This window comes from Heloderma suspectum, chromosome 3 (genome assembly GCF_057233095.1).
Source record: "Heloderma suspectum isolate Gila_16-S chromosome 3, 16-S_ref, whole genome shotgun sequence".
Classification (NCBI taxonomy): domain Eukaryota; kingdom Metazoa; phylum Chordata; class Lepidosauria; order Squamata; family Helodermatidae; genus Heloderma; species Heloderma suspectum.
Window position 1 is genome coordinate 110,262,005 of NC_139460.1, and position 118,524 is coordinate 110,380,528.

Genomic DNA, 118,524 nt, shown 5'->3' on the forward strand with positions numbered 1-118,524 from the left:
CAGCAGTTTCAGTGGGAGAGAATTAAATGCTTAATTGAGTCTGGATTGTGCCCATCGAGGCAGCAATTCAAACATGATAGCAGCAAGAGGCAAAGGGTGAGAGGGCCACACAGTGAGGCCTGGGATATCCAGCTTGTCCTACTTAGGTTGTACAAGCACAGGTGCCTGTACAGGCCTATCAGGAATGTTTTTGATCAAGGATAACTCACTTCCTAGACCTCATTTTTTTCCTCTTCTTTTTTTTTTGGTCAAACTGTAACTTCATTATTTAAATGTTGCTTAGACTTTATTGTTTTGTTTTCCCCTTGGCAAGGAAAGACGTGATATAGATTCTTGTGATCTGGAAGGAATAAAATGAATGATTAAAGAACAATCTACTTTAGTGTGATGAACAATATGCCCAGAACTGAACAACTGGCCCTCCAGCTGCTACCTTCAAGACTAATTTCCCATTGTTCTTCACATTCAGGTTTAGTGCTACATTACAGTTTTATCATCTTAAACCCTTGCAAGTCTACCCATATAATAGGCACAGTTTCTATATTCTTGCTGGGTACATAGATTTAAAGTGGAGGCCGGTGGCTCTGACATCAGTGGGACAGTGAATCTGTTCTGGATTTCAGTCAAACCTGTCAGAAATCCTTGGGTAGCTCCTTTAGAGTTCTGACTGAAACCCAGAGCAGATTCACTAACCCACTGACATCGGAGCCACCAGCTCCCACTGTAGTTTTTTGGTGTGTACTTAAATTGTGCCCACAAAGACTGATAGATTTTCTATGAAAAAAATGTAATATTTTGAGGGTACATACGCATTTATGACATCTAAATACTGAATTGTGTCTTCTGAATTCCCCAAAACGTTTCTTTTAAATTTAACATTTCAAAACACATTTGGTGAGGAATGCCACCAAAACTCAATGTGTGCTGGTGTGGCATTTTACTCATTTTGCTTGCTCACTACCATTCATTGAACACCATTTGTAATTGACACAAAATAATATAATAACAGTGAAATCCTACACATCTAGCCAGAAGTAAGTCCCACTGAATTCAGTGGGGCTTGCCCCCAGATTAGTTAGCATAGGATTGTAGCCTAGGTTCCTCAGCCACATTGGGAAGACATACATATGTGTTTCTATAATGCGAATTATAGAGAAGGGACAGAAACTCCTCCAGATGTATACATACAACCTCTTGCCCTCATGTTAGGGGTTTTGCTGGACCGAGGCCACTATGTTGAAAAGGAATGGCATGCCGTTCAGTACATATCCTGTGAATTTCAGTAGGTATTGGATCCAATTAATTACCATACAAAAATTATTTAAACTGCTGCTATTCAATGCCTCCATCCAGCTGGCACATGTCTTTATTGCACAGCTGGTAAAGTGGAATGTTTCTTCTTAACAAAGTGTTTTCTCTCTCCAAACAGTAACGTGCTAAAACCATGGCAGAAAAAATAATTGACACCCCACATCAAATTACATTTTTCCAGTTCTGAAGATAATCTAAAACAAACCCAGCTTGAGATGCCATATTTGGAAAACAAATTTTCACGATGACTTTAAAAAATAATGGCAGAACTGCTTTAGTAGAGCACAAAATGGATTTTGCAAAGTTATAAACGGAGGACAAATTACAGCAAACAAAACAGGAATATGTTTTTGGGGTATGCAACTAGTGACCGGGGGACAAAAACTTCCCACCCAGGCTACACAATCAGGCTTCCTGATCGTCTGATCATGCAGAGAACTATAACAGCACTCAGATGAAATGCGCTGACAGGTTCACATCAGACTTTCTGTAGTGTGTGAGATAGCAGGACAGAGCTAGAATTGGGAATTGTCCCCTGATCTGTTGCTTAGGCAGCTGCTGGTGGTCAGAGGTGCCATTTTATATTTTGGTAGTGGGGTTGAGATTCACACCTGAGTCAAATGCCTCTTCTGGGATATGTTCAAGGTTAATGTTGTAATTCTTTGCATACTTACCTGGGAATGAGGCCTCTGTACACAGTGGGACTTGCCTCAGGGTAAACTTGCATAGGATTGTGCTGTAAATTGAACACGCACACACACATCCAAATCCAGAACATTTGAAGAATATCCACTCTGGTTACTTTTTAGATCTTATAATAACCTGAAACAGAGTTGTTCCTGAGAAGTAATCGTATGTAGTCTGAAAAAAATTGGGGAGAGGGACTGCCTCCCTCACCTCACAGCCTTCCTAAATGGCACCTCTGCAGATGGTCAGCAGATGGTCAGTTGCTATTTTAGACTGGGGGCCTCTCCAAGACCCCACTTTTTTTTCTTACTTTTTTCAGACTTGGTTATAGGTTGCTTGAGGTGTCAAGTTCAAAGGGAAAGAAGGAAGGTGCTGAGATAAAGCCGTACCCCCATAGGAGCATTACCTCCTGATAAAGGGAAGTGCAGTAAAGGGGATAAAAGAACTATGGACGGAAGCATTATAGTTCATATCATATGTCTGGAATTATTATTTTGGCAAGAGCGAGGTAGACACAGGTGGCATTATAATGCCCATTATGTGCATGAATAAATTCATATTTGGCAGTCAGGAAACCTTAAATTGCAATTCAACAGTGCAGCTAACACTAAGCACTGCTGTGGTGGTGTGGAAGCCTTTTTGAAATTAATGAACCTGGGATCTTGTGTCTGGCTGTTGAGTTCTCCATCATAGAGTGAACATTGGTGTATGGCTCCTCATGATATTGTGTTCCCTGATGTTTCTTTGAATGTTGTGTTGTTTAATTAATCTACTGTATTTTAATTACTAAACTCAACACCACTTATGTGTTGCAAAAAACAGCCTATATAGCTCTACATTTTTTAAAAAAGAAAGAACACACATTTTGGATCAAAATGTAACCATTTGAGATTTCGTGTGTGGAATGGTCTCCAGAAAATCACTTCCCTACCCTGTCTGTAAATCACAAAGACAAGGCACTAATCCTGGTACCATTGAAAATGGGAATTTATAAGAAAACAAAAAAATCCCTGCCCTTTCCATGGCAGCGTTGTATAGATCACTATGTCCTGCCTTCCACTAACCATAGGGCGTTAATTTATAACTAGACGAAAGCCATCTTGCATGGCTTCCTGCTGACAGCACTGCGTACAATAATGACATTCTTTCTTAAACCTCAGTATCATTACAAAATGGAAACTGTGTTACTAAGTACCATCATGGTAGAAATGTGTGTGATGCACCCTTGTAAATAATAAACCCATAGATATTACTAGCCTACAGATGTCCTTGTGCCCCCATTACCCCGCTAAAAGGCTAGTAGCCTGTGTTTCCACGCTGGCTGCAGAGGAGGGGAAACTACTCTTAGCTTCTTAGCAGAGTTTTTTAAAAGCCTTCTACCAAACAGATTCGACAAAGGAAGGGGCTGTGGGATGGTCTTCCCAGCGCGGAAATCAAGCAAACTGGTAGAGGAGGAATGGAGAAATCCTGTCCCTTCTCCGGAATTCTTGATTGCCTATGGCTACCAGGCTAGTGGTTCAAAACAACACTGGTGAAGTAAGTGCAATCAAGGAGGCTGACTCAAGGTTACCTGTGTCAAAGACAGAACAAATGGAAGAGTCTGCTTGAGAAACGCATGTGTTTCCATTTCAGTGCTTCAGCATGAAACTAGAAACAGGGCAAGAAGTCCTACAAAAGCAAGGATAATGCGGCATATGGGGTACGGACCCTGCAGTGACATTTTTCCTATGATCATTCAGATGGCAACTCATTTCTCTTCCTGCTTTCCTCCATTGCTTTCCTCCAACATCTACGCCAGGGCTGTTGACCAGGCTGAATCCCATTTTGAAGACGCTCTCAGGGGTTGCATTGCAGTCGTAGGCGGAGCCTAAGGCAAATGGGTGGGGCCAAAAATACAAAAATACCAGCATATTATAGCTTAAAGCTCTTACTGCCAGTAGCTAAGCTTTAGGAGAGGCATTTCAACCTGGGGGGGGGGACTGCAGAAAAGCCGGGAAGCCCCCAAATGATTGGCAGTCAAGGAGAAGGAGGTGGGGCAAGGGGAAGGGGGTGTGGCCACCTGGGAAACCCTGAAGAGCTGGATTGGGACCCCAGGTGGGCTGGATTTGGACCCTGGCCCTGAGGATCTGCACCTCTCATATATGTGTTCTGTATGGATGCCTGAGCTCGGGAAGCCTCTGGGCCAAGGCTTCCCTGCATTCTTGAAGCCTGTGGCTGAATCTACACAGAGACGGTTTTTGAAGCGATTCTGTTTAAATCCAGATTTCATGAAATTGGGTTAGCTTCTCCTGGGGCAAACTCTAGCCAGTAAAGTGGTGTATACATTAAAAAAAAAATCCACTTGCATGGGGCAAGCGGCACCTGAAACCGCATTAGTTCGGGGTTGCGTGGGCGGACTCCCGCAAATAGGAATGAACGTCATCCACTGTCTAGGTGCGGGGCAGCGAATGAGCAAAATTCCTGCCCCTCTCCTTCTGAGTAGACATGTTCCGCGAACAGCCGCCCTTGTGTCCACTCTTTCTCGGCAGGAGGAAAAGGCTCATTTGGGGGCAACGAGCATTTCATATCGTTGCTCTCCTTTGTAGCTATGCTTATTCATAAGAGCGCAGCTTGGAGAGAACAGGCTTCCCCCTGCCCCTCACTCACATGAAGTGCAATGAAGGAGTTACTTCTGAGCAAACAGCCACCCTTGCGTCCACCCCTTCTCCGCAGGAGGAGGGAGGCTGCTTTGGGGGCAACATGCAGTTCATATTGTTACTCTCCTTCATAGCTATGCTCGTTCGGGTCCAGCCTTTAATGATGCCACTTTCCCTTCCACCAATCAACACTGTTTCCCCCCCCACACACAGCCCGCACTGAAGGCGGTTCAGGTCACACAGACACCCAAACCATGCTGAAGCCGCCACAGTGGGAAAATCTGTCATGAAATGAATTTAAAGCATGAAAACCGCACTTGCTACGGATCATCTTGGGGGTGCAGTAGGACCAGAGCAAAAGCCCCGTGTAGATACCTCCTGTGTGATTGGGGTTCCAGAATACATGGAAGCCTAGAGGCATAGAGGTCTATGTGCAGAGGCTTCCCTGGATTAGATGTCCACACCTCACGTGCAGGGAAACTGCACAATGTAGGAAGCAGGGCCAGTGGCGCGACATCAGGGCGGTGGCAGTGGTGCAGCCCCAGTGCTCATTTCAAGGCATCAACCCCTTTCGGCGAGTAATGCACAAAAGCGGGTTCTGCTGCATGTCTAGGCCAGACCTGGCAACGGACCATTTTGAAGGCTCCCCTCAAGACAAGCGGAGAAGGCTAGCCTAGAGGGGATGATACAGCTGTTGGCTTCCATTCTTTGTCTGTTGTTTATCTCCTCAGCAGCAAACTGCCCTGCTCCTTCCCCTCCCAACTCCTACAGAATCCTCTCAATAAACAATGGAAGAAGGTGGCCAGTGATTTTACAGTCCCCTCCAACTTTCTCTGCCTGTCTCTGGAGGAACCTTCAGAATTCTCTGCAGTCAGAGCCTGGCCTTCATTTGGCCATTTCTTCATGCAGCAAGGCCATGAGAGTAATGTGTAGCCCAGATCTCAGGAGTGAAATGATGCATTTGGAACACAGACAATGGGCCTGGAAGCCATTCTTGTTTGCCAGTCCACTTGCAGCCCAGCTGAAAAGTTGCTCCGAAAAAGGATGTTAAAAGTTGTTGTGACAGAACACAGTGAGATATCCCACAGGGAGCAATCACAGAAAAGTCTTCTGGCCCGGTTAAGATAAATCAGTCTGACAGTGTCAGAAGTGACTGCCAGACACCCGCTGGTACGAAGGGAGGAAAAGGAGATGTCTCTTAGGGAAAAGGGAGGTAGAGAAATGCAACTGAATGCCATCTGATAGTACAGGACAGCAATCACCAGTACTGAGATCAAGTCATCTTGAATAAAGGCTGCTGTGAAATCTGGCTAGGAGAAGTACTGAACCCTTTTTCTAGGCCGTAAGCGAAAGTCTGGCAGCAAGTCGGCGGAAGTAGAATAGACAAAAGCTAGCACTTGGGACACACAACATGGCTTTTATTTCAAGTATCGGGTTTTCTTATTCTTCGCCCTGAGCCACAGTGTGCTTGCTCATCATTCAGGTTTGCTGGCAGGTTTGTAGCATTCAGCAACCTGAGAAGCTCTCCTGGTTCTGACCTTTTAGGGGGAAGACAGGTACATATTCTCAGTATAGTGGACATGGGTTTGAACACACATTCTTTGTCATTATTATTATTATTATTATTATTACTCAGATTGCAGTGAATGTAATCCTTAAAAAAAAATGGAATGCAGCGAATGTGTGTGCAAACCACTCACACTACCCTTTACATCTTGTCTACAAAATCTACAAGTTGTAGATTTGAAACTAAAGCCAACCTCCCAGAAAGGTAGCTGTGTTAGTCTGAGGCAGCAAAAACAGCAAGGAGTCATTTAGGACCTTAAAGACTAATCAACTGATTATGGCATAGCCCCACCCTGTTCTTCAACCAAGAAACCTTGAGTGGTGAGTCATGACACTATGAAACCTTGAGTGGTTCTCTTGTGTGGTTCACCTGACTTCCAATATCTCACCCCCAAATATTAATATACCGGGAACACCCTCCAACCCGACAGAGTTACGTTAACTTGGTTCCTTTGTGCCAGGTACCTTACCCATGATATCCAAGATGTCAAAACATGACAATGAAGGGATGCACACAGTTGTGGTCTAGAAATGTCTGTAATGAACGGACATACATAATACTTATCCTGGCAGAGGTGCGGGTGTGCTGTGGTTTTATGATCAGGGAACAAAGGCTTTGTGGGATTGCCCATTTGGGGAATGGAGAAAATCAGTAGGGCGAGGCCAAGGCCAGCCCTACCATTAGGCAGAGTGAGGCAACCACCTCAGACAGCTGATTTTAAGTGTCATGAAAGGGCAGGAAATGGTTAGCTATTTAATTTATTATGATTGTATGGTACTACCAGGGAGGGGAGAGGCACTTGTGAGTTTTGCTGCCTTTGGTGTTAACATAACTGAACTGGCCTTGAGTACTACGCACCATGGTTTGGGAGAGGGGTGCCATCACTGCTCTATCTCATGTCTTGGGCCAGCCCTGGGCAGGGCAAACAATCAAACTAACCCTCTGGGGTTCAGTTGGAGCATTTCCATCTTGGATCAGCTCAGGGCATTATTTCAAAAAAGCTATATTTCTAACAATAACAACAACAACAACAACAACAACAACAACAACAACAGCAGCTAAAAAGGAGAGATGTGTAATCTAGTGCCAGAAAGGGGGAGTGCACAGTCTTCATAGAGCAAAACAATAAAAATATAAAAATGAAAAATGAACTGCTTAGGTTTTTAGAGAGGTCTGAGACAAAGGAGTAGAAAGTTATTTTCTTTCCCATCCTCCGTATGTCAGTGTATAGTCTTTATATACAGCTGTGCTACACAGTGGGATGTTTAGAAGTGAGGTGGTTATGTAAGTGTGTTTTAAAATCTTGGCGTGAGCACGGAGCCTCATTCCTCAGGGCGTATAAACTAACTACTAACGAAATTGGTGGCGGGGGCGGCGGGAACACCCATCCCTTGTGGCGAGGTTACTTTATAAATACCTACTCCCAAGTCTGTAAAGTGCTTTGGATGCTTTTGATAAAAACAAATGCACATGTATTTCTGGAAGGGGTGGTGGGGGGCAGGGAGATGCTAAATGGCCTATTAGGAGCTCTGTTAGGTCTTTCCTTCCCTATTCTCAGAATGTTGGTGTAGGTGTTACATAGCGTCAGATGGGTACAGCAAAAAATAAGAGAAAATAATGGATTCATAGGTTTCATCACAGTTCAGTAGTATCTTCTTCGTAACATTTTGAGTAAATGTGCATAAAAATCAGACTGTTGGTCACATATATGGAAGAAAAACCAGTGAAGGTTCTCATTGAAGCTGCTTCTAGGAAATAAGGGGAAGCAGTTTTTCCACAGGAAATCATTAATGAACAGATTTAATTTGAATGTGCTAGTTTACTTCCCATAAAGCTCCTGGAATTTCAGGTGAACAATGCATACTTTGGGTGGAAGATTAACCCAAGGTATTTAGGAAGTCCTGAACTGGAGGTTTAGTCATCTCAAAGTAATCTCATGAAATATATAAACTCTGGAACAACCTTAAAGTCTCTAAAATTGTTAGACCTACACTTCTGAGGGGTTGGAAGCATTACTGAAAAAAGCTCTGCTTTGGGAGAATGTACTAAAAAAGAAAAGAAAAAAAGGAAGCATTAAAAAGTGGATGCGTGGGCCTGTCGTTTTTCCTTCCTGCTAGGGTGGAAGATGGACCATTTCTAGTAGGCCTGCTTTTAACCCTGGTTAACAGCTCCATCGTGAACATAGGATGCTTTCAGACAGTGGGCAGTTGCTAGGTTGCTTTGTTATGTGTGAACCCAGAAGCTCTAGGTTGTTTATGGGTTAAACGACTCAGAGTTAACCTAACAACAAACCATAGGCAATTCCTGCGTTATTAATTAAAAGTGGAAATGACGAGTGTGCGGCTCACACTCTGCTCATTCCTTCAATTCCTGGGTTAAGCAAGCCAGGATTTGCCACCATGATATGCGAACTGGCTCTAATAGCTCCTTGTTATCCCAATTTTTTAAATCCACCTATCCCCGAAAGAAGCTGATAGGTCCTTTCTTGATCAGGCAAGCTAGCCCTAGATTAGAAAGATCGCAACAGAACTATGTGTTTATATTCTTACCTCAGATACTAACACAGTCAAGCAGTGTTACAGATAATTTTCTCAGAATATAAAAAGATTAGGGTCAGACTAATCAGGGTTTATTGTGAATATACTTGATCCAAGCCACACATATTTAGGTAGCAAGAATTTTACCCCACTATTATGACAGCTTCCCTGGAAATGAAAATTTAACTACAAAACAGTCTGCACAGATTTTTCATACAGATATACTCTCTTAATTATATCATAGCATGCACTATGATTATGAAGTATAAATATCCATAATAATTGTATTTCTATATCAGCCTGCACACATGCTATGGCAATTGTGACTCAGAGGTCTATTTATAAAGTCAATACGACAGAATGTGAGTAAGGGCGCAATCCTATTGCCTCTAGACAGTGGCTGGATGGCCATAGGATTATTCAGTTTTCGGGAACCGACCTCGGAGCCCACACTCCAAGGTCAGTTCCCAGAAAACCGCCTCCCCACCCCTCCCCCACCTCCTCGCAGGCAGCACGGATTGTCCTAGGCTCCACACTCGTAAGAGCGGCATGGAAAAAGAGGAAAGGGCGCATTCCCAGGGCTGGGGAGGGGTGGGGACCTCGGAAGGGCCGGTACAACGCTTCCTATGTGTCTTCTGGCCGCCCCCCCCCAGCGCTCCAAAGTGCTGCGGCTAGACACTCAAAATTGGCCGTCTAGCCACATATGCAGGGCAGCTGGAATGCAAAGGTGAAGATCCTTTCCATGCTCCTGCCGCCCTACGTTGGATAGGTGGTCACCTCCACATTCGGAGGCAGTTGCCTATCCCCGTAGGATTGCTCCCTTAATGACAGAACACCAATTTAAAAGTACATTTTACAGAAGGAAATGGGTGCGGGCAGAGAAGGACTCACCTGGGTGGCTTTGACATTTTCACCCTGATCCAGCAAAGGAGATCTGCATGCATAAGCTGGTTTCTGCCTGCCTATTGTTTGTTGAATTAGAACCTATGGGAGTGAAGGATGTGCATCTGAAAGTGCACCTGTTCTACCTCTTGCCAGTGGGCCCCTTGCTAGAATATGGCCCCTCGGCAAGTGCCCAACCATGCCGACCGTTGACGCTGACCCTGGTTGTTTGCTAATAAAAAAGCCATGGTATCTCAAAATGATGGGACGGCAATGTGCCACTGCAAAAGGAGGAGCAATACTCCTCAGAATGTTGGGATATATGAGGGATATACTGAGGCAAAGGCTTCTTCTAGCATTAAGCTGTGAACTGCTGCAGTTGATAAAATTCCTTGTTCTGTACCGTTCTTGTATGACCTGGGGCTCTCTTGAAGGACAAGCACAGAGAGAGGGAGCAGGAACGACTTGCACTTTCTCTGTCCCTGCTTCTAAAGCCCTTTTCACACCATCAGTCTTCAGTCACACATATACTGAACGTGTGCAGGAGGTACTGGGATCGTGTGACCACTGGCACCGCCCCTGATCTCCATGGATTCAGCATACGGTGGGAAAGGGGTTTCTACCTGTGCACAGCTGTGAAAGGCTCAGGTCTTGCAATACACGGACAGCATAGGCATCTCCCCAAGGATTAAATGTCATCTCAACTCAATTTCCCCCCCCCCCACGCACGCCCCCAGTTTTCTGTAATGTCCAAAAGACAAAGGGCTTCTCAGGGTCTAGACTTGGCAACCCCACCTAAAATTTTAGAGGGTGTGGGAAAGAGTCTTCACTGATGTGGCATACATGCTATGGAAACCGTTTTTCTAGAGATTCAGTTGGTGTCTTTGCTTTATAATTTTTGTCATTTGCTCAAGTACTGCTGGTTGTTTATGCCTGTTTTAGGATTGTTTTGTGGGGTTGGGGGGATGGGGCTTGGTCACCGCTGAATCCTGCTGTTTATTTGTGTTCTGTGGCATCATTATACTTGTTTGTTTTTAACAAAGAATTTGTTCTAAATTTGTTATACATTGCCCTAAACATGTAGAGCATTTCTTCATGAGGCTTTTATTGCATGCTCATGATTGGCCACCCACGGAAGTTTGTAGGTCCTTTACACGATATTGTCAACCTTCAGGATGACTCCCACACTTCTCCCCCTTTATCCTCCTTTCAAAAAGATCAGTCAGCTGTAATAAACCTTAATGTCATCATTTCAGCAGTGTGAAATGCTGCTGTTGCACTCTAATTCGGCCAGTAGACGGTGGTGTTTCATTGAACATATAGAGCATTGATGAGAAGGGACATTTTCAATTCCAAATCATGTGTTTGCTGTCTAAAGGAGCCCATTGTAAACCCGGAAAGACTCCGGAAGAAGAAAGCCTGGTAAGGGTGCGGGGGTGGGGTGGGGTGGGGTTGCTTAATGTAGAGATGCTCTTAGTTTCTGGGCAGAAAGGTGACTCATAAAAGTTTAAGATAAATAAATGAGCAACCCTATGCATGCATACTCAGGAGTAAGTTCCATGGTGTTCAGTGGGGTTTACTCCCAGGTATGTGGGCATAAGATTGTGATCTAAATAAATAACATACAAGGCAAAAACAGGAAAAACTGCACAGCTACACATTCTTTTCTCCAGTGCAGCAAACAAGTCCACCTCCAAATGGCTTAAAAACCCCTCCCCCACAAGCGTTGTTTCAGTTTGCAGCCACTGTGCACAGAAGGTTTAAAATATCATTTGCACCACCTAGGATTAGATGCAGAATTCAAATTAAACACCTGTAGTGGGACTATGTGGATATTTTTTGAAAAAAAACATTAAATCAATTTCTCATTAATAGCAGATTAGTTTTAAGTGTCTCTGCTGTCTCATGAAATACATCTCTTGAGCATCTAATTGTACATGCCTAGTTTCAATTACATTGCATTTATTATCAATATATTTTAAAGCTGGTAGCAGTGAATCACAAAAACATAGGTGCTAAATTTCCATGATTTTAGGACACTAACGCAGCACATTCCTATGCATGCCAGCCTAGTCAGAAATACATCCCATTGAGTTCAATGAGACCTACTCCCATGGTGTCTATAATAGGATTGTGGCCTTATGCAGTCAACACCCTCTTATCTGTATCCTGAATGAATGCCAACAAACCAGACATATTTCTCTAAACATTGTGTGGTATACCAAGTGTGACTTTAATTTAAGGAGATGGTATGAATATGCATTTTTTTCCACTGAAGAAATAGCTGGTATGTGTCACTCATTTCCAAGAGAAAAATAGGGACTGCTTGTTTGCCAGAAGCAACAAAGCCCAAAGACTCCATCCAAAATTTATAAATGTTCCCTACACCAGAGCAAACAGGCTTGTTGAACTGCTGGGCATCTGAGGTGATTTTCAGTGTGGTGATTTTCCTGTATTAATAACACTTCTGTGTAGGAAAACCTCACTTCCCTTTCTAAATTGGATCTCTGCGCACAAGAGCATCTGTACAGTTGCTAGTTTCACTGGCAATGAAACAGTGTGCGATACTATTTTTGCTTTAAACATTTGATCACACATCGCTCATTGGCCACGTGTCCTCTTTTATAGAGGACTGTCCTCTGCTTGAAGGCATCTTCTATTTGAAGGGGTGTTCAGTCCAAATCCGGTTTAAAGATACAGAACCATTAGAACTGTTGCCCATCAACATTTAGAGGATTTCTACACCAGCCTAAGGTTTTCTTCTGGTTGTATTGTTATACTGTCATTTTCATGTTCTATATGTTTTATATTGTTTTATTGTGTGCTGTTTGGTTTTAATTTTTGTGAACCGCCCAGACAGCTTCGGCTATTGGGCAGTAACTGTTGGGGCACATTCCACATGCCATATATACCGCTTTTCTAGCATTATTTCCCGCTTTTCATTCCACACTATCCAAGATACCTCAACACATGTCATTGTGTGTGCTATGAGGCATAAATGCGCAAGAGGGACATAGCGTCACCATTATGGGATCGTATCGATATGACACAAGGTGTAGATCTGCTCAAGGTCACTGTCTTCTGCGCTATGTTGAGCTTTCCTGTATTTCCATTTAAATTATAATCATGCTTTAAAAAATTTGAATCTATACATATAAATTAGCACATGCAAATTTTGCTATCTTTTGTTCTCTTTGGCGGTGATGCATTTCTCTTTTTTTGGCTGGGGGAGGGGTGAGGAATTCATAATGGCCACCCTACCATTCAGCAAGGCCAGTTTGTTGCTGGAAATCTTACTCCACCCCTCCCCCGAAACCTTCAGTTTGCAAACAATAAAAATAAGAATAGAAGCATTGCTTTGCTTAGACCCTGACCTTAGGTCCTGGTCTAAACATAATTGCAATCTACCAGATCTTTTTTTTAAAAGACATCATTACAGAAAAATCTAAGGGCAGGGAGCCTTCTTTTTCTGTCTGCCCCACACTCACGCGCAAGCTCAAAGCTATGTGATTGAAAGCAACCCATGAATAGTTTTATCTGAAGCTGCTTAGAGCTGCACCACCACGATCTACTTGGTGTTGGGCAGAAAAAGTTTATTCCTAAATTCAAAGGAGGGAAAAAACAGGAGAAAAATAGCTGCGGGTGGGAGAAAGGAACAAATTATGACAAAATGTTCAGTGACAGACGGATTACAGAGAAATTCAGTGTAGTAAGCAGGCAGAAGCCCCTGTAATTCCTTTTGAAAAGCGGCTTTAATAACTTGGTTCTGATACTTTGATAACACAATCAGGCAAGCACTATAAGGGAGACAACGTAGGAAGTGACTGCCATTTTCAAACTTGCCATTTGCTGAAAGACTGACTCAAAAACATTCACATTCAGGGCTCTTGAGTCTGATGAAACACAGAGACATCCATCCTCAGGAACATGTATACATATTTTTTCTTATATCAGGAAGGGAAAACGCCTGTTTGAAAAGCATTTTTTTTCCTTGTTGGGTGGGTACAAAACATTTCCTTTTGCTTTATTTATTGTTGTTGTTGTTGAAGTATTTCTGTATTGCTGAGGAATAAGATACTTACATTGGAAACTGAAATGCATAAAGGTGAGCCCTGAAACTGTATTTGCACAACTGCAGCTCTACCTTCATCCAAAGCACAGTTCACAGAAGCTTAGGGGCCACTCCACACACAACTTTTAGGAATTTTAGCACAACACATGTATGTGCGTCTGTAAAACTTTAATATGCGTGCACAACAAAACACTTTGCCACCATGTACTATGTGAAGTTGCCCGTGGATTTTTTGTTTGTTTTACTATTTCTGAAGAATTGGCCTTGAAATGCAGGCAGCGGGAAGGGGGATTGCTTAAACAGTCTGTGTTTAAAATTAGAAACTAAAACAAAAAGCCCTCAATTGACAAGGAACTGTGAACCCCTTTATACACTTATATGAAAGTGTTAGTCACTCTGCAGCAGATAGAGGAAGATCAATAGCTGCACTCCTTTCCCTTTAATCCTACCAGGTAAAGATTGCCTCCTATTTGGTCTCTGCGTATCAGACCTGATATCCACAGGCCTCACTGGTGTGCTATGTCAAAGGCACAGATGCGTGCCATGAGTCGAGCTAGCGGAAATGAGGCAGGCATAGCGCTAGGACAAGAGCGATCCCACAGCCCCACAGTGTATTGTGTAACTGCACTTTCACATATACGAATAGATCTAGGATGCCCAATCTGGGCTGCATAATTTACATATTATGCAAAGTGTCTGGTAACGACATCAATTTTGCTCTGATTTTGTATGGAAAATGTACTTCTTTGAGTTGTTGTTGTTGTTGTTGTTGTTCAGTCGTGTCCGACTCTTCGTGACCCCATGGACCATAGCACGCCAGGCCTTCCTGTCCTGCACTCTCTCCCGGAGCGTGCTCAAGTTCATATTCATTGCATCAGTGATGCTATCTAGCCATCTCATCCTCTGCTGTCCCCTTCTCCTTTTGCCTTCAGTCTTTCCCAGCATCAGGGTCTTTTCCAGGGAGTTTTCTCTTCGCATTAGGTGGCCAAAATATTGGAGCTTCAGCTTCAGTATCTCCTTCCAATGAGCAGTCAGGGTTGATTTCCTTTAGGATTGACTGATCTGACCTCCTTGCAGTCCAGGGGACTCATAAGAGTCTTCTCCAGCACCACAGTTCGAAAGCATCAATTCTTCAGCGCTCAGCCTTCCTTATAGTCCAGCTCTCACAGCCATACATTACTACTGGGAAAACCATAGCTTTGATTAGACGGACCTTTGTTGGCAAGGTGATGTCTCTGCTTCTTACTATGCTGTCTAGGTTTGCCATAGCTTTCCTCCCAAGGAGCAAGCATCTTTTAATTTCATGGCTACAGTCACCGTCTGTGGTGATCTTGGAGCCCAAGAAAGTAAAATCTGTCACTGCTTCCATTTTTTCCCCTTCTATATGCCAGGAAGTGATAGGGCCAGATGCCATGATCTTAGTTTTTTTAATGTTGAGTTTCAAACCAGCTTTTGCACTCTCCTCTTTCACCCTCAACAAGAGGCTCTTTAGATCCTCTTCGCTTTCTGCCATTAGGGTGGTATCGTCTGCATATCGGAGGTTGTTGATCATTCTCCCAGCAATCTTAATTCCGACCTCTGATTCATCCAACCCAGCATTTCTCATGATGTACTCTGCATATAAGTTAAATAAGCAGGGCGACAATATGCAGCCTTGTCGTACTCCTTTCCCAATTTTGAACCAATTGGTTGTTCCATCTCTGGTTCTTACTGTTGCTTCTTGACCCTCGTACAGGTTTCTCAGGAGACAGGTAAGGTGGTCTGGTACTCCCATCACTTTCAGAATTTGCCACAGTTTGTTGTGATCCACACAATCAAAGGCTTTAGCGTAGTCAATGAAGCAGAAATAGACGTTTTTCTGGAATTCTCTTGCTTCTTTGAGTTGATGTATGTTCAAAAATGCAAATCGTCTGCATGCAAGTCAGTGGGGGACAAGGCTTCTGCTTGCAATTGAGCCCTGGATTTGGGGGGGGGGCTGTCTGAGGAGACAACTGAACTCAACTGACATCTGAGGTGTGTTTAGTGGGGGCTGTTTTGGTCATTGTCAGAAAGTGACCACGTGGGATGGGTTGTGTTGATGATAATTTCTACTGCAGTTTTTAAAAAAATGTTTAACAGCCCTGAAGTTCAAATTATATATGACATGGCTGGGGTTTTTTTTAAATGGAAATGCAGCGCAGTTGCAGAGGGATGGGGGGGGTGCAGCATGCAAAATTTATTGCAGCAATGGCACAGACAGCGGGAAAGGTGATTAAGGGCACAATCCTATGGCCGCTAGTCAGTGGCTAGATGGCCATACGATAGGTCGGTTCCCGGGAACCGACCTCCACCCCCTCTTGCACTGGCTCATAGGCAGTGTGGAATGGCCCCACACTTGGAAGAGGAGCGCGGAGTGGCGAAAACGGGGTGTTCCTGGGGGCATGCTTGGGTGGGAGGGCGGAAGTGCCATTCTGATGCTTCCTATGCATCGGCCAGCTTTCCCCCTCCCCACTGTGCCTTCGCACAGCTAGACAGCCAAAATAGGCTGTCTAGCCATGAATGCAGGGTGGCTGAAGTGAGGAGGGGATGATCTCCTCTGCCCTTCTCCTGCCCTGCATTGGATAGGCGGTCACCTCCGAGTTCAGAGGCGACCGCCTATCCCAATAGGATTGCGCCTTCCTGCTTTCCATTCTGGCAGCTTTTTCGAGTATTCCTTTCTCTCCAGCATTGCTTTTACAGTCAGTGCCCCAGCCCCAGCCCTGACTGCATTTCCCTAATAAAATGAAATAAAAATGCCAGTGAGTAGACAACAATCTTGGATTCCATAGCAGGATTATTGTCACATACCACTTCCATTCAGCTCCTGCTCCCATGCCTCAAAGCAGTATGAGTCTAAGGGCATCTCTACACCAGCCTTAAATCCTAAATTTAAAATGGGGCTTTCTGCTTCCAATGCAGAAAGCCTAAATGCAGGATCACGACGACTCCCTTTTTCATGTGCTTCCTTCTCCCCCACCCCCTTCCCCCTCCTTCTTCCCGTATCTGAGTCTCCCATTATCTTTCATTGATCTCACTCCTCTTCTTGCCGCTTTAACTCTTTTCATGGAGGGAACCCAAGTGGAACACAATGGGGTAATTTGATAGCTCATTATCTGTGATCTATTTAGAAATGGAACAAAGCACATTTAGTGCAGGAGGCGCCTTGAATAATAATCACGGCGTCATGTAAAGATCCCACAAACTTCCGTGAAGGAGCAATCTCAACTTCAAGTTAAAAGCTCAGTGTGAAGGAGCCCTAACAACACTGGGCTACTTTGCAGAATTTTGCAAAGTATTACGCTTGACATAAGCCACTGCAATGTGGAGAGCATAAGAATGGACTTCCTTTGCATCGGCTGGGGTAATTTAAAACATGTTTACATACTACAAATAGTTTCTGCATGAAGTGAAGCTTAAGAGAGTATGGACTCCTGTCTTCACTGCTGCCTTTTGCTTCTGGGTGGACCTACTATACCCAACCACAGCTACACTAATGTTGTTTTCTATCACCTCTGGAAAAAAAAAAGTTTCAAAACTAACTACGGGCACAATCCTATGCAAGGTTAGACAGACAAAAGTCCTACAACTCCCAGCATTCTCCAGCCAGCCAATGGCTGTGTCACATTCCTTTTTGTCCCCATGGATTCCATAATTCCGAGCATTCCATCATTTGCTTCCTTAAATGTCAATCATAGCTGTGACTTCCCTCAATGGCTAAAAGCAGTGGAAGACAGGTGTGAACTCATTTTTCACAAAATAGCTGGGCAGCATATTCCCTGTACATTTTGCCTCATAGCTCTGCCTCTTTAAGGGCTAGAGAAACTCCATTATCGTTTTGGTTTTAAAAAATGAAAGCTAGGAATATGGACAAAGTAATGCTCCAAATGGGCAGTGGGTGGCACGGCTAGAATCTGGGCAGAACACGTTCACCCAGGCTATATTGGTGACCCTAGTCTAGTGAACTTAGATGTGAGACAGTACTGTAAAGTCATGCAAATTCTACTTTGTGAAACTTTGGGTAAACGCAATCACTGTAAGACCATGCTTATATTCCTCCCCAGCAGTGTTATGGCTGCCTTGGAATTTTGTTTTGCTCTGATACGTGGGTATTGTGTTTTTAAAACAACAATGTAACGTGTGCTGCAACATGGAACATCCCCCCCTTCAAATATACTGCCATATTCATTGTAGTTTATTTATTTATTTAAGCCTGAAACAGCATTGAAAACTGGATAATTTATCTCTGCTGGTCCTGTCTGACTTGCTGAAAACCTATAAAGTTTGGTCTCCACCAAATTCCTCTGAAATATTAGCTTGTTATGAAACTATTTCCATTCTTCCCTCAGAAGAACCTATAAGGCAGGGTGTGCTCCTGTGCCGAACCAGCTGGTGAAGTACATTAGCAAGGGCCTTGATGGAATTACTACCAGCTGACCCAGTTAACTTCAAAGGATTCTTAAATTACCAGTTTCAAATGCATGCAGCATAATTATGTTGTTGTTGTTTAATGCATGAAACTCTGTGGTGTTGTGCTTGTGTTTCACCAGGCAGATCAACGCACCATAACCACAGGGAAACATTGCCCATTGTGACATGGCATAAAATTGTACATATACTGTGTGTGTGTGTATCTATCTATCTATCTTCAAAATAAACCACTTGCCTCCTGCCTTTCCCCTTGAATTTTGGGGGGAAAGATAGGGTAGACTTTAATGAAATCCACAAGGTTCAACCCAATGTTTCCCTATTTTAATTAAATCACACACCACTTATTCTAAAAACAGTAGTTAACAGGGGGTCATCACAATAGGTAAGGGAGGCAGCCCCCCCTTTCCTGTCTCATTTGGAATTCTCTTTAGAAAACACAGGTCCAAAATGTACTCTTTGTGTCTGTTGCATTGCTTGGGAACTTGAATGTAATTCAAGTCGAAGTTTTGCTAGGTTCATTCATGAGTAAAATATGTCATGAAACATTAAAACAGGGGTTGTTTAATTGTGTGTCATTTCTTGCAGATTTGGTCCTTTAGGCATTATAAGCAGCAAATATCTCCCTCTCTCTCTGTCTCTCTTTCTCTCTGCAGACACTTGGAAGGCTTCTTCGTGCAACACAAACACTCCCTTTCCATCAAAAATAAAAGCCTGGCAACCAGCAGCAGGGCACTCAAATATCATTGGAGAATTGAACCCTGTCACCACATTCCATAATTTCTGAGCATCATGGGAATGATTTGCCCTGACAGAGACTGCAGGCAAGTGACAGGATACTGTTGTATTAGCCAAATCAAAACAAACAAACACTTTTGCTTATTTTCTCCCCCCCCCTTTTTTTTTTACCCATTTCTACATAAAAGCACATGGAAGGTTTGAACCTGCAAAGGGGCATGATCGATCCAGTCCAAATTAACCACTTTTAAATATCACTGAGCTGTATCCAAAGGTGCTTTGCCATGGTGGAAAACACTTCTGCTCGTGCAAGGTTGGGCACCTGATTTTTGCCAATTTCTCGCCCCACTTCCTATTACAGCCCTCCTGTGCCATATCCCATTCATTTCATTTCATTTCTTTCCTTTCTATACCACCCAACAGCCAAAGCTCTCTGGGTGGTTCACAAAAATTACAACTCAAAATAAAAAAATCCATTCTGTTCTGGAGGGTCCCACAATCTACAGGACCAGGGGGGCTTTTTGGTGTGTGTGTGGGTGAAATAGGTTGTGGCAGCTGGCAAAAAATCAGGTGTCTTGACTTAGCCCTCCTGTAAGGAAAACCTACCATTGTTTCTGTAGGAAAAAAAAATAGCATATGCTTAATGCTCTCTCATTGAGTCCAGTGGGACAGACAAAAGTCCCAGGGCATAGTCTGAAGGCACTTGAGACAGCCACCTTGCTGAAGCTAAGCAGGTTTGGGTTTGGACAGTACTTGGAGGGGAGACCACCTGGGAACCACATGTAGCCACCTTGAGTTCCATGATGGAAGAAAGGTAGAATATAAATATAATAGTACTTAAGTGCTATGGCTGAATTTGATCCAAAGCTATTCTTACTTCTTCCAGCCTTCTACATAAGCAAGAACTCTGGATTTCTTGCTCTACCCAGCAACATCCAAGTCCCTTTGATCCAAATCATAAAGGAACTTGAATCAAAGACTTGATAACTCTACCTACTACTAGCTGCAGGGACAGATATGGCACACATTAATATCATGTTTTAAATTGCTCATTTGTAGGTTTAGGGCAGCTTTCCTCAGCTTGGTGCCCTCTGGATGTTTTGGACTATAGCTCCCAGCATCTCTGACATTGGCCATGCTGGCTGGGGCTGAAGGGAATTGTTACTCATTGGTAGCAGCTCTCCAGGGTTTGAGGCAGAGAGGTCTTTCTCATCACCCACTACTTCCTTGTCCTGGAAACCCTGAGAAGGAGGCTAGAACCCTGAACTTTGACCCGGTTCACAGGTCATGCTAAGCCACAGTGGGCTGTTATCATGGGTGGTTGCAGGGTGGCTTAGCGTGACGTCTGAACCGAGAGCATTTTTTCCATTGTGGGTTGTTTTTTGCAAACAAGCCACCCTGAGAACCCATAGCTTGTAGTGGGGTTGTTTAGGGTGGCTTGTTCTCAGGGTGGCATATTGTGACGTCCAAATCCAGGAGGGCGATTTTATCGAGGGTTGTCAGGAACAGCTAGACTGCCACCTTGCAAGAGTGCTGAAAATCCCTACCGCTCCTTGCAATCTCACTAGTGCCACTGCCATTCTCCTTCATCCCTTCTCAGCCCCCTCCCCCACCTCAGGATGGATTTTTATTTATTGTTTTCATAGAAATCTTGAAGACAGGACACATGCGTTCACCATTTTTTAGTTATTATTACTTTGGTCCTGCACAACTGCGCAGAAGTGAATGTCCACTGCTAGAAACTTTGTATAATTTCCCTCTCAATTTTACTGTTCTGCCTTGAAATTTGCACAACCCCCCCCATTTTATTGATGTGCCATAAAATTTGCATATTTTTAGCGATCTGCCTCACTTTTCTGCCTTGACATTTGTGTAACTTTACCCACCCTGTCCCTGTACTGCCTTGAAATTTGCGTATGTTTAGCAATCCTGCTCACTGCTCTGTAACCTTCATGTACATCTGACAGCGAACAACAGAGGCCAGTGGAGGGAAGCAATAAGCACAAAGGCGGGGGGGGGGAGGAGCGGAAAGTGGCTGGCTGCTGCAGGAGAGAAGGAGCTTTAGGGTCAGGTGTTATTACTTCAGTAGAACATGAAGCAGCCTTTTTTTTTCTTTTTTTTTTTAAAGGCGTTCGCTAGAAGGTTAGTGCCAAAGTGGAGGATGAAATTGACAAAGACATTGACAAGAGGGGCATATTGGATTGGCCAAGATCCCCGCCCCCCCAAATTGTGAATGCGTTACGGCATGCATAAGGGTTTAGAAATTTATTTCCTTTTTGTGGTCTGATGCAGCGGGTGGGGGGTGGGGGGTGGGGAGAATTTTGCTCAGGAAGCACCAAAGTGGAGGATGACATGGATAAGGACATTGACAAGAGGGGGACATAGCTCTGCTCGGCTCAATAGAAGAGAGGTGGTCTTTCAGTCCTGCGTACTTGCACAAGACTGCTAAAATAATTTTAATGCCAGCAGAGGCCTGGAGGACTGAGAGGGACTGAGGGAGAAAGAAGCCATGGCAAGCAGATGAGCGGGCAATCATCTGTCAGGAGTAAGGGACACCCCGCCCCATGGCATGTGAATTCACCCTTAACGTTAAACCCCATGATTTGACAACCTTACTTGGAGAAGGGGCTGAGGGGCAATGGCCCAGTCTCTCAACGATTTTTAGTTATAATTGATGCTGTTTTCTCCTTACTGCTTTTGCCTCTGGGTTGATAACTTGATGCCACTTTGCATCCTTCTGTGGGCTGAATTTGGTCCAAGGCCCTTCAGGCTGTAACCCTATACCCACCTACTTGGAAGTAAGCTCCACTGAATTCAATAGGACTTATTTATTTATTTGTTATTTTTATATCCCACCTTTTCCTCCAAGGATCACAAGGCGGCACACACAATCCTTCTCTCCATTTTTACCCTCACAACAATCGTATGAGGGTAGGTTAGGCTGAGAGTCAGTGACTGACCCAAAGTCACTCAGTGAGCTTCATGGCCAAGTGGGGACCAGGTCTCCCCAGTCAAGCACTCTAACTACTACCCCACACTGCCTCTCATACTTCCTTCTGAGTAGACATATATAGGATTGCGCTGATTTCTCTGGTAGACCGTGTTGTCTTACTTTTATCATGGTGTTTGTTATTATTTTTTCTAATTCATTTTTCTTCCCTTCAGATTCCTTCCTATTGAAGCACACACATATTTTGCTTCTGAAGGAGAATACTTTCATATATACCATCCTTCCCCAATTTGAAACCCTCCAGATATGTTGGACTGGGCATGCTGGCTGACATTGATGGGAGTTGTAGTCCATTCCAACACATCTGGAGGATGCCAGGTTGTGGAAGGCAGATATATACACTAAAGAAGCTTCCAAAATGTTCTCCATCCACATTCCTCTCCAAACTTGAGGGTTCTGAATTACCAGGCCTTTTTTCTAAAGTAGAAATTTGAAATCTTCCATTGTTCTGTTGTGGGGCGGGGTGGTGGTGGTAAATTTCCAAATCTGATACAGAAAACTGCACCTGCACAGCTTGCCACAAAACTCCCAGTTCTTTCCATTAATACACATCTTTCTTCCCTCTGCATGTGCTTGCGCACAGTGATCAAACACTTCAGAACAAACGAAGAAAAGAATCCTGATGTGGTTATACGTTTGATGGCAATATGATTCTTTTGTCTGGTGCATGTGTTGTGGCACATGTCTTTGTTCAGAAGTTTTATTTTATTTATTTATTTATTTATTAAATTTATTAATCGCCCATCTGGCTGGTCACCCACCCACCATAAAACAATTTAAAACAATAAAATTTTACCATAATTTTTTTAAAAAAATACCTTAACCCACCCCAAATGCCTGCCTGAACAACCACGTTTTTAATGCACGACGGAAGCTCATTAAAGAGGGGGCATGATGGAGTTCCCTAGGGAGGGAGTTCCACAGAGTGGGGGCCACCACAGAGAAGGCCCTCTCCCTCGTCCCCACCAGTCTAGCTGTCCTGGCTGATGGGACAGAGAGAAGGCCATCTGAGACTGATCTTGTTAAGTGGCCTGTCTAGTGTTGCTGGAGGCGCTCCTTAAGATAGGCTGGGCCGGAACCATATAGGGTTTTAAAGGTCAAAACCAACACCTTGAATTTGGCCCGGAAAACAACTGGTAACCAGTGCAACTCCTTCAGCACTGGAGTGATGTGATCTCGCCGGCGGCTGCCTTTAATCAGGCGAGCCGCCGCGTTCTGTACCAGCTGCAGCTTCCGAACCGTCTTCAAGGGTAACCCCACGTAGAGCGCATTACAGTAGTCTAAACGAGAGGAGACCAGGGCATGTACTACCGATGGGAGCAGATGGTCGGGAAGGAAGGGGCACAGCCGCCGTATCAGATGGAGTTGATACAGCGCTGTCCGGCTCACAGCTGACACCTGAGCCTCCATGGACAGCTGGGAGTCCAAAATGACCCCCAGGCTGCGGACCTGGTCTTTCAAGGGTAGCCGTACCCCATTCAACACCAGGTCAACATCCCCAAGCCTCCTCTTGTCTCCCACCAAAAGTGCCTCGGTCTTGTCAGGGTTGAGCTTCAGCTTATTCCTCCCCATCCAGCCACTCACCGTCTCCAGACATTTGGACAGATATTCTACCGCCAACCTTGGTGAAGATTTGAATAAGAGGTAGAGCTGCATGTCATCCGCATATTGATGACACTGCACCCCAAACCTCCTGATGATAGCCCCCAGTGGCTTCACATAGATGTTAAATAGCATCGGGGAGAGGATGGAACCCTGTGGCACCCCACAAGTAAGTGGCCACGGGTCCGAAACCTCCTCTCCCAGTGCTACCCTCTGGTACCTGCCGGAGAGGAAGGACTGGAACCACCGCAATACAGTGTCTCCAATGCCCAACCCCTCCAGGCGGTCCAGGAGGATACCGTGGTCAACGGTATCAAAAGCCGCTGAGAGGTCGAGGAGAACACGGAAGGAGCATTCACCCCTATCCAGAGCCCTCCTCATATCATCCACCAAGGCGACCAAGGCCATTTCTGTCCCATGCCCAGGCCTGAAGCCCGACTGAAATGGGTCTAGATAATCAGTTTCTTCCAAGTGTGCCTTCAACTGCACCGCCACCACCCGCTCAATCACCTTGCCTCAAAATGGCAGATTTGAGACTGGGCGAAAGTTGTTCAGAACTTGAGGATCCAAGGAGGGCTTCTTTAAGAGCGGTCTTATCACTGCCTCCTTGAGGGCTGATGGCATCACTCCCTCCTCAAGGGAGGCATTCACCACCGCCTTGATCCCCTCACCCAGTCTCTCTCTGCAGCTCATAATGAGCCAAGATGGGCAAGGATCAAGTAAGCAGGTGGTCGGCCTTACAGATGAAAGCACCTTGTCCACTTCATCAGGAGGAAGAAGCTGGAACCGATCCCACAAAACCGGTTTGCCACAGGCTGCCTCTTGCTCACTAACTGTATCCACAGTGTGCAGAGTAACACACCTAATCTGATCAATTTTATCTGCAAAGTGCCTTGCCAAAGCCTCACAGGAGGCCTTGGAATGCTCCAGTGGTTCCGGAGCCACAGGACCGACCAGGCTCCGGACCACTTGGAACAGCCTCCTGGGGCAGCACTCTGCAGACACGATGGAGGCAGCATAATATTCCTTTTTTGCTGCCTTCACCGCCACGTGATAGGCTGAAGATACAGCTCTAGCCCGTGTCTGATCGTCTTTGTAGCGAGACTTCCGCCACCGGCGCTCTAGCCGTCTCACCTCCTGTTTCAGAGCTCGTAACCGCGGACTGAACCATGGTGCAGCCCAAGCCCTGTTCAGGGGGAGAGGGCGTTTCGGAGCCACCCGATCTAATGCCCCAGTGATTGCGGCATTCCAGCCACCCACCAGGGTCTCGACCGAGTGGCCGTTGGCATGCCCCAGAGAATCCCCAAGTGCGTTCAGGAATCCATTTGGATCCATAAGACGCCTGGGGCGGACCATTTTAATGGGTCCTCCACCCCTGCGGAGGGGTTGTGGAACCGAGAAGTCCAACATCACCAGATAGTGATCTGACCATGACAAGGGGGTGGTGGATATACCCCCGACTTCCAGATCACTCCCCGCTTCTCCAGAAACAAACACAAGGTCTAGTGCATGACCGGCTACATGGGTGGGCCCAGTTAGAATATGGTGCAGCTCCCAGGAGGCCATGGTCTCCATGAAGTCCCGAGGTACTCCTGTGAGGATGGCCTCCGAATGTACGTTGAAGTCCCCCAACACCAGTAAGTTAGGGGACTGTACACGCACATCAGAGACCACCTCAAGCACCTCGGCCAGGGAGTCAGTCGTGCAGCGGGGTGGACGGTACGCGAGCAGAATCCCCAGACTGCCCTTCGGGCCCAACCTCCAGTACATGCACTCAGCAACCTTGGTCTCCCGGAGAGGGGGTCTGGTGAAGACCAAGGACTCTCGGTAGATAACAGCCACTCCCCCTCCCCGATCCCCAGCCCTCGGCTGCTGTGCATACGAAAATCCGGCTGGACACATGGCTGCAAGGGTTGGAGCAGCAGCCTCGGCCAGCCAGGTCTCCGTAATACATGCCAGGTCTGCACCCTCATCCAGGATCATGTCATGGATGAGGGAGGTTTTCTGGGTAACAGACCTGGCATTGCAGAGCAGCAAACGAAGGCCAGAAGATGGGGTCACGCCTCCCCCAGCCATCCTTTGGCTCTGGACAGGCCCGGAGCAGGGGACAGATACTACACATCTCTCCCTTGTTCCCCTTACCTGGCATGGCCTGCCCCTAGCGCTCCGCCAGCGCCTGCCGCCCAGCCTCGGTATGTTCTGGCCCCCAACACTCCCCCCACTGCCTCCATCAGGTGGACACATGCCCCCTTGCTCCCGCCTATCAGGCAGGCTACCCACCCCTAAAAACACAACAAAATCCCCCCCAACAAAATAAAACAAACAAACAAAACAATTAAAATCCCCTTAAAAATGCCAGGCAGGAGTCCACAGGGAAGGCTTGGTGGCGGTGGCAGCGGCAGCAGCAGGCCCAGCGGCGGCAGCAGCAGGCCCAGCGGCGGCAAGCACGCCTCTTCCCCAGTGGTGGTGGTGGTGGCTTCTCCTGCAGGCCCTGGCTCTCCCAGGCCACCTCAGCCAGCCAGCTTATGTAGCCCCTCCATGGAGGGGCAGGGGGAGCAGCACAGCTGGCTCGGTACCTGGGGGCCTGGTCCTGCAGGGACTGGCGGTCTGCCAGGCAGAAGTCCACAGGGAAGGCCTGGTGGTGGTGGCAGCGGCGGCAGCGGCAGGCCCAGCGGCGGCAGCGGCAGGCCCAGCGGCGGCAGCGGCAGGCCCAGCGGCGGCAGCGGCAGGCCCAGCGGCGGCAAGCACGCCTCTTCCCCAGTGGTGGTGGTGGTGGCTTCTCCTGCAGGCCCTGGCTCTCCCAGGCCACCTCAGCCAGCCAGCTTATGTAGCCCCTCCAGGGAGGGGCAGGTGGAGCAGCACAGCTGGCTCGGTACCTGGGGGCCTGGTCCTGCAGGGACTGGCAGTCTGCCAGGCAGAAGTCCACAGGGAAGGCCTGGTGGTGGTGGCAGCGGCGGCGGCAGTAGGCCCAGCGGCGGCGGCAGTAGGCCCAGCGGCAGCAAGCACGCCTCTTCCCCAGTGGTGGTGGTGGTGGCTTCTCCTGCAGGCCCTGGCTCTCCCAGGCCACCTCAGCCAGCCAGCTTATGTAGCCCCTCCAGGGAGGGGCAGGTGGAGCAGCACAGCTGGCTCGGTACCTGGGGGCCTGGTCCTGCAGGGACTGGCAGTCTGCCAGGCAGAAGTCCACAGGGAAGGCCTGGTGGTGGTGGCAGCGGCGGCGGCAGTAGGCCCAGCGGCGGCGGCAGTAGGCCCAGCGGCAGCAAGCACGCCTCTTCCCCAGTGGTGGTGGTGGTGGCTTCTCCTGCAGGCCCTGGCTCTCCCAGGCCACCTCAGCCAGCCAGCTTATGTAGCCCCTCCAGGGAGGGGCAGGTGGAGCAGCACAGCTGGCTCGGTACCTGGGGGCCTGGTCCTGCAGGGACTGGCGGTCTGCCAGGCAGAAGTCCACAGGGAAGGCCTGGTGGTGGTGGCAGCGGCGGCAGCGGCGGCAGCAGCAGCAGGCCCAGAGGCGGCGGCAGCAGCAGCAGGCCCAGCGGCGGCAAGCACGCCTCTTCCCCGGTGGTGGTGGCTTCCCCTGCAGGCCCTGGCTCTCCCAGGCCACCTCAGCCAGCCAGCTTATGTAGCCCCTCCAGGGAGGGGCAGGTGGAGCAGCACAGCTGGCTCGGTACCTGGGGGCCTGGTCCTGCAGGGACTGGCGGTCTGCCAGGCAGAGGTCCACAGGGAAGGCCTGGTGGTGGTGGCAGCGGCGGCGGCGGCAGGCCCAGCGGCGGCAAGCACGCCTCTTCCCTGGTGGTGGTGGTGGTGGCTTCTCCTGCAGGCCCTGGCTCTCCAATTTTAAGTTCTCTTAAAAATATTACCAGTATGGAGGCAACCCTCGGCTACCTGTTCAATGGCACATGTTTAAATTAATCACATAGCAAGATGCCATCTTAAAGTAAGATTAAGTTCTTCACTCCAGATATAGGACATACGGAGCTTTCTATTTCCAGAAGTCACTCCCTCAGACAAGATTTGTCTTTGTTTCTTTACTATAAGAATATCAGCATATCAATCCTAAATACAAAGCTTATTCATGCATAGAATCAAACACATGATAGATGCATAGATCGAACAGCATCTTAAGTCAAGGCCTTTAAGCAGAGCAAAAACGACTGTTAAGTCCAAGCTTACCAAGATGGGTTACGAGCAACACATTGGAGGCAGCTGATCCCAAAGGGTAGCTCCCACTGTTGTGTGTCCAGAATCTCCTTATGTACTCTTTGGAGGCTATCAAATATGTTTTGATTATTTTTACTGAATTTATCTATGTCCCATTAAGCTACATTGCTAAGGATGCATTCCTGTTCTTAAGGGCGCAATCCTATGGGGATAGACGGCCGCCTCCATACTCGGAGGCGACCGCCTATTGAATGCAGGGCAGGAGAAGCACAGAGGGGATTGTTCCCTCCATGCTTCTCCTGTCCTGCATTTGCAGCTAGATGGCCGATTTCTGCTGTCTAGCCACGGGAAGGCAGAGTGGGGGAGGAGGCTGCCAGACGACACGTAGGATGTGCCGTACCAGCATTTCTGCCTTCCCTGCCCCAGAACACCCCCAGGAATGCCCCGTTTTGGCCACTCCATGCTCCTCTTCCGAGCGCGAAGCACGGAGGCAGTGCAGAAGGGGGGGGGGGAAGGTCGTTTCTCCAGGAAACGACCTCGGAGTGCAGGCTCCGAGGTCATTTCCCAAAAAACCACATACCCTATGGTCATCTGGCCACTGACTACCGGCCATAGGATTGCTCCCTAAATCATTTATTTCTAAATAGTATCACCTGTTATCAAGATCAATGACTATAACAACATATATATGAACATTCCAGAATCTCATGACATGTTACAGGTGTATTTTTGATGCAAGAATTATTTCTTTGACTTCATTCTGTCTCATGAGTAGTATGTGTTCTCAAATAATATCTCTTGTATTTACGATCTGAAAAGATAGCTCCTGTTACCTTATCTGATTACATTCCTGGTTTTATTATCAACCTAACTGTTTTTATGGTTCACCTAATGGTTTTATTTTATGATTCTGTGAAAGTGATGTCACTATAAATCCATTCTGGGCACTGACCTCCTGGTGCCCCGAGTGCAAAACCTGGCACCTGGCATCAGTAAAGAACCCCAATGAGCCAATAATCAATCACTTCTGTCTCCTAGCTGGGAAGCCTCAAAGATAAGATGAATTTAACCACTCCCACGCCAAGAAGCCAAGCTGTGTGGCATTAGCTATTGGAATCCTATATTTAATCCAGAATTCTCATGGAAGCATTTAATTATTGAGGGAGCAATCATGTGGCCCCTAGACATTGTCTGAGGGACCATGGTATAGCGGGGATTCCCCCCTCAGCACTCCGACCTTGGAATGGGGAGTTGGAGATCTGCCCCCTCACAGCTGGCACAGAAAGAACTGTACCGGCTGGCCTTTGAGATCAGAAAATCAACCTCAGAGAGGGGGAAAAGGGGGACTTCTGGTGGGTGAGGGGAGGAAGAGACCAAAGAGACCAAGCCACCAAGACATGAGCTATCCTGAGCCTCCTCCCCTCCCCCTCCGAAGCACCCTCACTAGACAGGCACAAAAGCCCCACCAGCAATTGGAGGATGGGGAGGCAAAAATGGTCTCTGCCGCTCCCTCCCACCCTGCTGGCTTCAACCAGGTGGGGCACTGGATACATGGCAGCCTCTGAATTTGGAGGCTTACATCTCATGTATAGCATCACAGGCACACTCCTCCATTCCAAATAACTAAAGACTCCATCCACTTTGCAGAACTGATGACTTCAGAGAGCCATACGGAACTCCACCCATTCCAGTTGGTTCTCAGCCAAGGAAGGTGCATCATTCTGCCCCTCGCAGAGACATCAGGAAACAGTAGCAGACAGAAGCAGGCCGCATAGATTAGGGAACAAGCAAGCCATGCGAGTCGCTCCCAGGCATGAGCTCTGAAAGTCTTAAGGTGTTACATGTTAAGGTGAAAATTTGTTAAATGTCAAGGTGTACATCTGAGTCTTCTGAAAGGACTATATACTAGTTCCTGTGGAAACCTTTTGGGGTGGGAGCGTGGGATATAAATATATGAATTAAATAAATCTTAATAGGCGGAAGATACTGGTACCTGTCTTTTGCTTAAAAAGCTTCTGTGTGGATAAAAATACCTTTGCTTGTCTTTGTTTTTTTTGAAACAATTGTAGGATACTTCTGCTCTGTTTGCCTTCTCTCTTTCACTTAGTTTCAGAACATTTGAGGGTAACAATGCTGATAATATGCATATGAGAATAATAATACTGATCTACCTTACAGAGTTGTTATAAGGATCTCTAAGTTAGATCTAGTAAGTCAGTCATGATTAAATTACATCCCATTGATTTCATACTCTTAAATATGACTAAGGCTGCAATCCTATGCCTACTTAACCTGGGAAAAAGCCCGACTGAATGAACTCAACAAGATTTATTTATAATTAGACATTGCACTATAAGTCTGGATCCAAGCCAGTGTATCTGAACCACTTGGAACATTTAGAAAAAGCACTAAACATGCTAAATATTATAATTAATTTGGCTCTGATCAAATGATATTTTTATATGACGCACTTCCTGAAAAATTTCAATTTTTTTAGAGTGTTTCCTCACCCACCACACCCACATATATAATAATCACATACCGAAACCCATACTAATTCCTTCATAATGGGGCTCCTGCCTTCATGGATCACTGCCTTGTTGTGGCAAAGGGGCTTGCGTAACTCAGGGAAGCCATAAGCTATGCCGTGCAGGGCCACCCAAGATGGACAGGTCATAGTGGAGAGTTCTGACAAAATGTGGTCCACTGGAGAAGGAAATGGCAACCCACTCCAGTATTCTTGCCAAGAAAACCCCATGGAATGTATCACAAGCTAAAAGAGATGACGCCGGAAGATGAGCCCCACAGGTCGGAAGGTGTCCAATATACTACTGGGGAAGAGCAGAGGGAATTTCCAAGTAGCGCCAGAAAGAGTGAAGCGGCTGGGCCAAAGCCGAAAGGACACTCAGCTGTGGATGTGTCTGGCGGTGAAAAGAAAGTCCAATGCTGTTGGACTTTCCAGGAACCTGGAATGTCAGATCAATGAATCAAGGTAAGCTGGAGGTGGTCAAATATGAGATGGCAAGATTGAACATCGACATCTTGGGAATCAGTGAACTAAAATGGACAGGCAAGGGCGAATTTAATTCAGGTGACCATTATTTCTACTACTGTAGGCAAGAATCCCTTAGAAGAGTAGCACTCATAGTCAACAAAAGGGTGGGAAAAGCAGTACTGGGGTACAATCTTAAAAAAAATAGAATGGTCTCAGTATGAATTCAAGGCAAACCATTCAACATCACAGTAATTCAAGTCAATGCCCCAACCACTGAGGCCGAAGAAGCGGTTCTATGAAGACCTACAACACCTTCTAGAACTAACACCAAAAAAAGATGTCCTCTTCATCATAGGGGATTGGAATGCTAAAGCAGGAAGTCAAGAAATCACCGGGATAACAGGCAAGCATGGCCTTGATGTACAAAATGAAGCAGGACAAAGGCTAATAGAGTTTTGCCAAGAGAACACGCTGATCATAGCAAACACTCTTTTCCAACAGCACAAGAGGCGACTCTACACATGGACATCACCAGATGGTCAATATCAAAATCAGATTGATTATGTCCTTTGCAGCCAAAGATGGAGAAGCTCTATACAGTCAGTAAAAACAAGACCTGGAGCTGACTGTGGCTCAGATCATGAGCTTCTTATTGCAAAATTTCGGCTTAAATTGAAGAACGTAGGGAAAACCACTAAACCATTCAGGTATGACCTAAATCATATCCCTTATGAATATATAGTGGAGGTGAGGAATAGATTTAAGGGATTAGATCTGATAGACAGAGTGCCTGAGGAACTATGGATGGAGGTCCGTAACATTGTTCAGGAGCCAGCAACTCAATCCATCCCAAAGAAAAAGAAATGCAAGAAAGCCAAGTGGCTGTCTGACATGAGGCTTTACAAGTAGCTGAGGAAAGAAGGGAAGCGAAAAGCAAGGGAGAAAGGGGAAAATATATCCAACTGAACTCAGAGTTCCAGAGAACAGTGAGGAGAGACAAGAAGGCTTTCTTAAATGAACAATACAAAGAAATCGAAGAAAACAATAGAATGGGAAAGACTAGAGATGTTTTCAAGAAAATCGGAGATCTCAAGGGAACGTTTTGTGCAAAGACAGGCATGATAAAGGACAAAGAAGGCAGGGACCTAACAGAAGCAGATGAGATTAAGAAGAGGTGGAAAGAATACACAGAAGAACTATTCAGGAAAGATCTGAATGTCCCTGAGAGCCATGATAGTGCGGCCACTGAACTTGAGCCGGACATCCTAGAGAGTGAAGTCAAGTGGGCCTTAGGAAGCATTAGTAACAACAAAGCTAGCGGAGATGACAGTATTCCAGCTGAGCTATTTAAGATCCTAAAACATGATGCTGTTAAAGTGCTGCACTCAATATGCCAACAAATTTGGAACACTCAACAGTGGCCACAAGACTGGAAAAGGTCAGTTTACATTCCAATTCCAAAGAAGGGCAATGCCAAAGAGGGTTCAAACTACCGCACAATTGCGCTCATTTCACATGCCAGCAAGGTTATGCTCAAAATCCTACAAGCTAGGCTTCAGCAGCATGTGAACCGAGAACTACCAGAAGTACAAGCGGGGTTTTGACGAGGCAAAGGAACTAGAGATCAAATCGCCAACATTCTCTGGATCATGGAGAAAGCAAGAGAATTCCAGAAAAACATCTATTTCTGCTTCATTGACTATGCTAAAGCCTTTGATTGCGTGGATCACAACAAACTGTGGCAAATTCTTAAAGAGATGAGAGTACCAGATCACCTTACCTGTCTCCTGAGAAAGCTGTATGAGGGTCAAGAAGCAACAGTAAGAACCAGACATGAAACAACCGATTGGTTCAAAATTGGGAAAGGAGGACGACAAGGCTGCATATTGTCACCCTGCTTATTTAATTTATATGCAGAGTACATCATGAGAAATGCCAGGTTGGATGAATCACAGGTCAGAATTAAGATTGCTGGGAGAATTATCAACAACCTCAGATACGCAGACGATACCACCCTAATGGCAGAAAGCAAAGAGGATCTAAAGAGCGTCTTGTTGAGGGTGAAAGTGGAGAGTGCAAAAGCTGGTTTGAAACTCAACATTAAAAAAACTAAGATCATGGCATCTGGCCCTATCACTTCCTGGCATATAGAAGGGGAAGAAATGGAAGCAGTGACTGATTTTACTTTCTTGGGCTCCAAGATCACTGCAGACGGTGACTGTAGCCATGAAATTAAAAGATGCTTGCTCCTTGAGAGGAAAGCTATGGCCAACCTAGACAGCATAGTAAGAAGCAGAGACATCACCTTGCCAAAAAGGTCCGTCTAATCAAAGCTATGGTTTTCCCAGTAGTAACTTATGGCTGTGAGAGCTGTACTATAAGGAAGGCTGAGCGCTGAAGAATGGATGCTTTCGAACTGTGGTGCTGGAGAAGACTCTTACGAGTCCCCTGGACTGCAAGGAGGTCAAATCAGTCAATCCTAAAGGAAATCAACCCTGACTGCTCATTGGAAGGACAGATACTGAAGGTGAAGCTCAAATATTTTGGCCACCTAATGCAAAGAGAAAACTCCCTGGAAAAGACCCTGATGCTGGGAAAGATTGAAGGCAAAAGGAGAAGGGGACGGCAGAGGATGAGATGGCTAGATAGCATCACTGATGCAATGAATATGAACTTGAGCACACTCCAGGAGAGAGTGCAGGACAGGAAGGCCTAGCGTGTTATGGTGCATGGGGTTATGAAGAGTCAGACACGACTTAACCAACTGAACAACAAAGGGGCTCCATAATGGGAACAGCCATTGGTGGTGAAAATTCGGGCACATGTTCTAAAGCCTCAAAGAGTTCTTCCTGGAGTGAACATGTTGACCTGCTGTAACCAACTGGATTAACAAATTTAATTTAGTGCTGCAGATCAAAGTATTGCAGTTGTTGAGGCAACAAGAGGAAAGGAAGGAATGTGTTAATTAACTTAAGCACAAGTTCTGTAACAATAACAAGTTCACCTGACAATATGTTAATGAACAATAACAACGTATGGTAATAAGAGCAGTACTCCTCATTATTTGGATAGTATTTAGGTCAAGTATGACACCTACATTGTCAGTAGTCCTTATAAACATTACTTCAAAGGAATAGTATTAGAGTCCACAATTGAGGGGTGGGTGTGGTAAACCAAAAAGGCTTGTGAAGGCTACCCAATTACTTCATAGCCGGAGGGAGCAATCCTACCGGGATAGGCGGCCGCCTCCAAACTCAGAGGCGACTGCCTATCCAATGCAGGGCAGGAGAAGCATGGCGGGGATCGCCCCCTCTGCTCTTCAGCTGCCCTGCATTTGTGGCTAGACAGCTGATTTCGGCTGTCTAGCTGTGGGAAGTCAGAGCATGAGAAGCTGCAGCCGCATGACACATTGGATGTGTCGTACCAGATTTCCAACTTCCCCGCCCTGGCATGCCCCCAGGAATGCCCTGTTTTTGCCGCTCTGTACTCCTCTTCCAAATGCGGTATGCAGGGCTGTTCCGCGCTGCCTACATGGCACCACAGGATGGGGTGAAGGTCAGTTCTCTGTAGGAACTGACCTATCCTATGGCTGTCTAGCTGCTGACTAGCAGCCATAGGATTGAGCCCTAAATATATTCCAAACTCTCATCTCTAAATGTGTTTATTCCATCTCAAAGTTATTTTGATTTCTCTGCCCATGTGTGGAAACACACATTAAACACAAACCATTTTCAGCAATATAACATTGTGTGGCATTCTGTCTTTTGCATTGGCTGTGTTAGCTGTGTTCACACAACACAACAACCCACACTCAAGGTTGCATGTGGGTTGTCATTGAACCATGCACTGTTGTTGAACCATGGGTTGTTGTGTTGTGTGAACCCAGCCGCACCAAAAAAACATGGTTTGTTAGCCACAAAAACCCATGAAGAGAATCCATGGTTTGTTGTTGGGTTGGGAACTGTGGGTTGTTCATGGTTAACAAACAGCTGGATTCACACAACACAACAACCCATATTTCAACAACAACTCATATTTCAGCAACCCACACTCAACCCATATGCAACCTTGAGTGTTGGTTGTTGTGTTATGTGAACCCAGTCAATGGCTTGTATCAAAAGCAGCATCTAACCCCTACACCCAAAGCCACCTTATGGGCCCTACTGTAGGACAGAGGTAGGGAGCTTCATGCCCAGGGGCCAAATCTGGCCTCTCTAGGGGCCAAATCCGGCCTTTCTAGAGGCCCCAAATGGCCACGCCACCTTCCCTTCCCCTGGGCCCAACCACAGATAGCTTAGTGGTTTCCCATCAATTCTAAAAGGTTGAAATGCCTCTCCTAAGACTTTGTGACTGGCAGTAGGAGCTGTAAACTACAATATGCTGGTAGTTTTTGTATGTTTATCCCCACCCCTTTTGCCTTCGGCTTCCCCACCCCTGCCATAGGAAGGCAAGTGTGCATTGCCCCAGTTACCGCAACTCTCACGCGGTTGAATGGACTAGGTTGCCACATCGGAGGGTTGGCAGTGGCCCTGCTTGTTTCGCCCAGTCTATTACATCACAACACTGGCAAAGGGTAACAACTGGCACAAAAGCACCAACATGCTCTTGGTTTTTTTGATCAAGCCACCAGCAGCAGCAGCGCAACCTGGTTTGGATGTGATACTGCTGGATGGAGCAAAAGAGCTAGTCCAAGTCAGTCAAGGTGTGGATAGGATGGGATAGGACCAAAGTAGTTTTCATTGGGTTTTCATCTTGTTTTGTATGTAAACTTGTGTTCAGAATCAGCACTAGCCTTTGTTATTCTGGTTTTCAACCTGCTTGGCAAAGACTTGCCTGGGTGTCGTTTGCATCATCCTTCATAAGAGACGTTGGTCCAACATGCCCGGCTGAGCTACCCCCACCAAAATACCTCCTTACCAAGCTGGGATCTAAACAACACTGCAATGTTCTGTGAGCCAAAGGACATCTTTTCCTTGAACGGTATAGCTCTCCTTCCTGCCACGTCACATAGCAAATAGGGATGTACGAAAGGTACTTACCTTTTGCAAATTATGTTTATGGTTCGGGGGGAGGTGCTCCGTTCCTCCCCCCCCGGAATCCTGGCCGGCCGGCTGTGCTCCGCAGCGATTCTGCAGAGCCGCCGGCAGGCTCTGCCAGAAGCCGGACATCCGGCCGCTGGCTAGCAGGGACGCAAATGGTGGCGGCCGTAGCCGCCGCCGTTTGCATCCCTGCAAGTCAGCCGTGATAGCCTACGTAAATGTTTACGTAGCCTATCCCGACTGCCTTAAAATAAACACAAAAAAGTGCGTATGCAAATGGCGGCGGCCACAGCCGCCGCCATTTGCGTACGCATGTTTTTTTGTTTTTGTTTTTACAGTCAGCCGTGATAGGCTACGTAAACATTTATGTAGCCTATCAAGGGTTTTTTTAAAAAAACCTAGCCGTGATAGGCTACGTAAATCTTTACATAGCCTATCATGTTTTGTTTGTTTGTTTTTAAACTGGAAATGGCGGCGGCGGCGGCAGCTGGTCGGGAGACCGGCTGCCACAGCCGCCGCCGCCGCCGCACTGCCGCCAGAGCTGCCGCCACCGCCAGGAAGATCTGCCCAAGGTAAGTCCCGTCCCGGGGGGGGCGGGGGGGCAGGCCATTCCACCACCAATTTTGGGGGCCCGAATGCGCTGGCATTCGGCCTCCCCAAGATCCGTGGCGGAACTTTCGTACATCCCTAATAGCAAAATGCTTTTGACATTGAGGGACATTTCAAAAGTACTGATATGGCATGTAGCGTTCTGGTCATCCCATCTTAAAAAACAATATTGCAGAGCAGGAAAAGATGCAGAAAAGGGCAACCAAAATGATGAAGGGATTGGAGTGCATTCTCTGTGAGGAAACATAAGTTTTTCTTTTAGCAAAAAGTTAAAAAGGGTGGACATGATAGAGGTTTATAAAACTGGTCTTAGTATGTAGAAAGTGAATAGAATCATTCCTCCCCTCCCATGATGCTAGAGCTTGGAATCACCTGTAGAACTGATTGGCAATAGATTTGGGACAGAACACCCCCCGCCCAGTAATTATTCACACAGTGTATCCAACATGGTGCCTCTCTTGGTGCCCGCCTGGCTCTCTGCCCCTCCTGATTTTTATTTTATTTATTAAGATTTGTTTTAATGAATTACTTCTTAAACTGGGAAGTGCTGGCTCCAAAGCCATCTTTATTTGGGTTCAAAAGAGTGTTGTTGTTTTGGAGCTCAGCCCCCACCTCTGTCTGGTACCTAGGTTCTTAGGCGCATTACTTTTCTTTTAATCTCACCAGTTTGCCTTCTGGGAAATGAGTGTTTGCGACACTCATTTCTCAGGTGGCGATGTACACCATGGTAGCCATTTTATGAACGGGTGAATCCACCCTTGGGAGTAATTTTATGAGACCAACAACAATACTCTCCCTAAATTCCAAATGTGCCCACTGACCCAAAAAGATTGGGGGCTCCTGAATTAATTTATGGAATCGATATGGTGATGGACATTAGTTGAGATGCTTTTTAAGGGGTTTTGATAAATTTGTGGAGGGCAGGTCTATCAGTGGCTATTAGCCACGGCAGCTAAATGGATCCTCCTTGTGCAGTTGCAGTATACCTTTCAATATCTGATGCTGGGGACAAACAACATGCCCTCTTGTGGGCTTCCTGTGAGCTCCTGGCTGACCATCACCTGTTCCAGTTGGCTGCTTTTATGGTTACCTGATCAAAGGAAAAAGTAAATGTTTCCACTGGACAAAGGTTAGGCTCTCACATGAGGCTAAGAGACTCATTGGAACCCTGCCCTAGTTCCTTCCTCTCACATGGCAAGAACCCTTCCAGTGCCTGCTAAGAAAATGAGCTCAGAAAATTGCTAAAGAGCTGGAGATGGCATTGTGGGAGGTCATATTGTGAAACTACCTCCTCCTGAATATCTGAAGATGGCAAACCCAAGTGTCAGTCCTCTGAGTGTCAAAGATCTCTAGCTTCTGCACTTCATTTAAAGCCACAAAAAAGCAATTTACAGCTTTTTGCAAAAGTCTCTTAAGTTTAGCCTTCACTCTTTTCAGGCAAGGTCAGGACAAATTCCAAAAGTGGGGCTCTGCTGTGGAGTCAACCTTTCCTCCCAATGCTATGAGCCAGCATCACACTTGACCCACTGCTGGCACCTTCTTGTGAAATAAAAATAACGGGGGATACGGCCCAGGCCTTTCCTAAGGGAACAACTTTTTCGTATGCTCTATCAGCCAAAGTGTTCAATCCCTTAAACGTTCACAGGAAAGGCTGTTTCAAAAGGCTTTACTTGATATCGGCAAAAGCAGAAATACTTGAAAACTTAATCCTGCTTGATAAAAGCCAGCTAGGCTGATAGACTTAAACCAGGAAACACGGGAACTGGCTATAGGGTGTGGAGAGCTGGGGAAAAGTAAAATCAGACATCAACCAACTTCTCTAGGATAGCAAACAAGGCAATTCCAAATACCTACAAAGCAGCCTTCACCAACCTGGTGCCCTCCAGATATGCAGGGCAACAACTCCCATAATGCCCTGGGTGATACACATGCATGTGCAAGTGTGAACTCGGTCATGACCAGAAGGATAGAGAGGTGAATGACTGAATGTCATTCAGTCATCAAAGTGATGAAGGACACAGTTCCTACTGAATGAATTTGGGGACGGGAGAGGGCCTGGCAACCAGCTGTTTGTAGCATGCACTGACAGATAACAGATACTCGTCAGCGTTGCAAGATTGGGTACTTCCAGACACAGAGCTCCTAGTGCTACTAATTAGAAGGCATTGTACAGATACTCGGTCTTTGCTGGCTGGGGAATGCTGGGAGTTGCAGGACTCTTTTCTGTCTAAACATGCATAGGATTGCACCCTTAATGGATTTTCTGAGGTAACTGAAAAGATGGAAGCAGTGGTGGGAAAACACAGGAGGGCTACAAGTGGAAGAAGTCATCCCGGACGCCCTGTAAAATATCATAAAGGAGGCAGGACAATAAAAGTCCCACCTGGAAGCACCCATTGTCCAGGAAAATGAGTGATGATTGGATTGAAGCAGGAGATAGTTATATCACCACATGCCAGCGAAATTGCACCCCACTTTAAACCTCAGGCTGTGGTGTTGCTCCCACACCAGTCCCAGCATGCATCAAATCTTCACCCACGTGAGTGCCTCTGACGTAACTGCTAGCAACTAGTGATTTCCCGAACTTTGCAAATGAGTTAGATTGGCACCTGAGAGTTTATTGTACATTTAGGGAACAATCCTATCTAGATAGGTGGCCACCTCCGAACTCGGAGGCAACTGCCTATCCAAAGCAGGGCAAGAGAAGCACAGAGGGGATCGTTTCCTCCACACTTCCCCTGCCCTGCTTTTTCGGCTAGACAGCCGATTGCAGCTGTCTAGCCACGGGAGCACGGAGCGGGGAAGGAGGCTGCTGTATGACACATAGGATGTGTCGTACAGGCTCTCCCTGCCCCGGAATGCCCCCAGCAACACCCTTTTCTGGCCGCTCCACGCTCCTCTTGTGAGCACGGAGGACGGGGCTGTTCTACACTGCCTCCAAGGCAGCGCGGAAGTGGGGTGGAGGTCAGTTCTCCAGGAACCGACCTCAGAGCATGGGCTCCAAGGTTGGTTCCCAGAAAACAACATATCCTATGGCCATCTAGCTGCTGTCTAGCAGCCATAGGATTCCTCCCTTATTGTACTAAGGATACTTGGTTATGGAACAGTCTGATCACTTCTACTGCCTGTTTTTTTTTTCTGGAAAATCATAAGTAATTTGTTTGGAGTACTGTCTATGGAATTTTCTGTATCAGTGCAAGAATGGAGCGAGAAAGAGCTAGGACCAATAAGTGCTCTTTTATCACTTTTGCATACCTTTGGTTCAGGTGAACAAAAGCACACCAGTGATTATGTGTCTACGTACGAATACCAAAGGTAATGCTCTAGTCTAAAGTGTACAAAGAATGATAAAATTCAGACAATGACAAGGCCTATGTGGTTTTCCAGCTTCAAAAAATGGCTAAAATGGTCTTATGCATTTGTAGGAGGTGACAAACTTTACAAAAACAAAGGCATATTTAAGCATAAGCTTCCAAAGAGATACCACACCTGATAAAGCAAGAAGTCGTGATGAAGCTTCGAGTAGGAAGTTTCCCTTCCTTGCCAAAAGCTCAGAAAACAATTGGTTGCTACCTCCTATTTTTGTTTTTGTTGTTATTCATAGCTTGGCATATGGTTTTTGTTATACCTGGTCAGCATCCAACACTTTTGAGGACAAGACTGGTGGCCAGTATTCAGAAGATTCCCATTAAGCAGAAGAGCATCGTAGTTCAAGCCAAGACAGTGGCAGGCTGATAGACAGAAACATTTCACCTGGTACTTAAGTGGATGGTCTGGTTTTTCCTCTTTGAGTGAAGTGTTGATCCTGACATCAGATGGAGGAAGCACCTGTCACATAACTTGTACAAGAAACACAGAATCAGAGGTGACAATTGCTCATGGGACTAGTGCGTGAACTCTATTAATAGGTATCAGCCACTCCCTCACTCTGCAGCAGTCTCCTAATGAATCAGGCTAAGCTTATCATTTCTATTCAGAAAGACAATGTGCTGGGCAGCAAAGGGGAAGATCCTCCCATCTCACCTTTTACTTCTTTGTTTCACAGTCTACGCTGCAGCCCTCTGAGTGTTCTGGTAAGTTTTACAAAACTTGATGCCATTTGGGGCTGGAATTGCTTTTCCTTTGAGTAATAATTTGTCAATCGTGTCATGCATGCTAGCAAGATGAATGCAAACACCGGCATTCGGTTGTTTGTGCTCTTTTTTCATGGTCCTGCCTGCTGTGTTTCTTGAAATGATGCTCCCAATTTCTTACCCACCCACCCCAGGCTAGTAGAACAGGTGTTCAACTCACTTCAAGCTGTCACCACTTGGAAATGATCTTTTTTTTAAGGGAATTGCTGCTATGGAGCTACAAGCGAGTTATTTCTATATTAAATATTTCTCATTAGCATTCTTCATAATTAATAAGGATTTTATTTATATATACAAATACAATTTTGGCCAGGAAAATTATATTGTATGTCTTATCCCTTTCATGTTAAGCATTAGCATATAGGAAGAGCCCTGCTGGATCAGACCAAGGGTCCATCTAGTCCGGCATTCTGTTCACACAGTGGCCAACCAGCTGTCGACCAGGAACCCACAGGCAGGGCACAAGTATTCCTGTTCTTCCTGTCCAGCTTATGGTAGGTTTTACATTTCTCTGTCTGTCTGTCTGTCTGTCTCTGTGTGTGTGTGTGTGTGTTTGTTGTTCATCCTCAACCCTGCAGGCATTATTAATGTTGGCTAGGAAGAGGCAGTTTCAAAAGTAAGACTATGAATAATCACTCAGGCTATGCCCCTGCTTCTGCAGTCTTACCACACTTCCAAGCCCATCTTTGCAGAGTTACAGGCTAGACAAGCATCCTCTTTAACTCCCAGAGATTTTCAGGATGCCAAATTGAGCATCCAGGGTCAACTACTGCACTTGATTTCTGCAGTTGTTGAATATTCACAGCTCTGACTACTCTAAAACATCCATTTTTATTTAAGGAAATGCCCTTGGTTGCCCTTTCTCAAGCATACCTATATTGGACAGTGACTAGAACACTGATTCACATCTTTAAATCAGAATTGTCAGCCCAAAAGCTGGAACCTGGCCTTGCTGCTACATAAGAGCTCATGCCTTCAACTATATGAGGCTAGGGACGTATGAATCCCTTACCTTGCTCCACTGAGGGGCATCTGCGGGGGGGGGGATGTGCTCCGTCCCTCCCCCCAGAATCCTCGACGGGGGGGAGGTGCTCTGTCCCTCCCCCCGGAATCCTGCCCAGCCGGCTCCGCTCTGCTCCGCGGCCAAGCTGCAGAGCCGCCGGCCAGCTCCGGCCACCCACAGCTGGACATCCAGCCGCTGGGCAGCCCTGCAGGGACGCAAATGGCGGCTGTTGTAGTCGCCACCATTTCCGTCCCTGTATTGAGCTGTGATAGGCTATGTAAATATTTACGTAGCCTATCACGGCAGGGGGGAAAAACCCAGCGTACGCAAATGGCGGTAGCCGCTGCCATTTGTGTACGCTGGGTTTCCCCCCCCCCACCACCATGATAGGCTACGTAAATACTTATGTAGCCTATCACGGCCTCCTCAGGGACGCAAATTGCATCCCTGCATTAGCCGTGATAGGCTACGTAAGTATTTACATAGCCTATCACAGCTTGAAGAGGAGGAAGTGAATGGCGGCCGCAGGATGGCCACCATTCGCAAAGCAGCACAAACGGGAGCAGGTAAGTGCTCCGTTTCACGCGCCTTTCGTGGGGTGGGGGCGGCGGGGACTTCGTCCCGCATGACTTTCGTGGGTTGGGGGGGCGGGGGCTTCGTTCTGTGCCGGACTTTGTTGAGCTGAATTAGGAAAATGAGAAACTTTACCTTTTAATATGTTTTAATAACTGTTAAACTGTTACATATGTACTTTATTGGTGCCTGCAGCAATTCAAATTTACACTATAAACTAAGGATACATGTCTCCACTTCCAGGGATCATTCTCTCTCTCTCTCTCTCTCTCTCACTCACACTCAGAAAAATGTCTAAAGCAACCTTCATCTAAATGGATTCCAGGGCAGTGTACAATAATAGAAAATGCAATATATTAAAAGAAACACTATTTGCAGTGTGATAATGGAGAGTATACCAGGAGAAGAGAGATGAGGAGACAAAGGCAACAGAGGAAGAACATAAGCAATGCAATTGCGCATAACCTTGATTTCCCTGGGGTTGGGGATAATGGTTGGAGGATTAAGCAAACACTTCAATGGTGTTTAATTTTGAGGAGCTATTTGAAGGAAGTAGGATGGCAGCCACATAGGTGTTTTGTAAGAGTTCCAAGTATAAGGGGCAACAAGGGAGAAAGGCTGGCATTGTAAACAGTAGAATTGGAGAAGTGAAGGTCATACACAAGGATATATGCAGGGTAGAAAGAGGAAAACTCCCAAAAGGTGCCAGAGAGAACTGATTTTAGTTTTGGAAATGTAATGTATCTTAAGCTTTCTTTCAAATTAAAGAGAACCTATGGAAAGAGTTGCAAAGCAAAATACCCTTCAAGGTCCGCAAACCCAAAACACATTAAGCATTTTCTAAAAATAAAACCAGCTCTTTACAGTATCTTTGGATGCATTCCTCATTGCTGCCAGAGATTGGTACAGTTCTCTTGTTTGTGGTATAGGCCAAGATACAAACTGAACACATCAACATAGATTGGCAGCATCTTTTAAAAGATCCACAGGTATCAGAAATGTCCATGTTTTCTAAAACAGTTTGAGAATTTGAATACTTGTTGAGAGCATGCTAAAACTTCATGATATTCCCATGGGCCGCACCAAGAACAAAATACATTATTTTTGACTGTCACAAGATGTTTTTATATGCTAAGTGCATACAAAGATTGTGATGTCATACTTTGCAATCAGTAATTGTTCACTAATCAAGTGACAATGAATTGTCTTTACATCAGATGATTTTTGGAAGATAAGGAATTTGCTGATACTAGCAGATAAAGGAATTCTTTAAATGAATTCAGATTTCTGCACAGAAACAACAGTCTGATCCTAGATATTTAGGAACATGGGATTATATAAGAGATTTATATGCAGCATACGCACACTGAAAGTTGTCAAAGACGCTTGAGGAAAATTGTTCACCAAGGGAAATCTTTGCAGATAAACATTGGGCGGGATCTGCCTTCTGCAACTCTACTCTTGGAAGGTCCCTCTGCCCAATTTGGGGGGATTCCCCCCACCTCCACAGCTCACCCCATTCAGCAGGTCTTCTGACTCTCTGTAGCATTTTTGAAGGGCTGGAGTGGGCAAGAGGGTAGGCCAATTCCAGTAGCGCAGTTTCTCATGCTTAAATCAGGATCCAACACGTTGTGCACATGAATAGACTTGCTCTGTGTGACCCACATGAATAAAAGTTACTGTACGCCTTAACAACTCACACCCAGTACCCAGCCCTACATAGGCCATGCCCCTTCTGAATTGGGACTAGGGATGGCGGAGAATTACGCCATGGATCTCACTGAGGCTGAATGCTTGTGCATTTGGCCCCCCGAAATCTATGGCAGAACGAAGCCCCCCTGCCCCCCCCCACTAAAGGCGCACGAAACGGAGCACCTACCTGGTGCCGTTCACGCTGCTTTGCAAATGACGTCTGCATCTGCACCCATTTGCGTCACGGTTTTTCCCATGATAGGCTACGTAAATACTTACGTAGTCTACCACAGCTAACGCAGGGACGCCATCTGCATCTCTGCGGAGGCTGTGATAAGCTACGTAAATATTTACGTAGCCTATCATGGCAAAAAAAGGGAACACAAATGGCAGCCGCCGTAGCCATCGCCATTTGCGTCCCTGTGCAGCCAAGCAGCGGCTGGATGTCACTGCAGGCAGCCCTGGCTCCACAGAGTCGCCACGGAGCAGAGCCGGCTGGCGAGGATTTTGGGGGGAGGGACCGAGCGCCTCCCCCCCACCGCGGATGTCACGAAACAGGTAAATCCTTTCGTACATCCCTAATTGGGACCATGAGAGCACCTGCTGCAACAGATTTGACACTGTGAGCATTGATCTGTTTCATATCAGCCCTTGACTGCTCCCATACCATTCTTGATAACACATGCAACTTCTGCCCAACATGGTTTGTGCAAGGTTGTATACTATGTCACTGATGCCCACATTACTACTGTTGCCTATAACCACCACATGGGCAGTGGTGTGTGCTGCATGTTTCTAGGAAAGGTGTAGCTGCAATGTCATAGTTGCTGCTACCATATCACTCCAGCCAATTACTTGATGGGAGTCAGTTGACTGAATTAATGCATGGCCTTTATCTCTGTTTTAAAAGCTAGTTGTTGCTGACAAACCAGAGAGCATTAACCATGAGTACAATGGGGGAATCAAGCACAGCAGCATGCACACAACCCACCAGGATCTGTTTGCTGGGGCTGTTTATTCAAATTCTACTGAAGTCTGATAATTCGTATTCTACTGAAGTCAATGGGACTTATGAATAACCCATGGTAGGACTGCCTGCAAGTTAGCATGGAGACAGTGATTTGGTAATGAACAGCATCGGGGTAGAATAGACGGGCAGTTTAATCGTTCATTTTAAAGATAAGGTATACCTAAGAAGAGCAAGACAAGTATATCAGCCTTAAAAAGCATATACCCAAGTTCTGGCTGTTTTTTTTAAGAACTTCAATGAACATGACAGGTTTTTCTTTATTTATTTCACAAACTCAGTTATTCATCTATAACATATTAAAATAGAAAACATTATCTGATCCATTTTACATAGAAAATATGAATACAGTAATAAAATACTGAAAATATTTAAGCACCAGAACATTAACATTGGCATAGATTTTATGAATATATTTTGAAAATGTTCAATAAAGTGCAATTAAATCCAGTCCAACTTAGTGATAAGCATTTTCTAATATTTAAGAAATCCAAGACTAGATTTACTCTATATTATTTTGTACTACAGTTGACTTGCTAAGGAACTAGTACATTTTAGATAGAAATTTATTGAACGCAAGACATCCCAAATCTGATGTAAGAAACAAATTATTCAAACAGTTTTGGTTTGTCTGTGAAAGTGTGAAGGAGCTTGTTTAATAGAGAAGATAAGGTGAATGAAACCCAGAACAGTTGAGAACCTTGTCATTAACTGTAATAAATTACAAGCCAATACAGAATAGATCCATAAGCACAAAAGCTAATCCCATAAAGATGTTTCAACTGCCCTGCATTATTGTCTAGAATGTATGTTCAATTTTATAGAATCCATTCACAATTATCAAAATTCTTGGTCAGTGTTACAGTAAAAAGGACACAGCCAAAAACGGTGGTTGAAAGATTCCTTCCCGCTACATCTCCCTAGGGTTCGGGACTAGGAAAGAGGTGAAACTAGATAGGATGGCGGCACACCCATATGCTTAAAACTGGGTCTTGCAAATTGATCTGCTGCTGTCATGCCTCATTTTAGCCTGAGCAAAATGAACAAAGCAAAATTCTACAGATTAAGGCTATATTCCAATAGAATTAAACACACTTAAGCCCACTGAACTCAATGGTTTTTAAGTTCCTTAACGTTGTGGGGAATGTGGCCTAACTTAACAATAATTACTAATCCATTTTTTAAAAACCTAGAAGAGTAAACAGTGCAATTAAGGCAAGACAATCTGTGGTGAAGGTAGAAGTTTGGAATGGAAGTTCTGAGTCCAGTTATGAACGCTTAGCCTCACTCACGTCAAGGCTGAGGATCCAAGAACTTCATATGTGCTGAACTTTGGGTATTCAGGGAGTTTCTCACTTATAGAAATAGGAATACCTGGAGAGTACAATTAAAAATGCCTGTGTACACAGAACCAACCACTCATATACAGAAAAGCAAATGAGAAGTCCCCGGATATGCTATGCTCTGGAGCGTAACCAATGTGGGTGCATAATTGCTAGTTTAGACAAAGTTATGGTTTACAGTATTGATTATTCTGCAGTGGAAAGAAGCAGTCAGAACTGATCTTAGGATTGCACCTCCAAACATGCCTTACTGCACCACATATAATCTCAACAACAGATTAAAAAAAGGTTCATTGTTGACAAAGATCTGACCAATCTCCTGTTTTTAATTTTTTTACAATATTGAGTACAGTTAAATGTGAGGAATGTTCAACCACAACAAGTTTTTATTCATATTTTAGGCCACTACTAAAATACTTCCAAGAAGTAACAGTTACCATCCTTTTCACGATTCCTCTAGTAGATGTGTATCTTCCTGCCTAACCTTTTTCTTCCACATCACAGATGATTTCAGCGCATATTTCAGAAAAACACATCATCAGTTTTTCCACATCTGACTATGAATCATAGTTTACAGTGTTCTACTTGTTGCCCTAGAATTACAGGAAAATGCTTTACAGGACACATCAGCAGGAACTCAATAACAAAAACTAATGAAATAATGTGGTTGCAATCCTAAACTAGCTATTTCAGTCCTGTAGACCAAGTCCTACTGGAGAATGGGGAATTGTGTTCCTGCACATCCTTTAAAAAAAAAAAAAAAAGAGAGATCATGGTGTATGGTGCCTTGTAAATCAAGCTCTCTTTGGAACTATGGCAGGCATTTCTGGGAAATATGGCTAGAAGATGAATATTGGATGCAAATAGTTTGGCATAAAAAGGTTTAATAACTCTGGAAAATGAGAATAAAGACCACCACCAGTTCCTCAATTTCAAACTGCACGATCATGCCTGTCATTACTCACTATGGACACTCATACTTTATGTACAAACAATATAGGGAAGTCCGTTAACTACTCTGCCGTCATATTTCAAAGGAAATGTTACATTTTATGTACAAAATTATTTTGATACATCTTGTATACTTCTGCATGACAGAAATATAGGGGAAAATGTTAAATCATAAACATATTTAGCTCTTTAACGCTTAATAGGTTGTCCAGTAGAAATCACTCCTTTAATATCCTGTTTTCTTCTTGCACTGTAGTAAATATTAATGAAGTCACTCTACATCCTGATTAAAGGCATAGATCACAGTCTTGTGATTTTTAGTTTTGGGGAGCTCCAAACAGATTTTTGGTAGTTATATAGTTCCATAGGTTAGTACTACTACTTTGCCTTTTCAGAACTTGATTTCATAGACAGAGCGTGTTGTACAGAACACTGCTCTTTAGCTCCTTGGAACATACAGCTGGTAGAAACAAAAGGTAGTACTGGCAACTAATAGCAACACTAACAAAAGAGTCAACTGCTGGAACCAGACACAGTGGTCAATCCGTTCTCGAAGTCTTTTATTAGCTTGCAATAATTGTGTGAGCTGGAAAAGTGGGGAGAAAAGGATAGATGGCATTACAAAAATCTTGTTTTTTTCTTACATGTATTTTATCTACAGTTAGGTGCAATTTGCTGATGTTCTGCTGTATAAGACATAACTATTTTAAAAATACTGTGCTATGTACTAGACATAATCTTAACATATTCAAAATATACCAAGTACGAAAGGCCAATAGTAACTTCCTTATCACTATTGTAATCACTGTTAATCATCTCTCCCATTTGTTCTATTTTTTAAAATAGAGGTGCCAATACAATAGGAACTTAAAAAGCACCAAGGAAGTAGTAATAAGTGATAAATTAACCAGTACTTTTACTGGGGTATACCACAGATGCTGCACTTTAAGGAAAGCTGTGTTACATCTTACTGCTCTGAGTATGTGGAACCAAAAAGCATAGAACAAGAGGTGATGGCCAAATTCATTGGGCTCAGGCCCGGAAGGAGATTCGGGAACTCAGAAATGCTTGCTTAAAGGGAGAGGCAAGTATTAGAGCCCTGAATTCATCTCCAGCTCAGATTAAAATCTAAGTGAGGGAAGGTTTACCAAGTCCTGTTTGAACAGCTGCTCCCAGGAAAACTGATGCTAGAAGCAAAAGCCCTCTTTCCCTAAGGGTTCCTTATGGGGGGTGGGCTTCAGTTGGCAAGGAAAATTATTCCAGTTCTTCACTATTTGGGGGAAGAACTCAGATAAATTTTCAAGTTAATCCAAGATGAGCAGGGGAAAGATTGCCTATATATTTAGAACTAAGTATAAGTTTAGATACATTTTCAATAGGAATTCCCAGAGGGGTAGCAGTATTAGACTGTTGCAGCAAAAACAACGAACAGCTCTTGGGTACCTTAATCTGTTAGTCTTGAATTTGCCACAAGATTCTTTGTTATTTTCAGTAGGGCTTTCAATTATGTGAACTACTAAAGACAGGAGACCAAAATCCAAAGATGCTCTCATGAGTACACAAACTATGTCTGTGTACACATGGACAGTTGTTTTTTCCTTCTGCCAGCAACTGCTTGCACCACAGCAAATGCCACTCTGGAGGGGATTCCCAACCTTCAGGCCTGGCTTTTCAGGGGCACAGGATGCTGCAGGAAGAAGGGAAAACCTGAAAAGTCTCAGTGGATTGCACAGTCCTTTAGATCCAGGGGGAAGCTATATATTAATATTCATAAGCGTTACCTGTAAGTGTAAATCTTCATTGGTTTTTGCAGGAACATTAAAAGCATTTTCATTTATTGTTAATGTAGAAGGCTTGGTGCTTTCTACAACATGACATCTTAACCTGGAACAAATACAGAAACGGTACATCAATTATACATAATATAATTATATAAAGATATGGTTATATTCTCTTCTATCTGAGTATCTCCTGTTTAATGGTTTCCATTCCCTGCAGGCATTTATTTCATACGTTCAATGATACCTTTATATTGTCCCCTGTGCAGCACAGTCATTACAGCAGTTTGGGTCAACCACCTAATCAGGCTTGTATGGCAGGATGTTGAGAACTCATCTAGCAATAAGATCAGGATTAACTGCACAATAAGTGGGTGGTATTGCCTCAGGAAGCTTGGGGAGACTGCAGTGTCAAACTAGAAGGGGTTTGTGGAGAAGTGATAAAGATAAATGAAAAGGGAGTCAGGTGGGTGGGTAGGAATAAGCAGAGGAGAGTTGCCAGTATCTAACACCATGCAGATTTCCCCTTTCTGCAGTGGAGGGCAGGTAATCAGATATGCTAATAGAAAGGTTACAGAGAGAAGGGTACTGTAGAATGTGCGGCCAAATGTGGAACATGCATGACCCTACACATACATGCAGCCTTGGGTGTGGAATAAGACCTTTCCCTTTCCATCCAATGCACATATACAGCAGAGGATGACAACCATTTGTGTGCTAGGAGACAATCTCAGGGACTGTGTTTTACATATATTTACTCTACAGATGCGATCATAAAAATCAAAGGAACCAATTCAGCTATAGTATAAATGTAATTAGAAATACCAAGAATATCAAGAACAAGTCCTGCCAGACGAATCTGATCTCATTTTTTGATCAAGTAACCTCCCCTGTGGACCATGGGAACGCTGTAGACATCATATACCTCGACTTCAGCAAAGCTTTCGACAAAGTGCCCCATGATATCCTGATGAGCAAACTAGCTTAAAGTAGGCTAGATGAAACATCGATCCGGTGGATCCACAGTTGGCTACAGAATCGGAATCAAAGACTGCTTATCAATGGGACCTTCTCAAACTAGGGAGAGGTAATGAGTGGGGTACCGCAGGGCTCAGTCCAGGGCCCGGTGCTCTTCAACATTTTTATTAATGACTTGGAGGGGGAGGTGCAGGGAATGCTGATCAAATTTGCAGATGACACAAAATTGGGCGGGATAGCTAATACCATGGAAGACAGAAACAAAATTCAAAGTGATCTTGATAGACCGGAGCACTGGGCAGAAAACAACAGAATGACATTTAATAGGGATAAATGCCAAGTTCTGCACCTAGGAAAAAGAAACCAAATGCACAGTTACAAGATGGGGGATACGTGGCTCAACCACACTACAAGCGAGAAGGATCTTGGAATTGTTGTCGATCACACGCTGAATATGAGCCAACAGTGTGATGTGGCTGCAAAAAAGGCAAATGTTATTTTGGGCTGCATTAATAGAAGCATAGCTTCCAAATCCCAGGAAGTACTAGTTCCCCTCTACTCAGCACTGCTTAGGCCTCATCTGGAGTACTGTGTCCACTTCTGGGCACCACACTTGAAGAAGGATGCAGACAAGCTGGAAAGGGTTCAGAGGAGGGCAACAAAGATGATCAGGGGACTGGAAACAAAGCCCTATGAAGAGAGACTGAAAGAACTGGGCATGTTTAGCCTTGAGGAGAGAAGACTGAGGGGAGATATGATAGCGCTCTTCAAGTACTTGAAAGGTTATCACAGAGAAGAAGAAGGCCAGGATCTCTTCTCCATCATCCCAGAGTGCAGGACACGGAATAATGGGCTCAAGTTACAGGAAGCCAGATTCTGGCTGAACATCAGGAAAAACCTCCTGACTGTTAGAGCAATACGACAATGGAACCAATTCCCTAGGGAGGTAGTGGGCTCTCCCACACTGGAGGCATTCAAGACGAGGCTGGACAGCCATCTGTCACAGATGCTCTGACTTGGATTCCTGCAATGAGCAGGGGGTTGGACTCAATGGCCTTGTAGGCCCCTTCCAACCCTACTATTCTATGATTCTATGATACCACCACTTTTTTGTAGCACATTTAATTACCATGCCTACTAAGTGTATCTGGCTCAAACTTCACCAATGTCTGCTAAGATATGAATGATATGCAACATGGCCACATGTGACAATTCATACTTATTTTAGATTGCACAACCAACTCAAGAAACCCTCAAATCATGACGAAATGTTTACCGATGTTCCATCACTTTGTTTCTGGGAACTTCCTTCCAAAACTGAGCCAATTCTTGTGTTCCTACTCCAGAGCACTGATCCATTTCTGCTGCCATAATCAGAAAACGGTCTTGCAGGGAAGCTGAACAACCTGGTCAATCAATAGAAAGTGGCAAGTTTTCTACTTTCTTTAGATTTAATCAGCACTGAAAGTTAATATAACTCTGGGGAAAAGCATGAAAAATTAAACAGATCATACAAATAGCTAGTTTGCTACAGCAGATGCATAGGAACTAGAAGCACTGAGCAAGACTTGCAAATTCACAAAAGACTTGCAACACGGTGGGAGAAGAAAAATCAGGACAGCGAGTGCATCCTATGGTTGATCCTATATTAATCCATGTAACAGATCTCAGCTACAATAGTGGAGATCGCTTCCTATTGATGACTTTGGCTAGTGGAGTATGAATCTCCCATCACTCAGAATTGGCAGTACTAAGTCGTAGGAAATGCTGGACAATAATGCAACTACTTACGTTGAGACAATGACCTGGTTTGCACCATCAAAATAAGCCACGGTGGCTTATTTAAATCATGGCACTTGCTAGGCACAATTTCCATAATCACTGCCCAGGCACAGCTTGTTGGAGGGGGAAACAACCCTTCCATAACATACAAAAGTCCGTGGATTATTGGAAGGTTGTTTCTACCCTCCAACCAGGTTCAGAAGACATGACAAACTGCACCTGGGCGGTGATTATGGAAATTGCAGTGCAGTTTATTTTGATCATGTGAAACCAGCCCCATGTGTTAAATGATAGAAGTTAATTTCTGAAAAAGGAACCTATCTAGAGCAGGGGCAGGCAACTTCTTAAAACACTGAAAAGTTTTCCCACAAGATATTTAAATCTTAGCATTTATGAAGTCTAAAGTCTGTTTTTAATGAAAAACATACCTCACATTAATCTAACAAGACTTTACATGCTATAATAACCCTGGTGGGCACAAGTTGCCATCCCCTAATTTATAGAGGTCAATTTAGATTAATGAAAATCCCAGAATGAATCACAGCAGATTCATAGAATAATCTGAATAATTTGGGATGAATTTTATAAAATGCCTAAGACACAGTCAATCTAGCATATCCTTTTCTAAAATCTAGATGCCATAACATTTTAAAAGCAAGCAGTGCACACTGACCCACATACTTTTGAAAGAACATTAAACAATGTTGAACTACAAGAGCTATTTTGAAATTACAACATATTTCCACATATTTGCATATATAAAAAGTAATTTTACACTACCTCTTACTTATCCATCCAACATTAAATATGCAGCCCAATTTCAGGGTAAATTAAAAGTGACAATGGTTATATGTTAACACTATCTGCAATATTTTGATATTTGTTTTTACTGTATTGGATCTTGATTATATTTTCGTATCTGTAGATAAAGGGTGGTATAAAATATTATGAGATTTGTCAAGTTCTCTAGAACTCAACTTATCTTTAATTTTTCTAAGGTTAAAAAATGGGATTCAAATTAAGCACTTTGGCCTTCTTTTAAAAAAAGATTTTCCTTTTAAAGTCAACCAAAGCACTCTCCTGCTAATTCAAGAAAATAATTCAAATTAAATCTCCTTATGGTGGGTGTATCTCTAAACATACTGCTTATTTCTAGTATTTGCCTTTATTGCAAAGCTGAAACTTCAAAGTTTCAAGCACAAACTGGCCATCTAAATAGCACATAACTTGAAATCCAAGCCTCTTAACTATATTTTTTCTTGGAAGTCTGAAGTTAACCACTTTACAGGAAGGATCTTAAACATTAGGAAGTTGCTCTAATTTTAAGAACAGGCCAGTAATGGAATATACTTTGTAAGGAGATTGAGAAAATCAACTTCCTTGGGGTCTGCTTCAACCATTTTTGGTTTCTTGAATTCTACCTGAGGGAGACTGGAAACAGGAATCATGCTCTCTCATCCCCCAAGGGCTGATGTAAAGGACAGAACTGGGGTTGTTCTGACTCGACAGGCCCTCAGAGGTAGTCATATGAAGGTTGAGCAGGTATTTGGTTTCAACAGTGCTTACTTCCCGGTACATATGAACAGAATTTTAACTTTATTGAAGGAAGTGCACATTACAGAACTTGGTTATTTCATCAGTAAACTATTGTGCAAGGTTTTACTTACCACCATGAAGAGATACTATTATATCTAGTGATGTGCCTGGTTCACAGCTGCTGTTACTTGGCTTCACTCTGTACTTGTCAGGAGCAGTTGTTCTCACCTAAACATAGTGTAAGATATATTAAAAGCTCAGTTCTCCCTTTTAACCTTTTACACTTCTTTAACAGTAACTTAGTAGTCCCACTTTCCACTGTTATAGAAGCAGCAGAGAAAAGCATTTGGTCTTGCTTCCTGTTTGGCCATGTCTTTGTAATGCTTGAACGAGCTCAGACATTCTAAGAACACTTGGAAATAAAGGGCCTTATTTCCAAGTAAATGTGTGTTGCAACTGGTACATCAATCTGTTTAAATATGAATGCTCTGACCTACAGTAAATGTTAACTGTCATAAGAAAATAGGAATTGCAAGGCTTAATCAGACATCAGTGCATGTAAATCCTGCATTGTTTCCAAAACAGCTAGCAAGCTGTTTCTTGAAACTTAGAAGTATGACAAAACACTAATGAACATTCCCCATTCATGCCCAGAATCTAGTCCTCAAAGGTATATTGCCCCTGAACATCCATATCATTTAGTCATGTCACATGTACCGATAGTGAACTCAAGTCTCTGGGTTGAATAGCCCAAACAGCACCATCCGCACATAAGAGGAAGATATCAGCAGGCTTGGGGAAACTCAGGGTTTGCATAAGTACAAGAAAAAATCCCAAGGATGGAACACCCACAAAAAGCCCAGTGTAGCCTGAGCACACTCAGTGACTTCATGCTTGATGAACATGAAATACTTGCTGCCTGTTGGGGGTCGGGAGGGAAACCCAGGACGAGGGGGATTAGAGTCTTGGAGAAATTGAGTCTTGAAGAAATTCTCTGCCTGCTTATTCAGCAGCAAGCCCCTCAAAGAGCACAGCTGCTTGTCTGCAACCCTGAACAAGAGCATTCTACACCGTAACTTTTTGTTGCAGGCTCCACTTCTTGACTATAGGTAATAGCCATTACAGTCTTAATCCTTCTTAAAGGTCATCTAAGGTAGTGACTACCATATAGTGTGGTAATGAATTATACAACTTAAATCATACAGAGGGAAGTAGTTCTTCCTTTTCTGCTCTGAACCTACTGTACAGTCAATTAACTTCATTAGGTGACCCCAAGTTCTAGTACTATAAGAGGGATAAAGATCTCTCTCCACCAGCTCTTCCCATAAAACTATTAGTTTTATGCAGCTCTTGTCATGTTCCTCCTTAATTGTATTTTTTCCTGACATTTTACTGCTATTAAAAGTTGGGAATGAAAAACATGGAATTAAATCCAGTTGTTTCTGCTCTGGGGTTGTATACAATGTTAGTCCTTCTTAAAGTAGATCCATTAACTGAATGGGACATAAGTTAGACGAAGACTAACGCTGGATACAACCCCTGAATTGGACAATAAGAGCACAATCCTATGCATGTTCAGACAGAACTTGCTGAAAAACAGCAAGGTTTTCAACCAGATATATTACTGCATTAAAATATTATTTACCTTAAATGCCACTGAATTTTTAGTCACATTTGTTAGAACTATCAAGCATTTCTTCTCTCCAGTTTCTTTGGAACCAAAATGTAGTTCTTCTGCTGGACTAATGAAAAATAGCCAATATTTTACAGAAAGTATTTGTATGTCCAGTATGTAAACTTACAGTATTGTCTTTTTTAAAAACCCCGATGCCTGTGCACATTTAGAATAACTGTCTACCAGGCTCTAACCCAATCCTTCAAAAGTCTAAATTTGTAGTATTTTAGCTGAGGACTTTAACAATCCACCAGGGAGATTTTCACTTTACAAGCACTTCATATCTATATGAAACTTTATATTTTGTATTCCAGGATTTTAGACGTATTTTAAATGATGAATATTTGGAAAACACTGTGGAACACCAACTACCCAAGGGCAAAGCAAATGTTCCCTAGTAACATTTTTGGATAAGTAGAGAGTAAGGGTAAGTACAACTCCCATAATCCCTGATCATTATGCTGGCTGGGGCATATGCAAGTCCAAAACATTTGGTGGGCACTACATTGCCTACCACCAATATATGGAGTTGCCTTACATGAAATCACATAACTCAGGACCGACTACACTGATTAGCAGCAGCTCTCCAAAGTCTTTCACAGCCCTATTACTCAAGGTAATCTTTGAATGGAAGATGTCAAGACACTGAAAAAGAAAATCAAGTGCTTTTACACTTGAGCTAGGGAACTTCCCTGTAGCCATCTCATTTCAACATTTAAGACAAAATAAGAGGGGTTTGCATGCACCTTGGTTCCTTCTGTTATTCAATAGCAGAAACAGCATTTGCACTTTGCATGCTAATCTCAATGGCAGATAACCAAAGGGCTACTTACATGCACCCAAGGGCTTGGGATGTTAAAATTGTTGACTCCCCCCACTTCACAAACTCCTTTCCAAACTCATTTTTAGAAGAAGCTTGCCATGAAGCATGGGGAACTGCTATTCAAGAAACACAATGCCGAGGCTGGGTGCACAGACTAAGTAGGTGGTTCTTTTGAGTGTGACCAATAGGTATTACAATTATGTGTACCAATGTCTCTGTAAGGCAGCACAGAGCACAAAATAAACTCAAACATGGGGCTATATTTTGTTCGAAAAACTATTTAGGAAATGCCAAATCTGGAAGAAAAGTTCCAGGTCATTTGCTGTTAATTGAAATCTCTACTCCTCCAAAATTCTCAAATATCCTAAGAAATATGAGGATACCTGTGCCTGGATTATATGCATATGACTGGCCAGAAATAATGCAAGGTAGCAAGTGTTAGTGAGGATACTTGCAATCTCATTTATTTCACATGAACACAAAAAAGCAAAAGTAGCCTTGTTGGCCATAAGAACATCTAGCTATTTTCCTTGTCATTTGTACGCTTCAACAAACGGAGGTAGCAGTTGACCTTACAAGCCTTTTCTGCTATAAGGAATGGAGGACAAGAAATGAATTCTTCCTCTTTATCTGGCTGCTGCAGAAAGGCAGTCCTGATATATTTGCACTGTACAAAGAGCAACTCAAAAGAGTCCTTTGTCCAACATCAAGGATAAGAGGTAGCAAAGATTAGTATTTGCTCCCAACAGCCAAAGCAAGCAGTGAGTTCTTATTTAGGGCTCAGTAATCCTTATAGCAACATCGTAAAGTAGGCTAATGTTATACTGATATTGAAGAAAGGGGCTGAGGCAGAGAGATAGTGACTTGCTAACAAATTTGAGGGGCTTCCCCATCTAGTAACTAATTTCTTTAACTATCCAACATTCTAGTGGCACCTGGGAGATCAATAAGCTTGCCTTGTCTGGCAGGAAAAAAGAATAAGCTGTATCCTACAGCTACCCAGGACAAAAGGTGGAAGCGACCAGGTAGGAAAGAGACTATGTGTAGGATCTGGTCTTTTGCAGGTGCCAGGCAATTTCGGGGAGGGGGGGGGGTAAAATACTATTTGGCAAAAATGCTTGGGGGGAGTGTTCTAAATCAAACCTGGGAAAGGGGGAAAAAGTCTCAGCATGTAGCTATTTACAATCTAGCCTTCAGAAATCCTCCCTGCCCCCAAAGCACCCTATTATTTCATCAAATGCAGCATGTCTTTGTTAAAGAAACATCACAAATTTCAGAAGACCTCAGAATCAGATCAAGTTGAGCATTTTGTAAAATGTGAGTTTCAGTTGTCTCTTCACTTCCAATAATTTTCAAATGATGGAGCAGTGCTATTAAAATATGCAAAGGTATACAATGTGAATGCAGTTTTTACTGTCTTATTACCTGATATGCAATAAAGATCCTTTAAAAGTGGTAAGTGCTCTCTTTGCATTTTTTGTTTTGGAGTCTAATTTGTCACACTCTTCTGATTTGGGAGTCTGCTCTGCAAAATTTGCCTAGGCAAACACAAACAAGAAATAGCAGCTATATACATCCAGGAATTAATGATATTTCACTATCAAGTAGAATGACAGTTACATATTACAGACTGGGTTTCACTGCATGAATTAACACATCACTTCCCAATACAACATACAGAACTGCTCAGTGCCCTGATCATTTCGGTTCCCCTTCTCTATACCTTTTCTAGTTCTACACTGTCCTTCTTGAGATGCAGTGGCAAGCACTGTACACGGTATTCCAAAGTGTGGTTACACCACAGATTTATATAAAGGCTTTACAAAGTTTTATTTTCTATCCCCTTCTTAGTTCTGCCCCAATAAAAAGGAATATAATAGGAACAGGCAGCTAGAAATACCTGTGGGTTGTAACTGTCTCTGCCAAGGAACTCCCAATATTTAGTTAGAATAACTAATATTGTTTAAAATACCAGTCACCAATGACATTCTCAAAATCTTGAATCATGCATATGTATACAAAGTTACTTAATTGAATAGTTTTAAATCGTAGCATTTGGATTTCTGCAGAATTTGGAATATTTTGGAATAGAATGGGTGGAAAACAGAATGAAGGAAAGTAAACATCAAAGGACAGGGAACACCAAGGCACCTGAATTTTAAAGGTGTTTTCCTACTATGAGAAAAGTAGGTCAACACCACTGGTTTTGATGGTGAAATAATTTCAGTATATGTAGTATTCCATTTATGTGCTATAAAACCAAACCTGTTAGGCACACTTTGTTTATCCAACAAACAAAGATCACAAGAGTAAGGGTTATTTAGTTAGAAAAAAGGCAAGTAGGGGAGGCAATGATAGAAGTTTATAAAATTATGCATGGTGTGGAGACACAGAGAGAGAGGTTTTCCCCCTCGCATAGTACTAGAGCCTGGGGTCTTCCAATGAAACTGAATTGTGGGATTCAGAACAAAGGAAGTATTTCTTCATCCAGTGCATAGTTAAAACTATAGAATCTGCTACCACAAAATGAGGCGATAGCCACAAATTTAATGGCTTTAAAAGGGGGTTAGATCAATGTATGGAGTATTAACAGCTACTGATAATGGCTATATACTGGAAAGACAGTGGGAGAGGGCTTCCCATAGGCATCTGATTGGCCACTGTGGGAAACAAGATGCCAAACTACATAGGTCCTTGGTCTGATCCAGCAGGGCTTTTAGATGCTGAGAGGCCCCAACTGCTGCTACTCTGTACCTCTACTTCCTCTTTCACATAACATCCACAATACCACAACTGACATGTTTTGGCACTGTGCGTCTTCCAGTCCTTGCCTTGCATCACTAGTAGAGGCAGGCAGGCAGACAGTGTGACGCTGTAGAAAATCTAAGCTAAGAGAAATGTGGCAATGAGTTTCTTGTATCTTATGCTTAACTACCCTCAGCCATTGCATACATTTAAATTAAAAAGCCAGTGAGCTCTACAGAAAAGCAGAATGTTGCAGTAGGGGCTGGGCCACCCTGAGTATGGGCTGGCAAGCAGATTTTGCTCCCCACTGCCATGTTGTCCCCAAATCTAGTGTTTGTTTCCCCTTCAACACAGTACTACATTATCAATATGAGCAAATAACAGCCATTATTATAAACCTAAGAAAATAAAAGCGTTGCACTATGGTGAGGCCTGATCCTCACGACCCAGAGGTCTGGCAGAAGTTTCAACTATGTCTCAGATTATGGTCAGTTTACTTTTGGCCCATGTGACTTAATTAGAACCGTTAGGAATTGAGACAGCCCTTATGTGCATGGGCTTGATTCATGTTTAATGTGTGATGGAATATAGTATAAGTTTCTAAACAACAATATGCAGAGAACTATAGTCTATAAAATATAAATGTGTTAGGAAGGAAGGAACAGCTGCCAGAGAAAACCCAGAATCAGGTCTGTTTCACTCTCCATGGGAAACCATGAAAAGCATGGTAAAAGGAAGAAAGAAAGTGAACAAAATGCCACAACTGCAGTACAATGGACACAAATGTGTGAAAAATACTTTCAAAATGTACAGTCATATGAATAAGACTGGCAAGTTGTTAGGACAAAGGTACGAATGCAGTAGCAACACCACATATACACCACTTTGGGTGTTCAACCCAAGATTAAATGTGACATCTGTAAGCAACTTGTTCTTGAGAATTTTGGAAGGATTAAGGCTAAAATTAACTAGGTTGGGGCAACTCCAACGAAGATCGGTTCCTGGTTCAGGCTTTCAGTATCACACCTACACTCTAGTGTGGACATGAACTCCAACTGCTCAGATTCAAATAAGTATCAGAGTGAAAAAAGGGCTTACAAATGGCTTCTATCACTATACCATTTCTGGAAGAGCTCTAAAGCTCACCACTCAAGACACCAAAATATCTAAATTTTTCTTGGTATACTCCACAAAAGGATCCTAGTTTCCATAACAGGAAAAGGAAAACAGAGCCATATAGCAGGAAGCAAACCAGAGGAGGAGCAAGTGAAATGCTACATCTGAGCAGATGTCTCATTTTGGTATCCCAGCAAGACGGCTTCTCAGACAGAATTCTGCACTAGTTAATTAGAAATGAAAATATGGCTATGCGCCAGCAGCTAACTGTTTCACAGATATAGAACTAGGGCACCAAGTCAGATAAATTTCTAGGCCTAGATGACTGATTTTGACAGCAGCATATGATGACCAACCAATTACTCCTCAGGCTTTATTCAGTGTTCTAGATTCATTTTCATTTATTAGGTTAACAGTAAATGCTTGGAAGACTGCAATGAACTACTTGTTCATGTCATTCTTTTCTATGCGCCCTTCAGTCCAGGGATACCTTTTTGGAATTGGGTACTTGCTCTTCGTTAGAATCTAGACTCTCCTTGTTATCCATGTCTATTCCTTCTTTGCTTTCAGTTTCATCTTCACTAGTAATGGGTCCATTTTCACATAATGGAGTTTGAAAATCATCGTCAACCAATGGAGGGTAACTGTACTTATAGGTATCCTATAATATAAAGAAGATAGTGTATTATGGGTGGGTGGAGGAAGAAGACACAGAATCAGCAACTACCTAATAATGCATAAGCAAGAGCTATTCTTTCCACTCTTTTTGGCCCTAAACACACTTTAGAATTTACACTCTAAGCAGAGGAAAAGCACCAAGAACAATATTGCTAGATTTTGTTCCCAGGATTACATATGACAATAACCTGATTCATAATAACATAGCCTAATATAATAGCCAGTCATTGGCTATACAATCTGGTTTGGAATACACACTTGATCTGCACTGATTTGCCTGTTTTCCATTATCTCACAAATGTTAACAGATGGGAACTGGTGTTCAGATTGGCTTTTCAGCAAATTCTACATAGTATGCCTTCTAACAAATCACTGTCGCCATGTAATGGACCTAAAAATACTTAAAATTGAAGCTGCAATCCAAAACAGAAACTTGTGATAGAAGTAAATGCTGTGTGTAGTCACAACACTGCTTGATAGTTTCCACTGCTGAAGAGATAAGTCACCGTTAAATTTAAGGACAGGCTTCTCTGCAGAAGCAGAATGTTACATAAAAAAAACAGAAAAAGCAAAATTCTGGCTATATAGAAGATTATTGCCAACATGTATGTTTGTCTTTTCAGGCTTGAAGCCTATTTGGTTAAATAATATTCAAATGCAAACTTGAATGGTATGGGATTATTTGTTGGAAATGCAAAAAAAGTAATGGGAAAAATGGCTTACAAAGATATGGAAGTTTACAACTGTTATGTATCTCAGTGGAGGTGGTACTGTGGCTTAGTTATTGTTTTGAACCTTGGCAACTCCTGTAGAGTTGGGAGTAGCAACAGTGGGTGGAGCTTCTGCTAAGTTCTTCACTTTTGTGCGCAATAAATAAAGAACAATTGTGTTTGAGGCCTGCTCATTCCCTCTACCAGCAACTATGGAGAAATTGACAAGTTTCATCTAGGTTAAAGAAAATGGGCAGAAATGGGATGACTTTATTAAAAACTGGGTAACGTTTATCAACTTTTCTGAATTTAATTATTTAGAACCAATGTTTTACTTTCCTTCAAGATAATTGTTTTCAATACCACAATGCATAATGGGCTGAATCCGGAGAGCTGCAAGTAGAAGGGAGATAACGGAAAAGGACTTTCCTGTCTACTCCCCACTAACGTTGTGGCGGCATGGGGATAGCTGCAATGGGAAAGGGGAATAATCCACCAGGCAGAGGCAACTTGAACCATTTTGGACAATTCCTCCTCAATAGCCTCTCATGCCCCATCCCCCATGGCTCAGGACAGACCCCAGAAGCTCTGCAAAGGCTTTTGAGGGGGGAATGACATTGAAGTCTTCTTCCAATAGCTTACTTTTGTTCTCAGGAACCAGAACCCAATTTTTGTTTTGTCTGATTATTTTTCATTTTCTTTTTTCACTACTTTAAGTTTTTTTCTGCTGAACTGATGTATTGACAATAAATATATTTTAAAAGCTTTTCAAAGGGTGGAATTCCCCCAAATAAAGTACAAAGAGATAGTTGTGCATACTATTGTGTGCCCTCATCTATTATCCTATCTTGAGGAAGAATGTGAAGTATACGACAAACATTTGAGCATGAGATAGGTGTGGTACTGAAGTATATGGAAAAGAAACTGGGCACAATGAGAAGGAATCCAGCAGTTGAACAAGTCTGGATAACCACTGGTCTTTATTCTTTTCTTATAACACAACAGCACTACTGAAATAACCAACTACTGAATTTCTTTGAAAGGAATCCATGTAGGGACCACATCCCATTTACTTTATAACACTCCCAGTGTGGCTTTATTACTTCTGTTCTGGAGCAGCTGGTTTGAGGATTGCAAAGTAATAATATTGAAATATTTATATGCTGCTTTTCAAGTTAACAGTCCCAAAGAGGCTCACAACTACAAAACTCATCAAACTCTAAAACCATAATACTGTAATAAAACACAAAGCAGCAGCAGACAAAACAAGAACAGATAAAACTAGAAATTAGTAACAAAACTAAAAAGAGAAAATAGAAACATCAATTGCACTAGCACAGTTCTGGAGCATCGATATACTTACAGTCCCACCCATATGAGGTGGTAGGTATTCAGCACTGATATACTCCTGGACTTCATTCTTATTGGCCAACTTTAAGAAATCTACTGCATCTGGACCCAACCAACTTTTCACAAGTTTATAAGCAGCTGGGTAAAAACAAAACAAAAATCAAGTTACACTGGAAAATTTTACTATTTTTATTTACACAAACAAAGCACAAATTACTTCAGATTAGTCACATTAGTGGGACTGCTCTAGAATAATTTGGCTGAGACCCATGGTCATTACTTTATCAAATACTGATCATAAAATTATGTCCAGAATGGGCTGAACAGATGTAGATAAGACTTTAAAAATGAGAGCTGATTGGTGGCTAGGATCAAACATATTTTTCTGGTTTTAATTAAAACATTTTGAAAACTGTTGTTTCCCCTGAGCTTTTGGGACAGAACAAAATAAAACTTAAAATACAATATACAAATACATTAGAAACATATAATGATATTCCTGCTAACAATAATCCACAGTATTTGAAGTAGTATAATTTCCACTAATGAACTTGAGGACACTCCAGGAGAGAGCAGAGGACAGGAAAGCCTGGCATGCTATGGTCCACAGGGTCATGAAGAGTCAGACACGACTTAACGACTGAACAACAACAAATTTCCACTAACACATTTTTCAGAAGGTATTGAATTTTTCAGAAGCCATTTGGGCAAGCACGGCTTAAAATGGCAACTTACCATTCATTATCCAGGGCAGTTCAAAGATCACAATTTTTGCTGCAAGAATGGAAAAGAGTTTTTGTTATTACTTGTTACCCTTTTGTTACATGCTAACCTTTTCAATAATTAGTATTTAATGACTGTTGAACTTAAAACTCATTTGGGCAAGCACCTTGTTTTAAAGAAAGCATACTTCTCTCCATTTTCATGTGTTAATGTTGCACACTCACACATGTACTGACTCAGAAGGAAGAGTGATAGACAACAGAAACTGACATGAATAACTAAAACCGCACATAGTGGGTGAAATCAAAAAAAAGCCACACATTTGAGAGCTGTACAGGCTTTTAAACCTGATGACAGTCAGGTGCATGTAACTACTGAGTAGATTCTTTTTGAGCACATGCTTGTCCCAATCCAGTAATGCCTTGAACCACCAGGCGCTCCGTGCGTGTGTGTGTGTGTGTGTGTGTGATAGATGCAGATACACACCAGGTTAACCAAGTATTTGAAAAGAGTGAGAGGTTTTTAAATTGCATCGTTTTGAATATACAGAATTGTTCTGCCACTGAAGTGAGTGCGAACAGTGTATCCTTATGAGCTGGGAAACTATGGTAACAAGCCAGGATCTTAAACTATGTTTTGAAGTTGGTTTAAGATCTTGGCTTGTTCCAAAGCTAGTAACAATAATTTCTCAGTTTGTATGAAACAGGTATATATGATTAGAGACTTCCTGGTTTATTTATGCTTTGTGTAAAGGGGCTGTGCACGTCAGCAAAATACTTGTTCATTAAGCTGAGATATTGATTGTCTGAAGTAGGCCACTGAAATGTAGATTACTGGCGCACACAATTCAAAGCAATCCCTCATGTTCTTCTACCAACAGTCACTTAAGTAAGCAGCTGTTATTTGTTAATAAAATACTTTAGCACTGTCTGGCTTTCACAGCAACTTAAATACTGTATTTGCTGATCTTTGTCCTGTTACCCTTGCTTCTGCTTGTTTCCCCTACTATAGAAAAACAGATTGTAAGTTTCTGAAAGAAAGGTATCTTTCATTGCTCTACAAAGCACATAGATATTGATTGCAGTATGTAAATATGACTACTTGTGCATCTTAGGAATTATGAATAATGTATTTAAATGAAGATTGCATTAAGTTTAAATTAAGATTAAGATTCTAAGGGAGCAATCTTATGGCCCCTAGGCAGCATCTGGGGGGCCTCAGGATACTTCTGATTTCTGGATCCAAGGTCTTGGAGCCAGGAATCTGTGCTCCCGACCCCCTCCCCTCCAATGTGGAAAGAACCACCACAGCTTCTTCTCTGAGGTCATAAAAATGGCCTCAGAGAGGGGGTAGAGGGGGTGTTCCAACGGGCAGAGAGGGCAGGTGACTGGAGAGGCCAGGATACAAGCGATCTTGAAGCCTCTCTAGCCTCTTCCCTTCCCCTCCAACACACCCAGATAGATGGGTAGAAAAGCCCATGCAGCTAAAATGCAGAGCAGGAGCAGCAGTGGAGGCTCCTCCTGCTCTGTACTGGATGCTTGTAAGCCTCTGAGTTCGGACGCTTACAAGCATCGGGCATGGAAGTGATAGGATTATACCCTAAATGCTAAATCAGCATATATTTATTTTCTGAGGTCACAGCCCACATTTTTTGTAATATGTAAATCTTAGTTATAAGCAAAACAATTAAAAATTGTGAATGAAAAATGATCACATTTTGGTAAAGCAGGGGTGAGGAAACTTTTTTCTGCAGAGGAAGAGGATATCCTTGGATAAGATATCCTCAATCCTCTGCAGAAAATGAACATATCACAGAAAGTATTCAGCATTACTTTTTCAGCCTGAGGGCCTAATTCCAATCTGAGAAACCTGTTGGGGGCCAGATTCCATCTGTGGCTATGGTCAAAGGCAGAGTGGGCACTATGAAAATGTAATTACTACCAATTTTAAGCCTACTCATAAGTAAACAAGACCAAATCACTCAGCAGTACTTTCAAATAGCATCCCAGGTATCAAGCCTCTGCATGTCTACTCACAAATGAACAGGGCAAGACTCTGCTGGACAAGCCTCAGAAATAAGCAGGACTGAATCACTCAGCAGCTTTCCCCCTGTGGTCTGTCCCCTCCCCCCTGCAGGGAAAAGCTTATCTCTGATTAGCAGCTGATCAAAGGTAAGTTTTTCCTAGCTGCACAGTGACAAAGGCTCCCTTTCTTGCTGCACAATAGTAGAAAGCTCTTATCTCCACTGAGCTGCTGATCAGAGCTAAGAGAATTTACATACTGTGAGAGGGGGTGGGGCCTGGGGATGAAACTAATGGGCCAGATAGTAAACTCCCCATGGACCATACCCAACCCATGGACCAGAGGTTTCCCATCCCTGCTTTAGGGGTACAAGGTAAGAATTTCCTTAAAGTATGAACATAATGTTTTCCTCACTCCAACATATTCAAGGAAGAGAACAGCCCAAAGGCTAGTAAAAACATTCAAACTAAGTGGAACAGTCAAATTAAAAAAATAAAACTACTTTAAGAATAAAATGGCTAGTATCCAAATAATCCTGTGCACAAATAGAAGGCACTCTGCTATACACATAGGCATGATTTCCCCACTGATTTCCCTCCCCACAAGCTGCACCTGCCTGTGAGCCATAACATCCTCAGAAGTGGCTCTTCAGGAGGGTAGACAACTTGTGGCTCTCCAGATATTTTAGCCTACACCTCCCATCAGCCCTAGCCAGCATAACTTATGGTGAGGGATGACAGGCATTGTAGGCCAAAACATCTGTGGGCCACAAGTTGCCCATCCCTGCTCTAGTTGGAAGGGGAGTGGGAAAAGCCCTTGTGCACACACAGATCACAGTATGTTGCTCTTTGAATCCTAGCAACTATATACAATTTAGCTAGCACAAAGAAAAGCCCTCTTCAGAATATTTATGAAGTTTGGTGGAACCCCAGAGAGACTCATGGCAGCAGCTGGACTCCAGAACTATTTGAGGGAATATTCTCCACTAAATTTAATAGCTTTTCTGTGAATGGCCTTGTTAATTAGTTGAATGTTAGACTGACTACTGACAATAACTCCCAGCTGACTTCTCCAGTGCTTCACCACCACTAGTTTCTATGGCTTATGGAGAACTTCAGGCAGATGACTGAATTGTAAGTGATAAAGATTATTCCACTATTGGGGGGCTTTAAGTATAATACTGCCATCATACTTACAGAGGAAATTAGGATAATAGACTTTAAAACAGTTGATGATGTATCTGACAAAGTCCAAGTCCTAAAATAAAGGCATATTACCAATTAACAAAAATGTTAAATCTTACCAATAAAGAGCTTTTGCAAAACCACAAAGTTATGTTCAGTAACTAGAGATGTAAAATATCTGGACATTTTGAGGTGATGGGGGAAAAAAAAGATTTTTTTTCTGTGGGGTTTTGGAAAAATGGGAAATTTTGGAAAAATTGAAAAATAAGCGATACTTTCAATACTTTTTTTTTTTAGCTGTCTTTACAGATTTAAAGTCACTTTGTTGCTTTAAGACAGACTTCCACAACCTGGTGCCCTCTACATATTGTGGACTTCAGCTCCCATCAGCTTTAAGCAGCATGGCCAATGGTCAGGAATGCTGGGCACTGTAGTCCAAAACATTCAGATGGCAACAGGTTGGGGAGAGCTGCTTTACTAACATAAGGCAGCCTTTCTGTTCCTAAAGGTATTTTATATATGACTTAGTTTGCTCATAAAATTACCATTATGTTTTAAATTTTTTAAAAGTAAACTCAGCAAATCTGTCAATGTCTGAATAGGTTAAAACTACATTAAATGACTGCTAAAGCATCAGAAACACAGGTCTCTATAGAACAAAACCCAAGCTGTGAAGAACGCACAATGGTGACTCTACTCACATGTTGGGAAACGGAGCATAAATGTCTATCAGTACAATATACTTTCAATCAATAATTTTAATAAAGAATGAAGAACTAACTAGGCTGGTAATCTTACAGAGAAGATTAAAAAATATTTTTCCCCATAGCTTCATTATTTCTAGACATTTTAGATCTCTAGTTTTTCTACGAAAGCGTTATTACATAGTTTTTAGAAATCATTCTGGGGGGAGTAAAGGCTGGGTAACAATATATAAATACTTTGTCTTAAATTCGAAAAGAAAAAATTTCATAATCCAAATCTGTTCAATTTTTCAGGAAAAAAAACAGGAATGGTCCTCGGAAAAAGAACCATTTCCCGCCCTAACTTTTCAGTTTTTTCCGGGCCTTCACATCTCTATCATCAACTCCAGTGCTGAACCTCTCCAGATCATCTTTAAAGTTACAGAGAGTTTAAGAAGTGTTCCAGGAGGGTGTATGGATGAGGGATCTGTTGAAGAGGAAAACAAGAGGCGCTTCAAGAATTTTCATATCTGTTATCAAGGGAGCATCATTACCTTAAAAATATATATCCTCATTTGAACATGTATAAACCCAAAGGTGATTCTTAAGTAACCCTATGAAATATATGCAGATTAGATCGGACAACTCATGCAAGTTACTTCATATGGTTGTTTTATGCATACACACTTGACTAAGATATCCGAGAGATTGTATAATTTGCAGTTCAGTACAAAAAGGCAATCAACGCTAAAGCTTGCATGTGCTGTCAGAAGGCACTTGGGCTGTCATATCACAAGGCCAATACAAACAGAAGTAATCAAGCACTGTTTTCTTAGTTATGTTTTTTAATGGCTATAAAATGCCAAGCTGAGTTGGGAGAACAGCCCAAAATTTCATGAATTTCAGTGGGAATGCTACAAAACAGAATGCATAATTGCATCACTTTCTAGTTTTATGCACATAGTATGCTTGTACTAGTTTTTATTAAACAACTGACATAGGCTGCGATTCATAAACCAGTCAATCCAGAATATTTAGATTTATTCCATAGGGCAAAGAATTAATTTAAATCCAAGCATTCTACATTAAGCAGTTTGTACAGAAGACTATTTGTGACATTTTAAACTAAAACACAACTTTCAAAGTACACCATCAAAATGAAAATAAAAAGCATTCTTACTATGTTACTTATACCAGTTTCAGCCATGTCAAACACCACTGTCAGAGGCTTCCCATGTTCCCTTTTTGCATAGCGCTCTAACCAAAAGGCTACTAGCTTCTTTTTTTCCAACTGAGTTTTAGGATCTTTTGAATGATATTTCACCCTGAACCAAACTAATGGAGAAAACAAAAAACAAATACACATATAAATGTCAGAAAGGTCAAGAATAAATCTCAGACTACTTCCTAAATAAAGATGGTTTTCTCATTTTCTAAGGTACACTTCTCCTTTTATTTTATTCTGTGTCATTTGAGATGATTTTTTCATGTCACTGTACTCTAAACCCTTAGGATAAAACATGACAAATGAAAAACATTTCAATATATAAAAATGTGAAGCTAGAAATATATTTACATTTTTTCTTAGTATTCTGAAGTGTGCATACAAGATAATTTATATACTGCTGAGGTAGAAAGATCTTTTCAATGACAGAGTTTCACCTTTATGACTAGAAAGTAGATTTGTATTTAATTAAACCATATATAAAATTCCTAATGAAATGAGGTAATCTGGAGCACAATCAAGAGCTTAACCATTGAAGCGGCATGATTTCAGGATAGATGAATCACGCTCCATTTGGTCAGTGCCTGTTTTGCATTTGACTTGATATTAAGTCCATCCCATCTGAATCAGCAAGTGAAGATTAAAACAAATTATTTGTTTGTGAAATTCTTTAAGAAAAACAAGATTGCCACCCTAAGGGTATAATCTAGTTCCCATTAAAATCACTGGGAACACACCTATTTATTCTAACGGAACTGGACCAAACCATCAGACAGCAAAGAACAAGACCACAAGCACTTCCATATTTAATATGATTGAGCATGCATCAGGTTTCATGTTATACTGAACATGCATCTCTTGCAAAATAAAGGACTATTTAAAGCACTGTTTATTAACTTGCATTTACATGAAAAAGAAACAGGATTTTTCAATAATCTCCTCTTATATATTCCTATGCATCTCAGTGCTCTTTTATTAGTTCTCACAAATGTAGATGCCTTGGGTTGGATCCAGACTTAGCCATACTTAGAGATGACCTACTGAAATGAATAGAATTTAAGGTAGCCATGATTAACTTAAGCCCCATTGATTTCAATGGGTCTATTCTAAGTGTGACTAAGTCTCGATCCAACCCAAGAATTTGCTACTGTCTTGAGATCTAGTTCTCTTTACTCTGAAAGACTGATTACATTTGCAGTTTTGATAAATGAGTAAGGACGTGAAACAGCAGTTCTGACTTACATATTTTATTGCCTTCCTTATCATAACCGTGTAGGTAAAGGGCACCCGCATCAAATAACAACTTTGGAAGTGACGATTCAGTCAAGTCTGCAGAAAAGCAAGATTACTTTGATAAACATACATCATACTATAATAAAGCGCCAACATTCCAAACTAGAAGCGGGGCAAAAAGTCCTTGTTTTTAACTGCAACATGGAATTTTGATACAGAACTGTATTATCATGTAAAAGCAAACTGCAGGGTTCCAAGACAAGTTATTGGAACTTGGAATGGAGTTTAAAATATTAGCATTAAGGGTGATTATGGAACTCTTCTCAGATGAAAGTGAGAAACAGGGGCAGCACTGACAGTGAGGGAATAGGAGCATCACTGAATTCTAACATAATACAATACGCAGCTTGAATCATGGACAATGAATTATAAAGACTGCCCTGGACACTGAATGAATTTGTATTAGTCCAGAGATACAAAACATATTGTTTGTTTTCAATTTGTCAATAACATCTAGATCTTCATCTCTTGTCACCAATATTTGCCTCAGCTCCTCAGATTCTCTTCCTAAAAATATCAGTTCAGGTACAGGTATCTGTCCTACATCTTCTGAAGTGAAGACACAAAGAATTCATTGGTATAAGAGGTAATGTACCCCCTATATGTCAGTTGCTGGGCAAGACGAATGAGAGGATGCTATTGCACTCATGTCCTGCTTGAGGACTTTCCACAGCACCTGATTTGCCACTGGGCAATAGAATGCTGGAATAAATAGGCCTTTTGTCTAACACAGCAATGTTCTCATATGTTCTTATTCATGGCACTACTATTTCCATATATTTGAATTTGTACTCATGTACATTCCTGTATACTTATTAACCATCTCCAGCCCTTCCTCGATGCCCTTAACTTGCTGCATTTTCTCAATTTAGAACGTTATTTCTTCAGGTAGGAGCTGATCTTTAGGGGTTTTGTATGATGTTATAATAACTTCACCCAGAAAGTGATAACTACCAAGTAAAGGTGCATGTGGAATAAGTAGCAATCCAGTTTAAAAGACGAATTACTACTACAATTAGATATCAAACATCTTACCATGAACTGCATACTCTTTCCTCCACTGAAAGCTTTCATCAATCATCTTCAGTGCATCATCCACAACATCATGTCGCCATATTAGGAAATTATCAACCCAGGTATCATCTTGATGCAGTCTCTCCACATCTCTAGAATCATATTTATCTGTTTTTGCTGATCAATAAAAAAAAGAATCTTATAAAAAGTCCAGATTTCAAAACTGGTGCATAAAGCAAGTTTTCTAACAGCCTGAACAAGAATACTACAATTGCACTTGCAGCCAAAACAATCATGTTGCACCTCAAATACTAACAGATTTGCAGTGTAATTCTAAGTACGGTTACAAGGGAGTAATCCCCACTGAACTCAAGAGAATGTAGCTCTGAGTGAGCATGATCAGGATTACACTGTTACTGCGACGTATGTTTATTGCACAGAACACTGGATTGGTTTTGCTACAACAGACTAACATGGCTACCTTTCTGAATAACTTCAGCCACCGAAGCTTCCAGAAATAGCACACTGAGAAACAAATTTTTTTTATTCTAATTAAAAATTAATTGGGGAAGTTCTTTTCAAGTGGGTGACATGAGAAATAAGATTAAATCCAGAAGACAGTAATCTAACACTATGGGAATTCCTGAATAAACTGAACTGAACTTTTGTGCCAAATTAATCTATTAAGGCTGCAATCCTATACACATTTACCTGGGAGTAAGTCCCACTGAACTCAATGGGGCTTAGTCTGAATAGACACCCATAGGACTGCAAGTCTAGTAAACTGATTTTTCAACTGCTGTTTCTCATATCCATTAACTGAACTGAATATTCACAACAATGATACAAGATTGCTTATGGCAGCAAGTAGCAACTTCATCAAAACTTCACTGGAACAGTATCAAATATTAAGTACAGCATCTGATTATTAATTACGAGTTACTTCCCACTGCAATTAGATAGTCTACTGTAATTAAGGGTGCAATCCTATAGGGATAGTCTGCCACCTCTGAACTCCTGACTTGGTTGACTATCCCATGCCCACCCTGCATAGCATGGAGGGGATCTTCTCCTTCGTGCTCCGGCTGCCCTATATTTGTGGCTAGATGCCCAATTTCTACCAACTGGGGTGCCACAGATCAGGTGGCGGGAGGCCAGACGGCGCTTCCCCGGTCCCTGACCCCAGGAATGCCACCTTTTTGTCTCCTCCACATTGCTCTTCTGAACACAAAGCTGGGGAAGAACCACGCTTCCTATGAACAGGGAGTCAGATTTATGGGAACCAAGCTCAGAGCGCCAACTCCAAACTCAGTTCCCGTAAACTAAAAAATCCTACTACCGTCTAGATGCTGTCTAGCAGCCATAGGATTGCCCCCTAAATCTTCAGAATAATGAGTCTATAGAAATTAATTGAAGTTAGCAGTGATTTGAAGTAACAAATATTTTGATCTTTGCAGAGTACATTACAAAGCCTTCTATATTTCATAAAGCTTGCATATCTTCTACAATTGTTTATGCCCCTAAATGCTGTATAGAAGTGAATGGTGTTACTAAAACACTGAGGCTTTCTAGACAAACATGGACATGACAACTTACTATTCTTACACTTGCCTTTACTGCTGAAATTTATAGCCGATTTTATTGCTTCATCTTACCAAGATACACAAATCCTACAGACACTTATCTGGACATAGTTATTAGGATTTGTTGGTTCAGAAACCTGTATTGCTTTTAAGGGTGGCAATGTCTTTCCCCTGATATAAAAGGGTGATCCAGTTTCTATTCAGATTCACTTTTCCCTTGTGTAAGTGTATGTATTTACAGCAACAATGTGTAATACTGAGCTTCATTATGCAAATGAAAAATGGCTAATTTCTCCACAGCATGCCCCCACCCAATAAAATGTATTTAAATATATATGCTGCCTGTTTGACAAGGCTGATAAGGTGGCTATGGTCTAGGAAGGTGTTAGCCAAGTTATGGAAATGTTGGTAATTAGGACTATGAGGGTAGAGATGACAGCAGGCGATACCGAGGCACCTACTTGAGCTGTGGTATGGGGCATGGTTCCAATGGGAACTGACCAAGAGAAAACAAGAAAATGATCTGCACTTTTGCAACTGGCCCAGCAAAAATGCTTTCACGTGGGAGCAGATCCTTGAAGTCTTTGTAGGATCATGTGGTTCAAGTATGGTAGCATTTTTTTTTCAAAGCAGTGGCTCATGATCGGAAAAGGGAAGAAATTGAGGGAAGTGAAGAAAAATGTTCCCTAACTGGACTAAATCTTTTGGTTTCATTCATTTATTAGCACACTGTGTAGTGCACATGATACCAGAGGTTCATGCAACCCTGTAGCTATCCACTTGCCTCAGTACCTGTAGCAAGAGTCGTCTTCAGACAACTGGGGAAAGAAGCTTTAGTTGCAATCATAGGCACACTGGAAAGTCAAAGGGATTTACTTTGTAACAGGCTGATATTATCCATGTTTATTCTGAAGGCTTTTTTTTTTTTTTTTTACTTAGTCCACAAATTACTAACCTGAGTATGTGAGGGTAGTCAAGGCCAATTTGGGCAGGAGCAATGATGTAATGGGAGGATGACTGTAGTGAATATGTTGAATTGTGTGGAAGAAGACAACAGCTAAAGAGCTGTAGCAAATAGCTGGTTACCAGCCTCCACCTATTCATTACTTTCTTAGATCAGCAGTCTAATTAAGGGAAGGATATGTAAAGAGATAATTAAGAGGAACTGTTGCTGTGGAATGATCTCCCCTCCGCAGCACATCAGGTCTCAATGCTGCTGTATTTTAGGCATGTATTGAAAACTTACCTTTCTACTTTTGCTCTTCCACCAGCCATAAGCTGTCTTGATAAATCTCTAATATTGGACTATAGTGTATTTACTGTATTGTTCTATTATTTTATGATATCGTTGTGAACCACTTTGGGATTCAAAATGTGAAGCGGCAGTATGGACTTGAGCACGCTCCGGGAGAGAGCGCAGGACAGGAAGGCCTGGCGTGCTATGGTCCATGGGGTCACGCAGAGTCGGACACGACTGAACAATAACATGGAAATATTGCTAATAAATACACATGCCTTTGTCTTGCCCGTATCTGTACAATTAAAAAAAACCACTTTCCCTTCTCAGACATCCTGAAGCAATTGAGCTATCTTTTTACTCTGCTACTATCATTTGGAATTGTGTCAAAATTACTGCTTACAAAACCATGAAATGAGCAATATACAAAGAAAAAGCTTGCCATCGTATATGCTACATGGAAGCATGGAGCAATATCTGGAGGATACAAATCCAAATATTTATATCCTTAATTGATATTAAGCTGTGACACTATTTTCAATTCTGGTCCCTGCTAAAAATGCAATATAACAAGCAGTGGTGAATTAAGGATAATCAGAAACAGGGTAAGCCCTGAAGGTATCAGATAAAGAAACCTTGCCAAAGTTAAACAGGCCTGGGAGAACTCTCTGGAAATCTCATATATGCTGCTTTGGATTCCGCTGAAGAAAGGTGAGAAGCAAAATAAAAAAAGTCAAGACTCCTACAGAGGAGGAGACTCCTTTCACAGAGGTATCAAAATTGGCTTACAACTGCTAAACCAACACCCTTAAGCAAAAGGGCAACTAGAGAATAAGCAAAATACCAGGGTAAAGAAAAACAAATTAAAAGGCTACATTAAATTGTAGCAGTTCAAGGGGCAGACAACCTAATTATGTGAAGTCCAAACAGTCCAAGTACAAAGAATCAATCTTCTTTCAACAAACAGAATATTTCTGGCTAGTGATGAAAGCCTATAGAATGGGCTTAAAGCCACCCATCCCCTGGATTTTTTGATATTTGCTATCCCAAGAACACTGTAGTGTTGAAGCTGCAGGATACAAATATTGTACATTTGTCTTTGTATATATAACCCACCTGGTATATATTCTGTCTCAAACCGCCTTCTGGTTTCACTTATTAATGCAGTCCTGTTTGCTTGCTGAAAGAGAAGAAGTTACAGAAGACCATCACCACCAGAAGATACCATTTCAAACACTTATCCTACCCAAAGAGTGGGTAGACTTCAGGCTCGCGAGATCTACTTTGTTTACTGGAACTCCAAGATCCACAAACCAGAGTCACGTGCCAGGAATGTTGTAGAACAATTAAAGTTTTGCTATAATGCAATAGCGGAGTCCTAACATACCCAAAGAAATCATTTTCTTCTAAAAAAGACTCTTAATAATGGAAACTTCTTGAAATGACCCTTTCAGGCAATACTTGCAGGTGGACTACTAGGTTACCATATCAGGACTGGAGGGGAAGTGACAGGGCATTTCCATCTGTAAGGAATGGCCCACACAGTGTCAACTTTTTCCTATGAAAAACGCATAGGCATCACTATTTAAAAGTCAGGGACCTCTGTTAACTGTAAGGGTATTGACTTTCCCCAAGCAGAGACATCTATGGCCCATGACACTTTATAAAATCGGCAACACAACAGGTAACTTTCTAATACTATGGGGGGAGGAGGAGGAGCTCTTGCCTCAGTCCAAGGGGCCTTCCAGATGTTGCTGGACTCCAACTCCCACCAGCGCATCCTACTGGCCATGTTGGCTGCGGCTGATGGGAGCTGGAGTCTGACCACCCCTGGAAGGCCACAGGTTCCCCCATGCCTGGACGAAATGAACTTCGCGCGGCTTTCCCGCCTCGTAGAGTAGACCTTGCCACACCCTTAAAGCGCCTCAACTCATTTCTCCCCAGAATTGGCGGTCACCTTAACTCCACCGGCTAAGAGGAGACGCGCATTTCGACAAAGCCGCCCTCTCCCCGCGCCCCGACTGCCTCGCCCCGGCCCGCCTCCAGGTTCTACCCATCCAAATGCCTCGCCCGAAACCTCGCGTTCTCTCCCCCAGCCCCCCTCGGAGACGACTCAGGAGTTCTGCCTCGCCCGCCCGCCCGCCCCCCAACCGGCCTGGCCTGCGCGCGGCTACTCACATCCGCCATGGTTGCGCCCACACGCACTAGAAGCAGAAGCGACAGCAGCCGGCGAGAAGCACGAAGCAGAACAAGTGCGCGGGGGCAGGAGCGGCGAGGCGGGAGGAGGAGGAGGAGAGGCGCGCGTGACACAGGCTGAAGTAAGCCCGGGCAGCCGCCGACGCGGCGCCCGCGGGCAGCAGCGTCTCCAGTCGTTCCCGCGAACCAATCCTTGCCTTTCCCCTCAACGGCTGCCGGCCTCCCTCCCTCCCTCCCTCTCTCAAAAAAAAAAATACAATAAACAAACACTGCTCAAGCCGGCTACGGCAGTGCGTGCGCGCGCGCTGCAACTCGGCCCCCGCTTCCTCGCCTCCCGAAGCCGCGCCCATTCCTTTCCCGCCGCCATGCCGCCCTGTTATAATGGCCAACCTCCGCTCTGTCTCACGCAGCCCCGCCCGTTTCTGCCCAACGACGCGCGGCTCGTTGCGAAACGTCGTCGGCTTGCGTCACTTTGCCCCCACAGTGCTTTGCGTGGCGGGACGTTCGGAGTCTCGGGGCAGTGGCCGTTAGGCGTGTTGCCGAAGCCCTCGGGGAGGGGAGGGAAGTGGGGCCGGAGTCGGGAAAGCCGCCCTCTCGGGTTCGCGCACGGCGCCTTGAGAGCAGTCTGGTTCCCCCTCCCGTGTTAATTCAGAAATAAGCACCCCTGAGTTCAGTGAGGCTTACTTCCAAGTAAGTATGCTAAAGCTAATTTCCAGGATGCGGCCATGTTAGTCTACTGCAGCAAAAAACGGCAAGAAGTCTTGTGGTGCCTCAAAGTTCGAGAGATTTCTTCTGGCATAAACTTTGGTGGACTGTAGCCCGCTTCACCAGATACGTGGAGCATCATGGAGAATTTTAGAGTTTTATATAGTACGCATGGGGAGGGGGTGGAGAGAGAACTGTCAGAAGTGGGGTCAGAAGGAAATACAGTGTTGTGATAGCCACCATCAGTACTTTCTGTATGTAGTGTCCTTCTGACCTTACTGTTTACAATTCTTCCGTAAATATATGTACTGTTTAAACATCTGAAGTTCTTCATAATACTTCATACATCTGACAAAGTGGACTATAGTCCACAGAAGCTTATGCCAGAAGAAATTTGTTAGTCTTTAAGGTGCCACAGGACTTGTCACAGTTTATGCTTAAGGTAGCAGTCAAAGCATTAAGGTGGTTCTTTAGTATTTATGCAACTGGAGCTGTGATTTCATTTATTTCATGTGTTGACATGCTGGCGGCAGGAGATTGTTTAGGTTGAGAGATTTAGCAGTGCTAAAAGCCATCCAAGGAATACATGTCTGAATATTTGTGGTACTAGAAGAGGCAAAGGCTGCAGCCCTCTACCCAGTTTCCTAGGAATAGGGCTCATTGAACTGACTAGGAACTACTCTTGAGTTGTCATGCATAAGACTGCAATTGTAAGTTGTTGTATTATAAGTAGGAATTGCTTTTGGATCCCATGTCCTAGCTAGGCCTCTTTCCTGGAACCGGTTTCCAAGTTAGGGTTTAGCCCTAAACTATGTAATTAACAAAATCCTTTCCCACACCTGTGGATAAATGTGATCACACATGTATATGCATTTGGAGTTAAGGGCTATACGCCTTAAACTAATGCACTTTAAAAATGCACACATAATTTAAGACACTGGCTCTACTTCAACACGAATGGATTGACAAATACAAATGGTAGGGCTCTTGTATTTTTTTTTAATGATGTAGAAGGAATTGTAGCAAGTGCAACTCTTCCCTGCATCGTAAGGTGACAAACTGTACCTGTCAAAATATCCTCTTTAAAGTTACAGGAACCCTGTGTTCATGTGCATTTAGCCACTCCAGTTCGTGGCTCCTGTAGTGCACAGTGGTAGTATATATTCTGTAGCATTCAATTGAGGATGCAGTCCTATACTCACATGGGAATAAGCGTCAGTGAATGCGGTGGGGCTTAATTCTGAATAGACATGCATAGGATTGCCCTGTGAGTCCCTTTTCTCTGGAATTGAATTATCTGAAAGATGGAATCTTCCTTACTTTAAAGTTAGAGACATTAAGGGAGCAATCCTATGGCCACTAGTCAGCGGCTAGGTGGCCATAGGATATCTGGTTCCTGGAGAACCAACCTTCCCCACCTTTCTGCGCTGCCTTACAGGCAGCGCGGAACAGCTCCATGCTCACAAGAGGAGCATGGAGTGGCCAAAACAGAGCGTTCTAGGGCGGGGAGGGCAGAAATGCTGGTACGATGCATCCTATGTGTCATCCGGCAGCCTCCTCCCCTGTTCTGCCATCCTGTGGCTAGATAGCCGAAATCAGCTGTCTAGTCGAAAATGAAGGGCAGGAGAAGCGCGAAGGACTGTCCTTCTGAATAATTGCTATAGGAATACTGAACATAATGCTCCACGTGTGCTCATATGAATGTGTTCAGCACTCCCCTGGCAATACTTTTTTGATTATCCTGGGAATTATTACTTATTTTCCATCACAATGGGTTTAGGCTGCAATCCTATGCATGCTTACTTGGAAGTAAGCCCTATTGAACTCAGTAGAGCTGCGCAGAATTTGGCTGCCAAAGAGAATGTACTTTCATTTCAACTCTTTTAGTATGAATGTTACAGGCAGTCTGAAGTAGTTACCAAAACTTGCCCTGTTTACCTCTGGGCAACGATGTTTAGGAGTGGGCTAAAAGTGTTTTCAGGATTTACAGTGCATTTGTTAAACTGAATTATCAGTTAGTGTGAATATGACTCTGTGAGGGGTCCAGATTAATCCCTATTTATTGAAGTTAAAACACTCTGTAATTTATTGCAGTTTTACCAACACTTCTTTATTTTTCAGATTGGGAAAATGCTGTGAAGATCAAATACTAAACTGAACAGAAGAATAATCTTAATGGAAACCAGGGGAGTTGCCAGCCTTCATACTGTGGAGATTTTTTAAAGAAAAATGTTAACGGATCAAGAAGAGAAGCTGTTGTCTTATAATGGGGAACTCCTTATTTTCCAGCTGTCAAAAGGAAAATCCTCAGAGAGTGACAATACCAGAACGACCAAATTACATGTTAGACGAATGACTTTTGATGGCGGTACTAAATCTTTTGTTGAAACATCCACTGGGTCATTTAGCATACGCGGGGAAGGTGTTGAAATGATTCATTGCAACTGTACATCTGACTTCAGGACAGGAATTCTTCACCCCTGTATTCTGTTGAAAAAGAAAAAGAAGAAGAATGTTAAATATATTCTACTGTTGCTTCATAACTTTAACAAATTTGAACTGGCCCTTCAGTTTAAACTTGACTATGAACTGAAAGAACCTATAAAATTGCTTGCTGGCCCAACCGTTTTATGGACCTATGCAAAAAACCTGTTCCATATTTCTCCCCAAGTCAGCACTGTCTTATGTGCCCCTGTTCAGTTTTCATCCATCAAATGGGCTGGTGAGATTGAGGGTGAGGGAGGTGTTGTTTTGGGCATCAGAGCTGCTTGTTTGCCAGAGGGAGGAAATGGACCAGCTGTTGCCAACTCAGATGTCTTCATCTGGGGTAGTGAGTGTTTTGCTTATGTCGTACAGAAACAGAAAGTGCTAACTAGTGCTAATTTTCTGCCTCATGCTTATGGCAGCATAGTATCTTGTGTGGACATCTTCAAAGCTGAGGCAGTGAGAAGCAAGATGAGGACATCTGCTGTTGCAGTCACGTGCAAAAGCCAGTTGGTCTTTTTCCAAGATGGTCTGCCTAAAGAAGTCCAGCAGCTTCCACATGGGAAGCCTTGTTCAGTACAAATAGCTGCAGTGGAAGGAAACAGCCTGTTAGTGCTTGTGGCGTTTGCTTCAGGAGATGTGTGTGCGATATGGAAACATGATTTTCAGGTATTGGACTCTCATTCTAAAACTATTTTTGTTCCTAGAATTGTGAAAGTTGTGTTTCCTCACCTTCTGTAGTAAGTACATAATCATCCTAATCCATAGGTCTGTGGGAATTCTGATGTACACAGGGTTCTCCTGCTGTGGTTTCAGGCATAACTCCAAGTACATAATATTCCCCACAGTTGAGATCAATGGGAAGCCTTTGTTTACATAAAAGTTTCGTGTGCACATTGTAGTTCTGACACGTGCAGTGTAGGGATGATGGCAACGGAACCAAATGAGTTTGCATTTTTATGAATCAGATCTGCTGACTCCTCAGTGAACCAGCTGTTCCCCTGTCAGGCGGATTCCGCGGACTTGTGAAGCGGTTTTCTAACTTTCCTGATTTTTGCGCAAATTTTCAAAATAAAAACCCTGTCCAAAGATGTGCATCTCCACCATAGGCTAAAGCATGAAAATAGCATTTTGGAGGGAATGTGCATATTTTCTCATCTGAAATTCAGAAACAAAAAAACCTGATTACAAGGATGAGTGGATGACGGAACGAAAAGCGCCTGACGGTCCATGAGACACAGATGGAATGGATTTTACACAATCTGTACATCCCCAGTGCAGAGTTTCTTGTCTATAATAGGGGGAGCATTCAGCTTCTAAAATGAGAGATATTGGGGCTCAAGCCAGTCTAGGTGTCATTCCGCTTTCCTTTTAAGGCTTCATCCTGTGCCTACTGGAGCAGCTGGTACTTATTCAGTGGTGAAGATGTCTGTATAGGCTCAGAGTACATTTATAATAATTGCTTAATATGTTCCAGGGCTGAACTCTGCCATTCAAAATAGATGGTAGGGCTAAACCTTTGTTATTTAAGCCATGGTGGGCTGTTTTGATCATGCAAACTGGTTCTTAGTTTAACATGAACCAGAAAGTTTATTTTTTATGCACATATGTACATCAAATACACAAGTATCTTATTTAAGCCACAGTGGACTGCAGTGCGTGCCAGGCCGGATTTGAACATTTAGCACCCATCTGTGGCTTGTCATGTCATGTGAGCCTGGGCTGCGGGGGTTGTTCAAGGGTTAAACAACCCTCGCATAATTCATGGTCAGTTCACACAACATTAAAAGCCACAGCCAGGCATTGAATATTCAGAATGGCTGGCCGCACTCATTGCAGACCACTGTGCCATAAACCATGGTGGGCAGTTTGATTGTGCAAACAAGCCCTAAATTTGCCATTTAAGCAAACTTTGGAAAAAACTTTGGAAAATTACACTTCATAAAAAAGTGTAAATTTTTAAAAGCAAAGTATAAATGATAAAGTAAATATAACTAGATTTCAGGTCCTATATCAGTGTGTAGCAGATTATAAAATGCTTGTGCACCATCTAAGGGTACGTTCTCAAACTTTTAACACTTCATTGATTGAAATATTCATAATAGCAGTTACTGCACATAAAACTCCCCCAGTGTTGGTACAATGTGGTGTAGTTGCTGGTGTACCATAATATTTTCACCTACCTTCCTAGTTACTGCAGGTAGTATTTTCATTAGATGCAAATAATGCCAGTGTAGAAATCTTGACATGTGAATCACTCGTATGTTTTAACCATTTTATGTGTATAAGTAGGTATCAAAAATTAAAATACCTCCAATGATACATCATTTTACAGGTGGCTTCTCGCTGGAAAAATGTGAGATCTGTTCTAGTAGATGATTTTGCTGGCACAGGAACTGAACAAATCCTAATTGTCTTAAAGACAGACTCAATTTCAGAAAGTTTGAATACGTTCCAAATAACGGACTTCGGAAAGGTTAACTATGTGGTAAGATTCAGTGCATAAATTGTTGGGAAAGGTTTTACTAAAAAGAGAGATTTGGCCAAGAACCCATTTCATCTTTAAGGCAGTCCTTTGTTCATAGTCCAGTGTGGTACATGGCACCCATTAGCTAGGTCCTTCAGTGCAGACATTGATTCAGATTGGCAGACTTGGTGGGGGTAAACATGTCAGGCTCCTACAAAATCAAATCCCTTTTGTAACTCTGCAGTAACCTCATTTGTTTGGGAGGCAGGCAGTGGCCTCATTTGGACATAATGCTGAACTATATATAGTTCAGCATTACAAGAATGAAATGCAGCAAGTCTTGGGCTCACATGCTTCTTCTCATCCAACGTAGCTGCAAGTGGGGTTTGGAAGCTTCCACTAGGTTTGCTGTAGCTTGTCAAATTGTTCAGACCCAGACAAATTGTGGATAATCTTGCGTCTTGTTGAAACGAGCCAACTCCAAACCATAGTTTATGAAGTGGGCTAGTTTCAACTGACCATAGTTAAAATTACCCACAATTTAAGGTTTGGGCAACATGCTAAACTGCGATGAATTTAAAATGGATGCAGAAGTTTCCAATCTCCTGCTCATGTCAGAAGTGGGGGAGCTTTCAGGCCAAATGCTCACTGCAGCTTATTCTCGTAACACTAAAGCATAGTTTAGTGTTGCATCCAAACTGGAAAACTGTATTCGATAGGTCTCATGTTTCTAGCTTTTGTACTAGTCTTGGTATAATTGAGTTTTAGAAAAAGTTGTAATATAATGAAAAGTCAATATTGCATAAAAAATACTATAAGATTGCAATTTTTTCAGCCTTTAATTTTTTTAAGTAGTGTAGGCTTTAAAATTAGATACATCTGTTATAACATTTATTAATTTATATCCCAAGGCAGTGCACATAGGTTCCCTGGCAGTCTCCCATTTGGGCACTGACCAGTTTCAGACCTCCCTAGTTTCAATAAGGTTGCTCAAGGGTTTTTTTGAGCAACCTTACTGAAACTAAAAAACCTTTCAACTACTAGAAATATGTAAAAAGCAAATTGACACCAAATCCTTGAATTTTTTTTTCAAATTTGTTCACAAATGCATATTTGGAAAACTTATTTTGAAAAAAAAATCAATTAACCTATTTGTTTACACTAGTAGGTAACATCTGAAGTACAATGTAAATTCAACCCATATAATTGAAAACTGGTTTCAATCCTTAAGGAATGTTGAACAATTGTTTTATGTGTGACAACGTGAGGAAGCACATTTGTATTCCAAGGTGGACAGGAAAATGCATCTCTGCCTGTCCACGCTGAGTAGTACAAGTAAGGATCACATTAAATGGTTTGCATCCATATGTGCATCTAAGCTATACATGCTTCCCAATTAAGGGAATCTGTGCACAGAAACTTTCTTTCTCATGCCGACCTCCTTTGCTGAATGAGAGCAAATGTGTTAATACTTCACGCTATATGCACATTTCTTACAGTGTGTTCTGCTCAACCAAAACTTCTTAATCCAGCACTGTGTAACATTTAATTATATATTTTACCATAAGTCTATATATAATTATATGCTGAAAGTATTTGTATTTCCTAATTAACCTCTTATGCCTTTGTGCTGTTTTGCAGTATCTTCTGGTTCCCCGTAGAAGACTTTTAATTGCATGTTTAAGTCCTTGATACTTTTTTACATCTCACAGAGCTTCTATAATTGTATGTCACTTACTCTTAGGCAACACACATTAACTCTATGTCTTTCTTTAGGGTAACATAAGCTATGAAGATGATTCATCTTCTGTAGAAGAGTTACAAGAGAATCGCTTTCTTACTATCAAAGCACTTGAAGCAAGATTACAGGTTCATGTCCAGTATATAACTCTTGATATGTCTTGGAAACAGGATATGTTTTGTACTTAATTAACTTTTATGCATTATGTACTCTGTTTTCGATCATTTCACTTCATAGATGTTAATGCAGCAATTGACTTTTCACTGTTGTAACCATGGTTGAATATAAGTGAATATTGTTGGGTTAAGTGAGTCTTAACTATTACTAGTGTTTGATGTCTAAAATTCTTAAAGACATTTTTTAAACTATTAAGCACAGACAAGATGAGAAAAATGTTTGCAGACATTTATTAATGAATTCTTTTTGTTGGATCTGTTGCTTGAGGGTTTGCAGTGCACACCTATGCATATTTACTTCGAAGTAAGTCCCACTGTGATCAGAGGGGTTACTACCAGGTAGGTGTGCATGGGATTGCAGCCTTACAGAACAAGGAGAGGTAGGGGGAGATTGCTTCCTTAATTGCATTGGATGTGGAGTAAATTGATGGCCATGACTAATTGTATTTAATTAGGAAACATTGGGAAGCTGGGAAGAGATCGCTACTGCTCATGTACACATCTTTTTTGTCTCGTACAGTCTCCCTTCCTTCCTTCCTGGGCAGCAGGTGCTAGAGGAGGGATAGACAGCTCTTGCCAGAGGTCTGAACTGATCACTTCCACCACTCCATCCTTCTCAGCTCTCACCCTTTCCCCCCTTCTTGCCAGAGGTCTAAACTGATTGCTTGCAGAGGGCTTCTCCTACTTCCTTCCATCACTCCATCTGATGTGCCCCCCCCCCTCCCCACATGGTCCAATTCTACAGTAGTCCTAGGATGGGAATGTAGTGGAACTAGATCGATAAAATCATCATGCAGTAGGAAAAAGCTGTTACATGGGAAGGTGCCTTATACCATTTCAGACTATTTGTAATCCAGTAAAAATAAGGTTGAACTGAAAAATAATTGTAATAGAATTTATTTTTAAGAGAACTAGCATAAGAAGCAACATACTAAAAGTTACAATGTCCAACTCGAAGCAAAACATGGTTTTTCGAACCTAGTTGTCACTGGAAATGGCTGAAAAGTAAAAGTCGTTTGACACCAATATTTCCACTTCTCCAGGGGTCAAATGAACCCTTTTCTTTTTGGAAATTAGGTGTTCAAACATTGGAACATCCAATAGGTTCACTTTTGTTTCTTTATCAGCACAACATTTATGAAAAACAAAATAAAAACCAAATACTTCTAAAGCCAATCTTGTACATTTCCTTTGCTCTGTCAGCATTAATTCCTGTTGATGTTGAAGTGGTTCTGCTTCCTTTCTTTTACTCACTTCAACCTGATGGACTGGCTGCTGCCAGGTGACAATTGATGGGGGAAGGAGCTGCCTTCTCAATAGAGCTGATGATGGCCCTCTTCCCTTCCTCTCTGTCACCGCAGCCTGATTGCCACAGTAAAGAACAATGTGAATTATAGATCTGGATGAATAAGATTGTGTGGGGTGTGTGTGTGTACATATTATAAGAGATATCATCAATTAATGGCAGTCCTAGCCAAAGGAAGGTGAAGATAATTAAGGAGTATTGTGCATTTGCACAATCTGGAATCAACATCTGGCTCAGAAATAAATGGGAGCTGGAAGCTCAGTATGTATTTCCAATACACATTCTTCCTTTCTTGGCTTAGCTTCTGCAACAAATGTTCCCTCACTGCCTACAGCTGTCCTTCCCACCTCATCTGTAGTGCAGTGACAGAGCACATGGTTTGCATGCAGAAGGTCTCAAATTCAATCCCCAGCATCTCCAGGTAGGGCTGGAAGAATTCCTGCCTGAAATCCTGGAGAGCCGTTGCCAGTCAGTGTTGACAATGCAGGCCTAAGTGGACCAGTGGTCCAACTCAGTATAAGGCAACTCCCTAAGCCCTTCAGTTTCTAAGAGGTATGTACAAATAGCAAAAGGATAATTACTTCAGCATAGTTGATGATGGGAAATATGAAAGGAAGTTGCTACAAGAAGCTGATGTCCAAGTTTCAGATAACTGCATAAGTTCTGGCATGGGTGATCTATCATTTTGAAGGGCTGTCACAGTCTGCAGTAAATTGGTTGAGATTTTTCTCTGCACACTATCAGTTTAGTCAAGTGATTATCATGTTAATCAGAGAACTTCTCATTTCTAAATTAAATAATCAATAATTTTCTAACAATGAGAGCAAGAGCTACAAGGGTGACTTCATACTGGATATTTAACGTCTTGCATAAGAACAGTGTCTTCTATAACTTTACAGTGTTGTTGTCATGAACCCTCCATTCTCTTTTATATTGCATAGGCTGGCTTTGCTTCTGTTCGAGAACTACAGCAGCATTTATGGCTCAAACAAAAGGTTCTGATGCAAAGTTGTGGTGCTTTAATAGATACTGTTCAAGATCGAAAACATAGTCCTCCAAGTGCAGTAAAGGTAAAATTCATGAAGATACATTGTAAAAAGGATGGGTTTTTTTAAATAGATGTGCTGTTTTTGTTCCTGTTCTTTTATAGTAGGTACCAGCCACAGTTCTCAGATTCTGACTGCTGATATAACAGGGGAAAGCAGCATTGTGCTCCCCATATGTTTTGGCCTACAACTCCCATTAGCCCCAGCCAGCATGGCCAGAGGTCAGGTCAGGGATTATGGGAGTTGAATCCAAAACATCTTGGGTCCTATAAGAAATTAATTTTCCTATGTTTTGGCTCAGTTGTTTTCACTAACAGCAAAAAAAACCACACAAAAACCAATGGGTCCAGCCAAACCAGTAATAGTCAATTTCTAATGAAGTACAAGTCCAAAATGTTGTCGTTATAGGTTACAACCACTAAAGAAAGATATGTCTATATTGTCAACACAAAACGTTATAGTCACTAGTACTGTTCTGTAGTTCATATGTAATTAATGACCAGGTGGTACAATGACCAGGTTTAGTACAATTCTCTCTCAAATGGGAACAAAGAGAAAATTCAAAAGGGTTATAGGTTTTGAAAGTTTCAGATGAAATAGTTCCCCTTCAACAATGTGTTAAAATATCTGTAGAAGACAAAATCTCTTAATGTTTTTTGTTGTAAATATCATGTGGAGCATACTGTAGTAACAACAGTTTATCCTAGAGTTAATCTCTTAGCCAAAATACATAAGGAAGAGCAGTGTTTTCCTGTCTTGTTGCTTGATCTGTGACCATCTCAAGATCTCCTTCAACAACTGCTTTGGGTATCTGTGTAAATATGTGTATCTTTTCATGTAAGGAAGGTCTTGTTTCTCTCTGGGATGAAATGGAGAAAACTTTTGATAATGGCAAATCAACCCCATCTAAAGACGAAGAACAACTTGTAGAGGAGGTCTGGTACCGTGTGGTGGAGGACAATTTAGTAGTTGGAGTAAAACTAATGGAAGCATTTGACTTGTAAGTAGTTTTACTGCTATTCAGTCATACATTATTGAGCACTATCACTAGTAGCAATCATATAGATCAAGTGTATTGTATGAAAAAGTGCAAAGTACATTTTAATTTATTTTTGGTATAAAGTTAATAAGAAAATATTGTAAATCACAGAATTATGAAAAATGCAAGATCATACTACACTGCCAGTCCTAGATTTTTAAAAATGTTCTTTGTGTGCGTTGTGGTTGTTTGTTTTTAACCAGGCTGCTCAGTGATGTCAGTTTATCTCTGATAATGGGCCAGAAATGCCCTTCACTTTCTCCAACAAAGTGCCGGTGTAATGTTGTTACGCTGAAGAAAGCTGTGCTGGCAGAGTCTACACCACATTGGCAACTGGAACCACTGCCTAAAAGGATCAAGTTAGATCATGCTCTTTTCCATGATGGAAATGGAAGTCTTTCTCGGGTGATGGCAGATAGGACAAAAGTCTTTACTGCAGTTACTCACCTGTCCCCTTTCTTGGCGTTGCATCGAGCACATTGTATGGTACTGCTGCATGCAAAGAAGAAAAGCTGCAAAGATGAAAATCAGCAGAAAAGTGAAAACGTAACTGTATTGTGTGGGGATATTTTATTAAGTGTGGTGGAGATTTCTACTGGAAAATACTCAATAAATCTGAAAGATTATAAATATACAGGTAAACTGAAACTTGATAGAAGTGGTACTTCATGTACCTTTATTTTTTTTTATATCATGGATTAGTAGTTATATTATGCCATATTGTGTCTTTTGAAATATTTATTAAAAAGTAAAACCATCATTTTAGCTTATAGGCTGTTGTATATGAAATATTGACTGTAGTTTTCAGTCCTGATCAGGAACTGAACCTAAAATAGATTTATTCAGGAACATAGGATGTTGCCTTATACTGTCAGACCATTGGTCTATCTAGCCCAGTATTGTCAGTCCTGACTGGCAGCAGCTTTCCAGGGCTTCAGGCAGGAATTTTTCCAGTCCTGCGTGGAGATGCCAGGGATTGAAGCTGGGAATTTCTGCATGTTAGGCCTGTGTTCTATCACTGAACTACCACTTCTTTAGATTTTTAGCCTATTGTGTACCAAAGACCAGATTAGGTAACAATGTTGTTGTTGTTGACGTTCAGTCGTGTCCGACTCTTCGTGACCCCATGGACCACAGCATGCCAGGTCTTCCTGTCCTGCGCTCTCTCCCGGAGCGTGCTCAAGTCCATATTCATTGCGTCAGTGATGCTATCTAGCCATCTCATCCTCTGCCGTCCCCTTCTCCTTTTGCCTTCAGTCTTTCCCAGCATCAGGGTCTTTTCCAGGGAGTTTTCTCTTAGCATTAGGTGGCCAAAATATTGGAGCTTCAGCTTCAGTATCTGTCCTTCTAATGAGCAGTCAGGGTTGATTTCCTTTAGGATGGACTGATTTGACCTCCTTGCAGTCCAGGGGACTCGTAAGAGTCTTCTCCAGCACCACAGTTCGAAAGCATCAATTCTTCGGAGCTCAGCCTTAGTTTTCTTTAAAACAAAACCCTATTAAAGCACAAATTAAACACTTAATATTTCTCCTTGTCACTGTATTAAACAATGCCTCCACCCAAAGTTCTTATAGGGCTTCTCAATGAATGTTTAGAACTTGATGTGTATCTATGGGAAGATGAATTCATAATTCTGAAGCAACTACCAGGACAACCAAAAGGTTGTTCTTGGTTGGTATTAGGGATAATGTATTGGGTGTAGGAGGGGATGTTGTCTCTGAACCTGCAGTGCCCACACATATACATACATCTGTGCGCGAACACACACACACAACAGAGTAGGACCTTGGATTGCAATTACTTGCTTAGTACCTACAAGAGTTTAGAAAAGGACAGCAAAAATAATGTTAAATGCTTCCCAATTAGAAAATAAACCATCTTAAGGGAATACAATTTGTATTACCTTAGATTCCTTAATTAACGTGTATAAAACGCCTCTTTAATCTAATGAATGATTTTCTGTCCCTGCTGTAGGCTCCATGAAAGACCTTGTTGCACTTTGTGCTGTATCACACAAGATATCATTTCGAATAACCTCCCCTGACTACACGCTGATCCCCATAAACACATGGCTTCTGGTACAAATGGAGTGTACATCAATCAAGGAATATCCTGATTATGTGATCTGTTGTAAATCTGGAAATCTGAATGGCACTCTCTTCAGGTGGAATCTAAAAACACAATTTGAAGGAACTTTGACAGTATTTTGCAGGTAATAGCAGTTGGAAGGCTGGGGATGCTTTGCTTGCCTCTTATCAAATCCTAAAGTAGTTTGAATGTTGCCTTATAGGTGTAGTACTTGTGTTCGTTGGTAGCACAGCAATCTAAGACAATTTTGAGAGAGCTATACAAGGTGTCTCCAACTCACCACCCATGGAGATGTCCAACAGCACCCGTAGAACTCTCCACTCCCTGCCCCTACAGAAAATTATTTTTAATTTTTTTAAAAAATGAAAAACATTAGGGTGCCAGATTCCTGTTCCTGAATCTGTTGTTGATCAGCTGTTCAGCAGGCAGGAAGAGAAGGAATATTTTTTTATTTTAAATACTTAACTTGCCTTCTGCCTGACAGCAGACTTCCAAGGTAGCTTATTGTAAATATTGACCACCATTTTGCAATCTTGCATTAAAAAAATGGTAAAACATCTTAAAAACAACTTTTGGGGTTTCCCAGCCTCTTTAGGCTCAGTGCTTCATATCTACAGTAATGTTTGGGGCTCCTAAACAATTTTAAAATGGTGCCCAAGTAGGTGTCGGCCAAGTAGGGATTCAGACTACAAATTAGCTTGTATTCATTAAGTTATGTACCTGGATAGAGTTTGAGTCTAAAAAGTCACAGCAAGGTCCTAACAAGCATCCCCAAGAAGTTCCCTCACCAATCTGAAAGTGAGAAAAGTAAAAACACACACACACAATGGAAAGTGTGTTCCCAGCTGCTCCAGTATGAGGACATCCCAGTGGGCTTGATTCTGCAGCATCTTCTCTCAAGTTCTCAGATCTAGAGTGCCACCTTGAGGTCCACTGAGTTGTTGATGACACCCAGCTCTATAACTCCATTCAGGCATTCTTTGTCTGAGTTTACTCATTGTGTGAGGAGAGGGAGCACTGTAGCCTGCCCCTCTCCTTGGTGTTTCCATCTCCCTCTATTCATGGAGGGCAACTTTCTGAGAGGAGAGTCTCTTGTATCTGTGGAGGCTCTCCATGTGATCCAGAACACTGGAAAATCAGCATCCTGGATTGTGTGGAGAGCCTCCAAGGATACAGAAGGCTCTCCTCTTCTGAAAAGCACACTCCATGAGTAGAAGGCAACAGAAATGAATGAGGAGAGGGACTGGGCTAGAGCGCTCCCTCTCCTCATGTATCGAGTGAAAGGTAAAGAATGCCTGAATAGGGTTTATCTCTCTATCTAAATCCAAGGAAGCTGCTCTAGTTTAAAATCGGTCTGATGTTGGTAATGGACTGGGTGAGGGTGAACAAATGGAAGCTTAATCCTGACAAGACAAGTGCTCCAGGTTAGTTGCAAGGCAGATCAGGGGATAAGGATTCAACTTGAATTGGATGGGGATACACTTCTCTGAGGACTTGGGTTTGCAGTTTGGGTGTACCCCTGGATTCAGCGCTGAACCAGGTTTTGGTGGTGGCCAGGAGTGCATTGGCACAGCTGATTCTAGTCCACCAACTGAGCCTGTTCCTAGAGATGTCTGATCTGGCCATGGTTGTGCATACCTTAGTTACATCCCGTTTGGACTACTGTAATGCACTCTCCATGGGGCTGCCTTCAAAAAGTGTTCAGAAACTTCAGCTGGTCCAGAATGCAGAAGCCAGACTGTTGACCCAGGCTAGTTACAGGGAATGCACGACTCCCTTGTTACAACAGCTTCAGTCTTTCCAGGCACAATTCAAAACCCTAGTTATGAAGTGTAAAGCCCTATACGACTTTGGATCAGGCTACCCAGAAGGCCACCTTCTCCTATACAAGCCTGCCTTAGGTTTAAGATCTTCAGGGGAGGCCCTTCTCTCAGTCCTGTTGCTACTAGAGGCATGTTTAGTGGGGACAGAGGAGAGGGCCTTCTCAGTGGCCATTTCCAGGCTCTGGAACTCCTTCCTGAGAGAGGCTAGGTTGGCCCTCTCTCTGTTCTCCCCCTCTTTGTTGTCCTTCCACTAGCAAGGAATGACACTTTTATTCAGGGAGACTTTTGGCATGTAAGCTGGTCTGTTGCTGAAGGGCTTTTTAATGGGTTTGGTGTTGTCTATTTCTTGTGGGTTTTAATTGTTTTAATGGATCTATGTTCTGTTTTTAATCTGTAGTTTGCTGTTGGCTGGAAAGTCTGGTTATAAACAAAACTAAAAAAAAAAGAAATACAAGGAGAAATAATGGGGAGGGAGTGGCTGCTTGCAAATGTCAAGCAAGCCAGATAGAAAGCAGCTGGCACAAGCTAAGAAAATCAGTGAGACACAATACACTTAACTTCCTCTGAATGTTGCACAATTCACTTAAAGGATATTTTGCACAGGTCTCGATGAATCATTTTGTACAGGACAGATGTTCATTGTGAACATAATTGGTGAATATTCAAGCTCCTACGCAGTGGGAGATTTTAAAAGCAAGAAAATGTCAAGTCATGAAACGCATCTTTGTTATATCCTAATTCTTTTATGCAAACACACAATAGGATTTCATTGCAATTCAGCTCACTGAATATCTTCAAAAATGTGCCAATGGGTCCAAAAAGGTTGGGGACCCCTGCTTTTAGGGTATCACTCTAAACCTTAACTGGAGCTTACTACCTTATTCCTGGGCAGGGTTACAGTCAGTGGCCATGCTTGCACAAAGCAATAAGCCAGAACAGAGTTCATGGAGAAAAATCAAATTGAACAAAAGTTTAATGTAACTAACTGCATGTAATGAAACATTCAAAATGTAGGTGTCTCTTCCTCCCTTCATGATTTGTTTACTTTTTGTTTTCATATATCATTTTGCTCCATTTTGCAATTAATTATGTTTACTTACACTTGACATTTTTGATAATAAAAATAAAACTTTATAGTACATTGTTATAGAAGATAGCCTAATTCTTAAAAAAAAAAGAAAAAGGAGCTTTATGAGCATACACTCCTGACTTGAATGATAGCAAAACCCATTGTTATTTGTGGAATCTGCATGCCAAGAGCTTTTCAGTGAAGTGTTTCATGAGAATCGGTCAATGGGAAGGCAGTCAAACCAACTAACTCCCAACTTTGAATTACATATATAAGATTCCAGCAAATCCTGGTTTACCGTCCATGAGCAAATGTGTCCAGCATGCTGCCTGATCATTCTCGATTGGTCACTCCGGTCACTGGGAGCAGTTTCAGAAAACAGGAATTTGCTAGGAGGAAAAGGCTTAGCAGTACATTCGGTCTGGGCCTTCTGGTTTTTTGCTCCCCTAACAAACCAGAGTCTGAAGCCAGATCTTGCAATTGGCTTAGGATTCCTGGCTTGTTTGGGAGTGACAAGCTAGGAGTCTGGTTCAGATTCCCACTGAGCTTTTTCCACCTAATGAGTTCCTGGTTACTGAAGCAGCTTCTGCTATCAAGAGGAGCCAAATGGGAGCAATTGGGCAGCGTGCACCGGCATGCTTGCTTATGAACAACAAGCCAGGATTCACTGGAATTCTAGCTGATGGTTGTTGTCTGTGAAGGCAGCCAGTGCAACACTTGCTGCTGAGGTCTTTTTAGCATTGCTTTCTTTTGCTCTTCCTTGTACCTGGCGTTTGGTCCAGATAGAAATGTCATTTTTTCAGCGTTCTGTTAAAGCAAAAATACGTTGGTTCATTAACAACTTTCTGTTTTAAAACTTCCTGTTGATAAATTTTAATACACAATGATAACTGACTTTATTACAAATTTGCTTTACAGACATCAAACTATCTTGCTCCAGTGTCTTCATAACCTGATTGGATCACTGCCACCAACTTGTAAGATAAAACCGTTAAAGTTAGGAAGCAAGGAGGTACTTGCCGAACAGCTTGCGTTTGCTTTAGTAAAGGAAATGGTTACTCTCCGTCACTCCTTCTGTTCAGCTCTAAGCCAAACTGAAAGCAACTTGTCTCTCAATTATGAGGAAAACAGCGAAACAAACAATACCTCTGCAGTTCAGCATGTCAGAGAGGCATTTAAAAAGGCACAAAAACAAAGCATTTTGGGTATGAACCAAACAGTGAGTGGTGGCTTATACAGAGGACTTATTTTGAATGTATTTGAATCGCAGCTGAACTCTGACATGCTTTCATGGCAATGCTCTTCACTCTTTTAATTTTATTTTGAATTATTTCTTAACTAAAACTATAATGTGATGCACTCTATAGCCCTATTCAGGCATTTGGGAATTGTGTATAGTAAATGCATAGAGGGAGAGCGTGCTAGCTTGCCCCCCTTTGTCATAATTTCTGTCACCCTCTACACATGGAAGGTGACTTATTCTACATGAGGAAAGTATCTGATGCTTTCTGACCTGTATCTGTAGAGCTCTCTCCACGATTTTGAGTGCAAGTTTTCCATTGTTCCAAATTGTGTGGAGAGCCTCCACAGGTTCAGAAGGCTCTCCCCTTTAGAGAGTAGCGCTCCATGTGTAGAGGGTGACGAAAATGCGTGCAGGTGGGCTAGTATGCTCCCTCTTCTCACATGTTTAACATGCACATTTTCTCAATGCCTGAATAGGGCTTATGTCTAACTCCTATTTATGATTAACGATTCTGTCAGCGCTGTCATTCTGTTAGTGCGAGTGATTACAAGGAAGTTATTTTGGAAACTCATTTGGCTGAGTTGAAGTATGCTTACCAATATATGTGCTTTTTGCCAGGATTCTATATTCATACCCATGTTGGTGCATCTCTTCCTAAAACGGCAGATGAGGAATCTTTGCTAGGGGAAGAGGGAGTGATGGGACCAGGAAAACCTTAGGTGGCACCCAGAAATGTTTGACTCTGTGCCATTTCCATGTATAGGATGGCACTCTCATTGTAGTGATACATGTTGCTTTAGCTAACACAGATTTTTTAAGGCTTTATTTCATAGTACCTGTGGAAAAACTCCTGCAGCAGGTATATAAGCTTAGAGCAATATCCACTTGTGTGTTTATTTTTTTTGTCGGAACAAAATGGCTGCCCACTCTAACTTGTTATACTGATCTGTCACAACAGGAATGAGCTGTTGCCTTAAGCAGATAGAGGCTCAATGTCCTGGTTAATCTTCTCAGTTAATCTTCACTGGAGGTAGTTTCATATATTGGATGCTGTAGGTGGTTGCTGGCTTCATGCACGGATACTCTGAGGTCAACCATAGTTGAAGCCGTGCTGAAAGGTTGAATAAAAATGTGTTTTACTATCATGTGACATTTAGATGTATTTTTTGTATTTACTATAGGAATAACTGAGCAACAAAGCTGCTCCTGGCTTTCATATTCCTAATTTTTTATTTTAAAAATGATTATTGGAAATTAATATATAGCATATATGAGAAATTGTATTTCACATCAATCATAGTTTACCTAAAACAATATTGTCTTTAAAAATGTGACACTTTAATCCATCCACACAATTCCTATTTTTACTTCAGTATTAGTTCTTCTGAAATTTAGAGCAGAGACATCACACTGACAACAAAGGTCCACATAGTTAAAGCAATGGTATTCCCCGTAGTAACCTATGGCTGCAAGAGCTGGACCATAAGGAAGGCTGAGTGAAGGAAGATAGATGTTTTTGAACTGTGGTGCTGGAGGAAAATTCTGAGAGTGCTTTGGACTGCAAGAAGATCAAACCAGTCCATACTCCAGGAAATAAAGCCAGACTGCTCACTTGAGGGAATGATATTAAAGGCAAAACTGAAGTATTTTGGCCACATAATGAGAAGACCCTGGAGAAGATGCTGATGCTAGGGAGAGTGGAAGGCAAAAGGAAGAGAGGCTGACCAAGGGCAAGATGGATGGATGATATTCTGGAGGTGACGGACTTGAGCTGGGGGTGCAGTTGGGGGTGGTGACGGCTGACAGGAAGCTCTGGCATGGGCTGGTCCATGAAGTCACGAAGAGTTGGAAGTGACTGACCGAATAAACAACAACAACATATTTCAGCTGTCAAACAGTTGTATGGAAATTGTACTGTGATCCTTGTAGTTTCCACATGAATATTGTGAAATCTAATTTTCATAATGAACATTGCTGGGTAGCCTTAGCCAAGTCATCATCCATTAGATAAACCTATCTTGTAGGGTTGATGTGCAGATAAATATAATTTGTAAAAGCACCATACATGGCAAAGTACTACAAACGTGAATAAGAAAATACTGCTGGTTGTGCAGCTCGGTCTGTAATTTCAAACATGTTTCTCATACTCTTGAGAATCTTGTGAAGAGGTCAGTGTGGTGAAAATGCAGTGTAAGTGACCTAGTTTCAGGACTGGGGTAGGGTAGTCAGTGAAAATAAATGAAGTATTTCCGCATTTTTCAGAACTACCTCAGTGAGTTTGTCACTTTTTGTTTTGTCTTCCTATGGCAGGGCAGAGCAACTGTAGCCCTCCAGAAGTTTTGGCCTACAACTCCCATCATCCTTCGCCATTTGCTGTGCTGGCTGGGGCTAATGGGAGATGTAGGCCAAAACATCTGGAGAGCCACAAGTTGCCCACACTTTTGTTCTATGTCTAAAAGTGCCCAGAAGATCATTGTACTGTGTAGTTATTTCTGTAACACCATTTAAATATTGTATTCTTTGTGGAAAGAAGGCCATGAATCTTAAATTACATTTAGTCAAACCTTTAGCACTCTTCACGTGCAGCCTCTGTTTCATGCTTCCTTGTGTTTTTAAAATGCAAATCAACATTTTCCTTTTAGTATTTCTCCCAGTTCTCCTTTGTATTCAGTATTTTCCCCATAAGCAAGTTTTATGTGATGGGATGGGCTGAAAATGGTGCTTTGCCTAATAATTACAAAAGGCCCTTTGATTCTACTGACTGCTTTTGGGCACTGAGACATACAATATAGCAGGGGTTAGAAACCTGGTGCTTTCCAGATGTTGTGGACTACAATTCCCGTCAGTTCTGGCCAGCATAGCCAGTGGTTAGGGATTATGAGAATTGTAGTCCACAACATCTGGAGGGCACCACATCACAATTGTAGTCCACAACTGCATTTATGGCTGCTAATGCAACTAATGGCTGCATTTATATCTTTGAGACTTGGCTACTGGAGTTGCTGAGCAACTGACAGCTTCCAATGTAGTGAAAATGGATTTCTAATAAGAGCATTAAACCTTGGCATATACATAGGGTGTTTTAATGTTTGCCCTACTTGTACACATGTGAATTGTAACCTGAATCTCTTCTAAAACTGCAGTATCAGGAAACTCCTGAATATGCCTGCATTATATATCTCTAAACTTCTCAGTGAACATTGTTCTATATTTTACTACAGAATTGATCTTTACTCCATGTATCTGTACAAGATTAAGACTTTTCCTGGAGTTGTTGAAACAGCTGTTGCCTCATCAGTAACCCTTAAGGGCTACCTATGTGCTTAATGTTTTTCTAAAGTTCACCTGGAGCCAATACATTACAGACGTTGTTGGACTTCAGCTCCCTTTAGCCCCAGCCAGCGTGGTCAGTGGTCAGGAATCCTGGGAGTTGTAGTCCAAAATATCTGGAGGACAGGTTGACTGTGCTGGTTTTCTATTTGAAGAGGGATGTTTGTTTTAACAGAGAAGTGTAAAAAATGTGATTCCCTCATCTGCAGCCTGAAATGGTGCAGTCCATGCATACCACCTCATTCTGTCACATGTATAGATTGGGTCTTTGCTCCTGGCTTTCAGTTCACTATGACTGATCTCCAGCAGGCAAAGCCTTGTAAAGTAAAGGTACATCCTTTGTTTCTAGGTGTGCCCTTGGTTTCTAGTAAAACAAAAGGTACTCATGCTCAATATGGGGATGGTGAGCAATATCCAAAGCTGCCCAAGCGCCAGTGGGACTCACCCACCGCTCACACAACAGGGATTTAGTGCTTCGGGTAGGAACCAGAAACAAGCAGAAACACTATTTCTGGAATAGGGCAGGTCAGCAGAGCTTACAGAACGGAGCTCTGGCAAACTGTCCCAATCCAGAAACTAGTGTTCCCACTCGTTTGAGGGTTTCCTTTATGAAGTGCTAAATCCCTGTTGTACAACAGTGGATCCCTCTTGCACAACTGAATTGGCAGGAGCACAACGGCCCCTTTGGATACTGCTCAGTCTTTCCTTTCTGGAAACCATGTAGGTTTCGTTACTAAGAAGAAATCTAGTGATTATTATTGGTCTGAGTGACTCCTTGTTAGGTTTGACTATTAATTTGTTCTTGTTCATTTGTGGAGAGTTATCCATGGGATGTTTTTAAGATTATCATTCTAGCCATTGGTTTTTATATGTTGAAATAGAGCTATCATTGGTGATTCAAGCAGGGATGTTTGTCAATGTTGCTCATTTTTATGCCTGTCGTTCTCTCATAGAATAAAAGGAGACTGACACCTTTTGTCTATTCATAAAAAAAACTATTTACATCATTTTATATTTGATTTTTGCTTAGATAGCTGAATTTCAACCTATAATATTGAAAATATTCCTAAAGAATTTGAAATTGTGATTGCTCTATGGGTTTCTTAGCATTCATTTACCTGGGGAGACTTTATTATTTCCTGCATAAACACTTCCACAAACCCTGCAATCCCTAAGTTAAATAGTGCTTCTCATGGGCTGCAGAGCCTGCTTTGATGCATGTGTCAGTACACATAGACACAGCTGTAGACTCTTGCCTCTGTGAATGAGGGATGCAGAGATAGGTATTTTATTGTTTTTCTTTACAACTGTATATCCCACCCTTCTAGTACTATTGCACTCTAAGCTCTCTTACAGACATTAAAATATAATATTCCTATAATAAAACCTATAAAACAAATGAAAAATGGGCATAGCAGATGAAAACCCCAAACATGGCTTGCAATATTAAACTTCATTTGCCTGCAGAAGCCGAAAGTTGCCATAAAAGAAATGCTTTCACTAAGAAGAAAGCAGTGAAAAGGAGGGCGAATGAACCTCTCTGGATGTGGTATTCTGCAGTTGGTGTGTAACTACCACGCAGGCCCTTTCTCTTCTGATTATGCCTCTAACCTTAGTAGGGCATACAGAAGGGCCTCTCCACCAGATCTTAGGGAGGCTGGTATATGTGGAGTCCGTCTCTTTATTAATCAAGAGCACTTCTGTTGCATCTGGGTTAAGATTCAGTCTATTAGCCCTCATCCAGTTCATTGCTCCTTCAAGACACTGATACAGGGCATCAACAGCTTCCCTGGTATTAGATGAAAAGGAGAAATAGAGGTGTGTGTCATCTGCATACTGGTACCAGCATGCTCCAAATCTCCACACAGTGTATCCTACCAACTCGATGTAGATGTTAAATAGCATGGGTGACAAATTGATTCCTGCAACACACCATGTGGCAGTAGCCAAGGTGTCACAGAAGTCCTGCAACACCACCTTCTGGGACCCATACTCAAGGAAGAACTCAAATCACCACAAAACAGTACCTCCCAAACCCATCCTAGCCAGGCAGTCCAGAAAGATACCATGGTTGAGGATGCCGACCACCACTGAGAGGTCCAGCAGTACCAACAGAGGCATAGTCCCCATGTCTATCTCCCACTATAGATCATCTACCAAGGTGACCAAAATGATCTTGGTTCCAAAACCAGCCCTGAAGCTGGATTGAAATGGGTCCACATAATCTGTTTTGTCCAAGAACCTCTGGAGCAGAGATGACACAATCAAACATATTGCCCAGGAATGGCAAAACATGAGACTGTTGGGAAATTATGCAGAGGGATCCAGAGAAGTTCTTTCTCACCACAGCGATCTTCAGGCTGGATGGAACTACACCTTCCTCAAAATCAGGGTGGGCAACCTGTAGTGCTCCAGATGTTGTTAGACTGGAACTCCCATCAGCCCTAGCCAGCATAGTTGCAGAAGCATGGTACTTGGCTTGCCCATGGATCATCAGCCTCCATGTGGTCAGTCACCACAGTGGAAATGTTTAAATGGTCTGTGCACAATAACAGTCATCTGATCCCAGCCTTTCATTTGCTTGCATCAGTGTCTCTCAAGACTTTTAGAATGGGACCATATCTTTTAGACATGTACTTCCTTACGGGGAACCCAAGATAGTACTGATCATACTCGCATCATGCAACAGATGACTGTGCATTGATCCTTGTACTTGTCTGTATAGAGTAGGGGTGGCCACAGAACTACCCCCCGGAACATTTGAATAGGGGGTTGTTTCTCTTTGGGTAAGACCCATTTTGCCTTGGATTCAAGATAGCGCCTAGCTTTGGGTTTTCTGAAATTTTGGATGTTTCCCCTTTGACTATAATGCAGGGTGGGCAGCTTCTGACCCTCCAGATGTTGATGGGTTGTGGCAGTTGCAGTCCAACAACATCTGGAATGCCTAACTCTGCTTTAAATGGTAACCTTTTAAAAAATTGTGGCACAATTGGTTGACATTCTCAGGTACAGGAGCTCTTTTTCAGGGGATGAAGCCTGTCAAATTTCAGAGAAATTCAATATATGCAGGGGTTTTGTGCAAGGAGCCTTTAAGGTTTGAAACATATAAAAAAAATCCAGAGCCACCTATAACATTGCTATTTTTTGGGGGGGCAGAATTGAAATTTGCAGGCACTATGATTCATCTGAGGGAATGAAGACTGCAGAATTTCATACAGATAGGTATGGTGTTGTGTTAGATGCCGTTAAAGTTGACTGGTAGGGTCGAGGAGAGAACTAATCTTGTCATCCAGCTCTCTTCACAGAAGCTGCCTTGGGGGTGACATAACCTTTGTCATGTTCCTCCTTCATCCTTCTTCATAGTGTGGGTAACACTTCATTGCTGTTTGAAAGAGTACACTAATCTAGTGCTTCTACACATTATAACATTTTATGTATGTATGTAAGTAATGCAGTCTCACACAACAAACAGCCTGTACTATACTATATACTGCACACAGACCTACAAATACTTAACACTGATCTTAAATCAAATGCTGCTTTAAGGCCCCTCCTCTCCCTTCTTATGGTACTTTAAACTGGATTTGGACCAGACAGCCTTTCAAATACAGGATGTTGTCAAACAAAAGACTGGATGTTCTGGATTGCACTCAGTTCATAGCTTGGGGGTTCTCCTGAAACCATCATTGTCACTTGAGGCTCAGGTGGCTACAGTGGCACAGAGAACCTTCTATCGGCTTCAGTTGGTGGCCCAGCTATGCCCCTATCTGGACAGGGCTAACCTGGCTTCAGTAGTCGATGCTCTGGTAACCTCCAAGTTAGATTACTGCAACGTGCTCTACTTAGGGCCGCCTTTGAAGACAATTGGGAAGTTGCAGCTTGTGCAAAATGTAGCAGCCAGACTGACAGCAGGGACCAGAAGGTCTGAACTTATAACACTGATTCTGGCCTGCTTGCACTGGCTAACTACATTTCCAAGTCCAATTCAAGGTGCTGGTTTTGAACAATAAAGCTTGACATGACTCAGAACCACAATACTTGATAGAGTGCCTCTCCCAGTATGAACCTACCAGTACACTACAATTGACATCTCAGGCTCTCCTCCAAACATCTCTCCCAAAGGAGTTTTGGAGGATGGCAACAAGGGAGAGGGCTTTCTCCATGGTTGCCCCCCGCCCCGATTGTGGAACGCTCTCCCCAGTGAGGTTTGCCTGGCACCAACATTTTCATCTTTTTGGCTCCAGGTTAAGACTGTTCTCTACTCCCAGGAATTTAACAGCCTATGATAAGGCATTTTGATAGGTCCCGGGAGTCTTATTGTTGATTATTTGAAATTGTTTTTATATTTGTGTATGTTAATGGTTTATATTATCACCTTGTATTTTTAGAGTTTTAATCTTTGTAAACCATGCAGAGAGCTTTGGCTGTTGGGCGGTAGAGAAATGGAATGAATCAATGAATATCCTTTGTAAAGGAGGGTATATGGCCACCCTATGCTAGTTATCTTGAAATATCATTCTCGGTAATAGGGCATGTGTGTGGCTGAATGCCTATCAGTTTAGAAGTGAAATTGTGCCACCCAAATATAGGATAGTAGTGAATGTCTATCAGTTTAGAAGTGAAATTGTGCCACCCAAATATAGGATAGTAGTTTCTACATAGTCAAGGGATACAGAAGTATATAAGTTTGAAATTAAAAGGGGAGAGGGGTCTTTGAGCTTCCAGGATCTTTGGAATGCTGAGGGAAAAGATTTTTTTAAAAAATGGAATAACTCATCTCATTGTCTGGAGCTGGAACATCTGGGCTTACATTGCACTTTGCTGCTACCTTTGGTTTGAAGGAGATCATACTTCTGCTGCTGCTGCCTGATCCCAGCTCTGCTAGAACCCTGGATTTCTACATTGTTTCATATGGGCAGCTCCCATTTCTACTAGGGATGTACAGATTGTGTAAAATCCACCCTGTCTGTGTTTCGTGGATTGTCAGGAGCCTTTTGTTCCATCCTCCATTCACAGGCGGATTAAAAAAAAAATTGTTATGTGGGAAAATACGCAAATAATTCCGTAAGTGGGTTCGCAACAATTTACATAATTTACCTTAGTACGTAACATTTAGCGTATTGTCCCCCATTCCATTCAGCTTTTTCTCAGCAGAAACTTGCATATTTTCCTTCAAATAAATATGCATACATTTTGGGGAAGTAAAAAAAGATCCAGAAGTCCATGGACTCCGCACAGCCTGAGGAGGTTAGTCTGCAGTGGATTCCGCAGGTCGGATTCTTAGAAATACAAGCTCATTTTAGTCCGCCTCGAATTTCTCCAGCATCCCTACTTCTATCCCATGGAAGGGGGAAAGGGGGGTTCTAAAGGAACTGGCAGTCAGGTGGGCTGTGGTAGTCTAGAAATTAAGTTTGGTTTTTGAGCAATGGGATGTTGGTTAAATCAAGGATAACCGAGAGAGAGCGGGAGCAAACTGACGTGCTTGATCCCAAAATCTTATAGTATCCTGGCAGTAAGCATTAGTGGGGTGCAGGCCATGAGGTTATAAAACTCTTCCCCACATATACATACACAATATAGCACTAAGGAGTTTGGGTCTTAAAGCCCTTTGGCACCGTAATACCATGAGGACAGGGAACAGGGAGAAAAAAAAAGTGTCCTGTCTGAGCTTCCAATAGTGCTGCATGGTTCTTGTTCTATCATGGGTGGAGCTCCGAGCAGGAGAAATCATCTTAGGGGCTGGGATAAACTTCTTCTCTAGATTTCTTCTCTGTTTTAGAAACGAGATTTTTTGTTTGTCTTCCATTAATTAATATGAAAGCATCACTTCTCAAAGTGTTGTTTTCTTTTGGCTTTGGTGCATGAGGGAGTACATTTGGTACACCCTGGTTGGCACTGGCGGCTTATATTGTGTTGCTTTTTCATTTACATAAACTTCCCTTACAGCATGATAGCTGAATTTTGAATGAGAGGTCACCTAAGTGCACTGTGGCGATCAGCTCTCTCCTTCAATAAAAGTCCAATCTCTATCTATGAATGAATGCAGATTTTATATACTTGAGATGTATACTTGCCTTGAGCCTTACTTTGAGCCCTCTACTGACTAGAAACAGCAGTAAAATTCCTGCTTCACATATAGCTTTTAAAGTACTGATACAAGAGAAGGTCCATTAATGGGAGGTCATGGAGGTTGAGAAGAGTAGTTACAGTATATAGACTTGGAATGGACCTCAGAGAGTATTATATGAACTTGTTTTCAGATGCCCCAGTAACCAAAGTTCTAGACTGGCATAGTGCGGCCAGATGTCCTCTTTTACAGAAGACAGTCCTCTGTTTGAAGGGCTGCCAGAGGACTGTTCACTATTTAAAGGAGTCTTCTGTTTTTGAAGTGCTACCTTGTCCAGTTCCAGTTTAAAGATAATGAACCATAAGAACTATTGTCCATCAACATACCATGTGGTTGTTGTTGTTGTTTTTTTAATAGGACACTTTGAACAAGATTCTGGAGAAAGGCAGTTTCCAGTCGGGAGTTTAATTTATTATGCAGTTATCTCGCCCTTTTATGACCCCAGTAACAGTTCATGAAAAACACACACTTTCAGTTGAGAGAAAGAGAGGTCAATATTAGGGCTGTACCAAATAGTCCTGTTTCTGAGCTGTTTCACCCACCTCAAAGCTGCTGTTTTGTTTGGCCACAGCATTAACGTAGACAGTACTCAAATCCAAAACACAACTGCAGCTTTAAAAGCTATAAATGTTATAGGAAACAGCAGCTAATGGTAAATCAGACCTTGTCTGAAAAAAAAATGTTTTTCTACCCAGCAGTTGCACTTTGAAAATAATTCCCTCCAGTGCATAGTGGTCTAAGGCTCTTGTCTAAAAATCCACAGTACCAAATCTATTGCAGACACATTTAGGAAGAGATCATCTGGCCTCCTTTGCTCTTACTTACAGAACTGTCATGGTTTATCATTCACTCTTAGTTTTTTAAAATATTATATAAATGATGTGTAAAGTATTTTACATTGACATTGCAATTATATCACAACATAGGGAACTAAAGGTGATTTGTTGGAGGTTGCCTAGTGGACTGATGAGATCTGAAACAGGGATTTGAACCCAAGTCTGAAAACAGTGAATCTCTCTCCACAATAGATCCCAGACAACAGGTCTTTATGCCAAGATTATTTAACTGGCATGTAAAGAAACAACATTAATAATGGTCTAACTTAATTTGTGCTTGGGTGGTGCTGTTTTGGATACACAAGTGTGTGCCTGGGAAGCCTCTAACTGGTATTACGAAGACTTATTAGATATCAGATTAATTTTAAATTATATTCTTTGATTTACTCTATTCATATTATGCCTATTTTATCCAAAATTCTTTCTCTTGTCATTTTAATATACAAACTCTATTACAGGATGAACTGTAGAGCATCAGCAATACCCAAAGTCCAATTTTTATACTTCTAAACACAACATCTCCAAAGCAGAGAGAGCCTGGATCTCACTTCCAACAGCTTTTACTAAGTTCTGCAAGATGCGGATGTTCTTATAGCAAGACGTGTTCCCATTGCTAAATGTTTATTGTCCACTAAGGGTGCAGTCCTATGGCTGCTAGTCAGCAGCTAGACGGCCATAGGATAGCTTGGTTCCCTGAGAACTGACCTTCAGCGCGTCCTGCGCTGCCTCATAGGCAGTGTGGAAGGGCCCCATGCTCGAAAGAGGAGTGCGAAGCAGAGAAAATGGGGTGTTCCTGGGGGTGTGCTGGGGCGAGGGAGTCAGTAATGCCAGTATGACACATCCAACAACATGTCTGAGTACCGGAGTACCAGACCACCTTACCTGTCTCCTGAGAAACCTGTACGAGGGTCAAGAAGCAACAGTAAGAACCGGACATGGAACAACCGATTGGTTCAAAATTGGGAAAGGAGTACAAGGCTGCATATTGTCGCCCTGCTTATTTAACTTATATGCAGAGTACATCATGAGAAACGCCAGGTTGGATGAATCGCAGGTCGGAATTAAGACTGGCAGGAGAATTATCAACAACCTCAGATACACAGATGATACCACCCTAATGGCAGAAAGCGAAGAGGATCTAAAGAGCCTCTTGTTGAGGGTGAAAGAGGAGACTGCAAAAGCTGGTTTGAAACTCAACATGAAAAAAACGAAGATCATGGCATCTGGCCCCATCACTTCCTGGCATATAGAAGGGGAAGAAATGGAAGCAGTGATAGATTTTATTTTCTTGGGCTCCAAGATCACCACAGACGGTGACTGTAGCCATGAAATTAAAAGACGCTTGCTCCTTGGGAGGAAAGCTATGGCAAACCTAGACAGCATAGTAAGAAGCAGAGACATCACCTTGCCGGCAAAGGTCCGTCTAATCAAAGCTATGGTTTTCCCAGTAGCAACGTATGGCTGTGAGAGCTGGACTATAAGGAAGGCTAAGCGCCGAAGAATCGATGCTTTCGAACTGTGGTGCTGGAGAAGACTCTTACGAGTCCCCTGGACTGCAAGGAGGTCAAATCAGTCAGTCCTAAAGGAAATCAACCCTGACGGCTCATTGGAAGGACAGATACTGAAGCTGAAGCTCAAATATTTTGGCCACCTAATGCGAAGAGAAAACTCCCTGGAAAAGACCCTGATGCTAGGGATGGACAAAAGTCCCTTATCTGGTCCCGCAGCTTGCTTCGCGGTGGAGGGGAGGCGCTCCGTCCCTCCACCCGAAATTCTGGGTGGGGGGGAGGTGCCCCGTCCCTCCGGCTGAAATTCTGCCCGGGGGGGGAGGCGCCCCGTCCCTCATTGTTATTAGACAGAAATAGCTCTGTTTCAACAGAATTGCTACCTAAATATTCTTATCTTTCTAAAAAGGATTAGATGAACCAATGATAAATAAACCCTATGACAGCAAATATTAATATTAACATTTGGATAATTGTTTCCAGATCTCTGGGATCCAAGTAACGCCTTGCATGTAGAGCTTTAGATAATATCATTTCAGACAGATGGTCTAACAATACACAGTAGTAGTGAATATCAGCTGATCAAGAGGAGTCTTCCTTGAAAGTAGGGTACAGAGAACAACTCCAACTTCGTACCCAGTATATGCTGTCTTAACCAAACCAATATTTTTAAGGAGAAAACAAAATCATTCCTGCAAACAAAGACCAAAGCAAAAAATGAGTACGTAAATAATGCATTATTCCCAAGGATTTTCTGAAGTCCTCAAGTGCGTGCGTGCATGTGAGACAGAGAGAGAGAGAGAGAGAGAGAGAGAGAGAAGATAAAGCTCCATATCCACTCCACACAGTACAACAATGAACTCAGTCATTTAGAGAAATCAAGAGCACAAGTTTACAGGTTTTACACATGTGGGGACAATTGTTCATCACAGTGATATTTTCCCACTTCTGTTATATATACTTATTACATCTGTTACTTGCTAAATCATTGTATATCTGCTTCAGGCAAAGTTGTGAGTTTATGCATGTTATTTTAAAAAATTCTAATGGAAGTTGACCCTTTTGTTACCAATAGTAGAAATATTATTGATTATAACAGTCCTTCTCCTTCTTCTCCTCCAACAAGTGGTGTGTATCCAACAATGTCATTCCGCTGGCTCGAGAGGGGGACAATTCCCCCTCCCCCCTGCACACTCTCAAAATCTTCTCTGGAAAAAGCGAAGAAGATCTAAAGAGCCCCTTGTTGAGGGTGAAAGTGGAGAGTGCAAAAGCTGGTTTGAAACTGCCATTAGGGTGGTATCGTCTGCGTACCTGAGGTTGTTGATAATTCTCCCGGTAATCTTAATTCCGACCTGTGATTCATCCAACCCGGCGTTTCTCATGATGTACTCTGCATATAAGTTAAATAAGCAGGGCGACAATATGCAGCCTTGTCTTACTCCTTTCCCAATTTTGAACCAATCGGTTGTTCCATGTCCGGTTCTTACTGTTGCTTCTTGAACCTCGTACAGGTTTCTCAGGAGACAGGTAAGGTGGTCTGGTACTCCCATCTCTTTTAAGAATTTGCCACAGTGTGTTGTGATCCACACAATCAAAGGCTTTAGCGTAATCAATGAAGCAGAAAGAGACGTTTTTCTGGAATTCTCCTGCTTTCTCCATGATCCAGCAAATGTTGGCGATTTGCTCTCCAGTTCCTATGCCTCTTCGAAACCCCGCTTCTACTTCCGGTAGTTCTCGGTTCACATGCTGCTGAAGCCTAGCTTGTAGGATTTTGAGCATAACCTTGCTGGCATGTGAAATGAGTGCAATTGTACGGTAGTTTGAACCCTCTTTGGCATTGCCCTTCTTTGGAACTGGAATGTAAACTGATGTTTTCCAGTCTTGTGGCCACTGTTGAGTGTTCCAAATTTGTTGGCATATTGAGTGTAGCACTTTAACAGCATCATCTTTTAGGATCTTAAATAGCTCAGCTGGAATACTGTCATTTCCGCTAGCTTTGTTGTTAGTAATGCTTCCTAAGGCCCACTTGACTTCACTCTCTAGGATGTCCAGCTCAAGTTCAGTGACCACACTCTCATGGCTATCAGGGACATTAAGATCTTTCCTGTATAGTTCTTCTGTGTATTCTTTCCACCTCTTCTTAATCTCATCTTCTTCTGTTACGTCCCTGCCTTCTTTGTCTTTTATCATGCCCGTCTTTGCACAAAACGTTCCCTTGAGATCTCCGATTTTCTTGAAGAGATCTCTAGTCTTTCCCATTCTATTGTTTTCTTTGATTTCTTTGCACTGTTCATTTAAGAGAGCCTTCTTGTCTCTCCTTGCTATTTTCTGGAAATCTGCATTCAGTTGGCTATGGCCGCCGCCATTTCCGTCCCTGCTAGCCAGCGGCCGGATGTCCGCTACGCTGTTTGCGTTCCCCCTTATTTGCGCCATCTTAGTCTACGTAAATATTTACGTAGACTAAGATAGCCAAAAATAAGGAACACAAATGGCGGCGGCTGTAGCCGCCCCCATTTGCGTACACGGTTGTTTTTTTCTTAACCCAGACGTGATAAGCTACGTAAGTCTTTACGTAGCTTATCACGAATGAGGGGGGGGACAGACTGCAAATGGCGGCGGCGGCAGCCGGTCGGAAGACCAGCCACTGCCGAAACTGCCACTGGAGCCGCCGCTGTCCGGAACATCCGCCCCAGGTAAGTCTCGTCCCGGGGGGGATCCGCGAGGGGGTGGCAGGCCATTCTGCCACGGAGTTCGGGGGGCCGAATGCACTGGCATTCGACCTCACTGAGATCCGTGGTGGAATTCTCTGACATCCCTACTCATAGAACCGATCAACCTCAGCTTCTTTGGCCTCAGTGGTTGGGGCATAGACTTGTGATGTTGAATGGTTTGCCTTGGATTCGTACTGAATTCATTCTATCATTTTTGAGATTGTACCCCAGTACTGCTTTTCCCACCCTTTTGTTGACTATGAGTGCTACTCCATTTCTTCTAAGGGATTCTTGCCCACTGTAGTAGATATAATGGTCACCTGAATTAAATTCGCCCTTGCTTGTCCATTTTAGTTCGCTGATTCCCAAGATGTCGATGTTCAATCTTGCCATCTCATCATGTTTGACCACCTCCAGCTTGCCTTGATTCACTGATCTTACATTCCAGGTTCCTAAACAATATTGTTCTTTACAGCATTGGACTTTCTTTTCACCACCAGACACATCCACAGCTGAGTGTCCTTTCGGCTTTGGCCAAGCCGCTTCACTCTTTCTGGTGCTACTTGGAAATTCCCTCTGCTCTTCCCCAGTAGTATATTGGACACCTTCCAACCTGAGGGGCTCATCTTCCGGCGTCATCTCTTTTAGCCTTGTGATACATTCCATGGAGTTTTCTTGGCAAGAATACTGGAGTGGGTTGCCATTTCCTTCTCCAGTGGACCACATTTTGTCAGAACTCTCCGCCATGACCTGTCCGTCTTGGGTGGCCCTGCATGGCATAGCTTATGGCTTCACTGAGTTACGCAAGCCCCTTCGCCACAACAAGGCACTGATCCATGAAGGGGAAAAGGGCGTGGACCTCAGTGAATATTAAAAACTGTTCCAATACAACATTTGTCTGTGTAATAACCTCCCCGCAACAACATGGAACTACTAGCCATTGCCAAAACATATGTTCTAAAGATGCATTAGCTGTATTACACTGCCAGCAATTAGCCGAATTTGACAATCCCTTATTAAAGAGATGTTGCGGTGTCCAATAGACACAAAACTAAGGTTTTTGCTGAATAAGACACAGCCTAAGATCCATAGACATGACAGTTAGATGCCAAAGCGGCAGTGCACTAATTAGGCATTTTTTGCTGGTGCCCACAGCAGTTTCTCAAATTCCCAAATGTGCCTAAGGGTCCAGAAAGTTGGGGACCCCTAGCCTAACCAGCAATAGGTGCCATTACAGCTGATTACACATTACAGTGATATCCCTGCCCTCAAGTTACACAGTCTGGTAGAGGATAGGATTGGCAAGAAAGTTGTGCTAGTATAACTCCAAGTTACAATGGTATTGCGATGTTATTACATTGTAGCAATGTCTTTATGATGCCATAAACTCTAAGTCGGTGTAAATCCTATGCCATGTGCAGGCCCGGTGTCATGGGTTAACACTGTCAAGCAGTGGCTGACAGCCTCAGGAAGGTCCACTGACAACCCCATCGCAAAATGGCGGCTGCAATCCTCTCAGATCTGTGCAAAGAACGTGGACACCTGGCACTGCAGCCCACTTTGGGGCTGCTGGGCACTGCCACCCAACATTTTTATTCCCCCACAATGCATCTGGGCCACTGAAGTAGAAGGATTATGTAGAATGGTTGCTAATGTAGACAATTATGGCAGGGGAGGAGCTGAGTTGGTCACACTCGCAGCCAGGAAAGCTGTATGTACAAAAAAATCCTCATTTGCCATCTATGCTTAATGAATTAACTGCACCAACTGGGTAACATTTTCAATCCTAATTTGTATAATTACACTACACAATAGATGTGTCTCCCTGCCATACTCCCAATTAATAGGGGTTTTAGTTGTAATATTGAAACAAGACAAATAAAAATACTTACAATTGACAAATATGTACCCCCCTCAGGGCTCTGAAGGCGGATATTTCTAACTTTCTGTTGATGTGAGCTGTGTTGTGCTGATCTAACTTATGTGATCTGAAGCTGCAAGGTCAGACATCTGGCAGAAGCTAAGGCAATTTATTTTATTTTGGACACAGCATGAGTTCTGGTTTACAGGTGTGTGCTGTCATCCTTAAGAATCTGTGCTGCCTTGAAAATGTGAAAGTAGAAAACACTATAGCTGGGCCAAAGGTTCCACAGTGAACTTTTCTGCAGAACTTCGAGGGGTCTTGGAGGCAAAGGGGAGGGGGCAAAAAAGCAAGGCATCTTTGGGTGGGTGGGAGAAAAAATAATGACATTTTCGGAGGTGTGGAGAGCTTATCAGAAAAGTGGTAGCTGTGGCAGAAGCTTTTCCCTTATTTCTGCCCCCCCCTTTTCATTCTGGGTGCATTATTGGGGGAACAGCCAGCAGCTGGGATGGTTCTTTTTTTTTCTTCCTCCTGCCCCCTCCAAAAAGTGCCAAAAATGCCCCCTTCATGGACTATGAATGGGGCTACAAAAATGGGAGGGCATCTTTCACACAGCACCTCGCCTCACCCACACAGGGTTGGAGCCAGAATCTGCCTTCTGTGAAAGGAAGGGCTCTTCCACAAGAGGAAGGGACTTACTCATGGAAGGCCTCTCTGCCCAGTTTTGGGGGATTCCCCCTCCTCTGTGTACCACAGTGCACCCCGTTCAGCAGTGTCTCCTAACTCCCTGTGCAGCATTTTCAGGGAGGCTGGAGGGGTTGCCATGGGAAGGGGGTGGGTGAGGAAGTCCACTTCAATCAGTGCAGTCAAGCCAGCAAAAATCTGGATCCAACACAATGATTACAGCCAGAGCTACAAACCTGAATGTTCATGCCTATTGCCCAATTTCTAGTGTTCATTGCATATTACAATTAAGGAGGGGGTGGGGGGAAGCAACAATGTGACCAGCCTAATGTACAAGTCCTATTCTCAACACTGTCATGTAACTACATAATTTAATATTTGATCTTCTCCAGTTAGAAATGCATTACTTTCTGTATTGACATTTGGTTACAATTTAACCATTACATCTATCCTAACTCTAGTGGAATTCTCAATGTGATGGGACTTTCTCCCTCTCTCCTCCCCACTGAAGAAAACACCTCCTTTATACCACCTCGAAATCTGCTACGGAGGGTTTCCCTGCCCTCCAGAGAAGATTTTGAGAGCGTGCAGGGGGGAGGGGGAATTGTCCCCCTCTCGAGCCAGCGGAATGACACTGTTGGATACACACCACTTGTTGGAGGAGAAGAAGGAGAAGGACTGTTATAATCAATAATATTTCTACTATTGGTAACAAAAGGGTCAACTTCCATTTAGAATTTTTTAAAATAACATGCATAAACTCACAACTTTGCCTGAAGCAGATATACAATGATTTAGCAAGTAACAGATGTAATAAGTATATATAACAGAAGTGGGAAAATATCACTGTGATGAACAATTGTCCCCACATGTGTAAAACCTGTAAACGTGTGCTCTTAATTTCTCTAAACGACTGAGTTCATTGTTGTACTGTGTGGAGTGGATATGGAGCTTTATCTTCTCTCTCTCTGTCACGCACACACGCACGCCCTTGAGGACTTCAGGAAATCCTTGGGAATAATGCATTATTTACGTACTCATTTTTTGCTTTGGTCTTTGTTTGCAGGAATGATTTTGATTGTTTTCTCCTTAAAAATATTGGTTTGGTTAAGACAGCATATACTGGGTATGAAGTTGGAGTTGTTCTCTGTACCCTACTTTCAAGGAAGACTCCTCTTGATCAGCTGATATTCACTACTACTGTGTATTGTTAGACCATCTGTCTGAAATGATATTATCTAAAGCTCTACATGCAAGGCATTACTTGGATCCCAGGGATCTGGAAACAATTATCCAAATGTTAATATTAATATTTGCTGTCGTAGGGTTTATTTATCATTGGTTCATCTAATCCTTTTTAGAAAGATAAGAATATTTAGGTAGCAATTCTGTTGAAACAGAGGTATTTCTGTCTAATAACAATGATCAGAAATTATTACCTATGTCCAACTTGGCAAATTCCTGTTTTTCCAAGGTGTGAGACATTTTCTACATGAGGCATTTGTTGTCTGCTCATCATTTCCTACTCGTGGTTGCTTACAGATTTTTGGATGATGTTGTGACCCTCCAGTTTCACTTCTGTTTTTAAAGAGCACTTTCAACAAGTTTTTTTAGAGCAAGGAAAATGGAGTATTATTTCTAAAAGAGAAAGAAAACACCGTTTTCACTTGTTTATTTGCACTATTCTTCTATATCACAGTTCCACCTAGAGGTTATGTAGCAGAAAAGCAGGAAAGGAAATGCTCCTCGGGTAGTGCTCAGAGCTCAATTCTGTGCCAAAACTGAAAGTAGGTGCAGCGGATTAACAGCTTTGTGTAGAAAAGCCCCAAATCTCAAGGGCACCATTAAGACCATAAGCACTGGCATATATTCATGTATATAATGGATTCTTAAAAAAAAAAAACACCCTGCAAGAGGTGCTAGTTATCACCCATGTCACATCTAGTTTCCTAAGTAGGGGTGGACGAAAGTCACTTACCTGTCGTCGAAGGCCGTTCGCGGTGGGGGGGAGGCGCTTCACTGGTCCCCCTGCGAAGTTCAGGCCGGGGGGGGGAGGCTTCCCGCCTCGCCCGGCCGAAATTCAGGCCGGGGGGGAGGCTTCCCGCCTCGCCCGGCCGAAATTCAGGCCGGGGAGGAGGCGCCTCGCCTCGCCCGGCCGCGAACGCGAAAGTAAAAAAAAAACGCCCCCTGATAGGCTACGTGACGATTCACGTAGCCTATCACGGCTAGATCTGCAAAGTCAGCCGTGATAGGCTACGTCAGTCGTCATGTAGCCTATCACAGGTGACTTAAAAAAAAAAAAAGCGCGTACGCGAATGGCGGCCCCCATAGGGAGCCGCCGTTCGCGTTCCTTATTTAGTCACTGTAGTCTACGTAAATGTTTACGTAGACTACGGTGAAAATAAGGGCAACGCAAATAGCGTTGCCCTTATTTTCTCCGTAGTCTACGTAAACATTTACGTAGACTACAGCGACCAAATAAGGAACGGGAATTGCGGCTCCCTATGGGGGCCGCCATTATCCGTACACTCTTTTTTTTTTTTTTTAAAGTCACCCGTGATAGGCTACGTGACGATTCACGTAGCCTATCACGGCTGACTTTGCAAATCTAGCCGTGATAGGCTACGTGAATCGTCACGTAGCCTATCAGGGGGCGTTTTTTTTTTTTTCCCTTTCATTGCAATGGCGGCGGCGGCAGCCAGTCGAAAGACCAGCTGCCGCTCCCGCCTCGCTCGAACACCCGCCGAACCGCCGGCCGGACCAGCCACCGGGAGGGACATTCGGTGAAGGTAAGTCCCGTCCCGGGGGGGGTGCGGGGGGTGGGGGTGGTGCGGAGGATTTCTCCCCGAAACTTGTTTGGGGGGCCGAACACGTTGGCGCTCGGCCCCCCGAAGTTTCGGGGAGAAATTCTCCGCCATCCCTATTCCTAAGAGAGAAAAATAGTTGATTTGAACATTACAACTGAAACCTAGGGATGCAGTCCATAGATATACAGACATGTGCAGAGTGGCTAAGATGTGCTAACCTAACTATGGACTCTAGAAGCCTGCAACAATACGAGCCCCCAAATGATAGCTTTTGAAAAGCCATGGGAAGGTCTTCCAGTGAATATAGTCCTGCCTTTTTCCTGTGTGAAGCTGCAGCTCAGTGGTAGAATATGCATCAAACTTTTTTTTAATGGTGGCAGTCATTTTGAATTTCCCCAAACTCAAAAAGAACCTCAGGAGAAGGCTTTCTAGGAAAAACCACCCAAGTAACAGCTGCTCCAATTCTCTTCCCCCTATAATAATTTTGTCATTTTACACTAGGTGGACTATTGGTTTTACTCCCTGCAAGACAGTTAAGGCCTTTCTAACTAGCTTCTTGTTTTTAAGCACCTGTTTATGTTCAAATTCAAACAATTTGGTCAAAACCTGAATTATTAGTCAAGTTAGACCATTATTAATGTTGTTTCTTTACATGCCAGTTAAATAATCTTGGCATAAAGACCTGCTGTCTGGGATCTATAGTGGAGAGAGATTCACGGTTTTCAGACTTGGGTTCAAATCCCTGTTTCAGATCTCATCAGTCCACTAGGCAACCTCCAACAAATCACCTTTAGTTCCCTATGTTGTGATATAATTGCAATGTCAATGTAAAATACTTTACACATCATTTATATAATATTTAAAAAAATACGCAGACAATACCACCCTAATGGCAGTTTCAAACCAGCTTTTTCACTCTCCACTTTCACCCTCAACAAGAGGCTCTTTAGATCCTCTTCGCTTTCTGCCATTAGGGTGGTATCATCTGCGTATCTGAGGTTGTTGATAATTCTCCCGGCAATCTTAATTCCGACCTGTGATTCATCCAACCCGGTGTTTCTCACGATGTACTCTGCATATAAATTAAATAAGCAGGGCGACAATATGCAGCCTTGTCGTACTCCTTTCCCAATTTTGAACCAATCGGTTGTTCCATGTCTGGTTCTTACTGTTGCTTCTTAACCCTTGCACAGGTTTCTCAGGAGACAAGTAAGGTGGTCTGGTACTCCCATCTCTTTGAGAGTTTGCCACAGTGTGTTTTGATCCACACAATCAAAGGCTTTAGCGTAGTTAATAAAGCAGAAAGAGATGTTTTTCTGGAATTCTCTTGCTTTCTCCATGATCCAGCGAATGTTGGCAATTTGATCTCTAGTTCCTCTGCCTCTTCAAAACCCAGCTTATACTTCCGGTAGTTCTCGGTTCACATGCTGCTGAAGCCTAGCTTGTAGGATTTTGAGCATAACCTTGCGGGCATGTGAAATGAGCACAATTGTACAGTAGTTTGAACACTCTTTGGCATTGTCCTTCTTTGGAATTGGAATGTAAACTGACCTTTTCCAGTCTTGTGGCCACTGTTGAGTGTTCCATAGGCCCTAATCCTGGATATGGCGAACTCAGCTGTATGGTTGGTCTTAAAACCAGATTGTCACAGAACACTCTCCATCTGATTAAGGTATAACCAGGGGTCCCAAACATGGCACCCATGGGTGCCATGGCACCGCAACGGCACCTCCAACAGCATGCATGAAGGGATCCCCAATGTGAGGCCTGTGGACACCTACAAATATTATTGTTTTCTGCTTTTTTAATATATGTACATGGATTTGTATATATCCATAGCAATTAATGCATATGAAATGCATACAACTTTCTAGTAATTATAGACTTCAATAAAAGTGGACCAAATATCCAAATAAGTATCTGTTTGAAGGTGGCATCTATATCACACCCATTGAAATTGAAAGCACTGTAAAATCCTCAATCTATTGCATTATAGATGGTGAAAGTTTATCCTTCAAAAGCTGTAATATCAGTCTTTTACCTGTCAAATGGGTGTGGAGGATCCATTTACACTGACCATTTCTTAATTTCAGTGAAGTAGGTAAATAATGTAAAAGGGCGCCTTGTTGTTGTTCAGTCGTTCAGTCGTGTCTGACTCTTCATGACCCCATGGACCATAGCTCGCCAGGCCTTCCTGTCCTGCGCTTTCTCCCGGAGTGTGCTCAAGTCCATATTCATTGAATCGGTGATGCTATCTAGCCACCTCATCCTCTGCTGTCCCCTTCTCCTTTTGCCTTCAATCTTTCCCAGCATCAGGGTCTTTTCCAGTGACTTTTCTCTTCGCATTAGGTGGCCAAAATATTTGAGCTTCAGCTTCAGTATCTGTCCTTCCAATGAGCACTCAGGGCTGATTTCCTTTAGGATTGACTGATTTGACCTCCTTGCAGTCCAGGGGACTTGTAAAAGTCTTCTCCAGCACCACAGTTCGAAAGCATCGATTCTTCGGCGCTTAGCCTTCCTTATAGTCCAGCTCTCACAGCCATACGTTGCTACTGGGAAAACCATAGCTTTGATTAGACGGACCTTTGCCGGCAAGGTGATGTCTCTGCTTCTTACTATGCTGCCTAGGTTTGCCATAGCTTTCCTCCCAAGGAGCAAGCGTCTTTTAATTTCATGGCTACAGTCACCGTCTGTGGTGATCTTGGAGCCCAAGAAAATAAAATCTGTCACTGCTTCCATTTCTTCCCCTTCTATATGCCAGGAAGTGATGGGGCCAGATGCCATGATCTTCGTTTTTTTCATGTTGAGTTTCAAACCAGCTTTTGCACTGTCCACTTTCACCCTCAACAAGAGGCTCTTTAGATCCTCTTCACTTTCTGTCATTAGGGTGGTATCGTCTGCGTATCTGAGGTTGTTGATAATTCTCCTGCCAGTCTTAATTCCGACCTGTGATTCATCCAACCTGGTGTTTCTCATGATGTACTCTGCATATAAGTTAAATAAGCAGGGCGACAATATGCAGCCTTGTACTCCTTTCCCAATTTTGAACCAATCGGTTGTTCCATGTCCGGTTCTTACTGTTGCTTCTTGACCCTCGTACAGGTTTCTCAGGAGACAGGTAAGGTGGTCTGGTACTCCGGTACTCAGACATGTTGTTGGATGTGTCATACTGGCATTACTGACTCCCCTGCCCCAGCACACCCCCAGGAACACCCCATTTGCTCTGCTTCGCACTCCTCTTTCGAGCATGGGGTCCTTCCACATTGCCTATGAGGCAGCGCAGGAAGCGCTGAAAGTCGGTTCTCAGGGAACCAACATTGGAGCGCGGGCTCCAAGGTCGGTTCCCGGGAACCAACCTATCCTATGGCCATCTAGCTGCTGACTAGCAGCCATAGGATTGCACTCTTAGTGGACAATAAACATTTAGCAATGGGAACACGTCTTGCTATAAGAACATCCGCACCTTGCAGAACTTAGTAAAAGCTGTTGGAAGTGAGACCCAGGCTCTCTCTGCTTTGGAGATGTTGTGTTTGGAAGTATAAAAATTGGACATTGGGTATTGCTGATGCTCTACAGTTCATCCTTTAATAGAGTTTGTATATTAGAAAGACAAGAGAAAGAATTTTGGATAAAATAGGCATAATATGAATAGAGTAAATCAAAGAATATAATTTAAAATTAATCTGATATCTAATAAGTCTTCGTAATACCAGTTAGAGGCTTCCCAGGCACACACTTGCGTACCCAAAACAGCACCACCCACGCACAAATTGCAGGGCCCTTAAAGGTCTTCAACGTATATCCAGCACAGAATATTCAATTGTGAGAACCTACGTACTGATGCACATTGTGTTCCTTCCTGCTTGACACCAAACTGAGTGAATCCGCTCTTTTTCAAAACTACCTTAAAGTCAAAAGGCATATTCTTTTTGAAAGAACTTCTGACTCACTATTCCCAAACCTTAAAAAAAGAAAACACTATTGAAGTTTGAGTTAAGATTAAAAGAACCCATAAATTATTTAAAACATTCCAAGAGTCCTATACTTAGCCACCAAAGAAGCAAAACATTCTATCAATCTTAAATTGAAATCCAAACGTTAAATTATGAGGAAAAATAAAGGCAATAGGGATATGGAATGGTAGTGTGTGTAGGGGGGTGATGAGTAAATAGGGAAAAATACAAAAATTAGAGGAGTTTGGGTAATGTTCTGATCCCTTCCTTAAAGATGCCTCCTGCCTAATGAAAAAAATGTGAAATATTTCCGGTTTTTAAGATTACAGCGCTTCTCTTCTTCCTCATTGTTTATACCACCGTGTGGTCTACATAGGCATGCTGCCTGATACTAGAGGCAGCATATATCAATCAGGATTAGGAGTTTTTCTACATGAGGTTAATTGGCTGTTAATTTGCCATATCTACTCTCAGTTATGCTGCAGAACTGAGATCCTAGCACTTCACGAAGAGTGTTTCCTTTCCTGTTTTTCTGCTACATAACCTCTAGGTGGCAGTATGGTTTAGCAGAACAGCACAAATACACAAGAGGAAATCACACTTTCTTTCACTTTCACAATTAAATGCCACATTTTCCCTGCTCTAAAAAAAATTGCCAAAACTGGAGGGCCACGATGTCATCTAAAGAACCTATAAACAACCATGAGTGAGGAATGACAAGCACACAATAAAGGCCTTGTGTAGAAAAGTCCTAGTAGTCACTGATAGCTTTATCCTCCATGAATCTGTCTAATCTTCTTTTACAACCATTCAAATTGATGGCCATCAGTACATCTTCTGTAGTGGAATATGAAGCGCAGCCTATGAGCTGTATGCACATAAGGATCCGCTCCTGCAAATTCAGGGATGGACATACCAAAGCAAGTGCAGTTTAATATGTAGCTACTTCTTTCTAAAGCATGGATAAGAAAGAACATGCAGGGCACTATGATTACTGTCATTTTAATGGAATAGCACAGAATCACCATCTCTTTAATTTTAATTCCTCACACGAATTATCTCAAACATTAGCTCTGTTTGCGCAAACTGACTTATAATTAATATTTTCAACCAGCCCTTGTATTTATTCAAATGTAATTACACTTTCTTCCCCACTTTGATCTTTTATGTTCCCTTCATAGTAATGAAATGAACTTGCTTCCAATAAGCTCCCAGGCCAAGTTTAAGGTTTTGTGGTTAACCTATACAGCCCTAAACAAGTTGGAAACAGGTTACCTTTTTGCATTTACAGAGGGCTCCCAGACAGTGACCATGTGATTGCTGAGCAGGGAAGTTTTTAATTTCCAAAGTTCCATAGAGTTCAATGAAACAGCGCCATCTAGTGGCTGTTTTAATAGCATAAGAATCCGACTTAAATAGATAGTTCATTATTTCCGGACCTTTTTGAGATGGGATAACCAGGAAATACCTCTGGATGTGCTCTGGAGGTTGATGATGTCATGAAAAGGATCTGCAAACTTCCGCGAGTGAGCAATCTCAGTAGTAGGATAAAAGGTCCGTGTGAAGAAGCCCTAGGGCTATTAATGTGGGCTACCCTAAAGCAATGCCTGGCAAGAGCCTTGGACTTGACAAAACTATGTAAATAGACCAGCAGTGTGTTTCCATGGGAACTAATTGTTAGACTATTTCCCTTAAGTTTTTTTTGAATGGGTAGGAAATATCTGAAGGGGGGATGCTCCCCCCCCAACACTCCTCTAAGAATATAGGAATCAAGATTGTTCTGTGTGGAAAACAGAACAATCAGTTTGTTTGTTCTGACTCAATCCAGTTTGAGTCAAACACAGAGAAAGGGCAGGTTCACATTTAAGGAGAAGCCACTATGGGTGAATTTCACCATGGGGCTTCTTTTCATGGTAGCAGCCACCATTTTGAATATTTGAGCCACAGCAGGGGGGTACCATAGCTTGTTGTTACTTGTGAACCCAGCGAGAGTGGGTTGTTGGGCTGGTTAACAAGCCAACCGCAACACTAAAATAGGCCATCAGTTCTGGGTGGCTTGTCAATCACCCCAACAACCTACCTTCGCTGGGTTCATACATAACAAGTTACGGTGCACCCCCACTGTGGCTCAAATATTCAAAATGGTGGTGGCTACAACAAAACTCCCCACAGGGAAATTCACCCATAGTG

At 42.8% G+C, this 118,524-nt stretch overlaps 2 protein-coding genes and 1 long non-coding RNA gene across 7 annotated transcripts; 2 read left to right on the forward strand and 1 right to left on the reverse strand.

The window, feature by feature from the left end:
* The first annotated feature begins 40,200 nt into the window (after positions 1-40,200).
* Positions 40,201-68,898, forward strand: LOC146350070 (uncharacterized). The gene is made up of 3 exons (XR_014789183.1): positions 40,201-40,353; positions 40,765-40,907; positions 67,101-68,898. It is a non-coding gene; the product is annotated as an uncharacterized LOC146350070 (long non-coding RNA).
* Positions 44,827-75,939, reverse strand: MOSPD2 (motile sperm domain containing 2). Of its 4 annotated transcripts, XR_014789182.1 has the most exons (16): positions 75,316-75,564; positions 74,254-74,317; positions 70,339-70,494; positions 69,253-69,339; positions 67,966-68,120; positions 66,115-66,175; positions 62,909-62,947; positions 62,187-62,311; positions 59,926-60,096; positions 57,000-57,112; positions 54,722-54,818; positions 53,208-53,304; positions 51,035-51,164; positions 48,784-48,886; positions 48,446-48,689; positions 44,979-47,588 (listed from the first exon to the last, which is right to left on the reverse strand). XR_014789182.1 is itself a non-coding variant. In XM_084844156.1 (15 exons), the coding sequence occupies exons 3-15, from the start codon at positions 70,382-70,384 to the stop codon at positions 47,442-47,444; spliced, it is 1,371 nt and encodes a 456-aa protein (XP_084700282.1). In that variant the 5' UTR covers positions 70,385-70,494; positions 74,254-74,317; positions 75,724-75,939; the 3' UTR covers positions 44,827-47,441. The 4 variants fall into 4 exon arrangements, 3 of the variants coding, with proteins under 3 accessions (XP_084700282.1, XP_084700279.1, XP_084700280.1); XM_084844156.1 differs by lacking the exons at positions 48,446-48,689; positions 75,316-75,564 and adding an exon at positions 75,724-75,939 and having other exon boundaries at positions 44,827-47,588; XM_084844153.1 differs by lacking the exon at positions 48,446-48,689 and having other exon boundaries at positions 44,827-47,588.
* Positions 75,808-96,820, forward strand: FANCB (FA complementation group B). 2 transcript variants are annotated; one of them, XM_084844151.1, is made up of 9 exons: positions 75,808-76,023; positions 78,160-79,191; positions 80,858-81,010; positions 82,766-82,858; positions 85,154-85,282; positions 86,101-86,258; positions 86,501-86,934; positions 88,272-88,509; positions 92,196-96,820. In XM_084844151.1, exons 2-9 carry the CDS (start codon positions 78,268-78,270, stop codon positions 92,590-92,592), a joined length of 2,526 nt encoding a protein of 841 aa, XP_084700277.1. In that variant the 5' UTR covers positions 75,808-76,023; positions 78,160-78,267; the 3' UTR covers positions 92,593-96,820. The 2 variants fall into 2 exon arrangements, with proteins under 2 accessions (XP_084700277.1, XP_084700278.1); XM_084844152.1 differs by lacking the exon at positions 80,858-81,010 and having other exon boundaries at positions 92,196-96,814.
* Positions 96,821-118,524: the final 21,704 nt, after the last annotated feature.

Coding starts and splice junctions, on each gene's coding strand:
- MOSPD2 (XM_084844153.1), bottom strand. Junction 68,121..69,252: donor TAAGGAAGGCAATAAAATAT/GTAAGTCAGAAC, acceptor TTTCTCCATTAG/TTTGGTTCAGGGTGAAATAT. Junction 57,113..59,925: donor AAGTACCCAATTCCAAAAAG/GTATCCCTGGAC, acceptor GTGTTTGCCTAG/GCAAATTTTGCAGAGCAGAC.
- FANCB (XM_084844151.1), top strand. CDS start 78,268: ATGTTAACGGATCAAGAAGAGAAGCTGTTGTCTTATAATGGGGAACTC. Junction 79,192..80,857: donor TATGGAAACATGATTTTCAG/GTATTGGACTCT, acceptor ATCATTTTACAG/GTGGCTTCTCGCTGGAAAAA. Junction 85,283..86,100: donor GTCCTCCAAGTGCAGTAAAG/GTAAAATTCATG, acceptor TTTTCATGTAAG/GAAGGTCTTGTTTCTCTCTG.